The 116,398-nt window shown below is 39.4% G+C and overlaps 1 protein-coding gene and 1 long non-coding RNA gene across 4 annotated transcripts; one reads left to right on the top strand and one right to left on the bottom strand.

The window, feature by feature from the left end:
- Window positions 1-264: 264 nt before the first annotated feature.
- LOC127572580 (uncharacterized) lies at window positions 265-21,635 on the bottom strand. The gene is made up of 3 exons (XR_007956642.1): window positions 21,565-21,635; window positions 19,447-19,577; window positions 265-556 (listed from the first exon to the last, which is right to left on the bottom strand). It is a non-coding gene; the product is annotated as an uncharacterized LOC127572580 (long non-coding RNA).
- A 51-nt stretch (window positions 21,636-21,686) lies between these two features.
- ptbp3 (polypyrimidine tract binding protein 3) lies at window positions 21,687-99,130 on the top strand. 3 transcript variants are annotated; one of them, XM_052019987.1, is made up of 15 exons: window positions 21,687-21,905; window positions 22,789-22,822; window positions 62,035-62,110; window positions 67,186-67,355; window positions 67,926-68,072; window positions 76,771-76,935; window positions 77,325-77,435; window positions 83,448-83,622; window positions 86,473-86,547; window positions 87,029-87,165; window positions 89,502-89,535; window positions 89,856-89,948; window positions 90,993-91,209; window positions 92,019-92,096; window positions 96,384-99,130. In XM_052019987.1, exons 1-15 carry the CDS (start codon window positions 21,898-21,900, stop codon window positions 96,514-96,516), a joined length of 1,653 nt encoding a protein of 550 aa, XP_051875947.1. In that variant the 5' UTR covers window positions 21,687-21,897; the 3' UTR covers window positions 96,517-99,130. The 3 variants fall into 3 exon arrangements, with proteins under 3 accessions (XP_051875947.1, XP_051875946.1, XP_051875948.1); XM_052019986.1 differs by having other exon boundaries at window positions 21,717-21,905; window positions 83,448-83,643; XM_052019988.1 differs by lacking the exon at window positions 22,789-22,822 and having other exon boundaries at window positions 21,718-21,905; window positions 83,448-83,643.
- Window positions 99,131-116,398: the final 17,268 nt, after the last annotated feature.

The following is a 116,398-nucleotide window of genomic DNA, read 5'->3' as shown; positions in this document are numbered from 1 at the left end:
AATATAGGACATCTCAGATTTATGCTTGTGTTTTTAGTTGATGGGAGACATTATTTAACTGTATATGGAGATTAAAGCATTTGATTGGATGGATAAGAAAGAATCTTTATCCTCTGATGTGTGCCCAGAATCAGGAAGCAAAATCTTAAAATTAGGCTTTAGAACTTCAGGGGTGATGTCAAATAAAGAAACCCACAATCATTAAAATAGAAACATCTCATTTGGAAAGGTTGATTAAGGTTATGGAACAAAGGAAGGTAGAGAAAGTTAAGATGCAAATTTATCATAATCAATTTGGTTTATTATTGTCACATATACCGAGATATAGTGAGAAACTTTGTTTGTGTGCCATTCTGACAGATCATTCCATGCATAAGTACATAATTGTACATATCCCAAATAGAGGCGTATAAACATTGTTCATTACACACTTTCATATAATGAAAGGCGGAGGAAATGTGCCATGATACATTGTTTGTTCATCCAATTAGACCTGTCCACAACCCAGCCAAATTTTCATCTTTTCTTCCAAGTATTTACTACTACCAGAGAGCATCTGTGGAAAAGAAAATAAAGAAATGACACAGAGAAAATAATACAGGTTGAAACTCTAGTCCGGCACCCTTGGGACCTGACTGGTGCCAGACTACATAAAAATACTGAGCCACAGAAATTGCCCCCAATCATCTTCCTCTGAGCATGAGAACTGTTATTTTTTTTTTAAGTACAGGACACTCCACAGCTTGCATGAGGGTTACATTCCCAAGAAACCTGGAGTTTCAGTAAGTCGGAAACATTATCAGCTGAGTTTGCTATTGGCTGAGATCACAAAAGTTGCACTTGTAGGTTAATTCGGTACCGATTAGTACAGAATTTAGTTAATTTTAGATCTTAATTAGATCTTAGTCAGAATTAGTTAATTTGTACAAATCTGTACTACAGATCCAAAACATGCTGGACCACCAGAATTGCCAGACCACAGAATGCCAGACTAGAGAGTTTCAACCTGTAATTCCATCATTCTTAAATGTTAATTCTGCTTCTCTCTCCATTGACAATATCTAACCCACCATTTCAAACACTCCCTATTCTTACTTAGCTTACCAGATTTACTGTATTTCATCTTTGTATATTACTGTCACCTGATGTTTGGCAATCTCCATCTGTGAATTAATGCTAATTTTAAGATCACAGAGTCATTCAGCAGAGAAAACCACGGTTCCCATGTCAGCCCTTTAAGAATTATCAAATTACACCTTCCCTCTTTCTCTTTTCTCATTGTTTGCAAATGATTATCCAATTCTCTTTTGAAATTATTATTGAATAAACTTCTACTACCATGGTATTAAATATACTGCATTTACCATCTACAGGCAGTCCCCAGATTATGTGAGGGTTCTGTTCCTGAGAACTGTCCCTAAACCGATTTTTCTGTAAGTTAGAAATAAAAAATTTCATTATGGTTCAATTAACATGAACATTTATTTATTGCCTTCCCGTGTAGGTACATTGGCACAGAATCAGAACGTCCCACATCCAATTGCAAGTTTTGATGGCTTTAAAGTATCAATGGATATTACATTATTTTATAAAGTATTTTACATGTGTCAATAGAAGAGATTTGCCTTGTCAGTTTCCAAAGCAAATCTTTAAGTGACCTCTCGCTGTGAACCTGCATACTGGGGGACTTAAAAAGTCTTCTGAAAATCCAAATACACCACATCTAGAGATGCTCTCTTTGCTGTTTGTAAGATATTCTAAGTACATTCTTTCTATACTTTCCTTGCATGTTCTTAAAGTTACTGCAGGGAGATTACATGTGAACCGTTTTGTTTTGAATACTGGTTGTCTTTTGAATTAACTAACTGCTACTCTTATTTCCATAACTCCTGAAAATGCTTGTATTTCTATAACTAATTTTCCTGTCTTGAAAAATGCTTTAAAAATTTATGGGAGAATTTGTGTAACATCAAATCTCTGTAAGTCAGGCCTTTTGTAGCCCAGGGAGCCCCTGTATTTCCCCACTTACATAAATTGTATAAATTGCCTCAAAACATTTTTGCATCCTCCTAAACATAAAATCCCACCCAATTTTGTGTTGTTGGCAAACTTAGTAATCCTACATCCAGTTCCCGCATCTAAATCATTGTTACCTTTGTGAATAGTTGGGGCTCAAGCATTCATTCCTGCGATAATACACTAGTCACTGCCTGCCAATGCACAAAAGGACTATTTATCTCTGGTTGCTGACTATCAACCTGTTTTCAATCCATGCCAGTATACTACCCCCAATACCATGTGCTTTAATTCTGCACACTGATCTCTTATGTAGGACTTCAAATGTCTTCTGAAAACCCAAGTACATCACATCCACAGATGCTCACTTTTTGCTGTTTCTAAGATATCCTTAATACTCATATGCTTAGACGCTGTGATGCTATGTGCCTATGATGATGCTGCAAGTAAGTTTTTCATTGCACTTGTGCACAGGACAATAAATTCGACTTTGACTATATTCTTTCTATACTTGTACAGTTTAGTTAATATAGACAGAATTTAGAAAATCAAGAAAATACATGAAAATTTACTATAAGACAAGAAGGACTAGTTCCTTTAAAAATGAAGTGGCAGTTGGAAAGACAGTGTTGCAAACAGTCAACATTCCTGAAACATTGCCAAAAAAATATAAGGCTAAATATTTTCCTCAAGGTGAATTTCAAAAGGACACAATTCAAAAACAATTCTATAACTGTGTACAATGCAGGAGCAATAGGAAAAAATGGGACCATGACATTGAATAAATGATACTGATGAAAAGCTATTCAAAATTATATTCAAAATTTTAGTATCCAAATGTAAATATCCATATTTGGAAAATAAGTACATGACTGGAAGAAAAGAAGCAAAGCCATGGATTCCTGGAACACTGAATATTTCTGGAGCAAGAGCTAACTAACTGATAGGATGGCTTATACCTGAACAAAGCTTGAACCAATTTCCTTGTAGGAAAGTTACCAACAGCTGTGAATAAACTTCAAGAGGATAGGGGAAGGCAAGGAGGTAAAATCGGTACCTTGAAAAGCAAAGCAATGTTTCATCAAACATATTAAGATGGTAGTGACTCTGAAAGTCAAGCTGAATGAGACAGTAAAAAAGCAGCGAGGTTGTGGGAAAGCAAAAAATGCCAAACAAGTAGGATCCAAATTAAAATCTATCAAATTAATCAACAATTTACAAAGAACAAAATTGAAGCATTAAAGTCAGTGACAAAAATATAAAGTCATGTACCAAACAAAATTAAGATGGGTGGGTTATCATTCATGGGTATCATTTGCAATGGGTGTTGTACAGAAAAAAAATCACCACAAAATGCATGAGAACTTAGATGAGTAGTCAAATGCCCTCTGGACAGAAATCCAAAATATGAAGGAACCAGCAACAAAATAGGAAGTATATTATGTATTGCATAATTGTGAAAATGAAACAGGACAAAATTTGCAGACAAATTAAAAAAGCATGTGCTAGCAACAGAATTATAATTGTCATAGGTTTATCTTCCCAATGCTCTATATTCATAACTACTATAAATTACTAAGAAGATATTTGTGATGTTAAAACAAGTATTTTGCATCAAGCTCAGGAAATAGAACATAGAATGTACAATAGAAAAATACAGCACAACACAGGAACAGGCCCTTTGACCCATCATGTCTCTGCTGACTATGATGCCAATTTAAACTGATCCATCTTCCTGTGTGTGGTTTTATATCCCTCTATTTACTGCCTGTTCATATACCTCTTAAACATTGCCATCACATCTGCTTCCACCAAAAAACGCTCTATCTACTCTATGCCTCTCATAATTTTTATGTACTTCTATCAGGTTGCCCCTCAGCCTTCGACGCTTCAGAGAAAACAATACAAATTTTTCCAATCCTCTCCTTACAGCAAATGCTTTCTAATCCAGGCAACGTCCTGGTGAACATCTTCTGCACCCTCTCCAAAGCCACCACATACTTCCTGTAATGTGGCAACCAGAATTGCACACAATGCTCCAAATATGGCCTAACCGAAGTTTTATACAGCTGAAACATGACTTCTGGAATTTTATACTCAGCACCCTGAACAATGAAGACAAGTATGCCATAAGCCTTCTTTATCACCCTTTCTACTTGCGTTGTCACTTTCGGGAAGCTATGGAGTTGTACCCCAAGATCCCATTGTACATGAATACTCCAAATGTTCCTGCCATTTATTGTATACTTTCGTCTTACATTTGACCTCCCAAGCTGCAGCATCTCACACTTGTCTGGATTAAACTCCATCTACCATATCTCTGTCCATTTTTCCAACTGGACTATATGCTGCTGAATCTTTTAACAACCTTCCTTACTATCCACAATCTTTTGTGTTGTCTGCAAACTTACTAATTATTCTACCTACATTTTTGTCCAAATCATTTGTATATATCACAAACAATCTCAAAAACATGTCATTATTAAAAAAGAAAAATACAATTCTTGTTCTAAATTTGGGCAATAAAGCAAAATGAATAAGTAAATTAAAGCAGTTGAAGATTTAGGATCATAACAAATGTGAGGTCAGTACAAAAGTCAAGATCACAAGACAAAGGAGCAGAAGTAGGCCATTTGGCCCATCGAGTCTGCTCTGCTACCTCACCATGAGCTGAACTATTCTCCCATCTAGCCCCAATTCCCAGCCATTTCCCCATATCCCTTGATACCTTGACTAATTAGATACCTATCAATCTCCTCCTTAAACATTCCCAATGATCGGGCCTCCACAGCTGTATGTGGCAATGAATTCCATAAATCCACGGCCCTCTGGCTAAAGAAATTTCTCCTCATTTCTGTTCTAAATGGGTACCCACTAATTCTAAGACTATGCCCTCTAATCCTGGACTCACCCACCAAGGGAAACAGCTTCGCCACAGTCCTGTCCTTTCAACATTTGAAATGTTTCTATGAAGTCCCCTCTCATTCTTCTGTACTCCAATGAGTACAGCCCAAGAGCCGACAATCGCTCATCGTATGTAAGCCCTTTCCTTCCGGGAATCATCCTCGTAAACCTTCTCTGAACCCTCTCCAAAATCAGTACATCCTTCCGAAGGTAAGGGGCCCAAAACTTCACACAGTATTCCAAATGAGGTCTCATTAGTGCCCCATAGAGCCTCATCAACACATCCTTACTTTTATGCGTTATACCTCTCGAAATGAATGCCAACATAGCATTCACTTTTCTTACCACCGATCCAACCTGGTGGTTAACCTTTAGGGTATCTTGTACGAGGATCCCCAAGTCCCTTTGCACTTCTGTATTTTGAATTTTCTCCCCATCTAGATAATAATCTGCCCGTTTATTACAAGGGAAAGGGTATATTTCAAGCAAAAAGCTATTATACACAAGTTTAAAAGGTATTTGGACAGGTACATGGCTAGGAAAGGTTTAGGGGGATACGGGACAAATGTAGGCAAATGGGACAAGCTCAGGTAGGCACCCTGGTTGGCATGGACAAGTTGGGCCGAAGGGCCTGTTCCTTGCTATATAACTCCATGACTCTTTGGATAGATTGACTTATGGTCTTCCAGAACCAATGCTCAGGTCTATTAAGATTTCTTTGTGACACAAATTTATTCAATGAACAAGGATAGCAAATTAATTAAAGGTTCCACATGTGTGACAATACAATGTCTCAACAGGTGCCTGTCACCAGTGTCACACAATGGAATTTTCTCAATGTCACTGATGTCATTTCCAGTATGGTAACTACTGCTTCAATAAAAATTATGTTTCTACATAAATAAATTACAAATATAAACTAAAGATTCAGTAAGGTGCTGATACATACAGCATAGATACTATTAGGTACTGTAATTTTAACCAAAGTAGTGAAAGGGGCAATTGGGCAGTATTCTTGCCTCTGATTTCTCTTAAGCAATCACAACTGGAAACACGTGTGAATAGTACCAAACTTGCTTTAATTTCTCTCCCTTGAGCTGAAAACTCTGATTCTCACCAAGACAACTAACAAATGGTTACTTGGGAAAGATCGTAACAGTAAAGAGCATTTCTGAAATCATACTGCGGCAAATAATAAATGTCTTCAGTAAAAATAGGAAAAGAAAAAGTTTTTTTGTTCTTTTAATTCAGCTCTATCTAATTAAATCAGCATAAAACCATAATTGAAGGAATTTTCCATACAACCAAAAGCCTCAAAGCAAAAGTGAATGTCGTACATTCAACTGACGTGAAGCACATATCCCTGCAGAGTACATGGGATAATTAAAGACAACTATAGTTCACTGCTGTACTGCTTTGCTTGTATAGCAAAGATATCTAATTAAATACTTGTTCCTAAATTCTATTTATGATATATTAAATTTATTACATGGCTTATCCTGAATTTTCTCCTGCCAACTCTGCAGTAGTGGGGGATGAGGATTAACCTCAGTGTTGTGAGAAAAAAATAAAACATATGCACTTGCAATGTTCTCCAATGACTGCAATCTCCCCAAAACCTTTTCCCTTTCCTTGTTATCTCCCACTTCTTTTACTTATTCCAGACGTTCTTGTTCATATTAGTCAATTAGATAGAGAATCCTTTGTTTCCTATCTGTAATTGGGCAAGGCTACACTCCTGTGGTTCAGCTGGCAGTCAGTGTAATTCATAATGAATGATAGCGCTCAGAGACGTTAGTCTGCTTCTCCCTAAACTCACAGATCACTCAGTACAGAATGAAAATCTGACATGTTTCTCTGTCATCTTTTGAACCCTGAAATTTCCTTCCTGGTAAGCCACATTCCCAATGCCACAAGAGCACTGCACCTTTCAATCCATTTGAATCTGCCATGTAAACCAATACCTTATCTCATTATATGGCACAAAAATATACTCATGGTAGATCAAGAAAGGTGAGCTCCATTTATTAAAGGCAAATATCCTGATCAACCAAAAACAAAATGTACTATGTTGGATTTCATTTCTGGAATCCTCCTTATATACATCCTAAAATAATAATGAGAATTTTTGGCTCATTTAAGAAAACGCAAAAATATTGGGCAACAAATTCTTAAACATGTATTCTCACATGTGAATGTGGTGCTGTACAGAGAACCTAGGGTACTTTGGCATGAGGACTTAAGGGCTCATATTCTTATGTGCTGCTAGGTTTTTTGCCTAAACAATGCTAAATATCTAATTCATTTGCCAATTTTATTCAAGTCAGGCAAAACACACTTCCGTGTCTTGTTCAGTAGATAACAGGGCACTATACATGATAGCTAATGTAGTATCCTGGAAAGAGCATCAATCTCTGTGTGTACCTATCCAATGTTACTCAGTCTCTAGCATCTGCTCAGACCAGTTGATACCTATCTCCTTGTCACTTAATCAGCCCAATCAGTGTCCACATACCTGTCATCTCCTTTCCCTCAATGCCAGCAAAACAAAAGAGTTGGTCATTGACTTCAGGAAGCAGGGTGGAGTACATGCTTCTGTCTGTATCAATGGTGCTGAGGTGGAGATGGTTGAGAGCTTCAAGTCCCTAGGTGTAAATATCTCCAACAATTTGTCCTGGTCCAGCCACTTAGGTGCTAAGGCCAAGAAAGCACACCGGCACCTCTACTTCTTCAGAAGGCTAAGGAAATTTGGCATGTCCCTGATGACCCTCACCAATCTTTACAGATTCACCATAGAAAGCATCCTATCTGGACGCACTGCAGCTTGGTATGGCAACTGCTCTGCCCAAGACCACAAGAAATTGCGAGGGAGTTATGAACATAGCCCAGTCAATCACAAAAAACAGCTTTCCCTCCATTGACTTTGTCTGCACTTCCTGCTGCCTCGAGAAAGCAGCCAACATAATCAAACACCTCTCCCTCCCCAGTCATTTTCTCTTCTCGCCCCCTTCCATTGGGCAGAAGATACAAAAGCTTGAGAACATGTACTGCAAGGCTTAAGGACAGCTTCTATCCCACTGAGACAAAATTCTTGAACAGACCTCTTCTACAATAAAGATGATCTCTCAATCTACCTTGTCATGGGCCTTGCACTTTATTTGTCTACCTGCACTACACTTTCTCTGTAACTGTAACACTATACTCTGTATTCTGTTTTTTTTTCTCTTTGATGTACTCATGTATGGAATGATCTGTCTGGATGGCATGCAAACAAATACTTTTTACTGTATCTCAGCACATGCGACAATAATAAGCCAATTACCAATTTAATCCTGAATAACTGTTGTGTTGCTGCTTAATCAGAGCAACACCACACACTAAAAAGGGCCAATTGGTGTTCCTTCCTTCATTCTTCCAAGTCTTTTCCTTTTCTGCTGGGCTGCAGCTGCTTGTCAGTTCCAAGCCTCTGGAAGAATAACTCTTCCCAAATTGGTGTCTACCTTTCATCAATCATTCTCTCCAGGAAGCCTGTCATTTTTAAATTTTCCTGTCATAGTGTATATGAAGTGTTTGATTCAACCAAAGGCTTACACAGCATACTTCTGAATTTTGCTGTCCATTTTCTGTCACTCCCCAACCAGGAGACAGAAAAACAGGATAAGATTGCCTTCCACCTCGGAGTAATTGAATAGATCATTTCACCTCAAGAATGGATGAATGGCATTGTCCTATTTAACACACTAATTTATTAATACACAACACATGAGCTGATGGAATTGATACCTCTAGTTCCAGGCTTCCAGACGTGGTGGGGATGTGGATATTATTTGCCAAAAGTCTTGCCACAGCCAGATCTGCTGTGAAGGAGGCAACAATATTTGATTTTTTTAAAATCTCATTTTACAAGTGTCTCTCAGGGGCCATGTCATACTGGTGTTCCAAAAGATTAAATTGCTTTGAAAAAGAATGCAGCTTCAAACATTATGTGAAACATAGTACTTCAAAGATACACCTTAAAAGAAAGATACAATTGTAACGACTCACCGTCCGAGCAAGCAAACTGGCTCGGCAGTCGGGTTGCACGTCGTCGGAGCGGCGAGGCTGAAGATGGCATTGGGCCTTCGTCTTCCCCGAGCAGCAGGGAGAACCCGCGCGCGGGAGAAGTTTGATGATGTAGCGCATACGTCATTTCCGTTTTCGGTGGGTGGGAACCGTTCCCCTTAAAAGGCCCGCGCAAGGCGGGAAAATAAATCAGTTTTTGTTCTGCAGCCCACCGACTAGTGTCTTGCTTTCACATCACGGTAGCAGCCGCTACATTGGTGACCCTGATGGTCCAAACGGATTTTGGACCCGCACAATGGACGACAACGCAGCAGCCAACACAGTGGCACTCAAGCTGCCCACCTTTTGGACGCTTCGTCCCAGCGTCTGGTTCGACCAGGCCAAAGCACAATTCTACCTTCGGCAGATCACCTCCGACTCCACAAAGTACTACCACGTGGTCAGCTCTCTGGACCAGGAGACAGCCGCCCAGGTCGGAGACTTCATCCAGTCTCCTCCGGAGGAGGATATGTACCCGGCTTCCAAAGACCTTCTTATTCGGAGCTTCGGCCTCTCCCATCGCGAGCGCGCTGCCCGCCTGCTTCATCTCGACGGCCTGGGGGACAGATCCCCGTCGGCCCTAATGAACGAGATGCTGGCCTTGGCTGAGGGACACAAGCCTTGCCTAATGTTCGAACAGGCCTTCCTCGAACAACTACCCGATGACATTCACCTGCTGTTGGCCGACGCCGATTTCAGCAACCCACGTGAGGTAGCTGCCTGGGCAGATGTCCCGTGGAAGGCCAAACGTGAGAGCGGGTCGTCTGTCGGCCAAATCGCCAGGCTGCGAGCCCAACGCCTACCTAAACCAGTCCCAGCAACCGAGCGACCACACCCTAGAAACACAGATGACGACACTGGCGACCAGCTGTGTTCCTACCATCAGAGGTAGGGCGCGGAGACCCATCGATGCTGCCCACCCTGCAAGTTTCAGGGGAACGCCAGGGCAGCCGCCGCTGATGGCTACAACAGCTGGCCGCCAACACAGCCTCCTATTCGTTCGGGACAAGTGGTCCGGGCGTCGTTTCCTCATCGATACTGGAGCAGAGTTCAGTATCTTGCCCCCGACCGGCCGCGACACTCGTAACAGGCAACAAGGTCCTGTACTCAATGCCACAAACAGCACAACGATACAGACTTTCGGTACCCGTACGGTTCAATTACAATTCGGCAACAGCCATTTTAACTGGAACTTTACCCTTACTGCCGTCGCCCGGCCACTCCTGGGAGCCAATTTCCTTCAGGCCCACAGCCTGTGAAAGAAGTGGCTAGTGCACTCCAGAACTTTCCAAACCTACCCCCGGGAGAAGCCAGACTACCAGCCCCGCGCCTGGACTCCGTTTCCCTGTCTGGTAACGAGTTCACCAAGCTCCTAGCTGAGTTCCCATCAGCTTTGGCACCTCAGTTTACAAATTCTTTGCCCAAACACAGGGTGCAGCACCACATCATTACCACAGGGCCGCTCCTTCATGCCCGAGCACAACGACTGCCTCCAGACAAGCTCCGTCTGGCAAAGGAAGGGTTCCGTCGCATGGAGGAGCTAGGGATCGTTCGCAGGTCAGACAGCCCCTAGGCCTCCCCACTGCACACGGTCCCCAAAGCCACCGGCGGGTGGAGGCCCTGCGGCAACTACCGCAGGCTGAATGACGCCACCACCCCGGACTGCTACCCCATCCCTCACATCCAGGACTTCGCGGCGAACTTACACGGGGCCCACATCTTCTCCAAGGTGGACCTCGTCCGGGGATACCACCAAATCCCGGTCCACCCTGACGACATCCCCAAAACTGTGCTTATCACTCCATTCGGCCTCCTCGAATTCCTTCGAATGCTGTTTGGCCTTAAGAACGCCGCGCAGACTTTCCAGCAGCTGATGGACGCGGTAGGCCAAGACCTGGACTTAGTGTTCATTTACTTAGATGACATACTAATCGCCAGCCGTGACTGCCAAGAACACCTTTCCCACCTCCGCCAATTGTACTCCCGTCTCCGTGATTTCGGCCTCACTATCAACCCGGCCAAGTGCCAATTCGGACTTGACTCTATCAATTTCCTCGGCCACAGAATCACCAGCGAAGGAGCAACACCACTACCCGCCAAGGTAGACGCTATCCGCCATTTTGCCCGTCCCAACACGGTCCAAGGCCTTCAGGAATTCCTGGGGACGGTCAACTTTTACCATCAGTTCATCCCTGCAGCAGCCCGTATCATGCACCCTTTGTTCTCGCTGATGTCTGGCAAGGGCAAGGACATCGCCTGGAACGACGAGGCTGCGGCTGCCTTCGTTAAGGCCAAGGACGCCCTGGCAGACGCCACGATGCTGGTACACCCTAGGACAGATGTCCCAACCGCCCTCACGGTGGACGCATCCAACACCGCGGTTGGTGGAGTACTGGAACAACTAATCGAAGGCCGTTGGCAACCCTTGGCATTTTTCAGCAGGCACCTTAGACCACCCAAACTGAAATACAGCGCTTTCAAATGAACGGTCTATATTAGATGCTCCCATTTTGGAGGAAGAAATAAAGAAAGTAATATTTTCAATGAATTCGGGTAAAGCACCCAGCCCTGACGGATACACAGCTGAATTTTTAAAATCCTTTTCTGATAATCTTGTTCCCTGGTTAGCCAAAATTTTTAAAGATGCCCTATCAGTGGGTAAACTACCACAATCTTTCTATGAAGCAACTATTACTTTAATTCTTAAAAAGGATAAAGATCCCACTGATTATGCATCTTATAGACCTATTTCTTTATTAAATGTAGATTCCAAAATATTTTCCAAAATATTGGCCTTTAGATTGGAAAAGGTTCTTCCACAAATTATCTCTGAAGACCAGACAGGATTTATTCAGAATCGTTATCTACATTTTAACATTAGGAGATTAATGAATATTATATATACCCCTTCATCCCAAATTCCAGAATGTGTTGTTTCACTAGATGCTGAAAAGGCATTTGACAGAGTCGAATGGGAATATCTATTCAGTACACTTCAAAAATTCAATTTTAGTCCTAAACTTATATCTGTGATTAAAATGATTTATTATGTACCTATGGCTTCAATACTTACTAATAATCAAAGATCTCCTTTGTTTAGGCTTTTTCGAGGTACTAGACAAGGCTGCCCATTAAGCCCTTTATTATTTGATATTGCTTTAGAACCTTTGGCTATTGCATTTCGGGATTCTTCAAATATATGTGGTATTACTCGTGGACAGAAGATTCATAAGATACCTCTTTACGCAGATGACCTGTTACTTTATATTTCTAATCCGGAGGAATCTATCCCTGCAGTACTATCACTATTAGATTAGTTTAGTGTTTTTTCTAGCTATAGATTAAATTTTAGTAAGAGTGAACTTTTTCCATTAAATATGCAAATTCCAATTTATAACCAATTACCTTTTAGATTGGTAACTGACTATTTTATGTATTTAGGTGTTAAAATTACTAAGAGACATAAGGACTTATTTAAAGCTAATCTACTGCCTTTAACTGACCATGTTAAACAATTATTTACTAAATGGTCCCCACTGTCTCTATCATTGGTAGGCCGAATTAATGCGGTTAAGATGACCATTTTACCAAAATTTTTATATTTATTTCAAGCGATTCCAACTTTTGTTCCGAAATCTTTTTTTGACACTACTGATTCTAAAATTCTTTCATATATTTGGCAGAATAAAAACCCAAGGCTAAGTAAGAAATATTTACAAAAACTAAAAAAGGATGGTGGTATGGCCTTGCCTAACTTTAGATTGTATTATTGGGCAATCAATATTAGATATTTAATTTTTTGGACACAAGATTCAGATGTAATTCAATGCCCCAAATGGGTACACCTTGAATCCCAATCAGTACTTGAATTTTCATTAGTTTCTATTTTAGGAGCTCCACTCCCTTTTGCACTTACCAAATTAAGTAAACATATGATTAACCCAATTGTTAAACATACAATACGAATATGGTTTCAATTTTGTAAATTTTTTGGATTGAATACATTTAATCTATCAAGTCCCATTCAATCTAATTTTTTTCTTTTATCCATCTAGAGTTGACTCAGCTTTTTCCATATGGAAAAGGAAGGGAATAGTATGTTTTCGTGATTTATTCATTGATAACTGTTTTTCATCTTTTGAACAATTGTCTAACAAATACAATTTGCCTAGATCACACTTTTTTCGATATTTGCAAATTAGAAATTTTTAAAAAGCTACTATACCCTCTTTTCCCACACCTTATAAAACTGAAATTACAGAAGAAATTTTTGGTTTTAATCCTTGTCAGAAGGGCTTGATAGCAATAATTTATGATTTAATTATGAAAATTCATTCAGAACCACTGGACAAAATTAAGAATGAATGGGAAAGTGAACTCCGGACATCTATACCTACAGAGACTTGGAAGAAAATTCTTCATTTAGTTAATACATCTTCAATGTGTGCCAGGCATTCTTTGATACAGTTTAAGGTAGTTCACAGGACCCATATGTCAAAAGATAAGCTAGCTCATTTTTATCAACATATAAATCCTATATGTGACAGATGTAAATTGAATGTGGCTTCTTTGACACATATGTTTTGGTCCTGTCCTCTTTTGGAAAAATATTGGAAAGATATTTTTAACATTATTTCAAATGTATTGAAGATTGATCTACAACCTCATCCTATCACTGCAATTTTTGGTTTACCAAGGATAGAATCTGACCATCTATCTGCCTCCGCTAAGCGTATGATTGCCTTTGTTACATTAATGGCCAAACGATCCATTTTGCTTAAATGGAAGGATCCAATACCCCCTACTACTTTTCAATGGTTATCTCAAACTATATCATGTTTAAACTTGGAAAAAATTAGGAATAGTACTGTTGATCCTTCGCTTAAATTTGAGGAAGTTTGGAGTCTATTTATTCAATATTTTCACATGATATAGATCCCCTTATAATAACCTTTCAATTTAGAGGAACGGAGTTGATGACATAATATTGCTCTGTTTCTATTGAGAAATTTTAGTCCAGTTTTTTTTTTGTTTTTTTTTAATTTTTTTTCTTTAGCTTAGTTTGGTTTGATATATTATTTATAATTTTTCTTATTGTTTTGGGTTTTTTTTTCTTTTTTTATATTTTATAATAAATCTTTTTCTTTTATATTATATTCATTCACTAACAGATCATTGGATCTACAGATTTTTTTATACTCTATTGTTCTTTATGATTATCCATGTCATGATTGCTCTCTTGATATCTTTGTATTACATGTATAAACATTGATATATTAATCTGTATTAATTTGAAAACTAATAAAAAGATTGAAGAAGAAAGAAAAAAAGAAATACAGCGCTTTTGATCGGGAATTTCTAACGCTGTACCTGGCGGTCCGGCATTTCCAGTACTTTTTAGAAGGCAGGCCTTTCACCGCTTTCACTGACCATAAGCCTTTATCCTTCGCCTTCTCCAAGGTCTTTGATCCCTGGTCAGCTCGTCAGCAGTGACATTTGTCCTACATTTCCGAATTCACAACGGATATCCAACATGTCTCCGGAAAGGACAATGTCGTTGCTGACGCGCTTTCCAGACCGACCATCCACAGCCTGTCCCTGGGTGTCGACTACACGGGCCTGACTGACGCACAGCAAGCCGACGACGAGCTGCCCAGCTACAGAACCGCAGTCTCGGGCCTGCAGCTCCAAGATTTCTTAGTCAGTCCAGGTCAGCAGACCCTCCTTTGTGATATCACAACAGGTCAACTCCGCCCTATAGTTCCTGCAGCCTGGCGGAAATCTGTTTTCGACTCGGTACACGGGTTGGCGCACCCATCCATCAGATCAACTGTTCAACTGGTCGCCAGCAAGTTCGTCTGGCATGGCCTGCGCAAACAGGTCAGTGAGTGGGCCAGGACTTGTCCGCACTGCCAGACATCAAAAATCCAACAACACACCAAGGTCCCACCACAGCAGTTCGAGCCTACCCGTGGAAGGTTCGACCATATCCACGTCGACCTCGTTGGTCCTCTGCCAGTTTCAGGAGGAGCCCGGTACCTCCTTACCATCGTGGACCGGTTCACGAGGTGGCCAGAGGCAACCCCTCTATCCGACATCACAACTGATTCCTGCGCCCGGGCGATGCTCACAACTTGGGTCTCACGTTTTGGTGTTCCGGCCCACATCACTTCAGACAGGGGCACCCAGTTTACCTCCAGCCTCTGGTCTGCATTAGTGAACATGCTAGGGACGCAGCTGCACACCACCATGGCCTACCACCCTCAATCAAACGGGTTGGTGGAACGTTTCCACCGCCATCTGAAATCAGCCCTGATGGCCTGCCTGAAAGGTCTTAACTGGGTCAACGAACTGCCTGGGGTCCTGCTCGGCATACGCACTGCCCCCAAGGAAGATCTCCACGCTTCGTCAGCTGAACGTGTACGGTGCACCCCTGGTCGTCCCAGGGGATTTCATACCCGCCCTTCAGGGCCAAGAGGAACAACCCACAGCAGTCCTGGAAAGACTGCGCGAGAGGCTCGGCAGCTTGGCACCGATTCCCACTTTACAGCATGGTCAAGCCCCATCCTGTGAGCCCAAGGAACTACGTGACTGTAAGTTTGTTTTCATTCGCAGCGGCACACCCTGGGCACTGTTGCAATGACCATATGAGGGGCCGTTCCGGGTCATCAGGATTAATGGGTCCACCTTTATTTTGGACATTGGGGGCAAGGAAGAGGTTTTCACGATGGACCGCCTCAAACCAGCCCATTTAGATCTACAACAACCGGTCGAGGTCCCAACACTGCGACGCAGAGGCTGACCTCCTAAGCAATGGTTAGCACAGCCCGCGAACCTTGGGGACCATATTGCCGGTTCTTGGGGGGGGGGGGGGGGGGGGGGTTGTGTAGCGACTCACCGTCCAAGCAAGTGAACCAGCTCGGCGGTTGGGTTACGTGTCGTCGGAGCGGTGAGGCCCAAGATGGCGTTGGGCCTTCGTCTTCCCCGAGCGACGGGGAGAACCCACGCGCGGGAAAAGTTTGATGACGTAGCACATACCTCATTTCCGTTTTCGGTGGGCGGGAACCATTCCTCTTAAAAGGCCCGCGCGAGGCGGGAAAATAAATCAGTTTTTGTTCTGCAGCCCACTGACTAGTGTCTTGCTTTCACATCGCGGTAGCAGCCGCTACACAATTTTAAAATTACAAAACTGGTCCTCAAGATCTCATTTCAGGAAATAAATATGAGATTAGATTCCCACAGTGCACAATGTCCGAACTGCATGATAGGCCTGCCTCTAGGATCTTTTACTATGGCTGGGGTAGGGTATGTGGGGGGTGAAGTATTTGGTGTTGGGGAGGGGAGGGAAAAAGATAGTGGAAGTAGGGCACTGAAGGAAATGGGAGTAGACTGGGGAGAAGATCGTGGGGAAGGAGTTGGGACATGATTGAAGGAGTTGAAACAGCTGAATCTGGATGATTCTTGGGAGTGTGGGGATAGATCTGAAGAGGAAAATCAGTATATTAAAAGAGAATAATATCAATTTGCTGGGGGATGGAAGTCAGGCAAGGTGATGGTGGGGAAACAAAGGAGTGCAGATGCTGGAATCAAGATGAAAATATAACAGGATGGCAGAGGAACTCAGCAGGCTAGGCAGCATCCATGGAGAAAAATAGACGGTCAACATTTTGGGTCAGGACTCTTCTTCAGGACTGAAGATAGGGAAAGGGGAAGCCCAATATATAGGAGGGAAAAGCAGAACAGTGATAGAGCATATAGAACATAAAACATTACAGCACAGTACAGGCCCTTTGGCCCATAATATTGTGCTGACATTTTATCCTGCTCTAAGATCTATCTAACCCTTCCCTCCCACATAGCCCCCAATTAGGAGGCCCTTTGAAGAATTCTTCCATTCTTCAATGGGAGTTTTGTGAGTCCCTCTCTCAGTGCCCCCCTCTGTGATCTTCTCTGCTCTCCGGCTCTTCGACCATGTGCTGACTCAGACTTAGTTCCACAGCCATGTGATCTTCCTCACTCTTGTGTCTACACCACCATCTTGTTCCACGTGGCTTCCAGGTCCATTTCCAGGATACACCGCCTCTCCTCTTTTGTCCACTTATCACTGCTCTGTTCTCCACCCTATGTATTGGGTTTCCCCTTTTCCTATCTTCAGCCCTGAAAAAGGGTCCTGACCCGAAACACTGATCGTCCGTTTTTATCCACAGATGCTGCCTGGCCTACTGAGTTCCTCCAGCATCTTGTTTTTTCTTCAAAGTGATGGTGTGAGTTGTGGATGGTAGTCATCATGGAGGATTTTGAGAGTAATCAAGGAACTTATCTTAGGAACACTCTTTACCACTGGACAACAACGGTGTCTCAGGGAGAGTCATGCCCTATGTATCACGGAAGCAGATCTTAAGCATTTGGTTAAGATCCGTTTCCCCAATCAAGGACTGTGCAGTTTGTAAATTGTTCGTGCAACTTAAAAAGATCACACAAATGACGTCCATTGTACATTATACACCAATTCACGTCACATTCAGGACAGCACTTTGATTTACAAAACCAAACTACACCCACATAAAGTACTTAACCAATTTCTGATTATTATTCTATCACATCGTGCATAAAAATGATGCATTGCATTGATTACTGTTGCTAACTTCATTGAGATATGCAAAATCACTTCAGTGAAGTCATGAGGATGCTCTGCACAGTCAAAAGAGCTGTATGTTGGATGGGAAATTAAGACAAAGTCTCAGATGCTTTCTCAGGTGGGCATAAAAGGTTCCTGAACACCACTTCAAGGAAGAGCAGAGGAGTAAAACCTGCTGATTAGTGTTGGAGCCTCACGTTTTTAGATCTGCTTTAATGATCTAAATGAAAATTCCACGTCTGCTGATGACATAAAGATTAAAGCAAAGTAAGTTGTGAGGACACAATGAGTACACAAAGGGATAAAGTTAGAGACTTGGCAAAAAGATGGCAAATGGAGTATAATATTGGGAGGTGTGAAGTCAGAGAGGAAAGAATGGAAAAGCAGAGTAGCACTTACGTAGTGTGAAACTATTATATATTCCTGTTCTGAAAAATCTGGGAAGAAATTCAGAAATTTAGCATGAATGTAAAGTAAGTAATTAGGAAGGCAAATGGAATGTTGACCTTTATTACAAAAGTAGTCTTGCTGCTGGATAGAGCTTTGGTAAGACAGAGCCCAGAAAACAACATGTATTTTAGTATGCATTTTTAAGCTTTGGAGGTTGTAAATTCCCTGGAAGATATCAAAGGGATATGGGGCTAATGCAGGAAAATGGAGCTGAGGTGGAACTGGCTGTGGATTGGCTCTGGTTAAGGAGTTATCTACTTAAAATGGAAATGAGGCATTTTTCTCTCACCGGATTGCAATCCTTAAAATTATTGGCTGTGACTGCTCACTTACTATGTATTTTCTTTTCTCGCAGATGTACATTCTCCATATTGATTGGTAATGGGCAAGGGAGTTCCACAACTTGGAGAGGAATACATCTTTTCAATGAAGCTTTGAGATCATGCTTAAAGTGTTTTGTCTGTTCCTCCAGTAATGTCTAGCCATCAAAGAGCTCAGAATGGCTATTTCAGGAGTCTGGTGTTGGGTACACAAACAATGTAGCCTGTCCATCAGATCTGGTTGAGTGTAATTAAAGGCTAGACAATGGAGATGCTAGCCTGGGAGAGACCAACAATTTGCAATCTCAGATTTGCTTATCTGGTACTATATTTGGAGGATTTTGAGGAATCATCATTAGGGGCACCTGTCCAGTGCTTTTGGTGTCTGCTAGTGGTCAACTGGCAGGGATCACTGCTGCTTGACAGACCATGAGCCTAGTGCAGGTTTGAGGTTGTAATACACAAACACTTTTCTTCTCAAAGGATGTGCTTGCACCCTGGAGGCTGTGATGAAGTTCAACAACAACGTCTTCCTTTGCTAAGAGGTGACATCCAAGATATGAAAAGTGAACCAGGTTTTGCAAGATCTCATCATGAACCTTTATTGACCTTGTTGTGCAGTGGATTCAAGTTGGTGGAAGACATTTGTTTATGAATATTTAGTGAATAACTCATTCTCCCTAAACAAGTCAATGATGATTTGGAGCTCAGCTTCTGAATCTGCACACACTTAAGCATCGTTTGCATCCTACAGCTGGATGACTGTGGCTGAAGTAATCTTGGTTCTGGAGTGGAAGTGTTAGAAGTTAACTAACATTTGGAAATACATTTTATCTGGTGCCTTTTCAGAGTATAACACTAATCATAAGGTTATCAGGATATAGGTAGAATCCCCCAACTCCACTCAAATTATACAACCAACTCCTATGTTAAAGCTTGCTGCTAGAGTGGAGCTTATCTACAGAACAAAGGGAAATATTCAATATCTGTTGCCGACATTCCAGAAAACAAAGTTACCTGGAAGCTTCAATCTTTTAACCACAGTACATTGATAATGCTTGCTGATGCACATCTTTAAAGACCAAACTCCATATCACCATCAATCCCGTCAGTGATGTGGACAAAAGTAGGGCCATATTGCCACATGTCTGCAAAATAAATGAAAATTGTGAAACGGCAGATGCTGGAGATCTGAAATAAACACAGAAAATGTTGGAAACATTCCGGTCGGGGAGCATCTGTGGAAAGAGAAACAAAATTAATGTTTCAGATCTGACAAAGATTAACTATTTCTCTTTCCACAGATGCTGCCTGACTTATGGAGTGTTTCCAGTGGTTTCAGTCTTTATCTGCAAAGCAAGGGTCCTCCAGCTACATGCCCTCCCTACATAACACTGCACCCAACAATAAAGGTCCATAATGAGATCCAAGAAAACATGGATCACTTTGCCTATCCCAGGAACCATCTTTTTATCAATTATGAAATTCACCATTAATTCCAGTGTGCCAGCACTGTATTTGGCCATGAATAAAAGAATGTTTTGAAATGAAGGGCTCAAATTTGGCACAAAGTTTATGGTCCACCAAGCAGCAGTGATTTCAGTCTTCATGTATGCTTCAGAGACATGGCCTATCCACTAGAGAAGGTTCACCATTGCTGACTCTGCAAAATCATCCAAATTCTCTAATCAATGTCAGTGTCTTTTCCCAACAGGCTTGTTTACCTGTTGCTTGCATGCTCAACACCAGAATCCCAAAACAGACACTCTAATCAGAGCATCATCACAACAAGAGCTTACCATGCAGACAAAGGAAAAGATTCAGAGATATTCTTAAAGCATTCTCAAGAATTGTAACATCTTCACCAACTTTGGGAATCACTGGCCCATGAATGGTCAAAATGTAGGAGCATGTGATGTGGTACTGAGACTCAGTCAAGTGCACGCTGAAGCATTGCAAAAACAGCAGAAAGGATGCACCACGTCCTAAGCTACCCACTAACGGTCAAGAACCCCCTGACCCTCCTGCAGCAGAATCTTTGGAAACATACCTCATCAGCCATCTCAGATCCAACAGAACTGGACTGGAAGCAAGTTATCTTTGATTCTAAGGGACTACTCAAGTAATGAAATGTAGTAATAAAATGGGTTTTGCTGAACAATTGGAAATCTGACTTTTGAGCAGACAATGAGATAACAATCCAGTCTTTATATTTGACCACATCACATACTAGAGCTTCTGTGTATGTGAAGTTTAAAAGGACTGAACTGGAGGAGAATGTCTTTAATTACTCCACCCAATTGTCATAATTGTGAATGATGAGGTAGGTGTTCTTTTTCTGCTGAGGAACAAAGAAATTTAAATTTCTTACTTCACAAGTTTGAAGTATAATTAATGAAAAAAAATCAAAGAAGCATAGATGCTGGAAATCTGAAATTAAATCTAAGTCTCTCGTCATATTTCACACTATGCTCTAAAATATATTTACCAATTGCAACAAATCTTTAAAATTATCAGTTAATGACACATTTACAAAAATTCCACAGGAATGGTGATTTCACCCAAGGCTATAATTTGAAATGAATTTGTTAAAAGATTACAAAAACATTAAGAAGCCATTCTCCAAGTTGAATCCATTTGTGGAGACACAAACCACATTTATTCAGTTTAACGAAAGCAAGAACAGAACAGCATCATTTGCAGCTAAGTTCATAAAGGCAATAAACAACAGAAACACTCAGCAGGTCAAGCAGCATCTGTAGAAAGAGTAACTATAAACATTTCAGGTACCAAACCCTTTGGCAGAACAGATGCTCCCCGACTTGCTGAGTGTTTCTAGCAGTGTCTGTTTTTATTTGATTTCCAGCATCTACAGTTTTTCTGATTTTCTTCTCATTGTTTGCAATGGCGTTGTGGATACAGACGGTTATCACCCAGCTCTTTCCACAGCAAGGGAACTAAACAACAAAACCACACATTACATTTTGAGGCAAATATCAGCCAGAACAGGAATTGTGCCGGTGAATGTGGGGCAAGATCAATTTAAATTAAACAACTGAAAAGGAATGCAAAATAAACTTGTTCCAGAGAACATTTAGTGGTAAAATCAGCACAAAGTTGCTATGGGTTCCAGACCTGGCACTGTTGCTAAGGCCCAGTGGCCATTTTGTGAATGTGAGTTCGAGGTGGAGACGGGGTTTGCAAAGGAGGAGCTTCTCTTCCGCCCGCCCACCAGTCCCTTTCCTCTCAATCACCTCCCTTTCCGTCAGCCTTTTGCTCTGGCACTCCTCATTCCCTTCGGTATTACTCACGGCGGGAAGTTGCTGTTGCCGCTTTCTCGTCAGGCACCACCGCGTGTTTGAAAGCTCCGCTCGCGGCAGCCTCCTCCCTCCCAACCGTCACCCGCCAACGGCCGCCGTCGCAGCCCCTTCTCGTTGTGGATCTGTGCATAAGGCGGGCGTGTGTGCGATGGACGGGTAAGTTGATGGTGGCCTTTTTTTCTCCCCTTCCTTCTCGGGCCGCAGGCTTACGCTGGCGCCCAGGCTCGACGACGCCGTCTTGTTTTCCTTTTAAATTTATTACCGTGTGTCTAGGATAACTTGATAGTGTTACGCTTACGTGACATTTTGTGGTCTGATCGTGTTGAGATTTCAGAACCGTTTGGTCAAGTTAAGTTCTAATTTTGCACTCCAACTTGGGATTTTTTTTGTGCGTGTGTGCCGCCTTTTTGAGGCTTTTTTAAAAAATGATCTGTTAGCTGGTCGTAGCACGATAATTAGAACTCCCAAAATGAATTTGAAATGTTATACAAAGTCGTAAATATAACGAGGGGAGAATTGATAATATGAGTGCGTTTTATTTTTTAATCAAAGTTTTCCCCCTCCCCCGCCCCCGAAGCCAATTCTGTCTACAACTACGATTTGTGGTGGTGAGCAAAGGGCTGGAGGGTGAGTGCTGGTTTTCTGGTAGAGTGTGATGGCCTTGTCTGGCTTTTTTTCCCCCTCCTGTCTCGCTTTGTACGAGCGACCGTGATTCAGATTGTAGTTTGTGGTTTGTACAATACCACCGAGCTGGCAGGAAGAGCCTTCCCCGTTAAGAAAGCTTAGAGACCTTTTCTGTTCTCTTAACTCGAGTAGCTTCATCTGTGCTCTCCTTTTGCCTTCAAGAAAAAAACTCCTGCAAACGTAAACCATAAGCAGACTTTTCTATAAGCTTTCCCTTTTGTTAAAATTCATTTTTTTTAACAAATTATTTCCCCACCCCCTCCCTGTCTCTTAAGTTTCATTGTATCACTGTGTAAGTAACTGGAGCTTTAACTTTTTTTCTCACGTTCTCTTTTCCCCTTTTCCTTCCCTACAGCATTGTCACCGATCTTATAGCAGTCGGTTTAAAGGTAGGAGTCTTTTCTCTCTTTCTAACTTTACTTTTTTTCCTTTATTAATTTCATGCATTCTTCTTATGTTATATGCTTTGAAAAGTTCAGCCTTGAATCTCCTGCCTTTTGTGTTTCATTGTGTCGCTTAGAGGATTTTTTTCCTCTCTAGTTTACCGTCACCATTTTCTGGCAGGGCTGCTGTTTCAACAACAGCTTCTCAAACAATTAGTCATAGGGTTGGCAGCAATGGAGCAGTTTCTCTTTGCTAAAGGATTATGTGAGGGCCCGAGAAGCTTTTGCGACAATTATAGGTAACTTGGTCATGTTTTTGCCTAAGCTTGTCGCCAACTTGCAGCGAGAGAATAATGCACAAAACAACAGGAAGTATGTAGCTCTTGTTGAAGGAGGAACTGATGTTTTTTTAATATCCTGTCGGTTTGATACTTTCGTTAGTCCCTTGATCCTGTTTCGTAGTTTACATTAGAACTGCATGGTTTCTGTCCTTAACTAAGAGTATCTGACATGCAATAGTTTTGAAGAGCAGCTACTTATTTAACACGGGTTTGTGAAAATTATGATGCGTTTTAAGTCTGCGATCTACATTGAAATAGTTTTCCCTTGGGGCTGTGTGCAGCCAATAGACGGTGATGTTTTCTGTTGGTATTAACAGGCAGGAGTGTACATCAGTCTCCGCTTCTTGAATTAATGGATTCCCAGGAGAAATTGTACATACGATAACAAAACTTAATTTTCTTAGAACGCAAACTTAAGTCGGTAACCTAACAAACCATAAGAGCAGAAGTTCAGTTAATAGTAATCTGTGAATTACAGTGTGCAATATATTTTGCACATTCCACTTTACACACTTTACGGCACAAGCCATTCAGCCCATCGAGTTTGCCGGCTCATAGAACGTTCCCACCCCCGCCCGCTTTCAACTGAGTTTTGGGAATATGGTGTACTTTTGACAATAATTGGTGTGGTCCAGAAGCAATTTTTGTTGAACTTCAATTTTAATCAATTTCTTTTTACACTGTTTGTTCCTCATAATAAACAGCTTTAAAACAAAATGTGTCATAAGAATTTGCTGTCCCAAACCACATCTGTGAAGCTTTCCCGTTTTAAATTTTATGATGTCTGTCAGAAATGACTTGTTAACAATGATTCTATTAAAACTCCTTTAATATAGATGTGGCTCCAGGAAATGCGTCTTTAAAATCTATATTTGTGCTTTTGTTTGAACCTATCCTTAACCTACCATAAGTGACCTAGTGTTAAGATCACTTGCCCTATGTTTATTTGCTCTTGTTAAAATCTCCAAGACCAAACTGCAGTCAAGTTTTAGTCATTAATCTCGATCTGTGCCTGGTTTGGTGTTTTTCCACATGTCTGATGACTTGTATGTTGTAAGATCTATGTATGGATGGAATATTTTGCCACAAAGGTGACAGCCATATGTAGGTAAACAAGAACCTAGCCAAATTGGGGACATTTACAGTTGAATTGATTTTCCATTCTTGGGTCTTGATGCTTCTTCATATTGTCCCATTAGTGCCATTTTTCAGGTCATTCCCTTTGCTTGCAGAAAATTTCAGCACAGTTGTTGCTTGCGGACTTGTACATTGAAATAATGATTTGTGGGGGAAAGTATGTAATATAGTAAACTGAAGTCTTAGATAAATTTCTCCACTGAATATGTATGTGGTAGTCCCAGAAAATTTGTTTGGTATCCAGCATAAGCACTGAGCAATTGCTATTTAATGCTGATCTTAATGTGTGTGGCTTGAACACAAATTGATATTTTGGTACTGGTGGAACCATATAACTTTTTGCAGTTTGCTTCACCAGTTTTCATAAGCCACAAGCAGTAGGCCAACGTGAACAAGAATGATGTCTAATCCAACAATGCATTGTGAAACTGTAGTACAAGTTCATAGATTATACATAAATATAAATTGCTTCAGTCCTGATGAAGGGTCTCAACCCAAAATGTCAACTTGCACCTTTTGCTTCAACAGATACTGCTTGATCCACTGAGTTTGTTGTTCCAGATTCCAGCATCTGCAGTCTTTTTTGGCTTTGATCTAAATTGCTTAATATTTACAAATTTGCCTAAAGTCTCCACTCTTTTATGAAGGAATATGGGTTGATAACACCACAGGCTACTGTATGCTGGCATGAACATGGAACAAATATATAGATTTAAATTGATGACTGCAAACTTGAGTTGCCATACCTGTATTTGCAGCTTTCCAAGCTAACATATGTACTTAAGTTGAGGAAAGTACTGATGTTTGTCCGGTTAAATGAGAAACAACACAATTGACCACTATTTTACAGTAGTTGCAACAGGTTGCTGCAAAACTCGATGGTTTAAAATGGCCAACAAGATGATGAGATTTAGGATCTGCTTTTGAGGTTGGCTATAAAAATGCCTTTTGGGTGGACTAGGAGAATATCAAACTATACTGCATTGTAAGAGAGCTTGGGGTGAGGTTGGCGAAATAGCCTTGCCTGTTGTAAATCAGATTTGGGTTAATAATCTTTGACACTTAGACTTTCTAGATATGACTTTTTTTGGCAAGAATATTGATTAACTGTCAAGATGTAGTTTTTGGTATGTTAGTGAATTAAAACCACAGTGACCATGACACAAACATGTTCTTTAGTCAGTTCATAGATTTCAGACTTAAATCTATCCTCATACTGTCTGGGATGTTGACCTCCAAGAGGGCATTATGTTCTATTGTGGTCTCACCCGTTTGTATAACAACAGATTATTTGTTGCATAACAATTGAATTATCTTTTAGTGTCAGTACTTCCGTATTTGGATTGAGACGGTGCGTGAAAGCATATGGAAAGAGTGGGAGAGTGCTTTCTGTCTCTGCTGCACTAATGTGGAGCTGTGCGGGTGACAATTGAGAGCCTTATTTGTTGACTGAAGTGGAATGAAGCTGGCTGATGGCTCTGATTAGTTAATTTGAAAGGCACAATACACCAATTGTTAATCAGTAAGGCTGAAATAGAGCACACAACCAGCCTGTGAACTGGTTTTGGTGAGTTGTGTGATTGTTTTGTGAAATTTTTTTGAGCATGAATTATTCAATGTATACTTCAAAATTTGGTTGTTGCTTATTCACTAAGTATTTTGTAATTAACTCAATAGCCTCTATCATAAATTATGGTTACTTTTTGTGTAATGTTTGTGCATTCAGCAGGGTTTAAGATGCCAATATCATTGGAAACAGAAACAATTCCAGTGCTGATACCTGTGACTGGTAGCTTTTATTTTAATAATACAGATTCTAATCCAAGAATATCCTATTGTTTGGTCAATTTGCATATACTTAGCCAAATACCTCTTGCAGGGTGCCTCCTGAAATATTTTCTGAAATAAGATAATTGGTGTAAACATGAGACACTTTTTGTTCAGGAAGTTCATTCAGCCTTTGGCCCCTGTTAGACTTTTAGGTTGATTAGGATGGTCTTTGCCTCCATTGAATTGTCTTTGGTGTACATTCCTTAACTCTTACCTCACAACATGGCTTAAATATCAATTTAAGTATTTCCATAGGCTTGTAGCTGAATGAGATCCAGGTTGCCCTACCCTTTGTGTGGATAAAGATTTAACTTTTTATTAGTTAAATGGCCTAAATGAAAATATAAGTATGTCCTTGTATTTTAGACTTGCCAGCAGATAGATTTGCCAAGAGAGATGAGATGTTTGACTTCATACTCAATTCACTATTCTTAGAGATCCAAAGAGAAATGATCTGCTAACTCTTATTGATATTGTTGGACCTTTAAATGGCCTTGTGCATGGAAAATATGGACATTTTCATTGGGAAATATTTGGCTTTACCATTCCATATTGTTTGGTAAAGCTGTTTTCAACATATTTGGCTGTCTTGGTCTTGCATTCCTTCAAATGTTTTTTTTCTTTCAGTAATGTCAATATGATCTTGTGTCTTCAAAGCACTTTATGACTGTTCACAGTGTTAAATGTAATGGAAAGCTCTAATTGTATTTTCATTGCTTATATTGATCAGGATATTGGAACAAAAATTTTGTACATAGCTACTGTCTGGATACAGAGTGTAGAACCCATAATGTGTTTGCAAATAAAAATGAACATAACTCCTGTAGTGGCATACTAAAGCATGGATGTGGGGCCTCAAGAACAGAAACCTCCCTCTTTATCCATCTAATTTCTCTTGTGTTGAAACACTGCAGATTTCTAACGTACATGACCCAATAATCTATGAAAGTGAAAAGTACAACTTGCAGATCGGAGGAAATGAATTGGAAACACTGGTCTCTTAAACCACTATCTATCTGTACTTGTAGGTATATATTTTTATACTCCAAAGCAAGTTGACTATCAATCTGTTTTATTTGGTTTGTCAGATCAAAAACCAACACAACAAATGGTGTTCCTCATTAAGTGAGTCATATTTTGATGACAAATTTTGTTTTATTCAGTGGAGTGATTTAACAATACTTGGTTTTACATGTCAGCTTGGCCAGAAGTTTGATAAATATCATCAAAGCTAGATTTAATCCCCATCCCACACTTGGTAAGAACCCTCTCTCAGCCTGTGTGTGTTGGGGGGTGGTGGAAGTGCGTACTCAGGAAACTCCAGCATTGAGGGTTCAATCTTTAAAACTTTGCCTGTAGCCTCTCAAGGATTTTTATTCAAAGATTCAGAGGATACCAGCAGGATCCAACCCAAGCTTTGACCTCCAACCTTGTTCAAAGCTGACCCCACCCTTATCCAGTATAGTCAGCTCTCATCTGACTCTGGTAATTTAAATATTTCCAAGGCTTTTCTTTGGTGAAAAGGGCCAGTGTGCAGTGGTTGATGTTGCTCTTTGTATTTTTCTTGGATGTTATGCAGTGAAGACTATGTCCATTGTGCCTCCTGAGTGTTTGCAATTCATACTGACATTGGAAGTAGCCTTTTTTGGCCATTGGGAGTAGGAGAAGGTTGGGAGGGCCTTTGTACTGAGAGTTGAGAGACAAGAATTATTGTGAAATTTGGTTGCACTTGGAAATTCACCTCCATTTTATGTCTGCTACAAATTGTGATGCAACTAATGGCTCCATAGTTCCAACTGTAGGGCAGACTGGGGTCAAGCAAAACCTCCTAAACTTGGTCTATGTTGCTTCAATAAGCTTCCAGCTGACATGGAGTTGATTGTGGTTTCAAATGAAAAATTATTCAACCTTTCTCATCTCCACTGCAGAATGCACATTTGGAGTTGGAGCTCCAGGACTTGGACTAGTTTATGGAAGAAGAGAAATAGGTCTTGCATTGAAGACCTGTGAAATAATGACCTCTTATCTATCTACTCCCGTTGCATCCTTTAAACAGTTAAGGTTCTTAACAAAATATTGGCAAGCATAGGACACTTGCCATATCTTGGGAGCTGCCTCCCATTAAAGGTAGACGAAGACGATAAAATTCACCATATGCATTGCACCTGCACAGCCGTAAACCATTTGAGTAAATGGACTTTTGAAGACAAAGCTCAGTATACTGGCAGCAGTGATCTCTGCTTTCCTTTCAACTACAGCACGCAGCTTGAAACAGAAGAGAGGTACTACTAATGCTTCAAGGGTGTTCTCAAAACATTGGGCGGGGAAAGTGTAACTATGTTACATATGTACAAACTGGTTAGGCCACACTTGGAGTATTGTGCAGTTCTGGTTGCCATGCCTTAGGAAGGATGTGATTAAGTTAGAGACTGTGCAGAAAAGATTCACAAGGATGTTGCTGGGACTGGAGGGGTTGAGTTATAAAGAGAGATTAGATAGGCTAGGGCTGTTTTCCTTGGAGCAAAGGAGGCAAAGTGGTGACCTTATTGAAGGGGATAGGGTAAATGGGATCAGCATAGGTAGGCATATTGGTCAGCATGAGCGAGTTGGGTCAAAGGGCCTGTTTCCATGCTGTACAACTCTGGTTAACTCTGAATCCCCAATGGTTCATGGGCTTGCCTGATCCATGATCACTCGACAAAGAAACGTGGGATGGTTCTGAAAACCTTTGAGTGCATGCAATTGCAGCAAAAATGGCAGAGCTAATGCACAACTCCTCCATACTGCTTGCCCTGTTGAGCACCACCTGATTCGCCATTTGTTTCTCACTTGTTTCCTTGGAACCTATAGAAATGGAGTGGAAGTAAGTCAGCCATTTTCCCCACTCCACTGAGATACTGGCTAAGCAAAATGGTGAGATTTCAACTCTGTCCAGTTACCCCACACTTATTAACTATCTTAAGTTAACCACTGAATCAAAGTCTTGCCTTATGATTTTACTGCACCCTGCTTTTGAGCAAAGTTGGGTTTCAGCACTTTAAACTAGAGGTTGACATCTTTGTACTGTTTGACAGCCTTTGTTGAATGAATTGGGATAGTACGTGAGGTCCAGATGAGTTGAGCACAAGTAGTACTATAATTTGGAAATTCAGATTAGCAGATGAAATTTGAAAGTTGGATTTAATTGTTTATTTTTGATAAGAATCAGGTCACATGGAACAATTGTCTAACAGTGGGTAATATTAGAAAAGTCTTTAGAGGTGTAAACTACTAAAACTACTCCAGTTTTTTTAAATTGGGAATAGCATGTGATTGTTGAGAATAATGTTCTACAATAACAGTAGAACAGTGAAACTTGTGGTTAGAAATCTGGTGCAGAGTTTTGACCTGAAACATCAACTTGCACTTTTTGCCTCAACAAATGCTGATTGACTTAGCGTCCTTCCAGCATTGTTCTTTTTTGCTCCAGATTCCAGCATCTGTTGTATATTTTGTCTTCTGATGTATATTGTTACTCAAATTGTGAAAATTAAGTCCAAGTTCATTGTCCGAGACATACATACCCAAGGTATAAATGCCATGAAAATTTTTGCAGCAGTGCAGTACATTACAAATTTGACAAGTTAACAAAAAATGATCATAAAATATACCTAATTTGCACAACACAATAAGCAAAATAAACATAATGACATTGGTGCAAGTTGAGAGAGAAAAAAAAAGCTTGTCCAAGGTAGTGTTTGGGTTTTTCATGAACCAAATAGCAGTGGGGAAGAAGCTGTTACTGAATGTTACGGTGTGGGTCTTCAGGCTCCTGTACCCCCTGCCTAATGGCAGCATTGGGAAGAGGCATGGCCCTGATGCTGGGGGTCCATAATGATGGATCTTGCCTTCCTGAGACATCATGTCTTGTAGGTGTACTCTATAGCGGGGAGAACTGTACCTATGATAGAACTAGCTAAGTCCAGGAAGGCAACTTCTATGGATGTAGCTGCTGATTGTAAATCTTTTGTCCTCTTATCTATTTGTCTGTGATTTGAGCCTAGTGCTTTGTTACCAACCAGAAGGGATACAGTTTTTAAAATACTTGCTTGTAAAACTTGTTTTTAGTCTTATTTGCCTTATTTCTATTCAGTGTTGTTGAAATTCAGCCATTTTATCTTTTAGTTTGCCTTTGCTGATTTTATTTTTGTTTTGTTAGATATACCCCTGTTGTACAAACTATTTGGTAATGTGTACTGAGTTTTGAGAAGTTTAATTAGCTTTTGTTCAGCTGAATATTTAGTGGTTGATAACAAACATTGTATTCGCAGAACCATGTAGCTGATACTGATATGAATGACAAGTAGTACTCAATGGGTACTGACAAAATATTGAAAACTAATATTAAAGTTCTAAAATTTAGAAACTTTTAATGTTGGATATTAAGTATAATAGATTATTGAATCTGGCATCTACTGTTAACTTGCAAGATTTCAAAATGAAATATTAAAAGGGTATTCTACCAAGGAGCTGTTGCCAGAGTCTCATCCTTGTATGATCAAATTGAATTTCCAGGATGCATGGGAAAACATCTTTATTTTTCTGGACTGTTTGCTACAATGATGCATTGTTTAATGATCAAGTCTGGGCAGGAACTTTCTGTGGTGTCACCATGATCTCTGGTAAAATTACCACTTGGGGCCAGATCCATCCCAGTTGATGGAAAATGGAATACAAAATAGAACAGTAGTAATATATGTGAGTGACTAGAAAGATCACCGTTGCATGTATTGTGTAATAATTAAAAACTAATTTTGGTGATCAGTCCTCTTGGAACTGTCCTTTGGAAATTTGCTTAACACCTCTTTAGATGTTGACAATATGTTAAAATGGTGGCCTTTGGTTCTCCCGACTTTAAAGAATGTAAATGTTTATGATCCAACTGGCAAAAGTGGAGTGAATTTTGAAAATGAGCATTGTATAGCTTTAAGAGCATTGGAACATTGGTTTCCTGACTGTCAGTGGTCAAAGCCAAAATTGCGCTGAGTGGGATTGAGACAGATAAGTGAATTGGTGCACGAGCTTCTGGATTTGCAAAGCGGAGAGCTGTGAAGAGATCTGCATTCGCATGGAGGTAAGAAGGAAAAGTAGTAGTGGAAAATAATTGAAAAGTAGTAAGTATTAGTTTCCTTTTGCTTGCCACATTAAGTACAATTCCTTGGTTGTGGTATGTCTTTTGGAACAGCTGAGCTTTGACAGTAACAGAAAATGGAGCATTTGATTATGTTCTGATGAGTATGATGGTTCTGCTTGATCTTGAATATAACTAACAAATGCATTTGGACTGAAAGCCCACAAGATATCAAATAATGAGCAAGAGTGGATTCACTGAATTTATTTTACCACTAGCTAGCATAAAGCAAAAGGATGTAAGTGTCTTCCCTGTTCTGTTCATGATGATTTGAGGTTCTCAAAGGATAAAAGTATAGCCACTGATAAAATCTAGGAACTGGGATACAGATTGCACAAAAAGCTTTTTCTGCAAAAAGCAATGTGAATATGAGGTAAAATGATCTGTTTACACAATGCTCGATAAGAAATATATTGGTCAAGATATAACTCTGCAGCTCTTGGTCAAAACAGTGGCATTGTATCTTAGCCATCTGAGAGAGCAAATGGGGCCATCTTTTAACATTTAATCTCAAAGATGGAAAATGGGAACTGTTTTGACCTATTAATCGATACAAATCTAGTCGGGTTTTTTAAGTAGGACTTTTATGATATTAATGAGAATGTCACCCCAATCCATAGTTGAAGTGGCATAGACCATATGTGTCATAGAAGTTGCAATGTGCAGTTCAAAATATGTTACTCCTTTCCTTTTTGAAGATCTCTCATGAAAAGGTTAGAGTTTGGGATATTTTAAATTCTTCAAATTAACAATCCAAATTTAGAATGCTGGACTGCAGGATGGAATAAAAATGTGCTGTTAAATTCAATCTGAAATAAGATGGCTCAGCTTTACACCAGTCAGAAATGAAAGATTGGATTAATAGCCTGTATTACTTAGTCATGAAAAAGCATTCGATATTCCTTATTAACTTTGTGGAGATTTGTCAGCTTTCATTAGTTTAAGTCCAAGATGATGCAGTGCCCTCTGCAGGAAATAGGTAACATAGGAACATTTTATTTAAAAAGTGGGAGCGGCCTGCGGTAAAATTCCAATAGTCTGCTGTCTGATTCTGAAATCCTAATAGTTTGACATCTAGCTCACCAGATAATGTTTGCTATGCTCCTACTCAGAGGCCCCAGTCCCCACACTGTCTTTGAACTGAACAGGTTCTCTGGTAAACTTTATTTTAATATTGCCTAATTTTTTTTTAAACATCAATTAAATAAGAACCAGTGATCCAGAAAATCTGCAAGCCCAGCACCAACAAAGTCCCAAGTGTGCAAGGTTATTGGAGTTTCACGATATTTGTATGTTGAGTCTGCTCTGCCATTCAACAAATTCATGGCTGGTATTCTACCTTGGGTTCACTTTCCAGTATAATCCCCTCAATTCCTCTTCAATTGTGGAGAAAAAAATGTACATCTGTTTTCAGTGAACTCAATGACTGAGCTTCTACAGCCATCTGGAGTAGGAAATTCCAAAGATCCACCATCCTCTGAGAGGAGAAGTTTGATCTAGTCTGTCTCAACCAACCTGCCCCATAATTTAGGACTGTGCCCCCTGGTTCCTCATATCTTCCCAGAATCCAGCCTGTTGAGCCCTGTTTGTTTTTTTTTCCAATTAAATTTCAATGAGATGACTTCTCATACTATTAAATACAGAGCACATAGACCATGCCTGCTCAGCCTGGTCTCATTTTATGGCAAACCTTCCAGTCCTGAAACCAGTTTAATGAATCTTCACTGCTCAGTCAAAGTTGAGTTTATTGCATATGTGCACATGTTCATGTGTGCACAGCTGCAATGAAAAACTTTTTTGCAGCAGCAGCATCACAGTCACATAGCATCATATAAGCAACATTCACAAGAAAAACTTAAACATAAATTATACACAATTTTTACAAGAGAGCACAATTAGAACAAAACAAAGTCCATCTTAGTGTTGCTAAGCTGCAGTAATTGGGGTTTTGCTGGTTGAAGAACAGAATGGTTGAAGGGAAGTAGCTGTTTTTGAACGTGTAGTTAACTCCCTTTGCAATGAAGCCAACATACCATTTGCTGCCTTAATCACTTGCTCCACCTGCAAGTTGACTTTTATTGACTCATGTACAAGGACACTGGTATCCTACTGAACATCAACACTTGCCAGTGTTATATTCTGTGGAAGTGGGTAATGGTGAATGAATGTTGAGTTTTAAAGTGGAAGAAATGGCATTGAGTGGGAGGAGAAGAGCAAAAAAAAAGTTGAAACCTTGACGTGCAAAGAATAAAAGAATGAAACTCCCCACTGGTAAACGCAAAGTAAGAGATTTGACAGTAATTAGGACTTGGCATGCCTGAGAAATTCATTTTGGACAAATGCACAAGTATTTTTGACTTGCTATCCAGAATAACGTAACACCAGGATTGTGTGCTTGAGTGTCAAGAGTACAAATGTACCATAGATTTTGTGTGAAGAAGAGTCATCTGGTTTACTGAACAGTGAGTGATTAACTATGTTTACTTTACTAATGTTTCAGTAAGGAAATGGGTTAAGCTGCAAGTTGCTACGTCAACAATTTCTATGCTGAGAACAGTTATGCCAGATCTATAAATGTGAATATTCAGAATGGCATGCATGTGACTACCAAGTTGCTACACTACAATATTGTGCTATTAAAGTGTTTTTCCTAAGTTACTACTAGCATGTAATGGCTTACATTGAGTAAATGACACTTGAAGATTTTTAAAATGCCGGATGTTGTTGATTTGTTTTAGGAAAGAAAGGTCAAAATTCACCAAATTTTAACCAAATTAGCTGTTTCATTAAACACTTTATTGTTCAATTAGGCCCCTTGATGTTTGGAACTACAAATCCTCTGTTAGTCTAATTACATAGTAATACTTGTCATGCTCGTGAACTACTGAGTAATCTAATGAATTTTATGTTGTGGGAAAGATGGGAGAAACACAAAGTGAGCTTGATGATGTCTGATGTAATGCAGCTGTTTAAAATGTGGTTGGAGCTCCTTGATTTTTGTGGGTAAATGTTTCTCCACTTCCATTTGCCGAGCTGCTAGAAAAATAATTATTATCATCATCCAACCTTATGTTTTTAATTGCCCTGAAAAGCTTCCACCTCAAAGGTGCATTGGGTTGTTGAGAACAATTTGTTGTGATGGTCTTGGGATACTCCGTACAGCATAATTATGGGTTCAATGTTCTCTATGCTGAGTTATCAATATATCATTTGATGAAGAATTGAACTTTTTTCCATTGTCTCCTGTTAAACACAGAAAACACTTCCCAAGGAAAAGCTTCACTTAGCTTGCATTAACTGTTGGACAGATTGGCGCAAAGATAATGCTGAGCGTTTTAACAAACAAAGCTGTGAAAAATAAGTATGGAGTCGAAATGGAATCCATGTTATTAAGACCAACTTTTTCCTTGGAGTAATATGCTGTTTGTGATTGCTGGGGTAAGAAATCTGGCTGTTAATTCTTTGTATCCCTTGGTGTAGGTTAATGGCAAAAGGAATCCCAAAAGTTGATGGCTATGTTGAGAGTACATGAGGGGCAAATGGAACTAATTGTTCTCCGGCATAGACTAAATGGGGCTGAGTGGTCTCCCGTGTTTTTGTTAGAATGAGTCAGTTCTTGGGCTTTGAATTACGCCAAAAATCATGGATCTGTCAGTGATCTTCCAAAGTGCTAGACACACTGTAACAATCGCAGCAATGCAATGTGAACAAATGTAATACTGATTTTTGAAGCAAGGTGCTAAAGAAAAAACTGGAGACCTATAGATCATGGCGGCTTAAAGTTGTCTTCCGAACCTTTTCAAATGTTTTAACACAGTGATGATGTTGGCTTTTTTTTTGCTTTGAAGGGGGAAATGACTTGACAAAGAAACAAGCCAATAAAAGGAGTGTAGGTAAAGGGGAAATCAGTGGTGCTAGTTACTAAAGAGCATTTGGGGAAGATAGCTTAAGGTTGCATTTGATACAATGGGGTATGTGCTTTGGAAGTTGCATTTGGGGGTATTGGTATTTGTTTGGGGATGGAGAAGATTTGTTACTGCTTTTTCTCCTTTAACCAGAGGACTTGTTTGGATATTACTGGGGTGGGTGTTTTGACCATAATCGTCAGTCCTATATCCTCGGTTAAACAAGACAGTTGACGAGTGAAGCAGCGAGATTTGCTGCTGTTATAAAGCTACCAAAAAAAAATGAACATTGAGTTGTAAGCTGTAAGGAGTTTGTACATTCGCCTCATGACTGCTTGTGTTTCCTCCCACATTCCAAAGGCCTACAGGTTGGTAGGTTAACATGGGTGTAATAGGGTAGTGTGGGCTCGTTGCGCCAGAAGGGCCTGTTACTGTGCTGTATAAATAAAGTTTCAAAGTTTTAGAGAAGGATGCAGTGTGTATGCTGAAATGTGTATTCAGGTTAACTAAGTGGGCAACAATACAGAAGGTAGCAATGTGTTTTAAACAAAAAAAAGTGTGTGCACTAACAGAGAAGAACAATATTAACAGAGTACTTAAATATTAGTGGACAAAAAGATCTTGTACTGATTTGAGATGTAAATTTAAGCACCCAGGTACTGTAAGCAAAGCAAACAAGTGGGGATGGAGAATGGTAGGAAGTTTTATTACATGTTCCAAGTGTGAACTGGAGGGCATGTTGAAGTTTGGCTTCCTTAAAGGAGTGATTATTTCAACATCAAGGCAGCTTTCAACCAAGTGTGCCATGAAAGACTTGGAGAGGGAAAAATGCAGAAGCTGGAAATCTGAAACTCAGTGGGTTATGTAAGTAGCATCAATTTGTGAGTGAAATGGAGTCAACATTTTGGGTCCTGGACCCTTCATCAGAAATAGGAAAGTGGAGAAGCATGCTTATTTTAAGCTTCAGACGGGGGGACAAAGTGGAGAACGGAGGAAATATCAGTGATACATGCAGATCTAAGTTAAGATAATGATTATTTTAAAAACTGGCAATTGGAGGCAGAAAATGGAAACAATTTGAAACAAGGAGTTGTATCTATTGAGAAAAGCATGGATAAAGCTGTCATTAGTCATGATTGCTGAATTTGATATCAAGTCCCAAGGACTGCAAATAATGTTCTTTGAACTAACGTTGGGCATTGTTGGAGCAGTGTGTACAGCTGCAGATAGGCCAGAGTGGGATGGGGAATTAAACTGACAGACAAGATGGGATGCTTGGGGTCACCTTTGAAGACTGAATAAAAACACTCTGCAAAGTGAAAAAACCAAGCTCAGATTGAGTGGCCAATGTGGAGGAGAACCTGTATGATGGACACCAAATGGAAAAGCAACTGTATTGTTTATTCAGCTCAAGACTGTTTGGCTCCTTGCATGGTGGGAAGGGAAGAGGTACAAAGGCAGGTGTTGCAATTCTTGTAGTTGCATGGAAAGTGCTTATAAGTGAAGAATTTAATTGGTGACAATGGAAGAATAGGCCAGGGCATTGTGGAATGACAGGTCCCTTTGCAGTGCTGAAAGGGGAAGGGGTAGATGTACTTCTTACGGTGTATTGGAGTTTGCACAAATTATCTGGAGATTATCAAGGAACTGTTGAATCTTGAGGTTAGTGGGCTGGAATATGAAGACAAAGGGACCCATATACATTGTTATTTCCTTCAGGTCTGCTGTCACTCCCTCCCCAGGTAGAATGAGGTTAGGAGCCATGGTTTGGGGGAAAAGACACTTTCAAAAGTGTGAGCGTGGAAAGATTTTTTTATAGCAGTTAGAATGCAAATGGGGAAACTGGGAGAAGAGTGTGGAGTCATTAAAAGATATGTGGTGGGAAGAGCTGCTGTTGAGATGCCTATGGGAGTTGGTGGACTCGTAATATTGGTAGCTCACTTTTCTCGAGATATATTAAGGAGAGGTAGAATCAAATGTGGACCACGTGAAAATGAGAGCAGTGTGGAAATTCCAGCAATTGTAAAGAAATTATAGCTAGTGTTTGTGTTTTAAACTTTTACTTACACAGTGTAGCGGCCCAGACCCACAGAACTCAAACCGCCATCAGTGGCTGTGGATGCATGCGTGGGAGCATGGCGTAGACGTACCGCGGGGCGGGCCTTCCGGCAGGGACCTTACATCACGTCCGCCAGAGAGGCTCTCGGGTACTTTTGCAAGCGCGTGCGTTTTGCTTCTCTCAGTAAAGTGTGCTCCGGTCCAGCCTCCACGTCTCTGCGTTTTCTTTTCTACCACGTGCCGCATCCAGCTACGTTGGTGACCCTGACGCTCCCAGATGGCATCCGGAACCCGTGACATGAATCCCAATGACTTGCACAACGCAGTCTCGCTCAAGCTCCTGACTTTCTGGGCCGCTCAGCCCCACGTTTGGTTTGAGCAGGCTGAGGCCCAGTTCAGTATCCGAGGCATTATAGCCGACGCCACACGGTACTACTACGTGGTAGGCGCGCTTGACCAGGATGTGGCAGGCCGGATCATCGACTTCCTGCACCGTCCACCTACGGAGGGTAGGTACGCTAGGATCAAGGCGCTCCTCCTCCGCACTTTCCGACTCTCCCGCCGTGAACAAGCCGCGCGGCTTCTGCACATGGATGGCCATAAGCCCTGCCTTCTATTCGAGCAGTTGTTCCTCGAGCAACTGCCAGAGGACATTCGCCCCCTCCTCGCGGGTGAAGATTTCAGCGACCCGCACAGCCTAGCAGCCAGGGTGGACATTTCGTGGCAGAGTAAGCAGCAGGGAGCAGCTTCCATCTGCCTAACCACGACCGTGCAGCCTAAGGTCAAGACCCCACAACCGAGACCCACGGGGGACAAGGATGAGGGTTTGGATCAATGGTGCTTTTACCATCAGAGGTGGGGGTCAGAAGTGCGCCACTACCGTCCACCGTGTGCCTTTCCGGGAAACATCAGGGCCGGCTGTCGCTAGTGGCTTCGACGGCTGGTCATCGTGACAGCCTCCTGGTCCTCTGGGACTGACACTCCGGGTGACGTTTCCTGGTGGACACTGGGGCCGAAATCAGCATCCTTACCCCCTCAAACTTGGACACCCGTACTGTGGCCCCAGGCCCCAACCTCACCGCCGCGAACGGCACCACCATCCAGACGTACGGCTCGCATACCATCCCGCTGTGTTTCAGCCCCAGCTGTTTTACCTGAACCTTCACGGTAGCAGCAGTGTCGTGGCCATTACTAGGGGCGGATTTCCTATGGGCCAACCGTCTTCTGGTCGACCTAAAGGGCAGGCACTTGGTCCACGTCGAGACTTTCCAAACCTTCTGGCTCGGGGAAGCCCAGTTCCCGGCCCTCCACCTGGACTCCGTCACACTCTTGGGTGACGAGTTCGCCAGGGTGCTGGTGGATTTCCCCTCCATCACCTCTGAGTCCTCCACTACCGGTCCCAAGCACAGCGTGCAGCACCACATTCCCACGCAAGGACCACCGCTGCACACCCGGGCCCGTAGGCTTCCACCCGACAAGTTCCACCTTGCCAAGGAAGAGTTCCGGAAGATGGAGGAGATGGGGGTCATCCGCTGCTCAGACAGCCGTTGGGCATCTCCACTGCACACGGTGCCCAAATCCGCAGGAGGTTGGAGGCCCTGCGGGAACTACAGGAGACTCAACGACGCCACAACCGCCGACCGATACACGGTGCCTCACGTCCAGGATTTCACAGCCAACCTCCACGGGGTGACCTTCTTTTCAAAAATCGATCTGGTCCGGGGGTACCATCAGATACCCGTGCACCCTGACAGTGTGCCCAAGACAGCCCTCATCACCCCCTTCGGGTTGTTCGAATTCCTAAGGATGCCCTTCGGCCTCAAGAACGCTGCTCAGACTTTCCAAAGGCTAATGGACTCGGTGGGGCGAGGCCTGGATTTCGTCTTCTACCCAGATGATATCCTGGTGGCCAGCAAGTCACGCAAAGAGCACGTGGCACATTTACGCCAACTCTGTCAGCCCCTGAGTGACCACAGACTGGCAATCAACCTGGCAAAGTGCCAGTTTGGGCTGACAGAAATCGACTTCTTGGGCCACAGGGTCAACCAGCATGGAGCTGCCCCTCTGCCGGACAAGGTCGAGGCCATTCGCCAGTTTCCCAAACCCAGAATGGTCAAGGGCTTGCAAGAGTTTGTAGGGATGGTAAATTTCTACCATCGGTTCGTGCTGGTGGCGGCGCGCATCATGAGACCCCTGTTCGGTCTGGTGGCATGGGACACGGAGTCCATGGAAGCTTTCGAGCGGACCAAAGCGGCGTTGGCAAAGGCGGCCCTCCTAGAACACCCGAGAGTTGATGTACCCACGGCACTCACAGTCGACGCTTCCGACACGGCGGTCAGCGGAGTCCTGGAGCAGCTCGTTGAGGGCCAGTGGCGACCGCTCGCCTTTTTTAGCCGACACCTGCGACCACTGGAGGTGAAGTACAGCGCTTTCGACAGAGTTGCTAGTGCTCTACCTAGCTATCCGGCACTTCCGGTATTTCCTCAAAGGAAGGGATTTCACCACGTATACGGACCACAAGCCCCTCACCTTCGCCCTCACAAAGGTATCGGACCCATGGTCGGCCCGGCAGCAGAGGCACCTCATTTATTTCGGAGTTCACCACAGACATCCGCCACATCGTGGGGATGAACAACGTGGTCGCTGACGTGCTGTCTCGTCCCCACATAGACTCAGTGACCACCTCAGCCCCAGGGAGTGACTACGCGGCGCTGGCACAGGCACAACAAGTGGACACCGAGATCCTGGCCTATTGCACCACCATTTCGGGACTCCAGTTGGAGGATGTCCCCATCAACCCGACTGTAGTTTGGCTCCTGTGCGACACGTCTACTGGCAGACTTCGGCCCGTGGTACCAGCAGCATGGAGGTGGCGGGTGTTCAACATGCTACACGGCCTGGCCCACCCATCCGGGCGTCTCTCAAATTGGTAGCGGACAAATTCATTTGCCACCGTCTGCGCAAGCAGGTTGGACACTGGGCCAGGACCTGTGTACACTGCCAGACCGCCAAAGTCCAGCGGCATGTGAAGGCTTCCCTCCAGCAGTTCCAACTGACGCTCGGCAGGTTTCAGCACATCCACGTGGACATCGTCGGCCCCCTGCCCGTCTCCCGGGGCACCAGGTATATCTTCGCCATGGTTGACAGGTTCACCAGATGGCCGGAGACTGTGCTGCTAGCGGATACGTCCATTGAGTCCTGCGCCAGGACGCTCATCACAAACTGGATCGCCAGGTTCGGACTCCCAGCGGACATCACTTCCGACAGAAGGGCACAGTTCACGTCAGGATTGTGGACAGCACTGGCAAAGCTCCTGGGCACCCAGTTACACCACACCACGGCATCCCACCCACAGGCCAATGGCTTGGTCGAGCAGTTCCACAGGCACCTCAAGTCAGCCCTGATGGCGCGCCTCAGAGGGCCCAACTGGGCAGATGAGCTTCCCTGCGTTCTACTGGGCATCCACGAGGCACCCAAGGAGGACCTGGGCACCTCAGCGGAGTTGGTTTACGGCACCCCCTGATGGTCCCGGGAGAGTTCGTGCCGGAGGCCCAAGGTCCAGCAGGGACGCCGGCGGAAGTGTTGACGAAGCTGCGGGACAAAGTGGGGAGCCTGGCACCGGTTCCGACCTCCAGACATGGCACTACACCGTCTTTTATCCTGAAGGATCTCCAGGACTGTGAGTACATTTTCATTCGCAGGGGCGTGCACAGGTCACCTCTGCAGAGGCCATACGAAGGACCCTTCAAGGTGATCCGGCACAACGGATCTACGTGTGTCGTGGAGGTGGGTGGCTGCGAGGAGACCTTCACAGTGGACCACCTCAAACCGGCGCATTTGGACATCGGGCAGCCCGTGAAGGTGCCCTCACCACACTGGTGGGGCAGGCCACCCAAGGGGAACAAACAGACTGGGGGTCTCTCTCCCCCGATGGATGTTTCTGGGGGGGGGGGGGGGGGGGGGGGGGGGGGGGTGTAGCAGCCCGGACATGCAGAACTCGAACCGCCATCAGCGGGCACATGTGCAGGAGCGCAGCGTAGACGTAGCGCGGGGCGGGCCTTCTGGCAGGGACCTCACATCATGTCCGCCGGAGAGGCTCTCGGGTACTTCTGCAAGCGCACGCATTTTGCTTCTCTCAGTAAAGTGTTCTCCGGTCCAGCCTCCACGTCTCTGCGTTTTCTTTTCTACCACGTGCCGCGTCCAGCTGCAATAGCACGACAACAGTCTCCTCCGGCCTAATGAGCCCGCACCACCCAATTACACCCATGTTAACCTCCTAACCTGTACATCTTTGGAATGTGGGAGGAAACCAGAGCACCTGGAGGAAACCCACGCAGTCATGGGGAGAATGTACAAACTCCTTACAGTGGCGGGAATTGAACCCCGATCGCTGGTGCTGTAATAGAGTTACGCTAACTGCTACGTTACCGTGCCACCCAGTGGTGACCCTTTGCAAAATGTCTCCATTTATCTGCAAGGCTGACCCTGAACTAAGTTGTCTGTTACTTAGAATTTTGAGTTCCACTCTGACTCGTCCTGGGCCTTTGATATTGCTACAATGAACCCATGTAACCCCACCTCTGCTTCAGTGCAAGTATTTTGCAGTACTTGGAACGTGCCTCTTTCCACCCTTCACCCACTTCAGTTGGCTGCACCTTTGCTTTGATTTTTGATTGTTTGCCTGCAACTGATTGTTTTCAAAGCAATTATTACTGTGACAATTTTTGATCTGCTCCCCTATCACAGAGTCCCTCTGTTTTCTCTGTATATTAACCTAAAGCTTCCTGGCAACATTTTGCCTCCTTGCTCAATGTTAAAGTTGTGCTGAAACAAATGAGACTGGATTGGGTGCATTTTGCCCAAGTGTGAAATGAATGCCTATTTCTAAAACCCATTGTGGTAAACCAGCAGATTTTCATTGTTTAAGTTATGGTCCACTTTTAAATTACTGCCTTGGTGATACTCTGCCTTAAGGGGGTTATATTTGAGGTGCTGGTTTTGGCATAAACAGTTTGGCATAGAAGCTGGTTGTGTGTATATTATCATGTTTAACTTTTTAACATTTTGTTCTCCACCTGTTACTGCAATGGCTTATTGAGCTAATGTAGTGTTTAGTTTAGCCAATCTTGTCTCTGAACCTCCACAGTTGAAGTGACCTGACAGCTCACTGAGGAATCTCAGGTTGGGTGATACTGGCATCTGAGTTTAGAATTATGTTGTCTGTAACCAAAGAGCCTGGCAATGCTTGCTGTCAGGTTTTAGAAAAGAATGAGTGTCACAACAAAATTATTTTAAGGTATGTTGAGCCAATAGGAAAGCAACTACTTTTGTCAAGAAGCCAACATAAAAGTGGAGAGCAATACGCAAGTATAGTTATTGAAATTTGCGTAAGATTGCTAAAATAGTCTGAGGATATATCAGTATTACGGTTTTGATAAATTTTCTACTGCTTTTTAATCATTGGCAGAGTTCTACTTCAACCACTTGGGTATCTGTAATTACTTGTGGTTTGCATCTCCACAATTAGCTCCTGAAAATTTTGATTGGCCACGTTGCTCACATGCCCAACTTCAGTATGCCAAAACAGACTTACTCAAGCTCTGCGTAGCAAGGCGAAGTAATTCAAGCATGTTCTCAAAGCCTACATGTTGAAAGTGTAACATCCCTACTGACTCCTAGGAATCCTTGCCCGTGACCATTATTTGGGCTGGTATAACACACCTTGAGGTGTTTTGCAATTGAACACAAACTCAATGTTCCATGCCTCCAACCAGCCCTACCTGTGGCAGTCTATGTGTGCTACTTTTGCCCTGTCAGTCTCCTCTAAATGGGAGGTAGGTTGTATGTTGTATCAAAGATGGTGTCGTCTTGGACACCTGTGCATCAAGGACCCTGTCTTCGTTGGGGACATGCTTAGTGTTCCTTCCAGTGGAAGCTGACTGCTTCTTTGTCCGAGACAACTCCTCTCTTGGGTTTGGTCCTTAAATGTTTGAGTTGTCTCAGTCTAAACAGAATTGTCAAATCCTTGTATTGCTGCAGATTAAATGTTGGTTCTGCTGCACACCTTGCACCCACAATGTCCTTTCAACTGGTGTGTTTTGTGTGTGGCAAAGCCATATAGATGATCTTGCTAATGAATTGTGAAGGTACTTCCAGTCCAAGAATTTTGATAATTTTATTAACTCCTGCATGGTGGTTATGTTCATCAAATTGGAAAACACAGGATGGATTCAAAGCAGGATTTCTTCATGAGCTAACTACAGTGGCCTGCAGAGCGGATAATCATTGTGGATACCGGGAATTGTCGAGTTTTTTTCCATTGTAGTGTTTGTTCTCACTAACACTTAGTGGTCAATTACATTAATTCAGTAGGTGGAATACATTATCTGTCAGTTGGTCCAGCAGTTATAATTTCTTTTTCATGGTGCTGGCTATTTACATATCCTTGGAGTCCTCTGCTCCATTGGTGCTGTAATGAGTGGTGTCAATTCCTAGATTGAGGCTGTTTCCATTAGACATTGCACTTCACACATTTTCTGCTGTATTGACAATTTTGTTTACATGTATAGTTAGGAGAACCAAGTTAAAGTTGATTTACTCTACCCTTTATCTCCCAGTGTACCATTTTTTTAAAAAAATGTGACCTGCTGCAAGTTTGGCATTAAAATCTCAAAGGAGGACTTGGTCATCTCCTGTTTGAACTTGGGTTGGGAATTGTTGGGAGTTGTGGGCCTCAATTCCTCTTGAGCCTTTTCACTTGTTTTCACAAATGTCCAGAGCAAGCAGATCTTGTTGTCTCCTTCAAGACACAAACAATCCAGATTGAAGGAGATGCCAAGACCACAATCTTAATGGTTCATTATTCATGTAAAAACCAACCGACGTAGGGGTTTTCTCTTGCCGAAAGTGCTGCACTACTTGTCTCCACTGGAGTGAAAAGAGGTGCTTGTTGGGAGGTAATCTGCAGGACTAACAGAAAAGTGTTCCATGTAGCTTGCCTCTACTTCAGAACCAAGGTTGCACCAACTTTGTTTTGTCATATGGAAGTATGCAAACGATGATTTTATGCACACAGGACCTGAGCTCTGACTTGCGTATTTCTTCGTGGACATGTACAAGGGAGGGTTGTCTTCAAACTAAACAAAAGAGAAATGTTGCCAACCTGTCCCTGTTGCCCCCACTCCCCATACTCCCAGCCCCCCAACCCAACAATCCTGGGTTCATAACATAATTTTGATCCAGGTGGATTCCTTTTTCGTTTATTTTGAGGCCTCATCCAGAAATGGAGATGGATGCTAGAATTTGCATCTGCTTCCAGCATGTCGGTGTGGCCTTTTGGCCAGTTCGAGGATGTATGTGGACTAACATTTCAAGATGAGCACTAGGGCTACAGCAGGTAAGATATTTAAAGAAAATACATGTTTTCCAGCTTTTGGTAGGTGTGGGCATGCTGCGGAAATGTAACATCCTCTGATTTGGATCACTGGTGAGCCACTGGTCAAAATGGTAAAGCATCTTGAAGGAAGTGAACAGCTCCAATCTATTATGCACACAAGGAGATTATGAATATGAATTATATTATGAATGTGCACAACTTAAAGAATATGCCACAGTCTCAGCTCCACCTGTCTTTTCTGCCAGAGTATTCAGAACCTCAGTGATATCTTGATAAGAGACATGGATGTCATGTACACAAGAATCTTTTCACGCTTAACAGTGTTGTTTGGACATACAAGAAAAACATAAGCAAATTAAATTGCTGTTAAACATGCGGAACTACTGTTGCAAATATTTATATGCTGTTGTCCCCATTAATAAATCATGGATTTTGATCATTTTGAGAGAATTAGTGGTTAGGACCATTCTCTTAACATTGTGCCATATTACCCTTTACTTCAACAAAACAGGCAGATAGTCTGTCAGCTTTATATAATTGGACCATGGTATTCTGTTAACACTGTATTGTACTCCCAGTTTAGATTGTGCCTGGCAAATGGAACCCTGTGATCATTATGTTTTAGGCAAGAATGCCACCTTTTGATCCTTGAGTAACTGGATAATCTAGCCACAGAGCATAATTTACCATTTTGCATATTCCAAAAAGGAATTGGGTTTTGAGACCTAATTTCAAAGAATTGAACATATTTCAAGTTCTCTAAGCTGCCTGATCCTCAGATGTCAGTATGTGCATCATTAGGTGTGAAACAAATGCTCCTGAACAATTCCATGCATTAAATATCTATTTGCCTAGGGAGAAGTGAAAACCAGGCATAATTTAGTCATTGAATGCCAGCTAGATACTTGATAATTCAGAATCTTATTTGTTAGGAGTCTTGTTTGGTTAGTTTAAACATCATGCCATTTGAAATCAGGATTCTGCTGTGGCAGGGATGTTTTGCTTCCAAATATGATATTGGGAGCTGTGTTTCTGGGCTGTTAATATGCAAGAACTGCAGTTTGTTCAAAAGCTACAATTGCTGGATATCTCAAACAGGAAATGCACAGCATGCAGTACAGCTTGAGAGATTTAACACCGGTGAACATTTGTGATCATGTCATTTACTTAATAATTTACATATGCTTAATAGTCTGAGTTAGTTTCATTGGTGTACTGGGACAGTTTCTTGATCTCTGTAGCCATAAAGTTGAAGGATTATAGTCAAGCATGATTTTGTTGCTGTGTCCTGTTTGGAAAACTGAGATAGTCTAGTAGCGAAGTTGTGCATGTTGGATATGCTCTTAAAGCTATATCACATTAGAAATTACCATCTCGGTGAAGAGGAAAGAAACATTATTGGTGGTATTGCTGATTTGAGGAAGTGCCTATATTTTAAGAAAAAAGCTACTGCTGCTGAAATTAAAGCTCCATGAGGTTAGATGAAATTCAGTAAACTGGCACCAAGGAAATTTGATAACTTTTGTCTATGGAAGGGTGTGAATTTACAGCTTCCTTGTGAATCTAGCATGACTCAACAGAAATCTGTGAAAATGGTTAGGATAATTGCATGTGGCTAATGGACAGTTTTTTTTGTTTAGTAAACTGACCTATAAATGGCTGTGTCCAGGAGCAAAAGTGGTGAATCCCAAAACTTTCAAATTAGTTTAACAATGCAAAAGCATGTCAGAGGAGGAGCAGTAATTTAAACATTGTTTGAAACCCATTGTTCGAAACCCATTGTTCTCAAGTTAACTCTTGGAATTACGAGCCTTTTTGTTTTTGAGTTGACTGCCAACCAACACCCAAGACTCCCAATACCACCTCTCTGGAGCAGTCCCAGTTGTTTGTATGTAGCTTGAATCTGGTTGTACAAGTTGTGGGGCTGGAAAGAGTATGACCAGAAAAGTGTCCAGATTGCTGCATCAAGATAATAGATTCAGTGTAGTATTTTTGAATTGCTTTAAACTGAGTATATGTAAGCAAAATAATGGTAAAATTCCACCAAAACCATCAACTGTCAAGAGGAGATGCAGCATATCCCTTGGGCATTGTCAGTGAGTTTAGATTTAGAGGTCTGGTTGTTATATAAAAAAGAGAAGCATTTTAAATTATGAGGATTGAATGTGAGCAGATTCCTAGTTGGTCGCAAATGCAGTTAAAAAGTTAATTTGCATGTAGGAAAGTCGTTAGTTATGTCCATTATGAATAATATAGATTAATGGCAGCTTGCAAAGTGTACAGTGGCATGCAAAAGTTTGGGCACCCCTGGTCAAAATTTCTGTTACTGTGAATAGCTAAGCGAGTAAAAGATGACCTGATTTCCAAATGGCATAAAAGTTGAAGATGACGTATTTCTTTAATATTTTAAGCAAGATTACTTTTTTATTTCCATCTTTTACAGTTTCAAAATAACAAAGGGAAAAGGGCCCGAAGCAAAAGTTTGGGCACCCTGCATGGTCAGTACTTAGTAGCACCCCCTTTGGCAAGTATCACAGCTTGTAAATGCTTTCTGTAGCCAGCTAAGAGTCTTTCAATTCTTGTTTGGGGGATTTTCGCCCGTTCTTCCTCGCAAAAGGCTTCTAGTTCTGTGAAATTCTTGGGCCGTCTTGCATGCACTGCCGTTTTGAGGTCTATCCACAGATTTTCGATGATGTTTAGGTCAGGGGACTGAGGGCCATGGCAAAACCTTCGGCTTGTGCCTCTTGAGGTAGTCCATTGTGGATTTTGAGGTGTGTTTAGCATCGTTATCCTGTTGTAGAAGTCATCCTCTTTTTCATCTTCAGCTTTTTTACAGACGGTGTGATGTTTGCTTCCAGAATTTGCTGGTATTTAATTGAATTCATTCTTCCCTCCACCAGTGAAATATTCCCCGTGCCACTGGCTGCAACACGAGCCCAAAGCATGATCGATCCACCCCCGTGCTTAACAGTTGGAGAGGTGTTCTTTTCATGAAATTCTGCACCCTTTTTTCTCCAAACATACCTTTGCTCATTGCGGCCAGGAAGTTCTATTTTAACTTCATCGGTCCACAGGACTTGTTCCCAAAATGCATCAGGCTTGGTTAGATGTTCCTTTGCAAACTTCTGACGCTGAATTTTGTGGTGAGGACGCAGGAAAGGTTTTCTTCTGATGACTCTTCCATGAAGGTCATATTTGTGCAGGTGTCGCTGCACAGTAGAACAGTGCACCACCACTCCAGTGTCTGCTAAATCTTCCTGAAGGTCTTTTGCAATCAAACGGGGGTTTTGATTTGCCTTTCTAGCAATCCTACGAACAGTTCTCTCGGAAAGTTTTCTTGGTCTTCCAGACCTCAACTTGACCTCCATCGTTTCTGTTAACTGCCATTTCTTAATTACTTCACAAACTGAGGAAAAGGCTACCTGAAAACATTTTGCTATCTTCTTATAGCCTTCTCCTGCTTTGTGGGCATCATTTATTTTAATTTTTGGAGTGCTAGGCAGCTGCTTAGAGGAGCCCATGGCTGCTGATTGTTGGGACATGGTTTGAGGAGTCAGGGTATTTATAAAGCTTTGAAATTTGCATCACCTGGCCTTTCCTAACAATGACTGTGAACAAGCCATAGGCCGAACAAGCTAATGAAGATCTGAGACCTTAGTAAAAGTTATCTGAGAGCTCAAATCTCAAATCCTTTTTTCACCCTAAAATTGTACAAGACAAAAATAATACACTAATCTTGCTTAAAGTGTTGAAAAGAATGTTTCCTCTTTAACTTTAACTTTATGACTTTTGGAGATCAGTTCATCTTCTACTCAACTATTCACAGTAACAGAAATTTTGACCAGGGCTGCCCAAACTTTTGCATGCCACTGTATATTCTGTGATAGAAATAATCAACACTGCCAAAGATGTATGGTGTTGTATATGACAATTTACCTAATACACAGGATGGTATTAGATGGGAAAAATACAATGTTTTATTTACAGGAATGTGGACTGAAATCTTGACTTAAAGATGTTTATTAAATAGTTAATATAATTGATTTGGAGCTCAGACTTTTTTTTTGGCTTGGGTACATGTACAGTTGACAGGAGTGCAGTATCATTGCACTGTTCCCCAATACTTGGTAGCTTCCCACCAGACAAACATTTCCCTTCCCTTGCTTCCCCTTTTCAACATTTCAAAGGATTGCTTCCTTTGCAACTTCCCTGGCTTGCTCTTGTGTTCCCATCTACTGCTCATCATTTCATATGGCACTTTCATATTGCAACAGTAAGAAATGCAACAACTTGCCTTCCCCCTCTTCCCTTACTACTATCCTGGGACTCAAACAATCTTTGCAGGTGAACCAGCTTTTTGCTTGCTGTTTCTCCATGCTAGTGTACTGCATTCAATTTTCACAATCTTGGTCTGCTCTACGCTGGAGAAATCAAATGTTAATTTGAGGTCATTGCTTTGCTTTGTGGTGCACCTTTGTTCAGTCTGCAGGAGTGACACCGAGCTTTCGGCTGCCTGCCACTTTGCATCCCAACCACTCCCAGACTTTTTCTGTCTGTAGCCACCTGCACTTAGTGAAACCCAATGTGAGCTTGAGGAACCACATCTTGTCTGTCTTGACACATGGCAGCCTTTGGGACACTATATACAGAATTCTCCCAAAGCTGGTAATATCTGCTTTTCATTTTGGCTCAATTTTTCTTTTTCTATTATTGTAATGTAGCCTGCTGACAATGTCCCATAGCCTTGCTATTTGCAATGCATTACACAGATAAAGAAGCACATTTTGAACTGCCATTTACCTACCCACCCACCCCCCCCTCCCCACCAATTTGTCTTTGCTGCTGTAAACCAACTTGTTTTCTTTCCCAGTTCTGCTGAAGGGTTCCAGACCTGAAATGTTAACTTGTTCCTCTATCCATAGATGCTGCCTGAGTGTTCCTAGCATTTTGTTTAATTGGCTGCCTACAGAATTGAGGATCTATGAATTGTATTTATCAAATCCCAAGTAAATAAATTTCATGCTTTGACTTCCTTGGATGATAAATGCATGATTTAAAAATAAGTTTCCTGTCAGGTAGTTGACCAATTGCAATGTGTGTGGAAGCTTCCAAACTTGTTTGCTGTAGCACCTCCCAAGTTGGATTGCTAACACCAGTTGCAGAAACTTTTTTGATGCCTCTGGGATTCTAGTGCTCGTCAAAAGAGGCAAACAGCCAGTGAACTTGCTCTTGCACCACTTCATAATGGGTTTGAGGCTATTATTTAAAGCAAAAGTTTGATGGCGGTTATGTTCTTGCAATATATTTAGTCTAACAGGAAGCCATATCATTTTTCCATATATGCCACATATGTTTATAACAGCAGTTATTTATTCTGCACCCCCATCCAGACTTTACATATTTCCTGTTTTGACCACCATAAAACTACATTTTGAATTACTTGTTGGTCTAATATGCCAACAGAATTCAAAGATTAAGAACATGCTTATTTGCCCAATTATTTTCATGTTGAAATACTTAAAAGCTACACCTGTAGCATGCTGTAGTCATTCAAATAGGAAACATTTACTCTTCAAGATATGTACACAAGTGGCCTTGCAGAAGTATAGCTTAACCAATAGCTTCACATAACCAATAGTGACAACCTAATGCTGCTTTGTGCCTCTATCACTTTAAATAAGCAATCATTGTTGCGTATCTTGGAACATCAGGTTGGACTGTGTTACAGAAGCCAAGCTCGGTATTTCATCCAGATCAAAATGATTGGTTTAGTTTTACCTTGTATCCTTTGTCTTGCAATGCTGCACGTGAGTTAATTTTTATCCAGTCCTTTGCTGTATAGTTGTGCTACTTGCTCCAGGTCTAGTCATGGTCAAGTGCTCACATGGGGTTTGGGTCACCTTTTTAATTTTATACTCTCAAACCTAAAGTGCAGGATATCAACACCACATAAGCATGTGGTTTAAATGGAAAAGCAAACATTGTGGTTTCTGTGCTAAGTGTTTACAGAATTTGATTGCATAAAGCAATGTAAATGAACTCAAAAATAGTTTGAGCTGGATGTTGGGTTCTGACTACTTTATTCCTTCACATCTAAGTTGGTAATGGCAGAATACTATAATTACACCAAGGCTGTTTTTGCAGAAGTGACTTGGTTTGAAAGTTCTGCTATTGAATGCCATACTTTTTTATGAATCCCTTAGCACATGAAAGTTGTTTACTGGCACAGAGAGGAATTAATTATACTCATTATTGTTATTGCAGCCTCTTTCCGCCAAGATGCTTCAATTGAACTGTTTAGATCCCACTGCCATTGACTTAAGTCAGATGATAGAGGTAAAATCTAGGGCCGGCAGAGTTGAGTTAAAATAAAATAACAACCTTTTTGGCAGTAATGACATGAGTCCTTTTTGGCTATTCACACTTTTCTCCTTTGAGGTTGACGCATCCATTTAGTTTGGTGGAATGGAAGAAAGTTGGTCTAGATTACGGATAATATGTTAACAGTGCACAAGTTCATCACTTGGAATGTATTCACCTGAAAGTTTCTTTAAGAATATGTTGTTCCTCATGAATGTTACATGGAAGAAACTTGGGTTCTAATTGGATTACATTTTTGGGCATGGAGCCGGGAAGTGTCTTCTTTCCACTGGTGGGCAAGTTCCTCTCAATAATTGATATATCAGACAATGAATCTCATGAGCTCTGAGCTGGGCACAGCACGTGTGGCTAAGTCTGCAGCTGTTGTTATCTTCAGGGGAGTCTTGTTTCTAGGGTGACAACCAATCATTCTGTAGAGGTAGTCTCTCAATGATACTTGCAGCCTGTGTATTTTGTTACACGATAAAGTGAAAGCCATTTCAAGGAAGGCTTTATTTTTGCTTGAATAATACCAAACTACGTTAAACTTCATGTTGGCTTGAATTAGTTCTTATTTTTGCCTGTTGTCTTCAGTTTTAACACCTTTCAGCTTCTCTTGTATTCTCATCCAATGGGTTTTTTTCCTTTTGAAGAATACTGACTGGTATGCTGCTTAATGCTATGATCAACTGTTGCAGGTATTGTTTTCAAATTTTTCTTTGAAATTTGCACATGTATTAAGTGTTACAGAAGCTTGCCTTTTGACAGCTTTGTTATGGGAAGAGTTTCAAGTCTCATAAATGAGTTTAACCAACTTTATAGAAGGAATTTGATATTTGCATGTTGGGTATGTAGCTGTTGAGACAAAGTGGAGTTAAAATTGTTCTTTTACCCTGAGCAGCACAACTCAAATTTTCATGTTTTAGTTGACAAAGATTTCACTGAGAGTTGCACTCATTCCATTGAATAGAAACCAGCATGTGTTTCTTTTTGGTTGTTCAAAAAAAATGAATGTATTTTCAATTTCCACATAAGAATGTACGAGCTGTGGTTATGTGCATTAGAATCGATTTAAAACTGACACAGAACTTGCCATGTTTAAATGTGCTGTAATATCCTGATTAATCCACTTAAATTCCAGAGTCATTTTGGGTAGTTTGTTGGGGGTGGGAAGGAGAAGGATCATGGTGCTGAGTGAGTGCTGTTAGATGTAGAGTTGTGTGTATTTCTATAGTAGTGTCAATATGTTATGGGTTGTTACTAGATTGAAAGAACAAAATTAAGATGCATCCTATGGTGTAAATTATGGATCTTTGACACACAGATATGCTGTTGGAGCCTTACTCATCCACTTCTGACATAATCTTAATCCCCACTATTTGATGAGACTGTAGAGCTGTTCCATGCATTCTAAAAATCCTTCAGTTTTTTTTGTCATCTTTTAACAAGGTTTGTTCTGTGCATGCAGCAATTGGTGTTTCAGTTCTTTTATGCAAGTTAATTATATTTTTGAATTGTAGTTGGCACAGGAATAAGATACAATTGTTGCAAGTGGGCATCCAAGAGTTTTGAGCACAAGTTTTCCTAACTTCTGGTTTCTGCATTGTAAACACTCAAGATTGCACAATAGGTATGACTGTTTCATGTTATTTTCATACAGCCATAGTTACCTGACAATGCTAGGGAGTGTATTTGTGCTGTTATCATGGTTTGCTTGTTGTTATAAATACCATTGCTCATCTCAAGTGCTCTTTAAACCTGTACATCCTTGATCAATCATTGGATTTGTATCCAATATCTCTTCCAATGGCATAGTCCAGATTAGTTATGCTGAGACCCATTCTCCATTGGGGAATTTTATTATGTTAGGTGTGCAGTAAATGAAGTTTCTGGAATGTGCAGTTCAAACTTAAATCCTGAGGGATTCTGTTGAAACTGAAATTTGATTTAAAACTGAGAAATAGCTTTATAAACATTTTCCAGAGTTTGAGGTATGCTTGATCTGAAAATCAAATGTAGGATGCAGAGTGTTGCTTGGTTAGTTTGTCATATGGCATCAATTTTGAACAGTTTTGAACATTATTACACCATTCCGATAATTTGTCTGTGATTTCAAAAGTGCTTAAAGAATACTGGGCAGACTAAATGAATTAACTTATTCAATTGACGTAAATTCTATGTTTACTTTAGAAGTAATTTTTTACAAGCTTATCTGAAATTTTTGTAAGATGTATTTAGTGGTAATTAAAGATATGATCAATACAAGAATAGTGCACTTTTATAACCATGATGTGGAGAGAAACATGTCATGAACAAAGGTAAATTTTGAACCAATAATCTTCTGTTGCATGGTATTGTTGGATCCAAATTCCTGAGTAGCATGATTGGAGCTCCTTTTAGTTTAAGGTTATATGGCGGCACATCCAGTGGCGACGGTGTTTAAAAATTGAACAGGAAAATGTAGTCATCGATGTCTGTCACACTGTTGATAGATTAACATTATACAGCTTCTCTGGGAAGCTTCAAAAGAACATCTTTATTCATGGCCTGTGCTGCGTCTTTTTTTTGGTTGCATGACAAAGCAATTTTAGCACCATTGGTAATTAAATAATGTTGAACCTCGTCTGTGAAAATAGCTTGCTTCAGATCATGAGTGATAATACAATTTGGCTCAAGTTTTTCATCAAATCCATTCATTCTTGTTGAGTCACATGTTTAATTACCCCATTTCCAAATTTGAGTAAATTCAAAGCAAACTCTTTTGCATGTGGATTGCCTGTCAAATGTGTTTACATATTTGGTTTTCAAGTGTAATCATTTAACATTCTCCCAAATACATGATGCTTTGATACAGGCTTTCAATTTATCTGCTGAAGTACCTTGTAGAATTGTAGCAAAAACCTCCAGTTTGCACTAAATTAACACCTTGCATTAATTTAGTATTATAATCTAAGGTCTTGCAGTGTTTCATCTAATGCTTCAATGGCTGCTTTGTGAACAATTGTACATTCATCCCTGACAATAAGTTTACAATCTTTTAGAATTTTTACTTGAGCAATATCTAAGCCATTTCTTTGGTACCTCATTAAACTTGGTTCTTTCTCTCTGATATATTTGTCTAACTGGTTTAAGTCATAGCTGGTCTCCCCCAGAACCTCGGTGCAGAAATTTTCAGTTTCTCTTGTATGGTTCAGGTAGACTAACAAACTTTGGACAGGTCCATCCAAATATTTAGTACCTCAAAAATAAATTTGGGGTGGGGGGGGGGTGTTTAAAAAAAGTCTCATTAATTTTCAAAGGGGAGAATTAAAATTAGGACCTGTTTGGGCTCTGAAGTGTTTCCTATGGATGCTTGATAACAAGTAAGAGTGTAGTGCACATCTTTGTGCTAAACCTAAAATTTTCAGATTTTTGGGTTGTTTCATCACTGAGCAGGGTATGACATGCTATTTGATTATATATCTTTTAGATTAAGTAATGGAACCAATGGGAAAACATGTCTGCTTATCCCCAGCTGTTTAATTTGAGTTCCCCACCGTGAAACACCTGCACACTTGGTCCTGTTCCTGGCCACACCCTATTCCTTTCCCAGAACACACTGGTTTGCAAGCCTTGCAGTGAAGAACACTGACTGGGATGGTCCCTGAAAAATATTCCATCAGAATAACTCTTGGGGGGGGGGGAGCCGATTTTTCAAATCTATCTTCAAAATAAAAATGGTGTCCTTGTCATAAATGGAATGAGCACTAAGCAGGTAATATTAAGCAAAGGCATAAATAGTGGTCTGGACTTCAGTTATCAATTGGAATGGCATTCTAAATTTAATACACTTTCATAGCTACCTACCAACTTGCTACAGCTGTTTGACCTGAAGCTTGCTATCATCAAATGTGTGATCCTCGGAAGTGGCCACTGCCTTGAATTTGTAGCATGTGTGAACAAAATGAACAACACGTGTCAAGGCAGAGATGACGCATATCGGTACATGTATTTTAATTTGTGTACTGTAGAAAAGATGAATTTGGAGGCAAAGGCGAGGAAACCATTAAAATGCAATCTTTACGATGTTTATATTTTTCAGTAATTAAATTTTGAGACCTAGAAAGATGTTTCAGTGATGGTTAAGAATGAAGAGTTTGCTTGAACTAGTCCAGATTTAATCTGGTGTTTGACAACTTGATGTGTACTACTTTGAGAAATATATTGATCAGGAGAAGCTTGGAGGGAAACCTTAACAGGATTCTCTTGATCAGAATGTGTGGATGTTTGTAGTTGCTGTTTCATTTTGTTGCAGCTTTATCTCAACAGTATTGCAGTTTCAGCTGACTGGTCTGTATAAGGCAGCTTGATTGGCTAAACTGAAAGTTTAACACAAGAATTAAATCCTGAGGAACTGCTGGAGATTACATAGGAATTCAGTGGTTTCCATTTGATAAATGCCATTTGAATTGTACAACCTTGAGCACTGTGTTTGCCCATTGTCATTGAAATGGATTTCAATAAAACTGCATTGAATACTAATTACAATTATTTGGTCTCTGCTTTAAATGAAAGACCATGTAATATCAATCAAAAGGAATAGAGTCACCAACTGTTTGGTCTTTTTTTGCTTAGTGCTGGATCTCGGTGTGGCTTATTGCTCATATAAGATAAGTGCAAAAGTTTATTTTTTTAGGAGATTGAGTTGGGATAAGTGTTAATTTTGCGGTATTCAGTGCACATTTTTGTGAAACCTCCAACTTGAATGCTTTAATACAGTGTGTTAAATAAATAAATACAGTGTGTTAAATAAATAAATAGATAAATTACTGCAAATGAGCATGGTTAAGCCATGAATTCTGTTGTGATGCTTACTGATGACATAATGACTTTTATGGAGAGAGTTGTCTTTAGTTAAATTCAAGTAACGTTGGTGAACCTTGACGTGAAATTTGGCTTTTCGTTTCTTTGACCCTCGTCACTGCTGATTGGCTGCTCAGATACTATTTTGGAATACAATTATAAATTATAAAGGCTGATATATTTCTCTGCCTATATAACCCAGTTTACAAAGATTAAGTTGGAATGATATTAAATAGGCCACTATTGGGTATGTTCTGAACTCTCAACAAAAGCACTGTTATTTTCACTTTGTTACTAAAGGTTATTGATCTGGAGAATTAACTCCTTTTCTCCCAGGCTCTCTGAATAGCATGCTCTATGTACAAAAGAGATTGATGTTTTCATTTTGAACTTATAGAAGGTCAACCATTTGTGGTCTGAAGGTTTTTACTAAAGTGAGGATGTTGGGCTGGTAAGTGACAAAAATGTTTCCAGCTGGTATAGAATTGGAGCTAATTTTGCCAGCAAAACACCAGTAAATCCAAACACACAGGCTCTACTATCGGATGTGAATGCAGCAATAGCAATTGTAGAACCCTTGGAGCCACGGGCAGCATGATTCTGGCTGTCGGCAAATGCTGCTTTATTCCCTTTTTGCTCCTTTTCTAACATGCCTCAAGCCCCTGTTAGAAAGAAACACTAAATTTTTAAAATGTCTTTTCTGTCACAGTTTGGGCTTGTTGAAATAAATTCTGGGTATGCTTGGTCTGTGAAAATCTTTTGTATTGATCTTAAGTGATTACTTCTAATTACAAAAATAAAATTTGTTTCTACATGGTAGATTCCTTGATAATATTAGCAAATCTCAGGGAGGAGAAAAGGGAGGGACTGAAAACAATCATAGTAAAGTTGTCTGGCAAAGAAATGGGACTAAAGGTTGACGGCCTGTATCCAAGTCTGTTGAAAGGACTATCTTCAGAGATGATGGGAAACTGATTCATTTTACAAATTTCCCTCGATTCTGTCAAGGTCCTACAAAAGAGAACTGCCTCTGCAGTGACCCTATTCTAGAAGTGAGACAGACACAAGGCAAGAAACAAAATGATCTGTAAGCCAATCATCAGGAAAATGCTGGAATCCATTATTAAGCAGCAAGAACCAGGACATTTGGGGAAATATTTAATTTTCTTAAAAAAGAGCAGCAACTTAATTTTGTGAAAATTGTTTGAGTATTTTCAGATTGCTAAACTGTAACAAGTGCAGTGCGACAGGATTAGGTACAGGAGTCTTACCAATCTACATTGATTTTGATGTAAGCCATGAATACATTGTAGTTAAATTTGGAGAAGCGAGTTATGAGGATAAGAGTATGTTAAGGAATACAAGTAGAGTTAAGCATGTGGGCAAACGTGAGGTTGGCAGAATAGAAAAGCAGATTGATTAAATGGAAAAATTAGAGTTTTATAGTATGGAGGGATCTGTGTATTTTATTGTATGTATATAAAGTTGGCTTGCAAGTTTAGCAGATAATTTGAATGACAAATAGAATGTTAGCCTTAATGTTGACTGGGAAATGGAGTGTAAAAGTCTGCACAGAATGCTGTGAGCACATCTGGAGAGATGGTACAGTTTTGGTTTCCTTGTTTAAGGTGGGGGGGGGGGGAGAATATGTAGATAAGTTTTTTAACAAAGGTTCAGCTTGGTTGAACTGTCAGTTGATGAAAAATTGGGACTTTAATCATTGGAGTCTAGAGAAATGAGAGTTGTTGAAACAAAGATCTTTGGAAGGCTTGACAAGATTGATGGTGGCAGGATGTTCAGACTCCAAGTGAAGTCCAGAACAAGAAGGTATTTTCTCTGAACAAGGAACTACTCATTAAGGTGAATGAAGTGGAATTTCATGTCGAAGAGAAGGAATGTTCATTTGAGAGCTAGATGATTTAATATATTTAAGGCCAAGTTAAATCTTTCTTTTATTAAAGAGATGAGGATTATAAGGAATAAGCAAGCAAGTGGAGTTTAGATCAAGCTTAGAAGAGTCACGATCCTATTGAAGAGTTGAGTCGATACAAGGGACCACATGACCTAGTCTTGTTTATTAATTCAGACATAAATGGCACTGATGTGAATTTCTTAAGATTAAGGCTGTGTTGATTTTTTGATTGTTGTTATCCATTGCATTGGAGTTAAAAGTAGGTGTTAATTTCTATTTCTGCATGACTTTGATCAGTACAATTCTTCTGAATTTTTGTGGTTTGTGTCCTCGGAATTTTGAGATAATATTGTTTGAACTGTCCTTCTAGTCCCATTGGGTAGCAATAGCAAAGAAGACATCTTGGATTAAAATTGTACTTAAAACATCCTTGGATCCTAGTCAGCATTATTACTTAGTATCACAATGCTTCAAGGACATTGATTTAAACCTATGGATTAAGTCTTTGTCAATAACACTATATGGGTAAGAGTGATTTTAAATAAAATTTATTTCAAAGTTAAATAGAAACATTGGATGACAAAAAATACAAGTCAATCAAATTAACCAATGTGCAGATGTTACATTTAACATCCTGCCTACTCCACCATTGAGCCATTTAAATAGTTACTTTAATAATTAAATATTTTCCAATTCAGCAACTGAGAAATTGGTGCTTGGTAAATGTAAGCTAGAAATTTATCTTAAAGCTGATATAATGTAGTAATGAGGAAGAAATTTAGTAGTTTGTTTTGGGAAAGAATTCTACCAGTTGTTGTTTGCATGTGTGTACAGTTGAGTATCATTGAGTAACATTGCCTGGCACTTGAGTGGCATCACTGGAACCTAGCCACCAATCCCTGACATTCAATTATATTACTATTATCCCACCATCAACAAGATTGTGGTCCCTTGCACCTACTCAACTATTAAATAGCATCATGGCTGACTTAATCTTGGCTAAGCCACTTGCTTATTCCCCATAATCTTCATCTCCCTGATAGGCAAATCTGTTTTTGTTCTATGTCTTATACATATCAACCAAAAGGACATGAAAAGAAATAAGAACATAGCCGCCACAGCTGTCTTGGGTAGAGAATGCCAAAAATTTGCTTTGGGTAAAGAAATTTCTATGCATTTGTGTCCTCACTGACTGGGTCTTTAAACTCGTGACTTCCGCTTGGCATACTGGCAACAAGAGAAGGCCAGAGCCTGAGTGTTCAGTGGAGACTCACTCACCATCTGATATCTTAATGCATGTGAATGCAGTGCCAAGGCCCAACAAAATTTAGAATGGAGTATCCTTAGTTGATTTATAGCCTACTTGCCACCCTTGGCATTCATTGTGGCCACCATTGTGGTGGAAATGTGTACCATCTATAAAAATGCATTGTGGTTCCATAGAAAGGCTATTCTGATCCATGAACTCTGTCACCATGAAGAATGAGCACCAAGTGTTGGTTCCCCTCAAATCACACACCTTACCTTGGAAATCTATTGCCATTAATTCATTGTTGCTGAGTCTAAATCTAGGAACTTCACGCAGCATCTTGTGTACAAGAAGAACTGCTGTGCTTTCAGATAATGGCTGTTCTTGAGCAATTGGAAAAGGGCAATAAAAGCCGGCCTGGCTAGCAATGCCCACATTGTATAAAGGAATAAAACATTGGCTATAACTTGTTGTTGGGGAACTGATAATTTTCCAGTATTTAATATGCAATGTGGGATTTTCTGATCCCATAAGATCACTTTGGCCAAGCAGAGTGCTGTGCAGCCTACATGTATGTAGACGGTTACTTGTGAGGATCATCAGTATTCACTAGGCACCCTTATCTGCCTGCAGTAGTTGAATATAGAATTTCAGTTCTGAATTGATAATTTTTGGTGTATGGATTGATGGCATAAATACTTTGAGGCCATTCAGAAAGCTCATTCATTGAGATTTCACTCATGATTTTTCCACACTGTTTCCATAAGGGGCACTTGGAACACATTGGGCATCTAATTGGCATAGTGTAACAAGTGATGTTCCACAGTGATTGGTAATGGGGCCTGAACAATTCGTAGTTTTCATAAATGACTTGGCTAAAGGTTTGGTTGCTAACTTCACTGATTTCACAACTAACGTGGCCACCTATCTTTATATCCATGGTTGTGGATAGCTAAGTGAGTGGATGAAGGTATGGAAAATGGACTGTGATGTGGGAAAATGTGAAATAGCCATTATAGCCTGTTACTTAAATACTAAAGGATTGCATAGCTTTGAGGGATCAGGGTGCCTTGAAGCTAGATTGCTGGTGTAATAAGTAATTAGGGAAGCTTGCAAGGTGTCTATTGTTTGGGGAATTGAATGGAAAAAGTAGGGAGGATTTATTTTCATTTATAGGGCATTGGTCAGACCATATCTGCAAAACTGCACAATAGTGTTTGCCTTAAGGATGAGAAGGTACTTGATTGAAACTGAGTTGTGAGGGGGTCTTGACTGAAAGGTTGTGGGAAAATGTAGATTTGGTTACTGTTCAAATTATTTAAAATGAGGTGAAATTTATTGAGGGTCTTCAGAACTTTGTCAAAGGGTGCTGGAAGCAGACCCTTGGAATATTTTCAATGCAGAGTTAGTTGGCTATTTGATAAGTCAAAGGTTGAAAGGTACCTTGGGTAGATGAGAATTTCAACTTCAGGTTACAAACTTCAGCCATCATCTTATTAAATGGTAATGCAGGTTTAAGGGGTTGAGTAGCCTACTAATTGGCATGTTTGTATTTTATTACTCATGCTATGAAAAGACAGGAATTGGAAACCAAGTGAAGCCAAAAAATCTTATTTGTCAGATTGGTTGGGGAGGTAGTCTGTGCATATTGCTCATTGTAAGCCTGAAGCTGTTTGATTTAAAAAAAACACAAAAATCTACAGTGGAAACATTCTTGTGATGCTTCTCAAAATGCAGACTAGCCCATTAAAGTGAGAGCACTGACGGTCAGGCAGCATCTTGACCCGCTGATTGATTCTCCGAGCAGTTCATTTTTTGCTCCAGATCCCGGCATCTGCAGTCTCTTGTGTCTCCATTAAACCGAGCGCTTATCCTGGTTCCCTGCCCAACATGTCATTTTTATTTTTGCTACTTTATAGTTGTGTTTGGTTGGTTTTGGTTGCTCTGCTATAGGGAAGATGCCATTAAGCTTGATAGAGGTGTACAAGATGATAAGAGGCATAGATTGAGAGGACAGTCAGATTTTTTTTCCCAGGGTGACAATGGCTAACACGAGGGGGCATGATTTTAAGGTGATTGGAGGAAGGTATGGGGGGATATCAGGAGTAAGTTTTTTTTACACAGTGGTGGGTGCGTGGAACGCACTGCTGGCAGAGGTTGTGGGGGCAGATACATTAGGAACATCTAAGAGACTCTTAGCCCTCCATTTCTCTATCATTCATGTGGTTATGTGGGAGGGAAGGGTTCGATAGATCTTAGAGCAGGATAAAATGTCGGCACAACGTTGCAGGCCGAAGGGCCTGTACTGTACTGTGCTGTAATGTTCTATGTTAAGTAACAAAAGTTAGTTCTAATATGGACGTGAAATATTACTGTCTCTCTCAACAGATGCTATCTTACCTGCTACATAGCTCCAGTACTTAAATATGCTGCAATATTAGCCAATAGTTTGCTTCTGCTCCAGATTGGAAACAAGTACAAAGCCAGTGAATACATGTTTTAATGTGATCCTCGTATTTCCATATCTTCCAACAAATAATTGAAGTGTCATTTTTGCATTTGAGGAAAATGGTACTGTTTTGTAAATATTTAATTCTGTTTTGTATGTGCATCCTATTCCCAAGTCCCACATATTTTGTAGGATGTACTGTCATTTTTTTTTAATTTTGGTGTTTTTTGTTGTGGGGGGAAGAAACCTTTCAGTGCTTAGAGCAATTGTAAGCAATTAATCTGGAAAATTTTATATTATAAATAAGGTGCTTGTGTTAATTTGTCCCAATAGTGGTATTCATTGACAATGTTTAAACACAAGAATGCAAATCAGGTCTATTGTATGTGTCAAGTACGTGTACCATTTGTCAATTACAAGCTCTATGGGTTATTTTCCAGTTGAATGTCTCAATTATTAAACGATATTCCTCGTATTCCAAGTGTAACGTACATTGATGCATTAATTAAAGCTTAAAAACTTTAAATGCTGCCAATTATTCAACTGTGATTTTTATTTTTGTTTTGCAGAGAGGATCTGACGAGCTGCTTTCTGCTGGTATTGTTAACGGCCCTTCTACCATGAGCAATTCTACTTTGGCTACAGGTATTTGCAATTCATCAATTAAATCCTATTGTTACAGTACCTTGAGTATCAAACTCAAAATAGAATTTGGAGACGCATGAGGCTGTGGATGCTGGAATCTGGAGCAACAAAATATCTCTGGAGGAATTCAGCAGGTTGAGCAGCATCTGTGGGGGTGGGGGGAGAGAAGCAGGGGAAGGGCGTGTGGAGGAATTGTTGACATCTTGGGTTGAAATTCTGCTGCACAGATTCACCAGAAATGTCTACAATCCCCCCCCCCATATGTGCTGCTCGACCTGCTAAGTTCCTCCAGCAGCAGGTTGTTTGTTGCAGAAAATAGAACTTGATTGATTTCAAATGGACTGTCAAATCTGTCCTTGAAACAAATATTTGGGTAGCGTGATGTGATAAAAATTAAAAGTTGGGGAATGTGCTGTCCTAGGATCATAGTAAATGAACACTGCTTTGAAAGATTGTTTATATATTGAGTAAAATACTTTCCTTCATGAAAGTTTAGTAATCCTGATTTCATGGTGATGCCAATGATTTCACTGGTGAGTTGAATGATTTTAATATGCTTCATATAGTTTTCTTTAAAAGAAAAAGCATTTTCTGAATGTTCCTTTCCCAAAAAATTGAATTGGAAGTAGCGAAGGGCGGATTTTTTTGTTATTGTTCACCCCCTTGTTCAGTGTACCCATCCCTGCTATTAAGTTGCTGGCTCAGATTTTTTTTAAAAATTGTTAATTTTGTAGGTAAGCTGCAAGCATTTTGTTCTGGAGTTAACTTAAACAATTAATTTAATGGGAGACCTTCAAACTGGGTAACGATGCTCTTTAATGGACGTCAACATTAAAACTTCAATGAGGTGACAGCTTTGGAATTACACCTGTGGCATCTATAAAGTGTTTGTCTTATACCAAAAATTAATACACTGATCTAATTTCTTTAGGGCTTTAATGTGGTTGAGGGTTTTGCTATTATGAGTGATTCAGGCTGGATAGTCATAATGGTATTTAAAATGCTGGAAATACTAAGCAAGTCGAGCAACGTCTATGGAGAGAATGTTGACATTTCATCAAAGACCATGCAAGAGAATAGTGGTTAAAAGTAAAGGGGGATTAAAAACACAGGACTGTCTAATGTCATGGATGGTCAGATCAAGAGATAATGGTAAATTTTAAAAGGATAAGTTGCCATTGTACTGGGGAAAGATAAGGGGAAGGATCTGACCAGAACCGGAACAAAATGTTCCCCACATAATATAAAACCTTGTATTGGTTCATTTTTCCAGAATCAGAATACAATTTGCTATATCCTGCCAGGCAGAGGAGATGCAATGAGTGTGAATGATTTGCTCTGATTCCAATGAATGAGCCAAATAGAAGGCCCTGGCTGATGAGGGTATTTAGGGATCGGGTACCAATAGTGAGATGTCGGTTAGGAACAGCAAACTTTTTCAGGAGGCTTGGATGTTGGTGGTAAGAGAGGTTAGGGGAGAAGAATATGGTCAAGATGGTCCATGTATTTATTTGCTCATAAGAGTGGTCTGAGGCAATGGGTTAATAAGTCCTGTTGTAGTCTTAAGATCCTGAGAGGAGATGAGATGAAAGACATCGGGGATAGTTTTAGCTTGGTATTCTTTTATTGGTCATCATTCATTGGGAGTTCCAAATAGTAAAGAAGGGTCGTCAGTAGTTTGCCATTAAGCTTTTTTTTGCCAATATTCACCATTTTTAGTGTGCTGTCAGTGTTAGTGTTATTAGATAATAATGTACTTCAGGCAATGAATGCTAAAGTCTACTGAAGGAGAGAGAATGCAAGATGACTGCATTTGACAGTTTTCCATTCACAGCATTTCACTGCTGCAGATCTTAGCAACACAGCTCCACATTCAGGAAAGCACCATGATGCTTAAAGGTGCCAAGAGATGCATAAGGGTGGTAAATAAGCTTGACACAATAGTATACACAGCAGTTGCATCAGTTACCATGTGTACATAAAGCAGTATATATGTACGTGAGGTAAAGCAGCCAGCATAATCAAAGGCCCCACCCACCCGGGACACTCTCTCTTTTCCCCCCTCCCATCTGGCAGAGGATACAAAAGCCTGAAAGCATGTACCACTAGGCTCAAGGACAGCTTCTATCCTGCTGTTACAAGACTCTTGAACAGTTCCGTAGTACAATAAGATGGACTCTTTGACCTCTCAATCTACCTCTATAATCTTGCACCTTATTGTCTACCTGCACTGGACTTTCTCTATAGCTGTGACACTTTACTCTGCATTTTGTATTGTTTTACTTTGTGTTACCTCAATGCACTGTGTAATGAATTGATCTGTAGAACGGTATGGAAGACAAGTTTTTCGCTGTACCTCAGTACAAGTGACAATAATAAACCAATTCCATATACTGGTGAATCCTTATGACAAACAGTTTAAAAGCTATGACATTTTCACAATTAAAACAGACAAAATATTCATGCCAGTGGAGTGTGGTAGATTATAAGCCACAGTCACAATTGCATCTATTAGGTAAATTCTGAGTAACGTGCTGAAAATGGAAAACTCTAAATTCCTGTTATGTAGATTTAGGGTTTCAGATTAAGGGATGTGTTCCAGCCAAATACCACTTGGAAGATGTTAAGACCATTTTGTGGTTTTGATTTGTAGTACATACCACTAATCAGGTGAATTCTTCATTGAAGATTAACTGGTTCTTATTAAGCAGTTATAGGGAAAGCAAATATTTGTATAGTAGTTGACTTGTGACTAAATTTTCAGGAACTTTTATGTTACACAGCTGGCATTTGAGCAAGAGTTACCTATAGTGACTTGAAACTGAGCTTTGGCAACAGTGAGACCAAATCCATTAAGGAAAGCCACCTTTGACAATTAACTAAATTGTTATTGACTTCTCATCGCATTAGTTGCTATACTTAAATGTTACATTTGATTTGAAGCAATTCTTTACCCTTAAAGATGAATGGCAAATGCATATGCAGATTGCACTTGATGTAAATGCAGCTGATAAATACTTAACTATCAAGGTGAGATATAAAAGAGAGTTATTGGCTATTGAGTATTAGAATACAAAACTTGCCTTCGATACGTGTGTCCCATGGATACAAAATGTAGAAAAATCAAAATGTCATTTTAGTCTGTCACATATGAGAATGTATGCTTATTTCAGACCACTATGAATAGAACACGTCATCTGCATGGATTTGTAGAAAAATGCAGAACGTAATTCTGGGCTTAGAAATTTTATATAAAAACAGTATAGCCTCTTTTTCAAGATTTATTGCAATGTAAGGCTTCCAAAGATGTTTTTTTTAAACCAAAAGAAATTGAATACCAATCACGTAAAAGCAGGAACTTGCAGGATTCCTGACCTCTGGGAGTTAAACTTGTTAGTAATCTGTAATGGTTGCTCTTCTCACTCAGTGTTGCCACTGGTGTCTCCTAAGGATCTCTTGGCAGCACTTCTTTCCAAATGCTTCTGTGACATCTAAAACCCCAATGTTGATTTCCACATTAATGATGACTATAAGTGCACTTCAACATCTCAAATGTCTCAAAATTGCAAGTCAGCTTGTCTGTCATCCACTTTAAGATGAGAAAAAAATTCTTGAAATTAAACATGAAGTTGGGAGCCATGTCTCGAGTCCCTGTCACCAGTTTCACTCCTGTACCTGTCAGTTAACTGAAGTTAAAAACAATGATTTAGATGTTATAATTCGACTTCTGATGAGATCCCAACCATGTATTTAGTGCTATCAGTAGGCTTGACAGTGAGGCAGAGCATCAAGCATGCTCTGCCTCACTGTCTTGCTGCTTAAACCCTGCACTGATTCTAGATTGGACTTTTCTGGTGCACTCCTGGCTTTCCTCTGATGTTGTACCATCCATAAGTTTTATGATGACCTGAATTCTGCAACAATCCTGTTCATCTGTCAATCTGTACTTGATGACCTATATTGGTTTCCATTTAAGAAACATTGCCTTTTTAAAATTTGCCATTTGCTTTTTTTTTAAATTGCTTGTTGGTTTCTCCCATCCCTGAGTTGAACTTGCAGTTGGCTATAACCCTTTGAGGTTCTCCATTTCTGGCTTTTGGTCAGCCTTGTTTTTGTTTCAAACTCAGCTGCAGTTATGAAAGTTGTCATTATTTCTGCATATAGTTCTATTCACTTTAAAACAGTTCAAGTGCAATAATACAGCCTTTATTAGAGCATTTGGCAACGGTGTATTCAGTTATCTAGGCTCTAATCTCTGAAATTTTTATTTCTTCTCCCATCCTCTTTGCTCCACCAAACCCTTCCGGCACTTACTTGCATATTAAGATGTAGCCAAGTGCAAGTTCAGCTCAGGCATGGGAGAAACCAAGCAATTTGAAAACAATGGCAAATTTTAAACGGGCAATGCTGCTTAAATAGAAACCAATATAGGTCTTTAAGAACAATCCATTTGATCAACCCTCTAGTGCTTTGAACTTTGGATGCTATAATGAAGTCTATTATTGTTTCTTAACATGTTAAAATTTCCTAAGACATTTTTGAAGTTAGGACTGTTAGCTGTTGTCATTTGGGCTTGGGTCTATAATAGGTTGTAGGGAATTTCTGATCAGTCTTGTACTCATGGGAAATGTGTGAAAGGGTTTCAGTCCTAATTGTGAACAGGAATTTGTCATAATCTGGATGTTTTGATAATTGAAATTAATTTTATTAACATTGGAAGTGGAATATATCAAAAGAATGCATTTTAATACAAATGACTGTATGATTGAACTAGAGCTATTGAAGCAGATAGAGATATGTGCAAAAATATAGAAGATATCAGAGAAACTCCAATGGGTTATAGGGTAAGAGCAACTTTGATTTGTGGACAGGAGAGCACAGTTTGAAAACCAGGATGACTATTTTGAAGGCAGTAAATCGTGTGTTCTATGTCTTGTATATATAATATGTAGTCAATAGGTGGTTTGAGCCCATTGCTACCTTCTGTCAAATGATCTGAGAAATTCAACACAATAACACAAAGGGGGAAAAAAAATCACAATTGAAATACGGTACTTTTTTTCTCTTCTCTCAAGCTAATGGAAACAACACAAAAAAATTTAAAGGAGACGGATCTCCCAACTCTCCCTCTCGTGTTCTTCATATTCGTAAGATTCCAAATGAGGTTTCAGAAGCAGAGGTCCTTTCACTAGGTATACCATTTGGCAAAGTCACTAATCTATTGATGCTGAAAGGCAAAAATCAGGTATGTGCACAAATTAGTTATTTTTCTAAACAGATATGCAAAATTGTATGGTCTTGCAGGGTTTTCATGTTAATTTTTATAATTTTGTCTTCCACCAATTTGCTGTTAATTAGAGAAGTTGGCAAGCAATCTTCTGTCTTATGATTGAAATGGATATCATTTTTGATAAATGTTTTTAAATGTATTTGTCATAGCATTTGGAACCAATACAGGAGGCATTTTAACGCAGCCCTCTTTATAAATTTTAACTGTACATTTTGCCAGGGCTGCTGGCTCTCAACTGCATGGTTCTGTTAATAGTAAAATTAATGACATTTCTTTTGCATTATCTGCCCAATTTGAATTATAACATCTACCGGAATAGCTCATTGTAAATGAGGGGGTCCAAATAGCCATGGAAAATATTTTAAGGTGTAGTATCAGAATAATAGAGGTTTTGTAATTAAAAATGGCTGAAGTATAATATTTCTATGTGGAGATAAACTACTTTGGTTTGTGCTTTTAATCATACTATTTTGCAAGTTAATACTTAGTCATTGTGCTTCTCACTCCCACTCTCTGCTGCTGCAGGCTTTCCTTGAAATGGCTTCAGAAGAAGCAGCTGTTACTATGGTAAACTATTACACTACAGTCACTCCACACCTCCGTAATCAGCCCATATACATCCAGTATTCCAACCACCGAGAACTGAAGACGGACAATTTGCCCAACCAGGCTGTAAGTGTTTCTTGGTGTGTGAGAAATTTGGAGAGTAAAATGAGAAAGTCACTTGAAATGTTTAAAGTAATGGTGCTGGGTAGGGGAGGAAAGATTTTTTTTCCTGACATTTATTATAATGAATTTCGGGTGTTGACAGGAGAGAAATATTGACATGTAACTTATGACTTTGTCCTCAGCACGTTGTTTAAATATCTTTTTTGAACATCCTTTGAGTGCCCACTGTAGACTCCACCCTGAACCCAGGTGCACTATGCTCAGTACTACAGAGAAGTTACTATCACACTTGTGAAGTCCATATACCCCAATCTCAAGTATTGTTTAAATATGAGAACATTTTAACTTTGCCACTGGAATAACTTGTAATCATACAAAAGTAAGCACCATTGTGGTGACTGCATGGTCGATGACATCAGTTTGCACCTCATAGTTCACCATGTCATTCCCCTTTGTGGTTAATACAATAGGACAGGCGGTGACAAATGTTGATGCTATTGATTAAATATAAGGAGATCATAATTGCCCAAGTGAGTGAAAGGAAATATCTTTACTTAAGAAATGTTAAAAATGTGGAACTTGCAAACTTAGCATAGCTGAGGGAAATAATGCTGATCTACCTAGGTGAGCTTTTTGAATGTGTGTAAGGAATGCAGGGCAAAACAATTATGTTGGGATGAGATGAAGAGCAGGGAGAAGTTTTTGGCAGTAGGCAAGAGGGGAAAAAATGACAAAGAAATGAGTTTTATTGTGAAATGAGTATGATATAGAATTTGAGTGCTCTAAGTTTGTAAGTTTGGCTTTTTGTGAAACTGTTGCTTATCACTCATAAAATTATATAATTCCCAGTTTCCATTGGCTGACAGCTGATGGGTTGGCATGAATTAGAAAATGAAAATTTAAAAAACAGACGTGGTTGGTGCATGCACTTGTATATTCTTGGGTGCATGCTCAAGCAGTGGCCCAGAAAATAAAACTTAACAAGTGCTGAGAATGTTGTGACCTGCAAAAGAAAGTTGCATTGAATCAAGGTGGGAAAAAGTGGGGAGAAAATAAGATTTTAAAAAAACTTTTTCCCTACTAGGTGTTCTCTTCTGCAGTCAGTATTCTGCTCAAGCTTCTGTGCTGGTGACACAAGGGGTGCAAACTTCAGGACAATAGTTTGTCTGTGAAGTACTTGCACAGTCAAGCGGAAATGCAAAGAGGTGTATTATGGCAGTGAGCCTTGTTGGATTTTTCTTCTGAGCTCCTGTATTGCATGTAGCGGGTGTGGTCAAGTTCCTGATATCTGCTTCACCGATTAGATTCTATCTGCTGCACTTTAGCCAAATAACCCTGAAGTTTTTGAGGCTGCCCATGAAAGAGTGTGAGAAAACTCAGAAGGCATTGTTGTGTACCATTTTAGGTTACTTGGCTATTGTATTGCTGTTCAGAGCCACAATTGATGATTGCCTTGAGGAATAAGCATTTTGAATAAGAGAACTGTGCAACATGTGAACTCATGAATAGAACTGCATGAACAAAGTATATATTAATCTATTTGCTGTTTGAAATGCAGTATATTATGCATTGATGCATTACTTGAAATATTGCCCTCATTTTTAAAAAAAATTGTGCCCCCTTTACTTGCCATGCATTGGTAAAATATCTTGACCAAACACTTGCCCTTCTCCCCACTTAAAAGAAGAGACAGTGGACAAAAGTGGTCACAAGTGAGAAATACTGAGGAAAATTTCACTTGACTGTTTAAGGTGGTTGATATACAAGATAATTAGGGCAAAGAATTTTTCTTACACTTGTAGCAGTAAACGTCGTTGAATTTGTAACTATACACTGCCAAACTTGATGGGTCAACTGTTGATTTTGGTTAAGAAATAGAGGCTGTAAAGATTACAAAAACTCATTTCAATTTAAGAGACTGGCAGATGCTGCACAGCTTTGCACACCCATCCAAAAGGTTTGGGTTTGAGAGTTAGCTAACATTTCAACAGGTTTTGCTATTCAGTACCCAAGTCTGGAATGTTGTGTGAGAAAAACTTCATACCTGTATGGTTTCTTCATAACTTCCATTCTTACCGATCTTTGTTATTGCCAAATCAAGCAAGCATGTCTTTGGTGCCTTCATCTAAGTCATTTATGTAAATTGTGAAAAGTTTGAGGCCCTATTACTAATCCTTGTGACGCACAATTCATTAGATTTTGTCAAATAGACTTGTTTATGCTGACTGTTTCCTTTCAGCCAGGCAACCCATTGATGTCAAAATGTTATGTCCTATACTGCAGCTTTTCTGCACCGACCTTTGCAGCCCTTTAGCAAATTCCTTCTACCAATTTCTTCATTATTCACAGCATATTACTTCAAAGAACTCTAATAACTTGGTCAAACATGATTTCTCAAAGAAAGTCATGTTGACATTCCTTGATTATGTTGAATTTTTCGAAGTGCTCTTCTTTGTCTTCAACAATAGATTTTAATATTTTCTGTATAATGCTAAGATATCTGGACTTTAGTTTCCTGCATTCTATCTCTTGTTTTTAATTAATTTGCCATTTTCCAATTTAATGTAATGTTCCTCAAATCTAGGACATTTTTGAAAATTAAAGCTATCAACTACTTCAAGCCCCATTTAAGACTAAGATTAGCATGATTTTGATAATAATGACCAAAATCTAGGGTCTATAATTGAGTGGTGAATCCAAGATCCTTTGAAGGCAATGCTGCAGTGAGACACTTTCCTTCCTATTTCTGTCAGCAAAATATTCTCAATCACAAGAATAGTTTGCACTGCAATGTACTGAAGAACCTACAAAGCTAGTTGGCAAACTGATCTTTCAGAAACAACCTGTCCAAAGACAATGTTTCAAGTAATGCCTTTTCACACTTTCAGAGCATGGCTGGTTATTCCTTTTAAGCCACCAGAAATCAGAAGAGATTAAAATATTCTGGGTTATAGGTATTTTGGCCCTTTTTAGTGTTTGGCAAAATGTTATTTTAGGTAGTTAAAGGAATTTTAGTCAAAAGATTTATCAATTTTGGATATCCAAACGTTCATGAGTAATAAGCCACCTCCAGTCATTTTAACTTGTTAAATTTCACAATAGTTGCACAGATTACCAATCAAACCACAGACCAGTGCATTCCATGTACAAGTTGGATTGGTCATTAGTCTATACCCACTTTTTTTTTAAAAAGCATATGTGCCAATTTTAGCGCATAATTAATGAAAAATGGAAGTTGACATTCCTTTGCATTGAAAGGAAAAATCATAGAATGTTGCCCCAGATCTTGCTCATTCCTTTTATATCACTTGGCACTCAGTATTTCAAATCCTATCTTTTTTAGCAAGTGCTACAGAAACTAGTATAATGTATGCCAGTTGTGAAGCAACGTTGACAGTTTGAATTTTTTGAGGGTCACTTCCTGAAAGGTCCTTGATTGTTGAAAATTTGTGTGTTGAACGTTTGCCAGATTGGACTTGACATTTTTCAACAATTCTTTTCACTTAAATCAGAAAAACTGCTCTAAGGGGGATGGGGAGGGGGTTTGTTGGAAGAACAATTTGCCTGGAACTTCCCAACTAAGTAAGTGTTTTAAACATTTGTTTTCACAATTTATTTTAATAGTAAATAACTTTCAAGGGATATTGTCTTTTGACAGCTGGTAAACATAGCAGCAGGCCACAACTAGATCTCAAGCCATTTCAGGAGGCAGAGAATATTAATTTTGGAAACTAATGTTCATTCATTGCCCAAGGAATTATTTTAAACATATGGGAGCAGGGGAGGGGAAGGTGAATGGACCCTTGGCATTCCTGTCCCTGAGAAAGTAATGGTGAGCTTCAGCCTTGAACCACTGTGGTCTTTCTTTTGAAAATGCTCCTGCAATGCTATTGGGTTAGGTGTTGCAGGATTTAGACTCGGCAGCGATGTAGGACCAGTGATATTTCCAAGTCTCAGACCACATGGACTTGGAAGGAAATCTGTAGGTGATTATGCTCCCATGCACATACTGCCCTTGTCTTTTTTGGCTGTTTGCAGGTTTGAGAGAATGCAAGTGAAATGCATTAAGTGAAACTTAAAATGCTTCGTCTCTCTGAAATACAGATTGTTCTCAATTTTCATACTTTGCTGACCATTATAGCATTTTTGGCTTGTTTTAGTGTTAAGGTTGTAAGGATTCTTAATGTACTGGTATTTGCATCCACTGTGCTCCACGTCAATTGTTCATTGCAGATGTCTAACCACTCACTGCTACAGGACAAACAGAGCCATCTCTTTGGGCTCTGTTGTTCTCTAAATATTCTTCTAACCACAGTTGCTTTTAGTTCTGTGCATTTACCCTAAAATAACAAATGTGTTGTTCTTCCACATTCAAGCAGTGGATCTTAGTCAATGTTAAAAATTAAGAGCTAGAATTTGAAGGTAATTTTCATGTTGAGTTTACTTTGTAATGAAAAATTTTCTTGGCTCAAGCAGTATGTGTGGAGCAAATTGACATGACTGGTCAGAGTGTGAACCCTTGTAGGGCAGAGGGACACAGTAAAAGGGGTGTTTATAACTGTTCTCACTGGCCATCCTTTAATCTTCCACAAACCGTGGACAGGAGAAGCATGCCACTTTGCCCAAAAAGGAATGGGAGCTGAGATTTAGTTTGAAGTTGAGCAGAGGGTTTTATAAAGGCTGATTTTTTTTTTAAGGGGGGAAAAAAAAGACTTGAGGGATGATCGGTGCCATTTCCCATTTAGAATGAACTAAATCCACATTAATATAATTGTGCAGATGGAACAGATAGGATGTGAAAATTAGTAAGAGGAGGAGCAGTAAGGTTCACCAAGAAAGTCCACTTGAAAATTCAGGAGTGATGGTGGACTTGTGGATAGCAAGGAAGGTTGTCAAAGGAGGCCACAGGATGTAGATCAGATGAAACTTTGGACGGAGAAATGGCAGATAGAGTTTAATCCGGGCATATGTGAGGTGATGCATTTTGGGAGGTAAAAATCCAAGAGGAAGGTTTGTAGAAAATGGCAGAACCCTTAGAAACATTGACGTACAGAGGGACCTTGGGGTGTAAATCCATGGTTTTCTTAAAGTGGCAACAGTAGATAGGGTGGCAAAGGTGTATGACATAATTGCCTTCATTAGTGGGGGCATTGACTATAGAAGTCGGGAAGTTGCATTGCAGTGTATATAAAAAAAAAATTTGGGCAACATTTGCATTATTGAGTGCATTTCTGGTCACCACACTATAGGAAGGATTTGGAGGCTTTGGAGAGGGTGCAGAAATGTCAAATACTGGAGGGTATAGATTTAAGGTGAGGAGGGCAAGTTTAAAATTTGTGACGTGTTTCTTTTTTTTGAGTGGTCGGTGCCTGGAATGTGCTGCCAGGGGAGGTGATAGAAGCAGATATGTTAGCAACGCTTAAGACACCTTTAGTCACGTGAATAAGCAGGTTACTGAGGGATACAGGTCATGTGTAGGCAGATGGGATTCGTTTAAATTGGCGTGATCAGCACGGATGTGGGCTGAAGGGCCTGTTTACCAGGGTCACATTGTGAAACTTGGCCACTATGGATTGTTTGAGGCAAAGCGTACAATTAAGACAAAACCAGGATAGAGAGCAATGAATAAAGGACTGCCAGATATGGTGCTTGTAGGGATGTGTGTTAAGGCCCATGTGGATTTGAAATTAAGTAAGGAAAATTATTTAATTGATATGTAAAACGGTTCATGGGCCAAATTTGGAAAGGTCTTTACTGTTATTAAAAACCATTTTTGTATTGCTTTTTCAAGTCTGCAGCACTGTATATTGCTTGGGCTGTTTGTGCTATAGATGTTTTGCAATACAGATGGATATTGAGTGTTGGAAATAATTTGAGACAGGAGTTTGGAGCTTGGGTATGGGGCTAGCTTCAAAATCTTAATGAGTTAGCCTGCATAACTTGTGTTTTCCATCTCTCCCCAGACTATGAAGCATTGAAATCTGCTTTGTTTAAAATTTTAAGGCTTGCTTGTCAGTGTTGCCTTAAAGCTACTAAAGTGTTCACTTCACCTGAATATCCTTGATCTTCTTGCTTCTACTCTTCCAAACTTGACGAAATATTCTGTTCTACTCCTGTATAGTGTCTTTCCTTATTGACTTTTTGAAAAGCTTTTCATTGGTAGTATTTAATGGGTACAGCCTGGGATTCACTTCTAAATAATTAGCTCATCTATTCTCTCCACAGATGCCTGATATGGTGAGTGTTTGCTTCTGTTTCAGATTCGTCATAATTTGCTTCATTTTGTCCCATTATCCCTTTTCATATAGTAGCATTTTTGATGTGGCTGACTTAACAGATCATCTTATCCATTTTAAATGGAAATTCATAAATTTAGAATGGTTGTGAAGCTTAGCATTCCACATAATGGATGGCTTCCTACATTGTTGGCAGCATTTTTAGCAATATATTTTAAAAAATATTTGGGCGAATTACAATTTATTTCCTTTTGCAGTTGGATTTTTTTCTGACCACTTAAAGTTTAGATTGTATCTCAAAACATTGGTATCTTCCTATCATCAACTGTTCTTTATTTATGGTATCTTCTCAAATTCTGCATTTTATAGCCTGCTTTCTAGTCAACTGATCTCATTGTTTTCACTGAAACCCAAGTTTTGCGACATCATGCAAGACCTTGGAAGTGCATGTATATGTTCATTCTCAATTCCTTCTGCTTGCATTTGTTAAACCAGCTCACATTTGATTTCCTATAACCTAAGTGTTGTGCCCATCAATTCAGTGTCTACATTCTAACTTACTATCTATACTAAATCTTCCCCTTGGTCTTCTGCTAGGGTATAGGTTACAGTCAGAGGCAAGTCTTTCCAGTAAAAGCCTGAATATACCTGCCAGTGGAATGGGGTCTCTACCCATTTCCGTCACCCATGTCTCCAATAATAGGAAGGATTATCAAGGACCAAGCTTTCCCTCGGTTGTTAGCGAGTGATAATTATGTTGAAAGGAGCATACAGATGAAAGGATAGGCTAAGTTAGCAGCATCTATCACATCAATTGGTAACAGTGAATTTATGCTGATAATATATCATAGTTCCAATCACAGCGGATGGTAACAAATTGGTCTTTTTGCAGCAAAACAAATGCACCTGCTTCTTAGCACTTGACAAGTGTTATCAAATGACACTTCATTATTGAGCTGTAGGGTTCTTTTCAATTCGTGTTCCATTCAAACACCTGGTAATGCAATTGATGTTTATCAAACATGCCTACGGCAGCTTTTCATGATGGAATTATGTCAGTTGTCTTCATTTCAATAACATGTCCATTAAAATATTAGCACATTTAATACTTTATAGCATAGGAGGCACTGACAATGTACACCACATATTTAAAGATGTTATTGGAATTTGTGTCCAAAAACCATTTAGTACATTTTGTATTTTACCTGGGCATAGATCATTCAGTGATTTATGCTGTGCAAAATGAAAAGGCCATTCAGAAATAGTCTTGCAAAACTCAACTTTTGGAAAATGTCTGCCCCCTCAGGAGGCCCTAGGCAAATGTACAGGAAAGGCATTGAACTGGAAGGCATTACAGGAAGGGTGAGTTGCCTCAACTTAAGGAAGTTGAGGGTAATGGAGACAGGTCTGAATGTCATATTTTGCTAATTATCTCTAGGATTGCAGAATTTTGTATGCTTCTGCATATACTACACACAAGCTTGTTTTTTGTGGCAATAAATTAGGATAGTAGTTGTAAACTCAATTTTCAGTATGCTACTAGAAACTTTAAGTAACTGTCTTCCTCTTTCATTATTAACTGATTAAGCCATCAGTCTTGCATATATCATGTGATCTTTCATTCTTGTGTCTTTTGGTGCATTTGTGGTTTACAGCTCCACTTGGAAAGTCTTGCACTCCCTTTGTTGCTTATTTGGTTATGTTGCTCATTGCTGGTTTTAAACTACACAGGCTGTACAAGTTCAACTATGCTCAATCCTAAGCATTAATGAATGGTAACTGGTTCATCTGAGAAATGACAATTATATTGTTGGTTATATTTACCAGGCACATGGCTAACTGAGCAGAAATGCCAATTACTGGAACTGGAATTTGTTATTACACTTAAAATGAATGATCCAGATGAAGGCTCGTGCTAAGTTATCTGTTGTAGAGACCTTCCAATAAAATTGTGATGCATGGGATTAGAATTAAATTGTTTGCTTCCTTTGACCCATAAGCACTCCTCGCACTTCAATGTAACACGGTGAACCTCCGCCCTCATACAGATCTGCAAACTCTTTTTAAAAAGCAAACCAGTTTATAAAAAGCCCTTTTAAAATCTGTTATTTTCCCAGCCAGTCTTTAGCCACTTGCACTAATTCCTGATTGAGGCTTAGTTTTGTCTGAACATTCCTGTGTGACACTGGGATGTTACGATACGTTTAAGCAAGGTGATATGGAAATGGATGAAGCTATACTTGATATGTTCTAAGGCAGATTTTCTCTTTCAACCTGTTGGCAATTTCTCACTTTGTATTCTTTAAACTAATGTCATCTTTCTGTGAAAGCCTGTTCCAAAAATGCAGGTGAGTGTGTCCTCAATTCCAAATGCTTCAAAAAATTAATTTGATATGTTCAAATCAATTGCCCTTAATTTTTGCAAAAAAAACCACACTTGTTTAAAAAAACATTTCTTTTCACAGCGCACCCAAGCTGCTTTGCAGGCATTAAATGCAGTGCATACCAGTAATATGTCAATGACGGGCAGCACAGTTAATGAAGGGGCACTGCTTGCAGGCCAAAGTTCTGTCTTGCGCATCATTGTGGAGAATCTCTTTTATCCTGTTACTCTGGAAGTCTTGCATCAGGTAAGGATTGAGAAACTTGTTAATTGTAGCAGATATTTCAGACCAAGTGAAGAGGATTGATTAAATGTACATAATTTGATCTGGGAAATTACCTATCCTCCATTCCATTTGGCTTCAATAATGCTATTGGTTGAAAATGGTAGATTCAATGAAGTTGTATCCATAATTCAGAGTTTGTCGAGATAAATTGTTTAGCATTGTTTTATTCAACAAAGTATTCTGCTTAAGGTAATCCTTGTGTAGCTTCCAAGACCAACAATATTTGTGCGTGTTTTGCAATTATGGGATTTGAGTCTATTTCACTTCAGTGACAGCTAACAAAACCAAGTTGCCATTTTTGTCAATGTTTCTGTGTCATTCTGATGCAATTTTTATTTTACTTCCAACAGATATTTACAAAGTATGGGACTGTGCTGAAAATAATCACTTTCACAAAGAACAATCAATTCCAGGCGCTCCTTCAGTATGCTGATCCAATGCATGCACATCATGCTAAGCTGGTTAGTATTGTATAGAGCAGAAAATTCACTTGTCTGTTGGTCCTTTGGGCATTGAGCCTTCTGAACGCAAGGCAAAGCTGTTTGTTTATTCAAATTGTAGTTTGTGAAAAGAATTTGAGAAACTTGCAGAACACAAAATTTAAAGTCTGTTTGAGAGGTACTGCTCTATCAAAATATAAGAAATAGGAGCAAGAGGAAGGTGTTCAGTTCCTCATATTTGCTCTGCTATGAAATAAAATTGACCCTTTGTTTTATTCACCCAAGAACCCTCAATTCACTTTGACCCAAAAATCCCTAATTGTCTTCCAAATATATTTGGCAATTTGGCCTCCAAATTCCTCAAGGGTAAAAAAAATTCCCATGATTTATTTCCTTTGGAGTGAAGAAATGTCTTCTTGTCTTAGTCCCTAAATGCCAGTCCCCTGTTTTGAAACTGACTCTGGTCCAGAACACTGCAGCCAGAGGAAACAAGCCTGCATCCACCTTATTGAACCCTGGAAGAATTTCACACATTTTAATTAAATCCTCACTTGCTTATGTAAAGATACCCAGCCTGGATCAGTTGCACTCTCCTTGGAACAATTTGACTTAACCCTTCAGATCCAGTGAATTAGGTGAATCCCATCTTTCTTTAGAGACGCCATACAACAACTCTGTATTCAAGGTGAGGTTTAACCTGGGCACTATATAATTGCAAGAAGAGGTCTTTACCGTTGTGCTTAAATTCTCCCTCAATAAAGGCCAACATTCCTCTCACCTTCCTAATTACTGTACCTGCACATGGACATCTTGATTCATATGCAAGGACATCCAAGTCCATCTGGGGAAAAAATACTTTTTGGTCATGCCACATTTTTTTTTAAATGTTCTTTTTCTCTTGGTTAAGTGCATTGCCTTGCATTATATTCAATCAACGGTGTCCTTGTCTGTTATATCTCTCTATGCCCCCTGAAGCCTCTTGGCACACACCTCCATTTAAACTGGTGCCTAACTTAGTGTCAACAATAAACTTGGTTATATTGCACTTGCTCCTCTCATTGTAGATTGTGAATAGCTCAAGCCCTCTGTAATCACTGCTGCACACCACTGGTTATAACCTCCCAATCTTAAATTTCCTCAGACTTTTTATTTTTGGTGTTTACTGTCCTTTAGCCAAATCCGTCTAAACCAGTTTATTAACCCCAATTCTCTACTCCAATTTTGATAACCTTTCTGCTACCTTATCAAAGGCCTTTTGTAAGTGCAAATATGCCCCACATAAATTTCCTTCTGCACCTCCCCTGTATTCTAAGTTCCAATCTCAAAATAATTAAAATTGATAAAGCATGACTTCCCTTTCATAAAGGCCCAGGATAGATTCTAACACTTCCTTACTAAAGTTTTCCTCTCCTCTGTTGCTGTACCTGCCTGCTTGGGTTATTAAGCTGACAGCCATGATCTTTGCATTTATTTCCATGCAATCAGGTTTTTATAAAACTCCTTTGTAAATAAAATCTAACTTCAATTATATTATTCACGGAATAGTTATGTATTTGTACATTAAAATTGTCTAGTTTAACTAAAGTTACCAATATAAATATACACACTAGAAAAATATGTATACAAAAATTACTTAATTCTTTGTGGGTATGTACCTATGCACAATATGTAAATTTGATTTCAATATTGAAGTGCTTCAGAATGTACTAAATTTTTCTTTAAAATCCGGTGCAAAAATGTATAATTATTTTTACCTACAATTCTGGAGCAGCTCATATACAGCTGGCCACTGAGTTTTGAGATAAAGGCTAACAACTTTTGGTGATTGTTGTGCCTTGTTAGTGCTCATAGCAAAACTAAGTTGAACAGGGAACTGAAGTCACTTGCATTGAAAAGATACATTAGATGGGATAATCGGTATCTGCGCAATGAAGATATTTTCTCCAACAGCATTACCAGTCATTATTGTAGCCTCAATTAGACATAATTTTTGAACTGATAATCCTGTGAATAGTATATACATTGTGTTGGTGGATCCACATTCCTGGGTAGCTCCTTTTAGTTTAAGATTGTGGTGTCACACCAGATGGTGATAGTTTAAAAATTCAACAGGAAAATGTAGTCTCATCAATGTCTGTCACATCGTCAATAGATTTCTATTGCACGGATTGTCCGGGAAGCTTTAAAAGAATATCTTTATTCATGGCCTGCACATCATTTTTTTGTTTTAGTGCTTAAATTGCTCTGTCATACAACCATTGGTAATTTAAGTGGTGTCTAGTATCATCTGTGAAAACGGATTGCTTCAGATCATGAAGTGATGTAACAATTCGGCCCAAGTTTTTCATCAAAATCATTCCTATTGAGTCTTCAAGTTTAATTTCCCCATTTCCAAATTTGAGTAAATTCAAACCAAACTCTCTTGCATGTAAACTGCCTGCCAAATGTCTTCACATATTATTTTTAAAGTGTAATTGTTTCACATTTTTCCCAAATCTATGATGCTTTAATATAAGCTTTCAATTTATCTATGTTAGTACCTTGTGGAATTACTGGTAGAGTTTGACAACAATCCTCAGCTATCACTAAAGTAACACCTCATGTTGATTTTATTATTGTGTCTCCGAAGATCTCGCAGTGTTCGATCTAATGCTTCAAAGGCTGCTTTGTGAACCATTGTACGTTCATCCCAGACAATAAGTTTAAAAATCTTACGTAATATTTTCCTTTGCTGTTCAATGTAATCAATGTTACATGTTGGAGTGTCCACATTTGTCAGATTTAAAGAGTGTAAAGCAGAATGTACAGTCTGCTTTCCCCCCACTCCCAAATCCCCATCAAAAGCATTGAAGCAATGCATGATGATGCCTGGGCAATCATGTTTTGTCTTTGAACTTCGGCCCAAAGTAAGGAAAATAATGAAAGTTTTTCCTGTTCCACCAGGAACATCCAGAAAAATCATGATTCCTTGATTCAGTTTCTGTAATAGTATCCAAGGCATTTCTTTGGTACTTCACTAAACATAGCTCTATCTCTTGGACATATTTGTCTAACTGGTTTAAAATTTGTGCGCTGAGTTTTTGCAGAAGCTGGTGTCCTGCAGAAATTCAGGGGACAAATTACGAGTATCTCTTTTGGGTCCAGTTGACGAAAATATTTAGTACAAAAATAGATCTGAACAGAATCTTCCCAATTTTCAATTGGGAAATTTAGAGTCGGACCCCTTTAGGCTATGAAGGGCTTCCAATGAGATTTTAGGGAAAAATAAGAGTACACTGCACATCCTTGTGCTAAACCTAACTTAGATGTAACATTTGAGATTTCTGAGTTGTTTCATTACTGAGCTATGTGAGGGACATATGGACATACTATTTTATTATACATCTTTAGATTTGTTACATCTGCTACCTTCCCACCTGTGGGAACTTTCCTGGAATTTATTTAATTTTGGAAGATAATCTGTGCCTCCACTATCTCTTTTGACATCTCTTTCAGAACCTTAGGATGGGGCTTGTCATATCTTGAGGAATTATTGCCTTTCAGTCCTCCTCGCGTCTCCAAAAGCTTCCATATTAACATTAATTTCTCTTGACTGTCAACTTGCTGTTCTCTGCTATTTTATGTTCTTCTTGTGTCATCTTCTGTTGAGAGTGACTATATTAATTTCTTGGCTATTTCTTTATATCCTGTTTGTCTAAAGAACCACCATTGGTTTTTGGACATCTTTCCCTTTTAACCTAATAATAATAGCTTTTACAGTCTATTTGTTTCTTGATTGCTCATTTGTATTTTGTCTCTTCTTATTAAGTCTTGCTCCTCTGAGTAAGTTTCACGATTTGGTTAATCTCCTGGCTTACTCCTCTCTCTGGCAACCACTTGGCCTGTTGGTTTTTTTGTGCCCCAAGGAATATATTTATTTGCTATAAACCGTATATTGTTAGCTTGTGCTTGTTTACCGTCAGATTTTGTGGTGTAAAATGAAAACTCAGTACTGGAAATCCTCATTTGGTTTGGCAGCACCAGCAAAGAGAAACAGTTAACATTTTCAATTTTGACAAAATGTCATTATGTTTCTCCCTCCAAAGATGCTGTTTGATGGGCTGATTCTTTTTAAGCACATTGTTCTTATTTCCGATTTCTGGTATCTGCAATTTTTTAATCTTTCAATTACCTTTTAATATCTTTCATAGTTAACGTACCCATCACCATAGCCCCCTTAAGCACAAGATCTTAATTAATCCCTTTTCATCACCCAGTACTAAATCTGAGATAACCTTTTCCGAACTTCCTCATATAGTATTGTTCCAGAAAAGAAACTTTCGTACACTGCCAGTCTATAGGTAGATTTATGTTCTTCATAATCATTGTTATCCTTGTTACATGTGACTCTAACTTGATTTATATTAATTTATATTTACATTAATACTACTGTTGTTTGGAGAGTTTTTAGGCAACTCCCATAAATGTTTTCTGTTTCTTGCTTTTTCTTGGTTTCACTCAAATTAATTCTTTGTTTTTGAGTTAAGATCCTTTATCCTATCCTTTATTATCAGGGCTACTCTTCCTTTTCCATTTTGAGTGTTTCTTCTTCTAAAAGTTACGTATTCTGAGAGATTTAACTCCCAGTTTCAGGTAATTTGCATCTGCATTTACATCTCAGGCAGCTTTTAGTTTCTATCAATTCTGCATGTGCATAATCTTTCAGTTGTCTTGTTTTGAGTGCTGCTTACAGTCAGAAGGAACCTTTAGTTTTTGTATCATGTTCCTTCCTCTGACTCTAGGGTATGTTTTTACAAAGTAGGTCTTTTTGACCTTGTTTAGAATTGCCATGCTCTTTTAATTTGAATTTCCTCTCACCAGAACCCTCTGCCCTCTTTCCCCTCCAGTTAATTGATTAGCTCTGACAGTGGTGCCAGCCCAATTCTCACCTTTACTTCATGTCTCATTATTTGAAATCCATTTCATTCACACCAATCTGAATCACGCATTGAAGTCCCTAATCTGTCCTAACATGGCTAATGGGGTGGTAATCCAAAATTTACTGCCATTGTTTTAGCTCTGATTTTTAATTTTAATCTTTACTCAGTCTCCTTCAGAATTTTTTTTTCTTCTATCCATGTTAGTTGTTACCAGGTATAACAGCTGGATTCTTCAGTGCAGAAGAGATGTTCTTATCCAGAGTACCAGACCAGCCACAAACAACTTTTGGGAACAGTGTCTATCCCTTAATTAGCCTGCCCCAATTAGTGCACTATTGCTTTTCACTCTGCTAACTTGGTTGACGCCATGTGTTGTTGTCATTGCTCACCATCCCTGTAACCTGTGCTGTCCATGTCAGCTGGAAAAATTTAGCACTTGGACAAGGGCTGAGCTCCTCAAATGCAACCTCATGGATCCACCTATCCATCTGTCACTCACCATGCCCTTCTAACCCTCCTTGATCATTGAATTTTGCAGTGCTTAATTTAACTGTTGTGGCCTTTTGGAATAAAATGTCCATGTGACTTTACTGCCTAATGTTTTATAATGTCACTATTCCAGATGCAGCTTATCAACTCTGAGCAAAAGTTACTTGTGCTGATGTGGTTGGCATGGATCGCGGTGCTTTCCATCATTTGTTCTGCATATGTGTTTTAATTCAGTTTATTTAGTTGCACCTTTGTTATTGTACTGTTCTCTCAGCTTGGGTAGAGTACCTAGGGAGCTAACTGGGTTTGTATCCTTGTGTGATGTAGTATATATTTTGTTGGAGGGGGAGGAGAGTTTTTTTTTCAAACTTGAAGTGAGTTGTTATCAAAATATTTTAAGTATTTATAGTTTAAGTAGGTTCCATGCCAAGTTGCAATATGATATATAATAACAGCTCCTACTCATTTGTAACAATAGCCATCACTAGCAGAAAAAGTTAGGAAATTTTTTTGCACCTGTCATGTGAATAATTCATAAATGGCAAGTACTTAGCCAATTCTGTTTTACCACATTCAGCTACAAAGGTAAATGATGACGTATGATGTTGTTTCTCTTTGATTTCAGGCTTTGGATGGGCAAAATATCTACAACGCCTGCTGTACTTTACGTATAGAATTCTCAAAATTGACGAGCCTTAATGTTAAATATAACAATGACAAAAGCAGAGACTTTACACGCCTTGATCTTCCTTCCGGCGACGGCCAGCCCACCATTGACCCTCCTGTGGCCGCCGCTTTTGGTAAGGAAACTTCACTTCTAGGTAAATACATAATGACAGGTAATTTTTTTTGATGATCCTTTCTGTTCATCAAATGATCCTGCTCTGCATCACATGATTAGCTTTGCATACTCCTTTCACTTGTCCGATTGTACAGGACAATTGCCAGCAATCTGGAGAATTGGTAAATAGTATGTGATTTATTTTTTGGTGGGGGTGAGATCTTTAAATGAGCTTGACAATGATTTTTGAATGGAATCCCTGAAAAGATGGTAGAAGCCAATTCAATACTAATTTGGGGAAGAGTTTGGGTCTTAAACTACTTCAGTAAAATTCACAAATGGGGAAAACATCAGAGTGCTGCTAAATGGCTAGTATTTCCAGAAGGCTGGCAAAGCATAATGGGCTGAACAGTAGCTATATGTTAACTTCCCTTATCCTGTTGTTGTCTCAATAACTTGTGTCTCTCAATCTCTTACAGAACTTAATGTACGATCTGTATCGCAAAAGGCCTGTACCAGCCTCATGATCAGTATTCATACTGACTTGTATTGCATGAATTGACTGTAACATATTGTCTCCCAGAGAAACTTGGTACTTTTAAACTGAGGTTTTTAAGGGGGCTGTTGCCCGGGAAATATATCTGACAGTTTGATCTTCCATCATAACACTGCATTTAGATTATCTTAGATACTCAGAAGGAAGGGTAGTTAATATTAAATGTATATCAAGCAGCAAGTTTCTGCTTTATTTTGTGTCTAAAGCACTATTTGGTTGATTTTGTGTATTGACCAAATGTCTTGAGTATGCAGACAATTATCTGACCTCGTTTAATGTAGTTAATAGAGTAGGAATATCGTATAAATTAAGTTATTTGGGCAGTTTCCTTGTGGTCGTTTGGATGTATGAAGAGCTGAATGAAAAATTATGCATTGAAGTTGTATGTACCAAAAGGACGTTTGTTCACCATTTGACATTTTTTTTGGAGTATTGATGGCTATCACACTTGGCCATTGAATATAGGCACATACAGATTTTAGTGACTTGTTCAAAAATAAGAATAGTGAATGTTATATTCTTACTATTTGAGCTTCATTGCATCAACAAATGCTGTGTTAGGTAACAAATACCCCAAGTCAATTTTTTTCATATACAATATTGTTGAGTTTCTTTAAGTATTACTGGCATCGATTAGTATCACTCCTTTCGAAAGAAGTAGAAGGTAGGATGATTGAAAAAACAGGCTACCCTTTTAATTATTTGCAACCAACAGCTTTTATTGTACAGTTGTAATCAAATTTTAAGGGTACGTCTTTTTTTGAAAAGAATAATATAGTTAAATTTAAAGGGCTTTTGAAACTTTAGATATTTACATTAAGATTTGATTTCAGAAGAAAATAACATTAGTATTTTACTGAGGCAGAATTCGAGGATGGCAGTTGAGAAACTTATTTGCAACTTATTGTGCAAGTTTTGAGGCAAGATCTTTTGAGGTTGATGGGTAACTGCTTGAGGGTGCACCTGCTGAACCAGTCAGAAACTAAGTGTTACAGGTCTATACTCCTAGCTAGGAGGTTGAATGGATTTCTTTGCATTATACTCCCACTTGTTTTTTGTCTATCTGCAGATAAAGCAAAGCACAAATGGAATGGGAATATCAATTCAATTTTAGGTGCAAGTGAACTGTACTTGATGTTTTTTTAATATAAGTAGTGATCAAAGTACAAGCAGGTAATTGAAGATCAAGATGGGGGTATTTATTTTTTAAGCAGGAAGAGGGCATTGCTGGAGTGATCATTAATTACCCATCCGACTTTGTGTTTGAACCGTGACAATTTCAGATGACAATTAAGAGTCTGCCACTTTGCTTTGGTTCCTGAATTACTGACATTGATTACTGACTACTGTAGGTAGGAGTGCTTTCCCCCTCAATGAAGGAGGTATACTTTACACCAAGCCTGAAGGCCTGCGATTGAATCTTAACGAATGCTTTCAGAACAATAGGTTTGGACTAGTAATCAAGAAACCCAAACTGAAGTTTATTGTTTTTCTTTATTAATCTTGGAAAAGATGCACATTTTTTTCACATTACTAATAACTTAGTACCTTGTGGATGTAACTCTGTTTATTCAGTGACTTTTTATTTGTTTTATACAAGGCTCTCAAAGAAATTTGTTGCAAAAGAATATCTTGCCTCTGAACAAATAATTCTGGGGATTTTGGGTCATAAGAGCACCTTTAGTAGCAATTCCCATAGCACAAGCCCAAAGATGTGGCAATGCATTTAGAATAGATCATCTTCCTCTTTGCTCCATGAGGAAGTAGCTGTAGTTATGTCCTCCCTGATCTGACCCTTATGATCTCAACCTAAATTAAATTAGCTAAAGAAAGGGAGTAGGGGTGAATGTCTCATGGTGCTGAAAATTCATTTGGCACTTTTGGCAAGTTTGCAACAAAGCTCAACGTCTGAAGTAATATGCTTATTTATCACACTGAATGAGTTTGTGTTTTCATTTTGTGGTGTAATTGTGGCTTCAAAGGCAGTTTCAATGTAGGAGAATTAAGTCTTTTGAGTGTAGAAACTCATTACAGTTCTAGAATAATCTTTGTACATGACCCCTGTATGAGGTTTCCTTTCAGTTGCAAATTGTATTTGTAGCTGGCAACACTGCACATGTGAACTACTTCTGTGTAAATGCTGCAAAGTAGGGAACTGCTACTCATGAATGTAGAAGGGGTAATTTAAGCACAGGTGATTTACTTCTTTAAAACATCAGTGCATCACTCCCAAAAGAGGGGGAGAGGACTGCCAAGAAGTAAAGTAGGATATGCGGTTTAAGTGACTCTAACTTCATAATGAACTTTTGATAGGTGCACCAGGTATCATCTCCAATCCCTATGGTGCTGGTGGATTTGGGCCTGCTGTTGGTTTCCCACAAGCTGCAGGTTAGTAAGCTCCAATAATTGATGGTGGATTTTAATGCATTAGCAGATTATAATATTCATTCCTCTTTATTGTGAATAGTTTGGGGAATACCTTGTATGGAATTACAGCTTTAAAGAGCTGAATTTCTTAACCTAGCTCACAGTAAAACTTGACAGCAAGTGTTGAATGCTGCAAGAGAGATTGCAGTTGCCTCATTAGACTTTTGCTTTTCCCTTAACATGGGCACCATCATCCACCTGTTCATGTTTTACAGCAGTAGACTTAAATGTTTGTCATTTTGTTATGGGTCTGCCATTAGATAGTAGAGGATAAATATTTCCGTTGAATCAGCAGCTTTGAAGTTGTGGAAGAAATATTTGGGAGAGAATTTTTAAAAAGAAAAGCTATTTCAAGTATAGTCTTTATATTAATCTAGTATTTTGAATGGGATTTGTTCATTGTACACCTGACTTGGTTAATGCAAAAGTCCTTTGTTTCCAGGCCTATCTGTTCAAGGAATCCCAGGAGGGCTTGGGCATCTTGGTCTTCCACAAGCTGCAGTTGGGGGTCGTCTGGCAATGCATGGAATGGGCCCAGCAGTAAATTCAGTCTTACTGGTCAGCAACCTAAACCCTGAGGTTGGTGCTATCATTAGGAATTGCAATGTTTCCACTCTTTCACAGATGTTTTATTGCTTTAGCAAAAATTTTAAATTTAGTTTGATTTGTATGTTGAACTTATAATCTATTACTTTATCAAAGCCATACTTGAGTTTAGAATGATGTAGCCACAGCTCCAGTATTCGTTTGAAGGAAATGGGGATTGATGGTGGGTTCTCAGAGGAGAGCCACAAAGATGTTGTTATACCTTGAGAATCTACACTAACACCTTCCAGTTTCATGTAATCCAGACATGATTTATGATTATGCCAGTTTTGGACTGCTGAAGTCACTTAATTTTGGCTTGTAGCTTTGAGGTCTTTTAATTACGATTAGCTATCACAAATGCCAGTGCCCTCTGTTCTGAATGCTGATCAGCACCACAGCTGCATTCTTGCAGAAGACCCTCTATCTCATCTGTGGCTTTGCACCATTTACAAATATACGTAATGTCTCAGTGATCTGCAGAAATGATATGGTGATATACTGTAGTAGTGAGGGAACCTAATTGTCATTTGTACAGGCACTATTATCAAATATGTACTTTTAAGTGTTTAATCATACTTCATTTAATCTAAGTCATTGTGTTTGTGACCAAGTATTTTGGTTGATTTGATCAAACCATGTATTTGAAAGGTTTTGAAGCATTGTACAGCTCATTATTCTGAAACTTAAAGAATATCAACAACCAACACAACATTTTAGCAAAACAGTGAGACTGACAAAGCCTTGCCAAATGTAAGCAAAATTACATTCTGCAAATGCCAAAGTATGTGCATGTGCTCCCAGGCAAACACAAGCATTTAATGCCAGCTCATCTTAACATCACTGGGAAATTTCCTATCCTAAATGTAGACACAGTACTCTGGCATTCTGTACTAGTAAATTCTGGACTTGCCAGGGATGCCCATATCCTGTGGAATAAGAATAAAACTGCCTAATAACAACTAGTAGGTATATTGCACAATTATCACTTAATGAAATTGGCGTAAAAATTTGACTCAAACTGCAGTACTTTCATGCTAGCCGGGGGTTTGCCAGAAATTGTTACTGTTAAATATTTATAACTGTGGTTAATCCATTTGGTGGTCTTCAGGGTAGCTTATTACCAATATATGTGCATGCTTATATGTATTCATGTTCTGTTCTCAAACTTCATATCATTGGAATTTGGATGTTACATCCCCATGATATATGCATATTTTTTTTCCTATTCCACAGTGCAACTTTCCCATTACAGTTGAGTCTACTTATAACCTTGGGTTACTGAACTCTTATGTAGTCATTTCCCATATTCTTAACAGGCAATGCATTTCCTTTAATAAAGATTTGTTCTGTCCTTTGTACTTTTTCTTTTGAAGTTCAAATGAAAATATTTGGGTGAGCAACTGTTTATTTACAGTAATCATTTGCTTTATTTTTGACAGTACTTAAATGTGATCTTCCAATCATTGAGCAGAACATCTTAAAGGAAATTGATTAAATGTCACGTCAACACCAATTTTTGTCGAGTTGTTTTTACTAAGGAATTCTGACCAGAATTAATAGTTGAAGAAAGTTATTGTGATTAACAAAACTTAAATGTCTGGCTTGCATTACACATTTCCCTGACTAAAGCAACTACTACCAAAAATATCTTTTGTTAAAATGGGGAACATTTCTGCCTAATGTCCTGTGCAGTAGGTGGTGAGAGAAGTTGCATACATTTAGATTCTGCAGTTTTAAAAGGAACTTTCTAGAACTAGTTTAAATTTTTTTAAAAATTTCTAGCTGCTGTTTTCTGCAGTTGTTCTGAATGGGGCACAGCTGAAAACTAAGTGCATGTCATAAATAACACACCTAATTTGCCTTGAATTTCTGTTTGGTGGGTTTTTGGTTGTATCTGGAGTGAAAAGTAAGAGCAATGAAATGAGTTCCATTTTGTTGCATCATCGTTGTCTTACAATAAGTTAGGAAAGGGGTTCAAGTCGTCTACATAAGTGTCTATGCACTGTGGAGGAGTGAAAAAGGTATAGGTAAAATACTTTTAAATGCTTTGAATGTTTATTTACTGACTTTATAATGTTTTTCTTTTCCCCCTCATTGTCCTGCTTCGTTATTTCATCATTTTTCCAAAACTTGACAAATCAACAAACTTCCCCAAAACGGCACATCTACTGCATTTGAACCATCTTTACTTTTTTTGTTGTGATCAAACGAATTCTCTGTGGATCAAACTGGCCTTCAACTGTAATGCTGAAACTCTTCGATATGGGGGACTTGATGTTTGTCTCCGGTCCATCTTGTGCTGACTTGTTTTGTTCCCCCTACTGCAGAAGGTTTCACCTCACTGGCTGTTCATTCTCTTTGGTATGTTGTCATTTCCACTGCTATTTTACTACGAATTATTTTTCATTATTTTAAGTTGATATTTTAATCCTTCAACAGAATCTTGCATCTATGCTGTCAATGAATTTTGCTAAATATTAAATGCATGAGCTACTTGCTTTTTTTTTTGCAGTGTAGCATTTGTTAAAACGTGCACATGTCTTTTTCAGTGTTTAAATTTTTTTAAAAACCTTCCTGCTAATTTTTGTCTCCCATTTAAGCTCTTGTTGTTTTAAATTGACTCTGAATTTGTCTCATCCATATAAAATTGAAACAATTTTTTTTATTTGGTCAAACTGAAGGAGTTTATGGTGATGTGCATCGTGTGAAGATCTTGTTCAATAAAAAAGAAAATGCCTTAATACAGATGGCAGATGCAAACCAAGCTCAGCTAGGTAAGGGTCAACAATTGCCTTGTTAGCATTTCGTCTAAATATTCATTTAATGTGTTGCTTAATAGTTTTACATCTCTCCCTCTTTAGGGTATGTCAAAAACAAAACAATCATCAAAAACCTAATTTTGATGTCTGAACTTTTGACTTTACTGGAATGCTTTTTGTCCTGGTCATCGTAGTTGAATTTGGAAGTCCTCACTTAATATAAACACGTTGGCATGTCTTGAAGTCACTAACCTGTGACTGTTTTCTTCTCTAATCTGAGCTCCAAGGTCAATAGTAATGTCTTAATTACTGCCCAAACTATAATCTGCCAATTCTACTCAGATTATATTAGTATTCCTTTCTTTGTATTTTCACACCATGTGCTGGTAACTCCTTGCCTTTACTTGAATACTTAGTGTTGGGTCAGTGATTGGAACCTGACATCTTAGCTGATTTCAGTAAGAAGTTTTTTTCAATGTGAACTTCATTCTTCGCAACACTTTTGGGAGATGGTAGTAAATGAAAATATACAGTGGTACCTTTGCATTTCAGATTTATTCTTGGGAACAAGTGTGCTTGTGAAATCTGCACTAATATGTATGTTGCATTCCATTGCTTTGCATTGTTTTGGTGTTTCACTTCGTAGTGAGCTGTGTGCCAATGAGATCAAAGCTTCACTGCTGAAAGTGTCAGCACGAGGTAGGGGTTTGCACCAACTTGCGGACACAGCAGCATGCAGCCTGAGTGGTTGTCTTTTTTTAACAAAGAATAGTAGCATATGTAACTGAATGCTCGCACTTTAGACCACAAATGCTAAAATGAATGTGCTCTACAGGATAGCACTAAACAAGGTACCGGTGTAGATGGCTTATTAAATGCGTTAAATTTCTATCATATTTTAAAACAATTCTAGCATAGTTGTTTCTAAAATTCAAGTATTGATTTTCAAGTTAAGTAAAACAGGAGTGCCCCAAACCCTGTTCTGTTGACTTGAAAAATGATGTAGGATGGTGTTTCTTTAATTTTCAGTTACAAGTACAAATGCTCTATTCTCTTTAGCCATGAGCCATCTTAATGGGCAGAAGGTGTATGGCCGAGTATTGCGTGTGACATTGTCAAAGCACCAGATGGTCCAGCTTCCTCGGGAAGGACAAGAAGACCAGGGTCTGACAAAGGATTACAGCAATTCTCCACTTCATCGCTTCAAGAAACCAGGGTCTAAGAACTTCCAGAATATTTTCCCTCCATCATCCACCCTACATCTCTCAAACATTCCGTGAGTAGCTTAAATACAAGGGATGTCTGATGGAGAACTTGAAACCAGTAGACGTCTATGCTTAGTTGAAAGCACACTAAATATGTGAAGACATTCCATTGGCATGGGAGGCTAATTTAGGAATAATTCTAATACAATATTACATTACACAGTAGGAAAATTAATTGCCAGCAGTTGTCTATGAAAGAAATTATGCCAGGCTTTGAAAATTGCTATTTTAAGCAGGAACAGGCCAATCAGCCCTTCAAACTTGCTCAGGCAGTTGTGGGACAGAAACATCTCCATTAACGTGATTACTTTGTAGGGCAGTGACCAGCTTGATCTGGAATACAATTTAGCCCAGTTGAGTTGTATTGCACTGTTAGTGCCACTGTAAAGCAAATTTTGTCCCCTGGATTGGTTTCCTTTTTCTAAGTCATGCTCTGGAAACAAATTGGTCTAATTTATTTGCCTTCTCCACCCAAACATTGTCTTTCTGGCCTGATGCTGGTTTTTGTGCACAGGCATGGCGAAGCATCTTATGTTAATTGATGTATGACTTGTAAGCCACAAGTATATATTAGTATTGATTTTGTACTACCACCATGTAAAGCCTAAATTTGAATTAATGTATTAACATTGATCACCCTTGACTCGTGGTTATAATTCACTCACTAATTCAAATATCATAAAAGACATTTTTTTTTTGAAGCTTTAGACACACCAGAATACATTTTTTTGGTAATTCCTTGTGCATTTTACATATTTGCATAAATTGGCGAGTTTCTACCGTGTGTTGTATGTAAGAAGGGGTTTCTGTCCATTTGCAGACCTTCAATCACAGAGGAGGATCTGAAGAACCTATTTGAAAGTGCTGGATCCTCAGTGAAAGCCTTCAAGTTTTTTCTGTAAGTCCACTTTTGTACTACATTTCCTGTGCACAATTTGAGGTTGTTTAATGTTAACTAGGTGGTTGGTAAGGTTGGGTAGGTATGTAGGTATGTTTGCTGTTGGCAGTTTTTCATCTTGTTCTATGTGCCACTCAAGATTTCAGTGGTATTTCTGCTACTTAATTGATGTAGTGAGCGTGTAGTATGATGATATGTATATAATCCATCAAGATCTGTAATGGATTTGTAATGTGCCCAAGCTGTTATCTATATTTATAAACATAACTAGCATTTGACTAATATTTTATAACTGGTTTGTGCTCCACAATGGTGAAAGGATTTTCAGTTACTTTGCATCTGCAACCCAGTGTGATTTCTGATTAATTGAAATTTGAATTGAAACATTTTCCCCAAACAATAAAAACTCTATCTCTTCTTCAAAAAAAAAACTGCCTAACTGATAGGAGTAAATGTACCTTGTAAATGGTGGAAAGGCTTAGGAGTGTCAGGAGAAGAATCTCTTGCTGCAGGATACCTGTTGTCTGCTCTTGTACCCACAGTATATGTGGCTAGTCTAGGTGTTTCTGGTCGATTGGTGAGCTCAGGATGTTGCTAGTTAGGATGTATGACACTGGTAAAATCAAGGGTAGGTGGATGGATATACTCTTGTTGGACAGGTGCTGGAAGTTTGAAATCCGAACACAATATTGTAAACTGTCACGAACCAGCAACAAAAGAAACACACTGTGTCGTGATTCAGTGTTAAGAAAACTACTTTATTAATAACTACTTCTGATAATAAGAAAAATAAAAGTAAAAATGTTAGTATGTTAGAAGTAAAAATGTTAAACCTTGAACATTAACCCCAAAACTAAACTCTTCATGTGTGTGTGTGGCAAAGTCCCAAACTCCAAGTCCACGAATGGTTCTTAAAGTTCAGTTCAGCAAGCCATAAGGTGAAATATGAGCAAAGGCTTCTTCAACAACCACCGTTGTCTGAAGATAAAACGTAGGTGTAGAGAGAACAGAGAGAGTAATTATGAAATCCAAATGACACCTCAGTGTTTACTCAGTAGTGACTTCCTCACCCCGAAAAGCATCCAAATCGTGGTCGTCCACACAAATACCTGTTTCCTTCTACAGGTCAGCAACAAAGTGAACTCCACCGGATTACTTCCAATTTCCATACGTGGATTGCAGTGACAGACACAGTTATTGTTTCTCATCCATCGATAGAGAAACTAGCAGGCTGGTGTCTCTCGCGCTCGCGCTCACTTCGACTGACTTCTTCAACCACGTCATTACGTCTTTTGTCTTCTGTTGACGTAAGCATGTCACACTCCCACTCACACTACTAACTCTATCTTAAAGGGACATTCACCAAGTCCGTAACATAAACACTCAGCAGATTGGGCAGTGTTAGGGATTATTCTGGAGTTATGAAATTATGGATAGCAAAATTATGGATTAATTAGAATGAGAACCAATCATTGGGTGTGTCTTATACTGTGCCATTGAAACTATGCAGGGGAGGACAATAGATGAATGTTCATGTTAATTGGTGGTCATTGAAAACTTCAGAGTGAGATCAGGGAAGGCATTAAGTGGCCATCTTCTGTATTAGCTCGTTGTTAAAGTCATATTCCTGCCACTTAATGCACAATTCAGGACAAGTCTGTTTTGTCACAATATTCTGTCTAGTTGTATATTCATGGAGCCATCCCTCAACACAGTGACAAATGGGGTATATTCTGAGTGTCTGGAGTTTGTGCTCAGAGGCTTTTGGAACAGACGCCAGTATTAAATATTCATAGGGGTTCTGCTAGTTGGGTTGTGCTCTCGTTGTAAACATGTAATTCTGCAAAGTTGCCTGACTATAGTCAAAATGTTAAAGTTAAGTAGGTGTTCATAGCCATTGAAACTGTAGTTAATTGTTGTTATCTTTGTGTTTAAACAGTATAAAAGAATTGTGTCAGGAGAGTGAACCTAAGAGAATTTCAATCTCCAGAAGATCTATTATGTGAATAAAGACTTCTATATCTCCCAGCTGCAGCTTCCATGTGGCTCAGTTTAATTAGTCACAACAGGCAGTATCTATGGAAGGAGAACCAGTCAGCATCTGTGGATGGTGAAACAAACCATAAATGTTTCCGTTCACAGTATTGCACTGGGGATTTTGTTTGTCAGACTGCCTTTTGTGAATGATTTGAGGAAGAAGCCAAGGTAGATCATCCACCTACTCACGCACCTGAATGTAGCCATACATGATTTTAAAACACCAGCTGATTAGATTTTGTCTCCAAATTTAAGGAAAGCTTTGGAGATGGTGCAGAGAAGATTTACAAGGGTGATTTCCCCAAATGGAGGGATTGAACAGGTTGGGCCTGTACTTAATTGGGGTTTGGAAGAATGACGGGTGATCTCATTGAAATGCAAGATTGTCAGCAAGGATAGAGTGAATGGAAGCTGAGATGTTTTCTCTTGTATCTAACTAAGGGGGCAAAGTTTCAGAACAAGGAGTTGCCCATCTCAAAAGGAAAATAAGAGGAGCAGGAGTTGGCCATTTGGCCCTTGGAGCACCCCCTGCCATGCATCAAGTTCATGGCTGATCTACCTCGCCACCAATTTCCAGGGCTGTGTCCCTATCCCTTATTTTCTTCAGATATCTATCAGACTCTGTTTTGAATTAACATAATGATTGAGCCTCCACAGCCTTCCAGAGTAGGATCACCATCCTGTGTATGACAAAATTTCTTTTAATTTCAGCCCTAATGGTCTTTTCTATTCTGAATCTGTGCATCCTGCTCTAAGACAACTCGGCCAGGGGAAATATTCACCCTGCATCTAGCCTGTTAAATTACAGAATTCTTGAAGGATTTTTGATAAAATCTCTCATTCCTTTCAACCCTAGCAAATATTGGCTCAGTCTTAATTTCTCTACATAAGGCAACCTGCTATGTCTGGAACCAGATTAGTGAATCTTTGTTGCAATCCTTGTTTAGCAAGTATATCCTTTTAAGATCAGAATGGCGCACAATACTCCAGGTGCAATCTCACTAATACTGTATATAATTGCAGTGAGTGATCTTTCTTTATTCTTGTACTCAAATCTTCTCATAATATAGGTCAGTGCAACTGTTGCCTTTCTAATTGCTTTGTTTCCTTTCGGTGAGTTGTATACAAGGATACAGAACTCGGAGCATCAACGTTGTCTACTTTTGCCATTTAACAAAAAATACTGTTTAATGCATAATATTATATTGCCTTGTTCTTGCCCACTCACTCAGCTAGTCTTAATCCCTTTTGAAATCACCTCCCTGCCCAATCACGTCTAATTTTGTATCATCAGCAAATTGAATAGCAACAAGGTCTTAAGAGTCGTTGGACTGATGCTGGTCCTTGGAGTGCCCTGACAGGCTTTGACAGAAGACGATGCTGGGTCTGAGTTTGTCTCCCTTCAAAGTGCTAGTGAATTTTGGTTTCAAATGCCTTTGTTCAAATTCCCAAAATTGAAAGCTTTGAAATTTATTAAATATAATACATTGAAAGGCAATTATTTTTTTAGAATTAATATCCCTATTGAAATTAACATAGCCTCCAATCCTGCTACTGGTCTGGCATTGAGTGCAGTGGCACCATACGTCGCTTGTAATTTCTGACTTCATGTCCCACAGCACATGTACAAATAACCAAGACTTGAATCCCAGTTCCTGGAAGTTGGAACTGCGAATTTTAGCCAAACAAGATTTGGACCAATATGAACTGTGCTTGAATGTAGATATTCTCAAAGTATCTCTAAATATTATTATACCCTGTGCAGAAGAACTTTGCCTTCAGTGGGCTGGGCATAAAACTGCCAGAAGATATTTTTCAAATTTGTCAAAATTTGTAAAAAGCTTTTAAATTGTTTGGCATACAATGATTTGTTAAAATGCTTAGGGTTTTATTTCTCAGTGTGCTGAAGTTGCATATTAATACTTTGCAAATATGTATTGGACTGTTAACTATCATTTTGGAACATCAGTGGTTTGGACATGAACAGATTCATAGACTGTACGTTTATCTCTTGAAGTTCCCTACACCAAGTTTCCAATGTTTTAGAATATTTTCAATTTTGGGCCAAGAAGAGCTTTATCACATTGTAGCAAGTTATTTGCCTAATCTATTGGCCAGGGAATGAATGGTAACATTTGGAGCCCTGCCCTTTCATAGCTTCCAGTTTTCTTCCAACAGATAAGTTGTTGATTTTTTTTAAAAGAATCTGTAAATGTCTGTCTCATTTGAATTGTTCTCTTTATATTGCAGGAAAGACCGTAAGATGGCCCTTATCCAGTTAGACAGTCTTGAAGAAGCAATCCAGGCTCTCATTGACCTTCATAATCATGACCTTGGAGAAAATCACCATCTCAGAGTGTCCTTTTCTAAATCCACAATTTAATAGTTGTTTTCACTATAGACTGGGACCACACACGTGGTAAGCTAGCATTCAGAAAGAGACTGAAATACCAATGACCAACCATGCCTGCAAGCAATGCTTAGGTTAATGATTTAAGTGGAACACGCAAGTGGGGTTTCTCATCTTGAGTGACTTTCCTTTTGTCTATCTGTTAACTTCAATTGATACCAATTTTCTTTAATTTTTGAAAAGTGCAGGTTTGTTGCAAGCAATCAGTAGCCATACATGTTCATTCACCTGTTAGTGGCTGGTTTAGTGATTGAGAATTTTTTTCCAAAAGTTTACAATCTTGGGAGAGGGGAAAATCAGGTTTAGATCTACATGATTGTCATACTTTAAAAACAAAAATATTTTAGTAATTTTCTTTGCGGGGTGGGGGGGGGGGTGTGGAATTAAACATCATGGGTTTTCATACCACTGAAGATATGGAAAAAAATCAATTTCGTATTTACTGTATACTTGTTTAATTATCATGTGCCTTATTATCTGTTTATCAATTAGATTAGAGGCTTTTCTTGCATTTTCTTCAGTATATGTATTATGGGTTCTTTTAAAAGGAACCTCTGTCATTGTAGAATATAGGTGATTTTCTTTTCACATTTTGCAATGTTGGAAAATCTGCTACAAGCTTAGATTTGAATTACAATTTAGTACACAGATGGGAATAACAAATTTTCTTCCTCATCGGGCAGACTGCCTATCCATGTTGTTTCCATCCCATCCAAGGGCTGTAGATGTGCGATATCAAAGCTTCTGCAGCAGGCATAATTGAATAAGTTTAACCAGTTCAAAATAAATGCCTGAGGCTTTTTTTTTACTTATTTTTTTCTTGATCTACAAGATTCAAATGGCTTCATTATCTTATCTGTGTGCTAAAAGTTTATGATATCTTTAAATATTTCATTTATTTTGAACTGTAGCTGTTAATTTTAAGAATGTTAATTGTTGGCTTTTGTTTTGAGGGAATTTTTGGCTTTTGAATGTTTCAGTGTAGGTACTTAAGTCCTTCCTGAACGTGTGTTTTTTTTTCACGTGATTTTGTTAGACTCTAGCTAAATATCCAGCATTTTGCGTTAGGCTTTTGTTTTATTGAATGGTTGTTGGACTAACTGCAAGTCTAGAAAACATGTCCTTAACTCTTCCATTCTGAAAGAATACTTCAGAGCCACACAGACATTGCAAAGCTGCAACTAAACCATGGTTAGAACTATTGATTTATTAAATACAAGACTTTTTAGTCCCATTCAAGTGGAATTCTAAAGGAGTGCACACTTGATTGAAAAGAAGAAAATAGTGAATGATGAGGTAGAGAATACGAGCTTTTATTTCAGGGTTTCAGAAAGAAAAAAAACAGGACCAAAGTTTATGTGCCTTCAGTAGTCAGTTTATTTTCTTTTCCCTCCCATTTAACTTTTTATTATTACTAATCTTTAAACCTAAAATAGAAATGTGAATGTAGTTTCAAATGTAAAAGGAGGGAGAATGTGAGAAATAGAATAACTTTTTTTTCTTTTGTAAAGAGGTGCTAAGTCTGCACCGGGCTTGAAAGAGAGAACACTTAAGGTCACTAACTTGTATTGAATCAGATTTGTTAGCGCTCTCATGCTGAGCATAGAACCACTTCATAAAAGAAGTATGTTAAAAGAATTGTTCAGAATTGCATAGTAATATTCTCACCAACAAATTTGGTACACTGAGCCAGAATTCTACTAAAGTTGCAATTCTGTTTTCATCATTCCCCAGGTCGGTCTTAAGGGTGCTGCAAAATGCCTTTGTTATTAAATACTGAACAATGGTGTAGCAATTGTAACAACAAAAGACTTCTGTACTATGTGCTGAATTAATTAATGTAGGCTCATCCTCAATGTGAGTTGCATCATTTTCTAAGTGCTAGTGAAATTTCCAATTTGAAGAGTATTAATTTTAAATAGACTGACACTGAGGTGTCCCTTTTTTCCCCAAATTTAAAAACTAACTTTGTATGGCACAGAGGGGGGAGGCTAATGCAGTTAGTATCACAGATTAATGATGTGCTCCAAGTGAATATCAGATGTGTAAATGCATGCCTTCAGTTATGGGGGTGACGCCTGCATTCAGCACCTAGTATAACTAGGGTTGAGACCTGCAGTTTTTTTAAGAAGGTAGTTGGAATGCTTCTGCCTGTGCAGTTAGACAAAGGCTGTAGCATTTTCTGTGAAATACTTAAACTTCTCTTTCAAGCTGCTTCCCTTCTGGCGTTCAGTCGTCAGCAGGTGTATAGTGCTTTCCTCCCTGTTCATTCATGTACTTGATCTGTTCTTAAAATTCCTGCCTTTTTTGAGTTTGTAAGAATGTTCAGCAGACAAAGTGAAAATGCTGTAAATATTTAAACAACTTTTTTTTAAAATGAGGTTTTTTGGGAACAAGTAAAAGTACAAACTGGTTTTTATATGAAAACATTGATTGTCTTGTATATTTTGATAAGCAACAGTACCAGGTTTCATTTGTAAAGCAGTTTGTGTCAAAAGTGGAAGAAACAAAATGGATTCCATTTCTGTTAAGATTTGTTTTTAATGCACAGATAATGAAATATTAAAAATAATATTTTCTAATTGTTTATTGCATGTGTCTGTGTAAAGTGTTCCATTTCTTTTGTTGTGTACACTTGTATGGCCTTGATAATCTTTTCTCTAATTGTAGCATGCTTTCAATAAATGTCATGACACCTCTTTGATCTTCCTGCCTCTTTGTCTAACGCTTTTAACTTTCTTTTTCTTTGATTCTAAATCAGAGGTTCCCAAACTAGGGAAGTGTGGGTAGAATGTGAGGGTATCCATGGAGATGGAATGCACTAAAATTGGAACATTGTTTACAGGTGGACATTAGCTTCTACACTTGGATCATCAGCTGAATAGCATTTGCTCTACTTTTCCATTGGAGCAAAGGCTGACCCTGGAGCAGCAGTTTATGCTAAGTTAACTGTTCTCTCATGGTAATGGAGAAATGACCATGATAGGTCTCAGAACTTGTTTCCCTAAATAGAGTCAAGGAGGCCTCATCAGTTTTCCAAACAAGGTTGTGAAGCTGCAGTTCATCTCATCCTCGGTCTTTCAATATTTGCATCTTGTTAATCAGAATCCAAGCCATTTACAGGGGGGACAATCTAGAACAAGAAAGTGCATATAATTGGTATAACCAGCTTTTTTATTTATTCAGTGCTCACATATTAACATTTATTTAAGCATATTAAATTGATGCAGTGTAGTTATTTTGTAATCATTTTGAGATCCAAAATGAAAAATCAAATTTTAGTGCAATCAGTTTTGTGCAGTCAACCTCTTGAGCTCTAGAAAGATACCCTGAGGCTTGAATGCCATAAATGCCAGGCTTGACCTCCATGCCAAATCTGGTTTCTGAGAAGGGAAATAAGTGAGAGCAAAGTAAAGCATTTCAAGAGGAGGCTCATTTTAAAAAATAAAAGTTTGGAAACCTCTGTTCAAGATCTAATTAACTTGATTTTTTTTGTACCTTTACTTCAACACAATCTTTCTTGCTGAAGTATTCTTAAACATTTTATTATGCACGAATGTGGCATTGTTTTGCCCTTTATAGCTGTACTGTTTGCTTTGTGCCATTCTGTTGAGCACCATCCTACCAGTTGATTATTGTATTTTGGGCGAAGAATGGCATTGGGGTTGGTTGCAGGACAGAATGGGGATCTTCAAAACATTGATCACTTCATTTTGTTTTGTTAGTGCATTGTAAACAAGTGCATGTGTATGCACAATGCATAACAAATGGGTTGAAAAAAATTATAAGTATTGCTTTGCAGGATTTTTGAGCCTTGTTGCTATCTTGCTTCATTAACTGGCTATTCCTGATAATTTTGTTTTGTGCCCCTTGTTTTCTCAACACAAACAACTTTTGGTTGCTGCATGACTGGAGAGCTACATGTGCTTCACTTTTCTAGAGTGAGTCACTGATGTGAATGTATCACTTGATAGAGGCATGATCATGCAGTAGTTTTGTTACTGGATTCACCTGATAGTTGGACAGAACCTGGAGATGCCCTAGTTTAAATACTACTGTGGCATTTTAAGTATTTTAATTAATTTGTTTGTATTACTACAACAAACTTTTTAAATTATTAAGGCTGTTTTATTGTTTTTAAACCAGCTGGCCAATGCCTTCAAGGGAAGAAAACCTGTCTTTTGCTCATGTGTGAGCAACTGGGTGACTCTGAATTCCCCTTTCAAACTTTCTCAAGGGGCACCAAGCGAGTGTATAATGGGTGTAAGTGTCCACATTCCATTAGTGTACTATACAACATTACATTGCTTCTCATTTGGTTTTCAAGATTACTATGAATTTTCATGATTTATATTAACTAATATGATTTAATAGTAGTTGGGAAGAAGAAAGCATACTCAGACGTTGTACAGCTTATGAAGAACCATTCATGTAAGCAAGAACCAGCCTTCCAACTGCTTCCATTAAGTGTATTGATACATGTAATTAACAGTTTTGAAATTGCATAGGTTGGCACAGCTGCACTGTTCGCTATTAAAACAGCACTTGTGATGTCGCACACCAAAGAACCACTTAACAAGTCAAGAAACTGATGTATATTTATACAGAAAATATATTAGGCACTTCTACCACAATGCCATTAAAGAACATGAAAGGTCATATTTATGTTTATTCAGCAGTGTTTTGGGTACATAGAAGGGGTATCCATGCATTTTTGTTACCAGTGTGAAGTCAGTGTCCATGTCCCTCAAATAACAAGGACTTGGTGTAATTGATCTGTACGATTTGTATGCAAGACAAGTTTTTCACTGTACCTCAGTACAAGTGACAATAATAAACTAATACCAATCACTGATGTGCTTTGCCAGTGATGCTTAGTGTGAAAATGAATGCAAAAACATTTAAAGAATTGATAATTCCATATATGAACTTATTCCTAGATAAAAGCATGTGTTTCCATATACTTGAAATTTATAATAATGCCCAAGTGACTGATTTTTAATTTGCTGCTTTTGAGGAACTCTTTAGAGTGATTTTGTTTTGTCCCAAACAACCAGGATGGAATGAAGAAAATTTAACTAGAAAAACATTTTTTTTAAAGAGGAATTACTTAACTTTTTTCTTAAGTAGAGGCACTAATTATTCAAGTTAGTAAATCTAGAGGGCTGGGCTAATGTGCCAAAGATGAGATGAGAATTAAACGAAAGAAAACCATGTTGGAATTGCTGAAGGTAGTGTTAAATATCTGGTTCACTAATGTCCTTCAGAAGAGGGAAGTCTGATGTTCTAGACCAGTCTGGCCTCCGATGCCAGTCCCATAATAATGTTGCTGATTCCAAATTGCCCTCTGAAATTTCCTAACAAGCTGCTTGGTTGCACAAAAAAAAACACACACCCATGTTAAGGCAAAAGAATATAGCCCAACTCAACACCTAGCATTGATCTATGCAACAAATTTACCTGTGGCAGAGTCACATCCAACCCAGTTTTCAAGAAAAGCCAAGAAATTTTTTGACTACTTAAAGCATGGCCAGGTAGGCAGTTAGCTGTTCAAGGTAGTTCTTCTGTGAATTGGGACTAAATTATGGTAAGATAGATAATTAAGTTAATAGTTCAAACAAAATTAGATTCTTAAATAAGGGAAATAATTGGTGACAGTCTATTTTATAATCCCTGTATTATCTAGGAACTTGAGGACACGTGGGTGCTGGGGAGCTTCATATGTGGGGAAATTACTCTTATTGCTTGAGCTCTAGTTCAGGTAGCCAACTCAGTTACAAATTAAGGAGGATAGCACAAGGAAATGCAGCAGTGTGTCAAAATACAATGCTTAGTAATGTCAATACATTCATGCATAGGATGGGAATTTTGCTGACATTTGTTATCCATCCTAAATTGCAGAAAAATATCAGGAGTCACATTTAATGTTGACTGGCTTAAGGGTAGCGCGTTTCGTGGGGGGTGGGGAATAGTGAATCCATAAGTGTTCACTACAGTCCAATTGTGGGATTCAAATTTGTGTCCAGTAATGTTTAACTGCAAGTTCAATTAATTAACTGCAAGTATGCACTGGCACTGCATTCGAAGAGAAAAAGTTGAGTTTGGACGTAGTGTACAAAACATTAGTTAGACTTGGAGTATTGTGTACAGTTGTGCTTGCCACACTACAGGAAGAATGTGGTAGCAGAGAATGTAGAAAAGTTTCGCCAGGATGTAATTACAAGGAGAGATTGGATTGGCTGGCTTTATTCTCACTGGAACATTGGAGGCTGAGGAGGAGCAGCAGCAATAGTTTATAAAATTTGAGGGACATAAATACGATAGTTATTCCCCTCCACCACCACCACCCCCTCCCAAATGACTGGGGGGTCTAGAACTAAAGGGCATAGGTTTAAGGCGAGAGGGGAGACATTTATAGGAAATCTGAGGGGCAAGTTTTCTCCCCACAGAGGGTGGTGAACATCTGAATTGGGAATCAATGTCCTCAAGGGGATGTTTAGCCATGTGGTTTGGAAGAGTTTAAAATTTAATTCACTGAGGGGATTGGTACCAGCATTCAGATGTTTTAGAAAAAAAAGAGGAACAAGGCATATAAAGGAGTAATGATGTTGGATAGTACTAGAGAAGGAAGTGGTACCATATTAGGTAAGAGTGGGTGGGAAGAACCAATGTGGAATTCCATGATGGGTTTCGGGATGCATCTGTGTAAATGCATAGTATATATAAGGTTGAGCAGGAATAAACATGTAGTTGTGTTGAACTGTGAAAGCAACAACAAATCTGGCTGAAAGTTGTTGCAGAAGAGTTGTATAATGTCATGGATGTACAAAGTTTGGAAAAGATAAGGTAGTGGAGTGTATTTCCTTCCCTCATTTAATTGGCAGGAGGATGCCCTTGTGGGCAAGAACATTTGGGTGGCACTGAACAAAAAAGGGTATGATTATACTACCTACCTCTCATCAAAGGTCCATAGAAGTGCAAATCTGCAGGGAAATTATTGAGATGTACAAGAGCTAGAGTGATAGTATTGGAGGACCTATCCAACTGATATGTGAGTAATTAATGTCTGAGGGAAAACATGGAGAAGAATTCCTAACGTGATAAAGAAAACTTCCTTGACCAGTGTGTTCTCCTTCCAACTAGGAAGGTGGTATTGCTGGGTCTGGTGCTGAAGCATGAGATGGGCGACATGTCCTAAGTCTCAGTGGTGAACACTTTTATGTAAGAGTTATTTTGTAAAGTTTTTAGATTAGATGTCCCTCGTCCTTCTCCATTGGAAGAGGAATAACGTAGGTAGAATAAGAGGGGATCTCACCAAGATGAAATGGAACTATTTGTTGGAAAAACTTATGGAGCAAGGTGGTCTTCTGAGAGGAGATATTTCAGCTACAGGCTAGTTACACCTCCATAAGAAGAAAAGGTAGCAGATGCAAAGCCAGGAACCCCTTGATTGGTGAGAGATAAAAATATAATGGGGGGGTGGAAGAGGGAGCATAATGCATGTTAGATGAATTATTCAAGCAAGAGCCAGAATTAACATGATAGGTTGAGAAAGAAGTGAAAAGAAAGACTGGTAAAGAGGGGAAAATGGGAATATAATGGCAGTTAACGTAAACCAGTAATAATATTTGTATTCTGTTTTGTATGTGACTCATAAGCAGCAGCACTTGGTACCAAGGAGGCAACACTGGAACATTTGAGTACTTTGTTGCCAAGGAAGTGATGAGAGATTATAAAAATGATGGATGGGATTGAAACTTGCATGCAGCAAAGCTGTTTACACTTAGTGGATGTCCCCTAGTCTGGATGATGAGTAGGTTGTTAAGGGAAGTGTGGGTGAAGATCATGGAAGGCTTTCAATCTTCTGTAGTTGTAGGGTAGGTAACAAATATGATAAGGTGTATGCATATTCCTCAACTTCAGACTTGTCAGCTTAATGTCAGTAATGCATAAGGTTTTCAAAAGAATTGGGGGGTGTTTACAAATTAAATAGCTCTTATAAAAACATGGTAAGGAGAGCTAGCATGGATTTGTAAAAGGTTGATGAGAGAACATGTGGAAGTTGTCTCTGGATTCTAACAGGTTTTGACAAAATGCCACAAAAGACTAATTAAATTTAGGCTCATGGAATAATCAGTTTGAAGTCATCTTGGATTAAAACTATATTAACTTAAGGACAGAAAGCAATGAAGTATAGTAAATGTTTTGCCCCAGGCTGGAGGACTGTATGATCAGATATGAAGGAAGAGTAATTAAGGTGAGCATTGGTCCTTTTAAGGATGGATTTGAATAATTGATGGGAAATAAGGAAATGGTAGAAACTTTGAACAAATACTTTTTAATGAGCCTCCACAATAAAAGAGACTTAAAGGATCATGATTCAAAATCCAGGGACCAAATAGAGGGAGGAACTTGAAACAATCACCAAATGAAGGATGATGTCCTGTGGGGAGAAACCAGGAATGCTAGAGAAAATACAAGGAAACTTGCACAAAATTATATCAGGAAGAGAGACAATGTACAAACCAAAGACTACTAACAAATGGGATCCAGGTAGGAAGAAATAGTAGCAAGATAAATGGGGCCGTAGTATAAAAAGAGGTTAAGATATCTCAATCCTAAAAGCAGATATAAATGTGCTACATCTGGATGTGTGAAGCACTCACAATAGTTAAAATCAGAACAAATAGAGTAAACTAATACCATATAATTGCCATTACAGAGACATGGCTGGAGTATGACCAAGGTTATTCAATATTTGGGAAGGACGGGCAAAAGGAGAAAGATGTGATGTGACGTTGTTAGTCAGGATGAAATCTGAAGGTTGTTGATTTAAGGAGATATCAAGACATGGGATCAGTCTGGGTGGAACTTAGAAGAACCAAGGGACAGAAAACATGGGGGAAGTCTATAGGCCTCCAAACATTTGTAGTGGTGTTAGGAATAGCATCAAACCGCTATCCTAACTTGGGTACTGTGCAATGAGAAGGGGTCAGTTATAATCTTAAGAGTCCTTTAGGAAAGGGTGGTCGTAATGTTATAAAATTTTTCTTTAAGATGGGTAGTGAAGTAACTATTTGAAAGTAGGGTCATATATCTAAACAAAGGAAATGATGAACCTATGAGGAGTGCCTTGGCTGTGGTAGTTTGGGGAGCTTCACTGAAAAGTCTGACAGCGGATAGGCAGTGGCTAACTTAAAGAAAGAATGCAGGAACTGTGATAGTTATCAGTTCCTTTCTGGCACAAAAACAAAACAAAATGTGACCCAACGATAGCTAACAGAAAAGGTTAAGAATAGTATTAGATCCAAAGAGGAATCCAATATGTTGCCAGAAAAAGTTGCAAGCTTGAAAATTGAGAGCAGTTTAGACTTCAGCAAAAAGGCCAAAAGGATTAAGAGAACAGAAATAACACTGAGAATAAACTTTCAAGGAACACAAGCTTTTTACAGAACTTCTCTAAAAGCATGTAGAAAAATAAACATTAGTAAAGGCAAATGTCAATTCATAACAGTTAGAAACTGGAGAACTTGTAATGAGGAACAAAGAAATGGTAGAGCAGTTAAACGCTTACCTCAGCCATCTTCACAGAAGAGGGCACAAATAAAATCCCAGAGATGCTAGGAAGTTAAGAGTCTCATGAAAGGGAGAAATTTAAGGAAATTAGTATTCAGAAAAAAAGGCTGGAGAAATTAATGGGACTGAAAGCAGATAAATTCCCAGGACCTGATGATCTGGATCCCTCAGTATCTGCAGAGGCAGTTGGGAGAAATAATGGAAACGTTGGTTGTCATCCAAAATTCTATAGGTTAAGCATCGATGCCTATCTGAAAGCAGGGAACTCCAGACCTGTTAGCTAACTTCAGGAGTAGAGAAAATCCTGTTACAGTACATGGGGCTAAATTATTTTGTTTTCTAATGACTTAGTTGAAAGAATCAAATGTAGCCAAATTTATGTCACAGGATAGGTGAGAAAATTGTGTAGTGTCTGTAAAGAGATACAGGTGGGTTAAGTGACAGGCCAAAAATTTGGCTGAAGAAATAATATGGGAAATCATGCATGGTTATTCACTTTGGTTGAAAGAACAAAGAAATATTATTTAACAAGATAAAAACTGCCAATTGCTACTGTATCATGGGATCTGGGTGTGGAGGTACATACATTAAGTAATTAGGAAGGTAAATGACATGTTGGTATTTATCACAAATGCAGTGAAGTATAAAAGTAGGAAAGTCTTGCTACAGATCTACAGGGTGTTGATGAGATTACATTTGGAGTAGTTCAGTGTTCAATTTTGGTCTCCTTGTTTAAGCAGTTCAGAAGGTTCATTTGGTCAATTCCTTCATGGCTCAATTGTCCTTCAAAGATTGAGTAAGTTGGATGTACACACCCAGAGTTAAGAGAACTGAGAGGTGATCTTGTTGAAGCATGTGGGATGTTGAGGGTGCATGACAGATGCTGTGAGAAAGTTTCCCACTGTGGGAGAATCTTGAACTAAGCGGTATAGTTTCAGAATAATGGGTCATCCATCTAAAATATGAGAAATTCCTTTTCTCAGAGTTGTGAATCTTTGTAATTCTCTTGGTCAGAGCTGTGGAATTTTAAAAATTTTTCATAGAATCATACAGCACAGAAACTGTCCCTTTCAGCCCACCTCGTCCATACCAACCACAATGCCTATCTATGCTAATGCCTTTTGCCCACATTAGGTGTGTATCCCTCAGCACCTTTCCTTTCCAAGTACTTGTTCAAACATCTTTTAGTAGAGTACCTTAGTGGATGTTAACTTATGAAAGTTGAATGATTTCAGTTTCAGTTGGTTACAACTAGTCAAAATACTGAGTTGTAATATTCCCTCTAGATTTCCTAATGACCAGTGTGTATGGAAATTCGGAAATTAACCTCTGGGTCGATGGTAAATGGGTATAAACTTGCTGTGAATGTCCACCATTAAATTTTATTGAGCAGGATTACAAACTATTGTGGTGTTGAACTGTACAAAGGAGAAAGTCTATCATTTGGATTTCCTGATCTGTGATGTCTGGTCATTGCTGGAATGTTCTTCTATGATTGGATTAATATTTCAGTTTTATTTTGCCAAATTGAGGTTGAAACTCTTCAGCTCTTCTGCACAAATTCTGGAAGTGTCTTATAGAAGCAGGTAGTTTTTAACTGTCATAGGTCCAGGGTGTCCTACAAATTGGGCGAAGTGCTCCATGCATGTCAGGAAGGAGATATCAATCAAGGTCTGTAACCCTAATTATCTATCACCCTACCTGTGATGGTGATAGTGTGACTCCTGGGTTTAAGTATCAGATGTAGTTGGCTGTAATGTTATTCCTGGTACTCCCCATTTATGTTGGCACAGGAGGAAAGCCAATCTGGGTGAAGCACTGATGGTCTGATGCATCACTGAGAAGTTATCTATTACTGCTTCATTACTTCAGAGGATTAGGTGGGGCAAGAGAACTGTGGGTCTGCATGGAGCCACTAATGCCCTTGTCCTAAAATAAAAACAGAAAGTGTTTGAAGCACTTAGTAGGTCAGGCAATGTCAATGAAAAACAAAACAGTTAACATTTCAAGTTAGTTTTCAATAACCTTATTCTCAAGTTTTTAACCAGCAGATTTTTGGCTATCTGAACCTAAATGATTTATTGAACTAAGTGATTTTTAATTCATTTCAACTTTGGCCTAATTAAATAATTCAACCACGGGGCACGGTCTTTGCCACATTCTTTGCATTCCTTGCTTTCCTCCCCTTTTGTCTCCTTGATATTCTGTATTACACTGAATTTGTAGAGCTCTGAAATAAAAACAAATTGCTGACAAATTCTCAGGCAACATCTGTTTCTGGCTGATGACCACCCAATTCAATGGAAGCTCATCAGCCTGAAACGTGAACTTTGATCACCACAAATACTGCCCAACCTGCTGAGTGTTGTTGCTATTTCCTGTTTTTATTTCATTACATCTCATTGTTAGGTCAATGGCTCACTGCCGTTTACAACTTCCATTTGATCTGTGCAAGGTCTCTTTTTTAACTTGCCAATAATTTCCACTTATCTTTGGTTAAATACCTTCATCCTTGTTCTTCCCCATGGCACTCCTACACTAAGCAAGGTACCTGAAATGTTCTTGTACAGTTTGTCCCAATTCATTGGACAGAACCACATCAAGTATATTTGTGGAGATCAGGATCTATGTGAGCACATTTGTTTTTGCCTGGAGAGCTATAATATTCCATCTGCCTTTTTCATTATGCCATTTTAGATAAAAATCCAGGCTGTTAGCCTACAAGGAAAAAGAAAGATAGGCAATTAAAGTTAAGCCTTTATTGCAACTCTATCACTTCACTTTGATTAAACTAAAAGTTCTCTTATGACTTTATCTCTTCTAAAACAAGAGGTGGAAATTTAGGGATTATGTAGATATGATTTATAAATGTAGTCAATTTGTCTGCATGCATTTGGATGTATTTCTGTCTGCTTTTGAGCCTGGATATCTGCTTGATTCTTGGCATCTTATTAGACTTGAGGCTATTGCAAAAGTTGCAGTTTCAGCAATGTTGATTTGGTTTTCATCCACAACCTGAAATCAAGAATGACTTTGCAAAATCATCCTGCAAACTCAAGAAAATCAAGTGTTTTGCTGAAACAAGACTCCATCCCAGCACACAGGAGTTTTGCATCAAAGACATTGTCATAATATTGGATGATTATCCTTGGTGATTCACCCAGTCAGGCACTATAACTACTACAGAATTGAAAGACGAATGAAAGATGTTACATAAATGCATTTTTTAAAACCTTTACACACAAGTGATGTTTGTCAAATAAGGCTCCTGTTGATGTGTCATTTTCTATTTGACAGAGCTCTGAAGAAATTCCTTTGCAAAGCCTAGGCTTGGAAAATGATGTACAATGTATTTTCATACACTTAAAAATATTAAGGTCCATCTTTTACTTAATGACGCACATTGTTTTCAACTGCTTCCGCTGCAAAATATTACAGAAAGATTGCTTCCCCACTTATGTTCTTTTATTCCTTTCACCTCTCCTAAAAGTGCAGACTTTTTCTCCAGTGTTGGACTTCAAAAAAACCTGCTCTTCAACTTTTCACATCATCATGTCCCAGTATTTTGAAAATACAGTGGGTTCCTAGGTTACATAAGGAATCTATTCCTGAGAACTGTCCATGAACTAGATTTTCCATAAGATGGAAATGAATAATTTCCCCCAAAATCAGGATGTGAAATCTTTAGCCTCGACAGCCCTTGGGGACTGATTTGCGAAGAGTGGACGGGGGAAGATCAGCGTAGGTGATAGGAGTTGTTACCTGTAAGTGAACTGTGACAAATGTTTGTCTGTATGCAGCCTGGGTGGAGTGATGCGGGGTGCTGGTCTGCTAATCAGTGAGGAAACTAACAGCAGTTTAATAAAAGAAAGTGTGTGCTAACGAGATGTGGCTCAGGGGTCATGTTGTTTGATCTTACCTGAAGGAGAGTTTGGAGATGGCATTGGCTTTTACTATGGGTGATATTTGCATTGTCTTCTGGCGAAGAGATTTCAATTACTGTGCTTGAGAGCAGAGTCTGGGAAAATTTGCATGAAGTCAGATTTCTGTAACTCAGGTCTTCTGTAACCCAGGGATCTCCGTAAAGTCACTTCCAATATTGGAAGCTCAAAAGCCTGTTCGCACGCAGCAAGCTCCCAATGACAGCAATGTGAAAAATCGTCTGATAATTAGTTTTAAATAGATTTCAATTGAGAGTTAAGTATTCTCCAGGACACTGAAGGAAATTTCTTTGCTCTTCAGAATAATTGTGAGCTCCCTTACATCCACTTGAGAGGGCTGATGGGGGAGTCATCTCTGAAGTCCTACCTGAAGGAAAGGGTGGCACAGTAATGCAGCTAGTGGAGCTGCAACTTCAGCTCCAGGGATCCAGTTTCAATCCTGACTTTTGACGTTGCCTATGTGGAGTTTGCATGTTCTCCCTGTGACTGCATGGATTTTCTCTGGTGCTCTTGTTGCCTCACTCATCCTAAAGCTGTGTGGGTTGGTAGGTTAATTGGCTACTGCAAATTGGTACTAGTATGTTGTTGGTTTATCTGAGAGAAATTAATGGGAATATGGGAAGAATAGCTTATATGGAATATTAGGGCGGGGATTGGGATTGCTCCCTAAGTCTCTCAGACTCGCTGATTTGAAATGACCTGCTGTGTCAGAAGGAAATGTGGAAATGCTCTTTGGTAACTTTCTGAAGTAGGCATTCGTGTTTAGTGGTGTTACATTGAGAGGTCAGCAATTTGGCACTGAGGTGTGTTGAATTTTTTTTTAAACAGGGTCTGTAAACTCTACCTCAGAGGTCTGAATGCTCAGTTGTTGATCACATATTCAAGACTGAGATTAATAAATTACGGGAATAGAGAGGTTATGCTGTGTCAGGAAAGTGGGCTTAAGCAGAGGATCATCCATGATCTTCCTCAAAGAAACGTGAAGGAGTGAATGGCCCATTTGTGTTCTGAATTCCCATATACTCTTGTAAAATTAGAAATACTTTCCCACCATGAGTGGCATCAGAAATGGGTGTAATCCTGTCTTCTCCATCAGATGGCATTCATAGAATAATAGGAAAATCCTTTTTTTTTCTCTTCTCTATTCTAACCAGAATATGGTACAAGGGTTAATGTGTAAGACTTCCTAGACCCTGACTACTTCACAGCAGCAAACCAGACAGAGATGCAAAATATCTTTATTTAGTTTTGAATATGTGGTTAAATGTAAAGAAAAAGTGATCAGACTAGCAGTCTACTATAAATTGCTTGCACTTTTCTCAGTTTAAAAAGTTGAAGGCTAGACTTGCATTCTGATTGGCTAAATTGCCTTAATCTTTCATTCACAGCATGCTAACAGGGAGGGACGTGATACAAGTGACAATGTGGGCTGGAATATCTTATCAGCCTTCGATTTACCCATCAGTCCTTCTCTCAAGAATACAGTAGAAGCAGGAAATCAAACTCTGCCTACTGTATCTGCTTTTCACTAAATCATCCATGCCATATATATCTGACAGCTGCCGTTTGAGAATACTTCACTCAAGTTCTGCAAAAACAAGTCTACCACCATAGACAGGGAATGTCTTGAAATCATTCTAGTTGCTTAATAGCTAATTGTGAATGACAATGTGTTTAATGGTTTGCCATGAAATACTACTTGCCCGTTCGCAATCATTTAGAGACAGCTTTCCTGTTGATGGAGCTGGAATTTCCTCATTCCAGATCCACCTTTGTTAACCCTTTTTTTTCAGATACTCATTTTTTTTTAAGTCTATTTGCTGGTCTATTTGGTTTTGGTTCAGTGAAGTCTCCACTGTAATATCCCCATCATTATGTTAGGGAGTTAAGCAGAAGGTTTAAAAACCAGCACCTCAAGGGTCGTAATCTCTGGATTACTCCTGGTGCCACACGCTAGTGAGGCTAGGAATAAGAGGATAGGGCAGATAAATGCATAACTGTTTAGCTGGAGCAGGAGCGAGGTATCTTGAACCATTGGGAACTCTTCAGAGGCAGAGGTGACCCGCTCAAGAGCGGCGAGTTGTGCCTGAACTGGAGGGGGATCAATATCCTGGTGGAGGATTTGCTAGAGTTACTCAGAAGGTTTTAATCTGGTCTGGCAATAGAGTGGCAGATAAGAAGGTTGAGGCAAATATAGAAATTAAAGCAAGCAAGTCCAGTAGGAAGAGGCTGGACAGGGAGAGAGAAAGGTCTGATAGCATTTATTTTCATGCAAGAAGCCTGATAGGTAAGGAGATGACTCAGGCCTGGAAAGGCACATGGGATTGTGATATTATAACTTCTACAGAAACATGGTTGAAGGATGGGCAGGAGTGGCGGCTCAATGTTCCAGGATACTGATGCTTCAGGTATGATAGAGGCAGAGATGAGAGAGGAGGGGAAGTTGCATTTTTGATTAGGAAGAACACCATGGCAGTACTTAGAGAGGATATTCCTGGGGATTATTCAGTGAGGCTATATGGGTAGAACTTCGAAATAAGAAGGGGGTGATCACTTTGGGATTGTACTATAGGCCCTCTAATAGTCCGCAGGAAATAGAAGAGCCAATATGTAGGGAGATCACAGATAGCTGTAGGAGTAATAGTTGATTTTAACTTCCCTAATATTGACTGGAACAGGCATAATGCTGGGGATAAGATGGGGCAGAATTTAAGTATGTCCAGGAAAATATTCTCAACCAGTATGATGGCCCAACTAGAGGGGGGGGGGGGGGGGGGGCGGGGCAACATTCAACCTTCTCATGGGAAATGAGGCAGGGAATGTGGCTGAAGTGTCACCAGAGGAGCACTTTGGAACCAGTGACCACAATTCTATTAGTTTTAAAATAGTTATGGAAGAAGATAGGACTGGTCCACAAGTTAAAGTCCCAAATTGGGGCAAGGCTGATTTTGATGGAATTAGATAGAAACTTGCAAAGGTTGATTGGGAGAGGCTGTTAACAGGTAAAGGGATGTCTGCCAAGTGGGAGGCTTCTAAAAGTGGCATATGCAGAGTTCAGGGCCAAATGTTCCTGTCAGGGTGAAGGACAATGTTGGCAGGTAACTCTGGCTGGCGGAGGATATTGAGGCTCAGGTGAAGAAAAAGGAGGAGGCATATGTCAGGTTTAGGCAGCTGGGATCAAGTGAATCCCTTGAGGAGTATAAGTGATGTAGGAAATCAGGAGGGCAAAAAGGGGACATGAGATATCCTTCACAGATAAGGTAAAGGAGAATGCCAGGAGATTTTATGTATATTAAGAGCAAAACAGCAACTAGGGATAAAATAAGACCCCCAGGAATCAGTGTGATCATTGATGTGATGGGTGAGGTCTTAAATGAATACTTCTCCATGGTAAATACAGACAAGAAGGTCATGGAAGCTATGGAATTCAGGAAAGAGAATTGTGATCTCCTGAAACATGTCACTATTATGAAGGAGGGGTTGTTGGGGGTTTTGAGGAGCATAAAGGTGGATAAATCCCCTGGAACTTGACCAAGCATATCCCAGGACAAAATGGGAAGGCAGGGAAGAAATTTTCTGGGACCTTGGCAGAGATACTTGGATCATCTTTAGCCATGGGTGATGTACCGGAAGACTGCAGGTTGGCTAATGTTGTACCTTTATTTAAGAAGGGCTGCAAGGACAAGCGAGGGAACTACAGGCTGGTGAGCTTAACATCAGTGGTGGGAAAGCTACTGGAGGGGATTCTGAGAGACAGGATCTATCTGCATTTGGAAAGGTAAGGACTGATTAAGCATGGCTTTGTGCGTGGGAAATCGTGTCTTTCGAATTTAATTGAGCTTTTTGAAAAGGTGACCAAGAGGATTGATGAGGGCAGGGCAGTAGATATTGTCTATGCGGACCTTAGCAAGGCTTTTGATAAGGTCCTGCACGGTAGACTGCTCTGGAAGGTGAGAACACATGGGATCGAGGGTGAGCTAGCCAATTGGATACAAAATTGGTTTGGTGGAAGGGGTCAGAGGATGGTAGTGGAGGGTGTTTTTCAGATTGGAAGCCTGTGACCAGTGTACTGCAGGGATCAGTGCTGGGTTCCCTGATTTTTTTTTTGTTATATATAAATGATTTGGAGAAGAATGTAGGTGGCATGATTAGTAAGTTTGTGGATGACACCAACGTTGGTGGTGTAGTGGACAGTGATGAAGGTTGTCTAAGGTTATGACAGGATCGAAATCAACTGGAAAAGTGGGAAAAGGAATATCAGGTGGAATTTAACTCAGACAAATGTGAAGTGATTCATTTTGGGAAGTTAAGCCAGGGCAGGACTTGCATGGTAAATGAAGGCCCTGGGGAGTGTTGTAGCACAGAGGGACCTAGGGGTGCAAGTACATCGTTCCCTGAAAGTGGCGACACAGGTAGACATGGTGGTGAAGAAGGCATATGGCATGCTTGCCTTCATCAGACAGGGCACTGAGTACAAGAGCTGGGATGTTGGAATGTCATGTTACAGCTGTACAAGACGTTGGTGAGACTGCAACTGGAACATTGTGCACAATTTTGGTCAACATGCTATTGGAAAGGTGTAATTAAGTGAGAGAGGGTGCAGGAAAGATTCTCAAGGATGACACTGGGATGATATTCCATTCCACTGGAGAGCTTGAATTATGAGGAGAGACTGGATAGTCTGGGACCGTTTTCCCTGGAGCGAAAGAGGCTGAGGGGTGACCTTATACATGAGAGGTATAGATAAGGTAGATGGTCACAGTCTAAAACTAGAGGGCATAGGTTTAAAGTGAGAAGGAAAAGATTTAAAGGAGACCTGAGTGGCAAGTTTTTCACACCAAGGGTGGCAGGTATATGGAACGAGCTGCTGGAGGTGGGTACAATGTTTAAAAGACATTTGGACGGGTTCATAGATAGGAAAGGTTTAGAGGGATTGCGGGTCAAATGCAATCAAATTGGACTAGCTCAGGAAGGCACCTTAGTCGGCATGGACAAGTTGGGCTGAAGGGCCTGTGTCCATACTGTACTACTCTATAACTCCATGTTCAAATCATTATAGTGCAGCATCCCTCCCCTTTCCTACCTCTGCACCTTCCTCAGTCCTGCAATATGCCATGATTTCTGTTCTCCTCTTGTTCTTGCTTCCATAAATGTCTCCAACCTTCTTTTAAGATACTCCTTGAAAGTTATATCTTTGATTTATCTTTTAGCCTGATGTTTCTATGAGAAAATCAGCATGTCAGGCAGCATGTACGGAAAGAAGAACCGAGTTAACGATTCTGATGGAAGACCCTTCATCTGAACTGGGAAAGAGACCTCTGTGTTTCAGTGTCAAATATTGTTTGCCAATCACTTCCAAGACATTGAAGGTCCTTTATGCATGTGTTTTGTTGTTATTGAGTGAATGCAAGATTAAAGGGTTTTCTATGTGCAAGGGTTTATGGCAGGACAACTGATGTGGAATAAAGTGTTCTTGTCAACTGTGCATATTTCATAAATAAGCTTCAACCAATAAATTCATCCCATTAGGAAGTGCCCTTCAGGTTTCTGTTAGTTCAGTAATTCATCCAAATGTATGCTTTTGGAGGATTGCTGATAGTATTAGAAACTTGTGCAAAAGGGAATGTAAATAAAAAGTTTACAATTTAACTTCTTTAACACTTTAAAAAATATTACATCTCCCCATACCTGTCATCTATCCTTATGATATATCACTGTAATATCATTTGTAATAGAGTCTGCTTGCATAAACACGTCATGCTATATTTACTTGTCCTTGCCCTGAATAATGGTGTAATGCTATCGTTAGTGGGAAGATGCAATTTCTGGGAAGATGTAATTATAATGTAAATGCACACTAGATATAATGAATGGCAACAGTGAATGACATGATTGATCAACAGGCTTTTGAAAACCCTTTTAACTATTGTCTCTTGAGTTACCCATCATCCGTCTGATTTCTTGAACCACAGTCCTTTATCTAATGGGCTTCTTAATTAAAGAACAGCAGTATACTTTTGAATAGACATAGTATTTGATTCCAGTGTGGAAATTAGCTCCTTCTTCAAATCTTCATACTAAATTACATTATTCAATTCAATTCACAGTAGTAATCCATATTTTATGGTCTGTACTGTGCCTTGGTTGAATAATTGTGGCTACTAATAGCAATTACTATGGTCTCCTGGAATTCGTTCATTTGCTTTCATTGCTTGGATAAGAAACCCAGCTTTTCCTTTCATTTTAACTGCTCTGAGAAGGGTAGAGTGGGGGATTAATTGTGCACGTAAAATTCAGGCTGGGCATTCTTGACTCCAAGTCCTTTCATTACAGGTCAT

This window comes from Pristis pectinata, chromosome 7 (assembly GCF_009764475.1).
Source record: "Pristis pectinata isolate sPriPec2 chromosome 7, sPriPec2.1.pri, whole genome shotgun sequence".
Taxonomy (NCBI): domain Eukaryota; kingdom Metazoa; phylum Chordata; class Chondrichthyes; order Rhinopristiformes; family Pristidae; genus Pristis; species Pristis pectinata.
This window is presented reverse-complemented; position numbering and strand designations above follow the sequence as displayed.

What these genes read in the sequence shown, in the direction of transcription:
- ptbp3 (XM_052019986.1), top strand. An exon ending in ACAATTTGCCCAACCAGGCT is followed by an intron (nt 68,073 to 76,770) that starts GTAAGTGTTTCT and finishes TTCTTTTCACAG; the next exon opens with CGCACCCAAGCTGCTTTGCA. An exon ending in TCAGCAACCTAAACCCTGAG is followed by an intron (nt 87,166 to 89,501) that starts GTTGGTGCTATC and finishes CCCCTACTGCAG; the next exon opens with AAGGTTTCACCTCACTGGCT.